Source organism: Homalodisca vitripennis, chromosome 6 (assembly GCF_021130785.1).
Source record: "Homalodisca vitripennis isolate AUS2020 chromosome 6, UT_GWSS_2.1, whole genome shotgun sequence".
Lineage (NCBI taxonomy): Eukaryota > Metazoa > Arthropoda > Insecta > Hemiptera > Cicadellidae > Homalodisca > Homalodisca vitripennis.
This window is the reverse complement of record NC_060212.1, coordinates 145511676-145655854: the sequence shown is the minus strand read 5'-3', so window position 1 is coordinate 145655854 and position 144179 is coordinate 145511676. Positions and strand designations below refer to the sequence as shown.

General features: G+C 35.4%; 1 protein-coding gene across 1 annotated transcript; it reads left to right on the top strand.

Moving 5' to 3' along the window:
* Positions 1–48694: 48694 nt before the first annotated feature.
* Positions 48695–91369, top strand: LOC124365590 (putative inorganic phosphate cotransporter). Its single transcript, XM_046821583.1, has 6 exons — positions 48695–48792; positions 49341–49528; positions 54045–54275; positions 55570–55657; positions 57112–57351; positions 91113–91369. The coding sequence occupies exons 1-6, from the start codon at positions 48774–48776 to the stop codon at positions 91367–91369; spliced, it is 1023 nt and encodes a 340-aa protein (XP_046677539.1). The 5' UTR covers positions 48695–48773.
* Positions 91370–144179: the final 52810 nt, after the last annotated feature.

The following is a 144179-nucleotide window of genomic DNA, read 5'->3' as shown; positions in this document are numbered from 1 at the left end:
ACAGTAAATCTGGTGCTGAAATAGGATTATCTTTTTCGGTAGCTAATAAAAATAAAGAACGTAAGAAGTACAAAACCTACTTGAACAATACCTGTTATTTACGCAATTGCTACAGGATGTTGTTGAATGGTATATCGTAGTAAATATGGTTCAAATTGGAATACTGTATTACAGGTACTGTGTAGTATTTTAGTTCTGAAGGTCGAAGATACCACAGACGTGATACTTGAGTAAGGGTGCAGCTTACAGGTAGACGGGTCTATGTTCCCACAGAGTATTTCTGCTACTGGGCGCCACCTTTGTGGGAGAAACCTGACACTCCGGGTTCGAGCTTGCGCTGTACCCTCGTCGCAACACCTTTTTAGTGAGATAATCCACAATAGTTCATTTACAGCATTTGTGCAATAAGTGTTAAGTCTATTATTTGTTTCAAAATGTTTAAAACTACTGTAATAATATGTTATCTCTTTTTATCATAATAGGATTTGCATATACATTTTTGGGTAGCAAAGGTATTTTCTTACCACCTCCATCCTGTTCTAAGGTAGACGAGTTTTGTAGCTGAAATTGCTACTTCTACACAAACTCCTTAGCTGAAGAGGGGAATTGATTCCGAAACAGGTCTCAATTCTTCTGTATAAAAATACCTTTATCGACCAGCGTTAATACCATAGGTCAGAAGGAACTATTGTATTTAAGGCGGTTCTTTTTACTCCAATGGAATTTTAAATACTGTTATAAAATGTTTTAAGAGTAAATCGGTCCATACCAATTTGCAAATTGAGATCACCTCCCTGCAATCGAGCCCATGATAACTCCTTTACCCCTACTCTGCAGTGAATTAGCATAAATAAATGTGTTAAGACAGTATAAACATCAAAGTTCTTATGGCACATCGGAAAATTCACCAAATTTTATATATGTCAATTTTTTTTATCTTTATTTATTTTCTTGCTGAGTATGGATTTTTATAGTTCCATTCTATGAATGAAAATACTCACGTCCAGTCAGACTATATGGATAGATGGAAAAAAAGGATGAAAACTATTTTTATGGTTTGGTGTCAATCGTTTGCTTCTGTATTAATACTAAAAGTCATGATTACAAAGGAGAAAATAGTAGATAGATTCTCCTATTCTACGACGGCGGAAACGACGTATTGTTATTTGGAGGATTTGCAAGTATTAGAATAAAAATTACTTGTATAACAACAGTAATCTGCACCCTCATTCAGGCGTCAAATATTAGTTGAAGCGGTAAAAAAATCAAACAATTCATTTCATAGTAATGAACACATTAATGTCAATGTTAAAACAAAAGGATGTATATCAAATAATATAAAATACTTGAAACAAGTACCACACCCGGAAAGGGAAAATTAAACTGGATACTAGGACATACGCATACAAGCAATGGATGAGACAGTTATGTTTCTTATATATAACATTTAATGTAGTCCTTTTATCCTATCAAAATCGTCATACATTTACAAATTTACCTTTGGTTTTTGAAATTTTTATCTTCAGTCACTGCCATTGTTATATTTTGTTATCAAGTTTATCTATTGTTATTGCTCTTAAAAATTTCACTGTTGTAATAGTTTTTCAAATGTTATGCAATTGTTATCGTCTTGCCTGTTATCTGGACTTGTCTCAATTGTTTTGATCGCTAGCGCCTGACTTTCTTTGTTTGCAGTCCATATAATCAATGCATGTATTATATCGTATTAGTTATAGAAATTATCAAATTTGTTATTGTAAAAATGGTGGATACTGTTGAATGAAAAATAAATAAATATCAAGTCACTATAATGTGAAATCGTCCATCACACCGTCATTCCTGAACAACAGGAGTGATATAATTTCTTTTGAATTTTGCAAATGTTCTTTCTAAAATAGTCGAGTATTACAATGCTGTAATAATTTTGTAAGCTTGTAGAACCAAAAACGGTTTTATTTGTGCACTTCCGTATTGAAGCGCAACTAGTTTACATCGGATTATTTAATTTAAATTAAACTAAAATAATAATTAAAGTAGTACGGCTTAAGTAATAGTAAGGCTTGTAATTCAATGGGGAAATCAAATATTGGTCGGTATGAAGCTTACACATACCATCTTCAGCTCACAATATTAAACTGCACAATAGGTTTTCCGTGATCTCTGCTGCAGGAAAAGTACTATTATTAGTTTTACAAATGATTTAAATAATCAACTCGTCGAAAGGGGTAGAATATTGAATACTGGCTGGCCTCCTGTTGCGCAAATCTTATTGCGATGTTCAGAATGGTTGCGAATCGTAGCTCAAAACTCGCAGTGAATGGAGTTTGCTCGTGTCACAGAAATCTGGAATGGTCGAGCAGTGTCCAGTCCAGTCCGATACTGACTGGAGAGAACCTATCGTCCACAGCTTTTGTCCGCTTATCCCATTTCGGGTGACCTTGGGCAGCAGCTTTGTACACCTTGCGGCCAGGCACGCGTTAAACTCCGCATTCCTCCGGTGACAACCTCTTTACAATCCGCCGGTCGTCATCTTCTTTCAGCCTTTTTTATAGGAGCGCTTTCCTTTCTTTTGTGCAAGACGTTTTGCTAGGTGCAACCCATGAATGGGGCCCACAAAAGCATTCCTGCCATCTACCTGTGCCTGGCTCTGGGTCCGGTTTAAATGGCCCAGTGTGTACAGAGCGGCATATCCCGGCCGGTATTGTCCCCGTTCACCTGTTCTACAAGTGGAGCTGAAAGAGATTTAAGGGTTTTTGTGAACTCCGAGGATCCGGCTGGGAGAGAAGTGATGGTGACTTGTTCGCTCCGATCATCTGATAGCGCTTTACCCCGGCAACTGGGTTATCTCCGATGAGATAGTACCGATTTTATAAAGATGTAAATCAAATATAAAAGTAATATGAGATAACCTGTAAAAAACCACCTTCGTATTTCAACGGAGTGAATACTTATTATTATTATGCACTAACTTGTTTGGATACATTTCTTTTTATGCAATCATTATTTTAATATTTGTGTGAATCACGCTAAAATATGCTATAATCAAATAACTGTCATCAAATATATACTACCTTGTAAGAGACGTTCAAGTAATAAACAATTGTCATCATGGAGCTTTCATTGTTCATTCTATTGACACTTTGCTAACATGTTACTAATACCGTACGTTAGTGTTGACGAGTAACCAGTAGTGATTGGACTGCTAATTTGGTTACCAAAAATAATATTATATTATAATTTTTTTAATGTAGTAATTTAATTCCATCAGGAAAATACTATAAATTGCGTTCAATTCGTTGTTTATTATCAACAAATTGACTGTCTATTATCGAACTTTATGAATCTCAATAATATGAAAAAGTAATACATAACACGTAAAAACAGATATAATATTTATTGTAATTTATTGATTAATTAATAATAATAACTATGAATTCTCCTAAAATTTCGTCAAACCTAGGTCTATAAGAATTATTTGGTAAACCTCATAGTCACTCGAAGTGGCTCACGCATATGTGAGCAGCCCAATGCGAGTTTAGTACCACAATTCTTCAGTACTACCAAAACCAAAGAGCAGCTGAATCACAGTTTTGTTCTTAAGTGGCAGCCAACAATTATTCGTACTCCAGTTTAAATATTCTCTTGTCCATTGAAAGATTGCATATCAGACAATTTGTACTGCCAATGTGAAGTATTTATCAAAGAACGATGTATTGCTAGTCTTATACATTACATTTTAAACTTAATTAATTTGAGTGTTTTAGAAGATGAAAGGTGCCCACTGAAGTGTCGATCCTTTCCCCTCAAAGCTGTGTTCTGTAATTTCCTAGTACAAGGTTTGAAATGGTTAACTGTTTAAGAGCCGGAAGTACTGGTTAATATTAATTTTTAGACCATAGAGATAAGCTAAATTATAAATAATATATCTTTAAAATGAGATATTCATATATTTCTATGGCCAATAATAAAGGCTTGGAAGTTTTTGAATTTTAGCATTGACAAGGATTAGTTTTACTTCAGCAGGCTCTGGGTTGCCAGGGTTGCATAGCTTCATATCGCCCAAAACGAATACAATTAGCATTATAAAACTCTTAAATAAATTTTCTCCGAAATATAATTATAGTATCACCTAATTCCATATTTAAACAACTAAATAAAATTTAATTTACTTTAAAATATAATATTACTGTAAAATTTTGTATTTCTCTGATTGAAATACGTCTTCCAGATAATAAGAGCCCCTCCTTCCACTAAATACAAACAATTAACATGTTCTTTACAAATATGCTATTGCTCAAATTTGAACAATGACAATACATAAAAAGACCTATTCAAAGTAGAATCACGATTTCAAAATATATTTTTACGCTTATGATTAGTAAAGGTAAAAAAATGATTATACACGAATCCTTTGGTTTACGATTTATTTGTGATTGTGTGTATGCTTACAATTGGTTCCTACTGCGACCATTACGGAGAAGAGAGATAGAAGAGAGCAATAACTTGTGCATCTCTGTTATGGCAGGTACCTCCTCCTAGAGCCAGCTAAGGTGCAGGTATAATTAAAAATTGGGAAGGCCGTTCAAGTTTCGTCTACCATACGGAGGAAAGATTGAACAGTTTACAAAGTGTCTGCCCTTTAATGTCGAAGGTTGTAGACAATGCCCACTGGACTCTCAGTCCTGCCTAATGAAAGTGAAAGAAAAACTATTTGGACACTTTTTATAATAATAATAATCTCTTTATTGCATTTAAACAATTTCTGACATAGTATCGAAATCGTCAACTTCAATAAATTTTATAAAAAAAACCATGTACACATATTTTATAAATTCATACAGACACATATTCCTTGCATTGTTTAACTTTCCTATTACTCTTACAGGTTTTTTTTGAGTTTTAAAAGCGTTTTTTGAGCGCTCCATTTTGCGCTAAAAACTATAATAAGCCATTTTTAAGACTCTTAGGGAACAGAACATTGCTAGTGTTCGCAAGGCAAATATGCCTGAGGAAACTTTAGCACATACGTTATCTACATGATCGTTCCAGGTCAGTCCCCTATCAAGGAGCATTCCCAAAAACCTCATGGAATTAGTTTCCTCTAAAAGGTCTTCATTCACAAAAACAGCAGGCCGCTCTGTATTTTATATTTGGGATAGCAATCGGATATTTACTCCGAATTGATGAGTCATAGTATATGGACACATTAAATTATGTATAGTATCCACTTATTGAAAAGTACTGGAATAGACAAGTATAACCTTAACATACAGTCTCACCCGATGTGCGAATAAGGGGACATCTTCGCAAACGATCCCGGGTCGATTCAACGATCAGGTGATGATTATTCCACTCAGGTCTAGGCGGAACATGAAGCTCGGACAGCCACTAGTAGGCTTGTATTGTTTGTATTCCATAAGCGCACCTTGTAATGGAAACAGTATAGTGTGTAGTGTATATCAATCGCGCGTCCTGCATAATGTAGCGTGCAAGTGAACACCCCGTGTAGGTGGTTACTCCCACCGCTGGTCGCTGCCACCGACCACTTCTAATTGTTCCAATCAGCCCGGCTTGATCCGGCCATCCGATCTGATCCAATTTCAATGATCTATAACGGTGACGAATCGTGTATGGAAATGCGACAGGTGGGATAGACAATCGTGTCGCAACGCCCTATCTGTGGCGCGACAGCCAGTGTCGAACTGGTTGATTGATTCGTGAAGAAAGATTATGCAATCGTGTAGCTCTCACTTGAAGTAAGGTGGTATTTAAATTGTGATACATTATACGTATTTACAATTTGGCCAGATGGGTACTTATAAATTGTAGCTATCATTAACAGAAGATGATATATTATTGTATTTTGAACCCTTTCAAAACCCTTTGAAATGTAACCTCTACCAAAAACTGCCGTCTCTGACGTTAGATTACTTTTATCGAAGTAATTTTCCATCGATTTTAAGACAAACGATTTTAAGGTTGTGGGCTTAAAGAGTGCAAATTAGTTTCTGGCTTCTTGACTTTATATTTGTTTAAGGCGAGCTTTAGCTCTGTCCGCACGATATATCAAAAACGAACTGACTTGAAATTTTGCATAAAGCTACATTTCTATATGAAGAACATTGAATTCGATCGTGGCGTATTTCATTCTATGCGATTTTTACTGAACGTCAGTGAATGCTTTTGCATTGGCCTTATGGGTAACTATGATGGCAACGATAAAAAAGCAGAATAAATAAATTTATGTAGAAACCCCATACACCCAAAAGGAGTTGAAATACATGGCATATGAACACATTTAGTGTACCTATCCTAACAATAGATAGGTCAGTCGTAGATGGATTGTCAACGAATGCAGTCCTATTGTGACCTGTATTCTTTAGTTAATTGTCAATAATTAATTTTGTGTTTAGTTTTTTTATTAAGTGCATGTTTTAGAGTTAGTGAAGTTGACACACAACATGATGGTTGTGATTCGTGACTTTCGCGTGTCACAACGCTCTGGTATGATATGTTTATTTTAACCTAGTTTGTAATTCTTAGGTTAGTTATTTACCTGAAGAAATCAGATTGCAGATCTCGAAATGTAGTATTACTGATTTTTTTATCACTGAACGATGGCAAATATCCGGACAAATCCTGTTTCCTTCACAATCCTTCCATCGTCAAAAACAAAGTATCCTAAAAAATACATAATTTTATAGTGACTTGGTTTCTAGACTTGGATAACACTTCTATGATGCGTCATTTTTTATGCCAACTTCTTTTTTGTATAACCGTCTAATTATCTATCTGTCCAAAAGTCATCTACGGAATGAAATGATCTATAAATTTAAAATTTTGCATGTAACCTCAGCGAAGCCTGTTACGACGCGTGGTGTGGTGTAAAATATTTCTACCTTGCCTAAAAAAAAACATTTTGAATGTTTATTCGATACTTGTTTGGGGGAGGGGACGGGAGGTAATATCTCTGCAGGTCACATGCCTGTAAGCAAATTCTTCCTGAAGCCCGTTGGATGAGTTCGTTAATTAGCGATACACTACTAAAAGAAGTGGATTATCTTTATTACAATTTCAGATTTTGCAGGACCCCACTTCTTCATAACTTTATTATTAGATGAAAGTAAAAATGTGTGTAGTTAGAGAATAAATTACACCAAATGCTTCTCATTTGAAGGACTTAATAATACCAAGTTTTTACCAATTAAGAACAATGCTAAGCCTTAACTTTTTAATCGCTTTCAATTTTTTTTGTAAAGTGTACACTTTTGGAATATTCAAACGATACAGTTTAAAAGTTTAGAATTTGATTGGATAACTAATAAAAATATAACATTGTTGTATGCGTATTGAGTATGTTTTTATAATGAGACGTTTTATATAACAGTTAGATCAAAAATATGGATTTCAAAATGTTATTGTTAAAGAAGTCACTGTTTTAAAATCAAAATTACAGCTTGTATAGACGTTGGTCCAGACCTCCATGGTATTGTTGTATTCACCACAAGTGCACCGCCTTTACGACTACCTTCCAACAAGAATTCAAAATTATACAAAAGCTAATGATAGTTTAGTTATTGAAAGTGCACCAACTTACACATAACCATTGTTTCAGGTCGATTGTTGACGATGATCAACTCTATTGTGTAACAGATCGATTGTGTCATGAGTTAATGATGAAAGCTAGAATATTGACGGTGATGAGCGGTCGTTCACTCCCCTGGGCGGTTCTGGCTGCTCTATAGACAATGTGAGGGGCGTCAGGCCGTGAGGTGATTGATAGATGATGTCATTCATGGACTATCTTGTCACTGCTGTTCACCCACCTTGTCTCTTGTTCAGGATGAGTCTGTGTCATCGAGGAAAAGGTCACTAAGAAGGAATTTTGAGCAGGTTTATCAAGAAGAGGCGTGACCTTCATCGCAGCGTAGTGGTAAAGCTGCGGCTCTCCAAACGAAAAGTCACAAGTTCGATTCTCAGGGATGTTAATACAAATTTAAAACAAATGTTTGTACCACTTCCTCTTAAAACCGGTTCGATGGCGTTGAAAAAACCTGTTTGACATAAAATGTGAAAGACTCAAAATCTAGAATTAGTAATGATGTTCTAGAAAGAAATATAGATGTAAAAATTATGGTTGCCTGTAAAGTCGGTTTTACGGGCGAAGATTTTACGTGACAACGTCTTTTTCTCGGTAGATTATTTATTGATGTGAATATTATTAAATTGCACAATAGGAACAAGGAATTGAATGAAAATAAGAATTGCACAAATGTTAACTATAGAAATATATTTTGTTTACTAAAACATTGTACATAATTTGAAATTAATTAAAATTTGTTATTGTAAATGGTAAAGTTGAATAAAACATTTACTAAAATTGGAATTTGAAATTCTTGCTAAACACAGTTAAATTCTAACTCCGCGCGTGGTGATTGGTCGGTTTAGTTCGTTTGTTTGGTCGCACTGTTATGACAGGTTAGAGGTTATAATATGTTATTTTAAATGTTTGACTAGCAATACGCGCTGTTTCTTCTCAATCGACTGAATTACGATTGATTGCAGAGTGATTTAAACTAATAATTTACTTAACACTATCAACATTTGTCAATAGTATGACATAACCTATAAACTCAGTTTCTCAACTTTTGTGTCAATCTAACAATTAGTCAATCAATCATAGTTTACGATAATGAAATATCAGTGTACAATTATTTACCTTTATTGTTGTAGTTGTTGTAAATGACGAATCTAAGCACTCCACATTTTCACGAATAAACATAGTTATCTGCTTTATCCCGTGCGGCGGACCCACAGTTATCTGCTTTATCCCGTGCGGATCCCGTGCGGCGGACCCACTGGACGGGCATCGTAACGTTACCGGGCGTTACACTTTTTCATGAGTGACTCCGAGCCGCAACCTAATTTAAGACGTTGTCACGTCAAAAAAATTAAAATACATTATTCTAAAATATTTAGCAGTTAATAGATTATTCTGTTGAGGACTTATTCATAGTTCATAAAATATTTCTTTGGTTTTAGCTATTATTATTTTATGGAGACTATATCGCCATTGTTGAATATTTAAGAAATATTAAGCATTAAAAGCTAATTTTAGTACTTTCCTTAATAACTTATTTTGTTGTCATATATAGTAAATGTCTCGTGATTAACGGATTTATATAAGAGTAATATATTAGTATTTTCCCACGTAAAGATCTTACAAATTTGTTTTAATCTCTGTGCCAATTATGATTCCAACATACCAAATCACACTTAATTTGATAGGATTGTACTGTCATTGTTCTCATTAATTAAGGCAGATCAAACTCTGTTTGTAGATTAACAACATTTACGTCATATTACTTAAATTAATTTGTATGGAATTTATGTAGGTTACTGCCAGACTGATTTTTAACTAGTTTCCAACTTGATTTTGCAGGCAAGATGGTTACAGTGTAAGATGAATATATTGATGATTATGAATATCTTACCACACATATTTAAACACTCGAAGAGCATGAGCGGAAATAAATAAACTATGGTAATTTTTACAGTAACAAGAAAGGAGTCATGCAACAGGATTCGCTAAAGTTACATTCACAATTTCAAGTCTCCAGCTCACTTCTTTCTTGAGATGTTTTGCGGAAAAATATAAAAGCAGACAATCATAAAGAAAAGAGATTTTTATATTCTCCTGGCACACTAAAGAGCTTTTGTTTCAGCCTAATGAGTGATAGATTTCAATGATATTCAACCAAATCCAATGGCTGGACATGCATGCTCGTAGAATTAATTGCTAATTCAATGTAGAAAGTCAACAGCTGAAATCGTGCCACATGATACATTCACATTTTGTGCATTAAGTTAGGTTTCATAGCAGTGTTCAAATAATAAAAGAGGCATATTGTTCCGGAGACATAAACAGGGCACACAAAGCCCTCAAGGAGGGGGGGGGGGGAGGTAAGGCAAGAGTGCTCTGAAATCAAAGCGGCGTTTAACATTTGTTTTTTTACTTTATTATATCTTTGTATTTGATGAATACAATGCCACACTTATGAAATGCATATGGTTGGATTCAGTTTGTTTACACATTTATTGCCAAAAAAATTATGTAAAAATAAATACATGTCTGCCACATCCCATGAATTGACATGCATCACCATTGAACTCTGTTGTACTTATATAGAATTTAAATTCCATGCAAAGTTTTGTGTCCATAGGTGAGTTATACATACAGAAGACAGACAGACGTTTCCAGCCCCTAGAGTGATAGGCTTCGCTGGCGCTCAGCCAACAAATAAAATTCTTCATAGTACAGAAAACTTTAGCATTTCTGTCTACCTTACACTATAATCAAAACAATTACTCGGATAACAGTTTTGGCCACCATAACTCATTCGTCAATGAAAAAAGGCCTTTAATATGAATTCTTTAATATTAATGATGAGTAAAGTGAGTGGAGATTATGATGAATTTTATGTAAATATCTGTTTTAAGACAGTGTTTACAAATTTGATCATGTTTGGTGGCAAAGATAACAAGTTTAAATGTGTTACAAAATCTCTCTCTCTCTCTCTCTCTCTCTCTCTCTCTCTCTCTCTCTCGGTTTTCAAGAAATCAAACTTAGAAATTGTGAAAGATTCAGTTCTACGATTTGTTGTTGATCTACTTAAAATGTAAGTAAGTGGTTAGGAAATTCCCTTTCCCTGGCATAAAAGAGTTACAAAACTATTTGAAGTTACCCAATGGAGAGCACGCTACGGTACGGTTTCGACACAAAATCAGTTGAGTTGAATGACGGCGGTCAAAAAGTCGCGATAAAAATCAATTGGAGGATAGTTGCAGATGCGGATAGAGCCGCGAGCGCTCGGCGGTAGCTCGGACATTACTGTCGCATTAGCCCGACAATGCGCCGTAAACCAAGATTACGTGAGTGACCGCCCACTGCCGCAGCAGCACCGCGACCAGAGGAATTTGGCAACAAGCTGGAGGATAACACCTCGCCTACTGCGGCGCCACATGTTCTTCGGCAAAGGCTTTTCTGTTTGATTTGCTGCCGAAAATCAGAGGTTATAAATTAGGCTGAACACAAGTATTCCAAATCAAACCACCAAGTACAGTCAGGTTAAATATTTCTGCTGTGATGATAAACCTTTGACTATCTTGAAGGGATCTGTACTGACCGCACATAAATATATTTTCAGTTTTAGACATAAAGCATCAAGCGTAGGACGTTATAGTCAATGTAATGTCAGAGACATTACCGCATGCGGTATTGCAGATATCTTCCTTCTACTAACCTCCAATATACGGGGGATGTAATATGGGGTCAAATCTAACGCAATGGAGGCAGTAATGTTGCAATTTATCGTGAGTTATTTTTATAAATGAGCATTTTTAGTAATAATTAGTACACGAACTCATAAACAAACTAAGAGCTATTGTATATTACGGACTCTGCATTTGTCAACGTTTCGTTTTACAACAGACACACGACGTTTCGTAGACACTCATCAGTGCGTATTCAATACATGAACTGCGGCTTTTTTCCTCGGAAAAAACACCCCTCCACAGAAAAAAGAGACCCTAGTGGCCGTGGAAGTCCTTGAGCGTCATGTGCCAAAACCTCAAATCTACTGCTTAGGCTCCGAAACTAATAATGAGAAGCATTCCAAGAATTGCCTAAAATAAGTTTGTAAGAAGCAAAGTAACCAAATCATCATCTGCAATTACTGTAAAATCTAATAGAGTAAATTTCATTTAAAAAATTATATTTTTTCAGAAACAAATATACGTAACTTTAGACGAAAGCTTTCAGCAAATACGTTGGTACAGTGCCTCATTTGTATTCACACGTGACTAAGTCAATCCCTTTGAAGACAACTAGAGAAGGTTCCTAGTTAAGTAATAAATATTGCTAAAATACAATTTTATAACTTATAATGGTTAGCAACAGAGGAATTAAAATGTATTTTACTTTAATAATATAATAATTACAACAGTAAAAAGTACAATTATTCATAATGGAAAGAAACTACGAGTATTTTATCTTTTCACACGTGTGATTTCTGTATAAAAATTATAAATTGAGGTTACAAATTGTATTACCAGGAATTGTTCAAAGTTATAACACTTTCTTGGAATTACAATTCCAAAGTCCATATTTCGATTTATAGAACAGAAACACATCCTTTCAATTGAGGTTAAGCATGTAAACACATAAACAATTCTAACACACTGCGATGAACACAGTAAAAGGAAAGTTATAAAAAACATCAATGTGAAAACGAAAAATAAATTCTTGGGTACAACACGCATTCATGAATGTGTTCATCGTCAGTTGTTAGAATTGTTGATTTATCCTTGCAGCTATATGTTATACGATTTTACACCTGAAAAAGAAGGCAGACATTAGTCCACGAAACGTCGTGTTTGTAATGTAACACGTAGAGTTGACATACGTTCATAACCATATTATTATATGTTATCTAATTTGCTGTTGTTTTGTAAAGCAATAAGAATGATAAGAACGTCAGGTCTATAATAGATAAAAGGATGGTTGACGTGTAAGTGTTAAATACTGCAGATTTGGAGTATTAAGAATCAAGTACGTTAAATAAGCAAGATATAAAATGTTGGTTTAAATAATTTAAAGAAGATCAATTTATTTCTCAGATGGACAATTCAAGGAAAGTGCTATAAAATCTCATTATTTTGACAGAATCTTGGAAAAATCCGGGCTACGATCTGACCTCATTAAGCCATGTTATGGTCCAGAGATGCACCGTGTAATCAGTCTGACTGGATTGACGCTCACCAACCGGCTCTTACACACCGTGTAATGCTACGCCTGCTCTTTGCTTGACGAAATGAAGATTTACAACCGTTCCATGATAGCCACCGCGACTAATATCGTGTCCACCTTCTCGTTTGCTGGTCGGTGCTGGAGTGTGACATGGGGGCCTGCAAGCTCTACATAGCCTCTGATGACTACGAGAACTAAGTGGTGTTACCAACTTTACAACGATGAAAGTTCTTACATTGCAAGTGGAAAACATGTACCTGGAACACTATTACCAACTCTCAACATCCATTGTGAAGATTTTACCTTTAATTTCTCTCAATATCAATTATAGTGGTATTGTCCAGAAGTCTATTACGAGCAGCTATGTGAAGGTGAAGCCAGATTGAGTAATAAGACTATCCAGACAAGCATGCATCATACATTACCAAAAGGCTTGTCTGAAACAATTTTCCCACACAAATAGAATCGTGAACCGCTCCACCAATTTGAGAGTATTTAACTGAAACATTCTAGAGCATATGTTAAATCCGTTATTCTACGTCATATTTGAAGGCCAATAAAGTGATAGTAGTACTATCCATCGAGTATAATATTTATACTCTAGTAGTTGGGACATAAATGTCTGGACACCACGACAACTAAACGATTTGCGGTAGGTTAGAGCGTACTAGCATGTCCAACAGGTCTCTTACATGAAGTCATAACCAGAATGGACCATGTTTACGAGGCCTTTCAATGACGTCGTCCTCTGCATCAGAAGTAAAAAGTGGACTCATGAATAGAACTTGCGTGTGGCCTGCGTTGGGTTAGAACTGAGAATGATCTCCAACTAGAATTCAAAAGTCCTGTACACAACCTGACATTCCCAGAACGAAAATTCCAATCCAGTCTAATGTCTTTCTTAGAAGTCTTCAACATCAGATGCATTTAGTGACGACCTTTCACTTCTTGAAATTGTCAAATGTCCATTAATGATACTTTTTCCTTCTTCTCTTCTTAGTCACTTCTTAAATAGGCCGCAGGAGGCTATTAAAGAAAGATGATTACGTCTAGGAATAGTTTTTCTTAGATTTTAACTATTGCGAACTAAGTTTTTGTGTGCACTAGAAAACATCCCTAACTATTTCGGTAATGTGCATTGCAGTTTTGGCACAAAATATTATTTAGGAAAGTCACGTGCTCCGGCATTTCGTGATTGAGAAAATATTAATATGTTCTTTAAAACATTGCATTTAATGATCTACCAAGTGGGCAACAAAATAATTGAATTTGTAAATAAAGTGCAAAGGGACTCATTCAAATCGTGTAGAATCTAATCATCTGCTAGGATTATACCATAGAGAAATTATGAAATATACAGGAAGTACCAAAAAACGGAGACTAACTAATACAATACAAAAACACTTGTACAGTTGATGAAATCCATAAACGTATTATTTCAATTACATAGTTCCATTTGTATTTGAAAAAGTTGCACATGTCTAACATGGGGAAAAAAATTTACTATGTCTTACTATCTACTCATTGGATACGTTGCTGGAAATCACCTTAACATTGAACTGAATTATGGTGGAGCACCATATCAAGATTGTGATTTTATTCATACTTTTTAAAGGAAGTGCCGACCCGCTTTTGAGCCTCAAAATATTCGATTATTGTGTAGTTAAGGCTGAATTTTAATATTTCACAGTAAAATTTTTGATTTTTTTCACTGGCTGAGCGTTAGTGAAGCCTATAATGCAAGGAGGGGGGCTGGAAAAGTTCTTCTATCTACAAGATGTAATTTTTGAAAACGAACTTACCTGCAGACTAGGAATTCGCTCTAAGCTTAATATTTCTATATAAGCAGCACCGAGTTCGATGATGGTACATGTAAATCCATAGAGATTGAATGAGCGTTAGGAAATGTTTTTACATTGCTCGTATGGGTAATTATGATGGTAACAAGAATCGCAGAACAAATACATTTAAAAACAAAAAAATCATTAAATTTAAGGGACCTTTTATGTGAAATAACAAATATGTCCTAATAAAATTAACTACAAGCTTGATTTTTTTAATTTTTCAGTAAAGCTTAGCTACGCGACTCGTGGGATGCGTAGCTATCCCTTCACTGGCTGGTGGCCCATTCAACGCTGATCTTGTATGAGTTGTGGCACGGTATTTATGAATTGCGTAAAACGTTCAGATTTTGATAACTTTATGTGCAAAAATATGTTTGTGATTTGAGAGGGTTTAGTATAATATAAGCGTAGACAACTTTAAACTTTCACCTCTTTAAGAAGAATTATGGACCAGAAATAATATTTGTCTCGAATATTACTATCTTCTAAACACTCTACAGTGTTCATGTAGAGATTTAGTGCAGCTTAGTCATATCTGACAGATCGTTGCGAACTTGCCAACATAACTGTTAGAGAAAACTTAATGAAATTTGTTTATTAAAAACGATGAAGTTGGTTTTTAATTTTTGGGTTTTTTTCTCTTTACTCAAAATTGAAGAAAAATCTGAAATTATAAAATAGCAACTCAAATTTTATTAGACACAATTGATGAAGTAACACAAAGTTGTATTCCAACAGATTAAGCAAAATCACTTTTAAAATTCAGTATATCAATAGTGAAAATAAAACTTTATTGGTTCTTAAAATATTAAACATTAAAGATTAACAAAAGAAAATTAATCAAAAGACATTAAAATATATACATATAATACAACTTGCATTGAAATATCTTAATTACAGTACTTTTTTGAAGTTTTTAAATTTATTTCATTTTCAAAAACGGAATAATGTAATATCGATATTTGTATAGAATATTTATTAAGTTTTATATAATTAAGTGCCCTTAATATGTAAGGAGTATTAAGACTGCTCGTTTTTAATATAAATTTCTAAACTTTTTTTAGTTTTTAAAGATTTAACTAACTGAGCTTTCCACGAAGTAGTATTTGACTAGTATCCATAATAAAACTATTGGACAATTGTGTAGTGTTTTCTACTGCATTAGTACCTATAGTTTGGGAAAAAGATATTAATTATTCAAATCGAAATAATACATTATTAATCGGCTGCTGTTTTGTGCAGGGACACGATAATAGATGTTCATAAATTTAATACCTAGGAATTTTTATGTTTGTTCATTTTATGGTTCTGAGGAAAAAGTTTGCACAATTGAAAATTTGGTGCAAGTACCTATACACGTTTTGGAAAAGGGAGGAAATAAAATAAAAATATTTATAAAGTAGTATGATGATCTTACTAAAATGTTAAGCAAGTGAAGTTAAATTATATACACTCTGCGAGTACTGAATGGGATGATAAGGGCTTATAACGTTTATACCTTTATGGAAATAAAAAGAGAAAATTTAAGGGGGTTCGGTATGCCCTATCCTTCCCATGTTAATTTTATGTACCTTTTTCTCAGAAACCTTTAAAGCTATCATCATCAAACTTTAGGACACTACTATTTAGACCTTTGTTAACAATTAAAGCGGAAGACATTATAAAAATCTATTTTAAATTTTTATTAAAAAAATTATAATTACCGGTATAAATTATCTTACAAAAAATTAATAAATTTTTTATTTACAACAAATTAAATAAAAACTTTTTTTTTTAACTTCTGTTCCGCTCTAAATGTTAACAAAGGTCTAAATAGTAGTGTCCTAAAGTTTGATGATGATAGCTTTAAAGGTTTCTGAGAAAAAGGTACATACAATTGGCCAAATTAACATGGGAAGAATAGGGCATACCGATTAATGTCAAGAATAAGGTAGTAATAAACTGCAACTCAAATATGGTACCTGAAGATTAGGGTTAAAAACCTTTAACAGTAGAAAACCAGAGTTTTTATTGTTTTCGAATAAATTACAGCTACTAAAATACTTACTAAAATTATAGCTAATGACGCAGTGTGGCGGTTACGGCGGTTATCGCAAAATGACCGAATCAAGCAACGTCGACCGTGGCTGCCCTTTAGATGCGTGACCGCTGAGCAAATATCTTTTTGCAAGCAGTATTTTTGCCCGGCCATTGATGGTTGTTCGAAAGTCACCTTTAAGCCGTTAGTCCTTAGGTTGTGTTAAAAAGGGGTTCTTAGCTTTTATTTACAAATTGTTAGGAGGAAATGAAAGTAATGAAACTCATTTAATTATGAAGCGTTTGTAAATATTTTGTCACATATCAATTACTTCCAACATGTTTTGACGTCTGTTAGTAAGAAGTTGCGACAATGTTAGTACAGACATTTTATTTTGAACATTTTCATTATAAAAACCTCAAGCAATAAATAGAAGAATTGTAGCAATTTCATAGTAATGCCATAGAGAAACGAGTTTGAATACGATTTTATCAGTAAAACTCATGTTATAATGGAGGTAACAATTATATTACCATTTTGATTTGCTAAAATAGAAACAGTCAATACTAAAGTGTGGGATTATCACACTCATGTAAATCTTTTTAACATTTTGAATGATTTAAACTTTTCCAGTAAAATTGACGGAAATAAATGGGAACAATAATGAAAATATATATACGTAGAAATTAATGATGGGAAAGCGAACTCAAAATCCTACAATAACGAATCTTTAGTGTTCACCTCTTATCAAACTTGTATGCTACTAAGAAAAAAATTCAAAGGAAAAGCGACGCAGTTTATAAGATCCAGCACCAAACAATTTTGCGGGATCAGATTCAATGGCAAGCGACCTTGCATGATTAGATGCTGCACCAAGCAACCGTACACGACCAGATCAAGTAACAAGCTGTCGTGCACGATCAGATCAAACAACAAGTGATCTTGCACGAACACATCCAAAAGTAAGCGATATTGCATGATTAGATGCAGCACCAAGCAATAGTACACGACCAGATCAAGTAACAAGCTGTCGTGCACGATCAGATCAAACAACAAGTGATCTTGCACGAACAGATCCAAAAGTAAGCGATATTGCATGATTAGATGCAGCACCAAGCAATAGTACACGACCAGATCAAGTAACAAGCTGTCGTGCACGATCAGATCAAACAACAAGTGATCTTGCACGAACACATCTAAAAGTAAGCGATATTGCATGATTAGATGCAGCATCAAGCAATAGTACACGACCAGATTAAGTAACAAGCTGTCGTGCACGATCAGATCAGACAACAAGTGATCTTGCACGAACAGTTCTAAAAGTAAGCGATATTACATGATTAGATGCAGCACCAAGCAATCGTACACGACCAGATCAAGTAACAAGCTGTCGTGCACGATCAGATCAAACAAGTGATCTTGCACGAACAGATCTAAAAGCAAGCTATCATTCACGACCAGATCAAGCGAGAAGTTATCGTGTACGACCAGATCAAGCGAGAATTTATCGTGTACGACCAGATCCAGCACAGAGCGATCTTACACGGTTAAGAGGTAATGTCGTTACTGTCATCACTGTACTCACGAGACAACGCCGTGAGCCTTGCAAGAGTTGTCTGACATTACTGACAATCTACCGCAGCTAGGCGGGCAGGTGCTTGGGGCCGGTACACTCAAAGTAATAAAGTGCCCAGCTAGTAATGTCGGATCCATTAGTACTGCCAGCAGACCTTCTAACTGACTCACGAGCCGAAACGAAACCCACTTGCGACAGTCTATAAAAACACAGGCGAATCAAATTTAGGTTAATTTTGCGACACCTACTTATTAACCTCATGATCTCCTGGTCGGTGCGGTTGATGGCTGGTTTAATGTGGCCAGGAAAAAAACGGCGACGGCGCGAGACTCGTGCTTTGTCTCGGTGCGGCGCGGGGTCACCATGACGTGTAGCTGATTCGGTTAATGCAAGACTTAACGTCGTCCTATACAGTAACACCACTAGAATGACATGAACTTTTGTAACTGTAAGAACCGCAATGTTAAAAAACTTCCATTTTATTAAAAGTTAAGACTTAACCTACGTCTGAAGAACTGTGTGGGTTATTGAAATGCAATATTTTGTTTATATTTGAGATCTGTTATTGTGTTTTATGTGTGTTTCTTGCATAGGTGTTGCCCATAGAAATTCCGACCAAGAAGTACTAAGTCATCCTAGAGTCAATAACAAAATTTAAATTGTATTGCAAACAAAGACAATTTTGGCTTTTACAAACGTACAAATGATATACAATAAAGCGAATAAAGCGGTAAAAGCAAACAATATAAATATAAAAAAAACACTCAAATTAGTAATAATCTTTCAAAACCAATTAGGAATACGAGAAAAACTTTAAATCCTTAATCTATTCAACTTAATGTTGACGGAACTGAAATTAATAAATTGACGTAGCAACCAACAGCTTCAAATATGTTTTTGGATAATTACAAAATTATCAAATTTAAAATGAAAACTACTAATAGAACTCCAATTTTCTAAATGTTAAAAACACAAATGGCGCTATCAGAAACTGGAAATGTTTTTGAGGACCAGTATTACAAACTGGAAAATTAAAAGAGACAGATGATTGCGATTACATTGCACCTTTATAATGACACATAAAAATACAAGAAAAAATAGCATGATTCCTGTAATTCTTAATTAAAATGCCAGTACAGCCAGCTTTTAACAATATGTAGTGTTTATCAGTGTGATATATTGGTGTTCCAGGGGTTTACATATGTCAATAGGCGCGAAGTCCAGCAGAGAATTTAGAGATTTGGAGTTAACGTGTGGAAAGTGTGAGGAATGGCTAATATGCATGTAGAATCTAGAGAATGATTTAAGCCTTCAACTCTAGTTGCCTTATGGAACCCGGATTATAACAGTGCCGATAAGGGCAGTGATGAAGTCTATGTAACACCAACACTTAGCCTACAACACAAGGAGAAAGAATACAATACACAAATCGTAGAACTTCTATATTTTGTCATTATACTCTGTCACTGTGTATGTGCTGGTTTTCAAAACCCTTTTTTTTTAACATACAGTAAAAGATCTAGTATTTTCGTATTTATATAAGAAAATACTACATCTTTTATAAAACACTCAGAAATGATTATACTTCACTTAACTGTATTACTTGCTGTATTCCTGACATCCCCTCCAATAAAGCCAAGTTTCGTTTATACGATTTTTATTCAGCTTTTAGAGTTTCCTGTACAAGATCTGAAATATGCATTAAAACGTGTTTAATGATTTACTCATATTTCAACACTACCAACGCATTTTCTCAAGACATTCCTTTAATTTAACCTAGTGTACCTTGCAGTAAATATAATACATTCCTTTGTAGAATTGTACATCCATACATATAAGAAACAAATATAGGCTATTTAAAGCTCAAGAGACTTTTTATAAATTCAAAATTATATTTTTATGTTAATTTCATGCGCTATGAAAATAAAATAAAAATATCTGAGAAAGAATAAAAATCTGTTGAGTATCTAAATAACATTAAGCCAACTTTTTTCCAAATTTTGGATTAAATAGTTTTGACAACTTTTCATTGTATTGTAATGTTACCACTAATTGTAAATATAATAATTCAATAAAACCTTCATTACTTGTTTGCTTGGGGTTTCGACCCATTAACATTTTATTCATTCAAATTTATAATAAACAAAATTGATGGAATATACTCGTAAAAATGTAGGAGTTGGGAGCCAATTTACACTATATAAATACAAAACAGGATTTTTTAAACGTTTCTAAGAGAAAGAAATCTATTGTTAACCAATCTAGTTTTCATAGAGGGTGTAGAAAAAGTTAAACAAAAGAAAATGTTTTTTGGAAAATTGTATTTTTGTAGCTAAATGCACTAAAACCCGACTGGAAGATAGATAAATGATTGTTATATCGCAGTCAAGGAACGAAATGAGAAAACTGAAAATCACCACTTACAGGGTCTAGTTAGCTGACGCGGGTTTATTAATTTATTTATGTGGGTTATAAGGTTTGTTTTAAGCGTATCAAGGTAATAAAATTGCGATCTGAAGAAAAATTATCTTTAATATTTTTAACCCTTTTAATGGCCTCCTATTTCGACCACCAACAAAACCAAGGCAATGACGATTGATTTATTTATTACAGTAAATTCCACTAACGAGTTCTTGAAAACTCAGATTTTGTGCTTATACATTGGAAATTGGCCCTCGTCTTCAAGACTATGGATAACATGAATGGTATCCATCTATCTTATGTATGTTTTTTGGAATCTCAATTTTAAGATATCAGATATTTTAAAAAGCTATATCTTGGATTATTTAAACAAGCTATACCACTCCGTTCATTGGATTAACAGAATTTGAAAACTTTTCTTAGAAACCAGACTTTTAGTTAAGGACAAATAAAGAGCGTTGTAGAATGATTGTGGAAATTGGATAACTGATTGTTATCAATCACCACCTTTTGATAACTCAGTGACATTGAGACGTAGAGGTAGAACATGTTTCCGCTGGTGGGACAGTCGTGATAGTTATAGGCCGCGTGCGATCCATTGGCTAAGATTAACCAACAAGATTGACACTGTTTTGTGTGTGGTCCTCTCCAGACGTCACGCACCGTAACCCTTCACTGCCGACTTTGGCGGTTGCCTCATCCAGAGAGCAGTGGTCACCAAGTAACCTTTAGCGGCGATCAGCAATGGCTGACTATTGAGACATATCGAGAAACAGTACGCTTCACAATCGTTCTATCTCGGCCATTGTTTGAACAGGTATTCGTTTCTTGGCTGCCTAGGTGTTTTTAACGTGGTGAAAAAATGTTTCTCTGGATTAGTGATGACCGGAAGCGGAGTTTTCCGTATACAATCAGGGATGTAAATTAAAGACATGATTATTGACAGGTCTCTATAATAGAGTTTGAAAATTTTGGATATTAAACCACTAGAATCATTCATTAGGTGTATAACTTCGAGCAAAGTTTTAGAAATCTCAATCCGAATGCCCTAATTTGTATTTTCGCTATTAGAGAAAATTATGAACGTAATAGTGACAACCCATTTTGAATTTACAAGTGAATATAACAGTATATAACTATAAACAATAATACATAAGTTGTGTAGCTCTACTGGTTAGTTTGTGATTAACTTTAAAACTCAGGTTTCTGAAATTGTGTATCCGAGAGTGGTACCTCTCCGATTGTAAAAGTCCGACCCTCGCGTTACAGTCAGTTACAGTTCATCGCGGAAGAGTCTCAATGACGGAGCTGGGTGGCTCCATCTGTCGCCACAGCAATAACACAAATTGGTCGACAATCCCCAAGATACGTGCGTGACCCGGCCGAGGGTGAATCATCTGGGGGCGGTGCTGTGCTAAGCGGTCCTTTTAGCCAATCAAACATATTGCCGACGTGACAGATGCGTGCTGCCGACATCAGGTGGGGCTGATTCACTGCTGAGGCAGCTCGGCTCTGAGCCTAGGGCTGCTCACCGTGTACACGACCGCATGACTCATAATACTTCCACATATAGGCTTGAAATACGATACGGCACTCAACAGGTGTCCGGTGAAGCCGCCGAGTTAGGAGTTGCCTGCAGTGTAAAAGTGCGCGAGTTGTACATATTCTCACCGGCGCGGCGCAGCACGGAGTAGGAGTGCGGCGTGACTGCTTCTCCAGCGATTTCACACAAGACTAACTTAAATGAGTTAATGAGTACTTAAGCGATAGAAATAGGTAATCAATAAAACTTATTTTAATTGATTAGTACTCCATGTAGATAACATAGTTTATGCTTGTGATAGTTAAAAATAATTTGGAATATAATTGTGTACAATTAAATAGTAGTCAAGACTTTTAAACTTTTTACGCTAATTTTAATAGCCAATTTCAGTGGCTCAAAAACTGAAAACCCTTTTAAGAATTTCCTTAACCTAATATTATGAGATTTTTATGACATTTTACTGCATGAAATATACATTTTGAGACAGCTAACGTTAGTTAATCTTGTAATATTCGACAAATTGCTAAGTCTTCGAGAGCAGGAGTAGGAACGAGATGGGCCTGTAATCGTCAGTATTCACTTAGCTCCCACTGGTGGGTTGAGCCGCGAGAGTTGCGCAGGCGCAGGTGGGTCTATCTGCCAATCGATCACGGTACGGGTACTCCACTCGCTACCGACTCCTTCGCCGTAGGTGGATCACGACCGCACAGTTAACAAAACTTTTATCCGACGTTTTTAATTCGCCCAACATTTGTAATAGGTTTCGCAAAGGGCGGAGAACCTGCGCAGAGCCCATTGTTCTGGAGCCGCCGGATGGTTAGCTTGCGTCAGGCAGAACTAGAGGTAGTCGGTTTGGATATCCGCGGGTCACGAGTGTGGGGCGTCGTGACGTTAGTATAAGCAACATCTGGAGATATCGCCTCTCGAACAATACACCCTTAGATATTTCCCTAACCTACCCGTGAAACGCAAATTGTCTGTTATAAACACAACTGGGCTGTTGGAGGTCACTGTAATCTGGTATAATATCTCTATTGGGATGTTATTTCTCAACGGAGAATGTCGAGAGGGAAATTTTAGGAAACCGAACTACATTCCTTAATAAGGCCATTACGAAAACGTTGAAAGAGGCATTGGTTTCGTTCTGTGTTAGACCAGTAATCAAACAAATTTCGCTGAAGTAATTAATAATAAGTTTAAGGCCATGCTAGGAAACTTGATAAACAAAATACTGTCGTTACAATGTAGCTTACTGTTGTACGTAGTTATAGTTTTAGTTTTAATATATATTTTTTCGTTATTCCTATATATATATATTTGTTAGAGACTTGTTTTAATGTGAGTTTGGTGCGTATTTTACACTTACTATGAGTAGAAATAGCAGTTGACTTGGGTTAAGTAGAGAACTTACAAATTGGGAAATCCGTGATGGCTTCCAGTGACCAGTTCTGCAGTGCCAACAGAGTGAATCAGCTCAAAGTGATTAAATATGACTGCAACAGCACGCCTCTCCATGCGAGAGAAAGGCAGTAGTCCGTACAGAATACCTCCGTGGCCTAAGATCTATCCGCGGCCGATTTACAGCCGCTTGTCGCCCGCTAATAGGTGTTATTTGTTTTATTGTCCTACAACCAATTTGGAGGCACTGAACCAAATTCCAACCACACAGTTTATTATCTGGCTGTTCTGTTTCGCCCCTCACTGCTAATAACCTCGTTCTCCTGCCGGCGCTAAGATTGCCTGCTATCAGCCTTAAGTGCAGTTTTAGTCAGATCTTAAATAATTGTATGTACTGGTGCTTAAATTGGGCTTGTAGTGCAGGCAGGCTTTCACATAACAGCTGTAGTAATACTTTATATGGCATAGATTTCGTAACATAACAAGCACTCAATGTTGATTAGTAATTAGTTCCATTTTTTATATATACGTACATGCAAATAAAGAATGAAGCATGCGGTATAATAACGGAAATATACTTCTTCTATTCTTACGTGAAAAAAACTAGTTTTTTTTAATAACATTATTGTTCACTTATTTTACTAACAAATAAAGCTGAATTACATTCATAACAGTAGATGATCATCTAAATAGAAAATAGATTACAAATTGTTTAAATGATAAAATACAGTTTATTTTTACAAGACCATCTTCTATCACTAAGAAGCACGACAAAGAATACGCGTGAAATATTATAACAACGTTGAATATACGTGACAAAGCACTCTCTCTTCCTCGAGATTGAAGTGGTGGAAAATAAGGAAATAAATTGCAGAACTTCTGAGGAGAACATAATTGTTTACACTGCCTCAAGGAAAGAAGGGTTTTAGAAAAACGTTACTATTTTGTCTTAATATTCATATATTTGAAAATGCTATGTTATTCAGATTTAATAAATTGAAGTTTACTTAATTTAAGTAGTTAGTTCGTGTTTGCGGATCTGTAATATTTAAACATGTTGTATTGAATCAACGCAAATGGGGAAAAAAAAAACGAAAAAATAAATAAAATAATAAGATAAGAATGGACTAATACTACCCAAAATCTGAGCCTTTTTGATTTATATGAGGAACACGTGGGTGTACTATCTGACTCGCAAACTTCCGCAACTCTGGTTTCTTTCAAGTTTCATTCACCGCTTTGAAAAACCTAATCGTGGTAACCCTAAGCAGTGGAAAAGTAAGGCTTTAACATATAAAGATCTCTGCCGTGAGACGATGTTATAGGGTCACTCTTCTCAAGTTTGAGACGGAGCACACCTCAATGACTAGATGCTATTTCGGTATTTGGTCAGGTGTGCAAAGATTACATAGCTGCTCTTCAAAGATGAGCACCAAGATCTTCAAACTGAGATAATATCAGTAGGCTGAATCCTTGTACATCTGGGACAGAGGCCACCTCGATGAAAAGTTGCTATTTCGGTATTTAGTCACCTTAGCAAAGGTTACGTGGCTACTCTCCAACTCACCAAGATCATCAGACTGAGATGGTGTCAGTAGGCTCAATCTTGTACATCTGAGTCAGAGCACACCTTAATGACAAGTTGCTATTTCGGTATTTGGCCACCTTAGCAAAGGTTACGAGGCTATTCTCCAACTCACCAAGATCATCAGAGTGAGATGGTGTCAGTAGGCTCTATCCTTGTACGCCTGGGACAGAGGCCACCTTAATGACAAGTTGCTATTTCGGTATTTGGTCACCTTAGCAAAGGTTACTTGGCTACTCTCCAACTCACCAAGATCATCAGAGTGAGATGGTGTCAGTAGGCTCTATCCTTGTACGCCTGGGACAGAGGCCACCTTAATGACAAGTTGCTATTTCGGTATTTGGTCACCTTAGCAAAGGTTACTTGGCTACTCTCCAACTCACCAAGATCATCAGACTGAGATGGTGTCAGTAGTCTCAATCTTGTACATCTGAGTCAGAGCACACCTTAATGACAAGTTGCTATTTCGGTATTTGGCCACCTTAGCAAAGGTTACGAGGCTATTCTCCAACTCACCAAGATCATCAGAGTGAGATGGTGTCAGTAGGCTCTATCCTTGTACGCCTGGGACAGAGGCACACCTCGATGAAAAGTTGCTATTTCGGTATTTAGTCACCTTAGCAAAGGTTACGTGGCTACTCTCCAACTCACCAAGATCATCAGACTGAGATGGTGTCAGTAGGCTCAATCTTGTACATCTGAGTCAGAGCACACCTTAAGGACAAGTTGCTATTTCGGTATTTGGCCACCTTAGCAAAGGTTACGAGGCTATTCTCCAAATCACCAAGATCATCAGAGTGAGATGGTGTCAGTAGGCTCTATCCTTGTACGCCTGGGACAGAGGCCACCTCGATGACTATTTATCTTGATATTCGGCCACCTTTCCAAAGGTTACATAGTGTGCTCTCCAACACTTCCACAATCCTAGCCGTATCGGGCTGCCTGATTCAATATGGTAAGTTTCTCTACAAGTACATCATGTGACCCAGTATAGGTCCTGATAATGACCGGATTGTGTCGTGTAGTGGAGGCCCACATGGACATACTAACGATTCGGCACGGCGCGGGCGCAGTGCGGCGGCGGTCTGGCGGGCCTTTGGTTGGGCCGTGGGCTTGTGCCATGCCATCTGGTGAGGTGCCTTATTAACAGACTAGCGAGTGAATCTTGTCGACTCCTTATCGGGCTCTCCCTACAGCTGAATAGTACGGAAACTCGACACTCCATAAGTCACCCTCTGCCATTCAACTTTCAACAATAACGCACAGATAAGCTTTCTCCGCTAACTCTCACGACTTTTGCTGATCCAGATTAAATGGTTCGCCTCCGCCGATTTGCCTGAACATATGCCTTTTCTTGGAACATCCTGCCCGTCATGGCTGGTGATAACTACAACCTATACAAATTGTTGAACCTTTCCTGAATACACTAAAGAATTCCTATTTTAAAACATTTGTATTTTTGTAATAGCAATTACCCGCAACTTTGCACGCAGTTTTCAAAACCGAAGGGCTTTGGCTGCTTAGTGAATGCAATTATTATGTAATGTGATGGAGTCATATGATGGTTTTGAAATATGAGCTGGTCTAATTCTGGTGCTTAATATTTCAGTAGCCATCAATAAAAGATGATAAGTATAGACCTAATAAAAATATTGCTTGTTCTTGTTTCAGGTTTGAGCGTATTAAATTGCTGTGGCGAGACAGTTGAATTTGCGTACCTATATGTTGCTATCAAGGAAACATGTACATTTAAAGGTTACAGAAACTTAAATCGGTCAAAAAGCGTCTACTGACGGCCCTAATTTGCTTACCAATCTAAATTATTTCAAGTGTAATAAGTTGAGTTTGCATGGTTTTCCAGGTGAAAAAAGTATATGTACAACTGAGAAACCTCTTTCTACGACTTTTTATAAACGATAGATCGAAAATTGTCTATTCCGACCGTTAAAATTAACTTCCATCATGTATATTACGGTGCCACAGTTGAGTTTGCCTAGTTACTCTGATCAAGAAAATACATATAGGCTACATATATTGGTTTTCATGACTTACTTCGGTAAAATAGCGTCTAGTATCAATCCTTTTTTTCGGATTATAGTCTGGGTTAGAACGACTCGTTGAGGCATATTTGTGTGTGCATCCTCCTGATTAATTCCTTAAGATACAGTAAAAATGTCATACACAATATCAAGGGAGCCGACCAGTTCGAGTACCTTATGTGCAAACATTCACAGCATGTTTATAAAGGTCGGTTTTATAACGGCGTTTAAATAGATAGATGGTTTAAATTAGTCATTTGTGCAATCTGTTGTAAAAAAATTAGAAAGTAACTTAGTATTCGCAATTTACTTTACACTACTTATCAATCTGTATATTTTATAAAATGTTTCTGCCACTTTGGCAAGTTTCAGATGAAAATTTCAACAACTGTTTAATGTCAGTTAAACTTGAATTATGTTTAGTAAATATTATCGTAATCTTTCAATTTTTATAATATTCCTATATTTGAGAAAATTTCCGATGATTATCTCTATAAAAACCTTCCTAGAACTTAAAAAATAAATAAAAGAATGAACGGAATCGGTTTATTCGTTCTCATGATTAGCACTTTGAATCACATTTAGCAATTCATTTTTAACTATAATATTGAAGAATAACCAAAAATAATCAAAATTTCCTAAAGCCAAAGAAGTTGGCCGATTGTGATATAGGCTACGTATTCGATCAAGCTATCAACTCACATTCGGGAACCTATTCTATTATTTATTGTAGTATCACTAGATAAAGGAATACAACATTTTCCAATATATGATTTTTTATTTTGTGCAAGGCCTTTCTGAATCAAAGATTCCATCATCAGGCACTTCACATTTTCTATTGTTAATAATGTTATAGGAATATTGGGTTTTCCTGTTACAATTCGCTGAACTGAAAGCTAAAACAATTTACCTTTATTCATGTTGGATAGGCCTAACACGTATTTATTTATAAAGCCAACCAACCATAAAATTGAACGATTCGTATAAAAAAACATTGAATGAAGATGTACAGATGGATTTGCAAATACACAAGATTGCTTAATTCGAAATTAAAAGAACCTCCCTTGGTACCTATATCACAGCCTGACCTTTGACAGAAATAAAACAGTTTATTGACAATACAACATGGCGTAGGCAGCGACAGCAGACAGAAGGTTAAGTCGCGGCTACACCTCGATGTAGATAGTGTGGCCTCGCATGTTCTTGTGTGTAGAGTCAGCCGCTACTGGCATAGTACTCTGCTGTATACACCACACTCCACTTGACTTCCTTGTGTGATTTGAAATCAGTGGACAGATCATGATATATTATCTGTTCATAGAAAAAAGAACAGATCAAAGTTCAAATTTATTGATGAAACGGTAAGGCTTGCAGGATTTATTGTTAGGCTATATAAATTGCGATATTACTTAGGGGATGGTCACTAAAAACCACTTAAAATTTCGTTAAACATAAATTAAACATCGCATTTCTCTGCGGAATAACGCTTTTAAACGTTTTCACATTTTAGCCGTGGTGTAGTAACATTACTTTTGATAAACTTAAATTACAGGTAATTTTGTAAGTAAAACGATACTACAGAGAGACATTCATGCTAGTCCATAAATCACGCAGAGTACTACACGATTAATACATTGTTTGCAAAGTACTTATGTTAAGTAGAGGACGTAGTCCTTCATTATAGGTGATTACATTTTGATAGTTAAGTCATGTTATAGTGCTTCCTGAAACCTAAATTGGTATCTTAAAGCCATACGTATTATTTTAAATCAAGGAAGAACACACCACTTTAATCAAGACCTATTTGCTCACAGATGTGGGGTTTGAAAGCCCGAAGACCAGATGAAAAATCAGATTAACCATAAAAGCTAGGTTGTCCACCTAGAAGCCGCTTACATTCACAACCTATTGACTTCTAGAACCAGTCAAGGAATAATTGCATACAACTTATTCAAAACCGAGGTCTCATATACCACCCGGGCCAGCAAGTCTTCTTCGAGTATAATGTTCAAACATGCGTTAAATGCAAAACTTGACTTCTAAGGTCGCTTGGTATTAGTTTATGTGATATCTTCAAATCTGTGGAAACAGAGTCCGTCTGAATAGTTAAAACTCCATCTTCTAGACTAGTAGTTTCTGAGTTTACTCGGTGTTTTGGGTTTACCTATCTCTGCTATTTACTCTGTAGCAATCTAATCTGTATTATCTGCTTTTGGTTCCACTACATCTTTAGCAACCTCCACTTTGACACAATTTGACAATTGGGAGCCTCTATTCCTTGAAATTAACGTACTATACGGGTCAAGCATGATCTCAGGAGTCTCGAATTCAGCCTCTGGGGAAAAAAACATATTGCATTAACGTGAATTAAACTTTAACAGAGGTAATTACTTTTAAAATTCGATTGAAGAATTCAACAAATATCTTAGGAACCCTATAAATAGCCCATAACTTCAACAAGTACCGGCAGATGCACTTCCCTTGTTTACGATAATATCTTCTATTTTGGAGCCGCCATTCAGGTGGCAGCCGGCGGACGTAAAATTACCGGCGACTGCCGGCCGACGGCCTCGTTCGGTGGATTCGTCACAGGCACGGACAAAGAGTAGGAAACAGAAACAATTGGATCAATTAGCGACCGGTGGCTTACCGGGCGGCAGTCGTGTGGCATATGTCGGGAGATGTGGGTACAGGAAGTCATGGTTTTAATTACGACTGGCCTTTATTAGGGGGCGATCCGGCACGCGACCACCCACCTGTCACGGACAGCACCACAGGTCACCGGGGTGGTGATGGACGGCCTCGTGATGACCGGCTTCCGACCGGAGGAGGGTCGCCACGTGCGGGTACAGTAAGTGGAACATTGGAAACGCTGAAATTGATGATCGGTGTTTTACTGGAATGATCATGTAATATGTTCAACCAAATATCATTTCCAAGTTCAGAGGAGATATTTGGGTAATTGTTTTTATACTATCGTCTTGTTCTGTTACATTTGCACTACTGAAGACATTTGAAGAAGCAAGAATAACGAACTGGTACCAGCAAACTTCAGTTATGAAGGTCCTTCTCGAGTAGTAAGAACAAATACCTACAATTAAAAAACTACAACGGATAAACTAAACAAGTACAATTAAATACAATCTTGACAGATTTTTTGACCTCACAACCTCTAAAAACATCAGTTTTAAACCTGCCCTATCTGCTGTTTCCAATAACTGTTTCCGGTATAGACTTCCAAAAACTCAATATGGATAAAACTGCAGTCATTCAACAAATACCTACAATTAAAAAACTACAATGGATAAACTAAACAAGTACAATTAAATACAATCTTGACAAATTTTTTGACCTCACAACCTCTTAAAAACATCAGTTTTAAACCTGCCCTATCTGCTGTTTCCAATAACTGTTTCCGGTATAGACTTCCAAAAACTCAATATGGATAAAACTGCAGTCATTCAACAAATACCTACAATTAAAAAAACTACAACGGATAATCTAAACAAGTACAATTAAATACATCTTGAGAGATTTTTTGACCTCCCAACTCCTTAAAACATAAGTTATAAACCTGCCCTATCTGCTATTTCCAATAACCGTTTCCGGTATAGACTTCCAAAAACTCAATATGGATAAAACTGCAGTCATCCACTCATTGCTATGATCTTTAAAGTCATTCAGTCCACCTTAATAGAATAAAGTATTTTTACCACTTTATCAGGAGATTTTATACAGTGATGGTCTGCATAGATACGCGTTATCAGGCGGGTATAACTGAATTTTTCTTATTAAAAATGCTATAATAAAAATATATATATATATATATATATATATATAAAGACATTTTTTAAATATATGATTTTTCTGACTAAGCCTTTATGATTTTACTTTCTCAAATTCTGGGAAATAACTGCCACTGTTGACTATGATTTGTTTTCTCAAATAGGGAACCTCGTTTGATAAAAACAGTTAGTAAACATCATTAGACTTAAGTAGGATTTAATATTCTCAAAACCTGAGGGATGTTTGAATCTCCTTAATTATAATTATCCTTTTTCATTGATAACATCGCTACCTCCACTCCATGGGCAGATGTCGTCTCTCTGCTACCACCCTCAGATCCGTGGCTATTTACATAGCTGACAGCCCCGCTGGCGCTGGAGGATATCCATTTCGTGGGGTGTGCCCCGGGGTAAAGTGCAGGCGTATTTTTAGCAAGTACTCGTGTCGTGAGGGTGTGTTGACACGTGTGGTGGCAGCTGCCTCCCGCTCTCCCGCCCGCACCTGTGAGTCGCAGGAAGTGAGTTGATGGATCTATCGGGCAGAAATAGATGTGCAGCCGCTATCGGCGTCTGCGAAGTCCTGACCAGCGCAAGCAGTCTGGTTTGTCCGACTGATGTTACAGAGCTTAGAAGTTTTGAATTTTTTTATTTAAAGAGTTCTTTATCAGGAATGGTACACTAGTCCAGAAAATTACTTACACTTATTACAGAAATTAAAGTATATTTTGGTCCTGGAAAATAATGTTTATTTGTATAGGAACTGGTATAGTTTTGAATTAAAAAATGAGGGTCTTGTAGTTCTGATTCTATAGAAATCCGTTGCTTACCGAGTTGCACCATTAGCGTTATCTAGAAAAGCAGCGGTAATCTTTTATTTTTACCAGGTACAGTTTTGTTATATTGTTAATATCTTAAATTATTACACAAACAGGCCTTTCTGACACACATTTGTGAAAGCGGATACTATTTGAAGTACGTATAGTAGGCTTGTGAAGTTTATTGCAGACCTTCAGTTCTCCCTGCAAGATTCCTTTATATTCAGTACATTATTTATCCTCTCTATAACTGTATTTAAAACGATCATGATACCGATCTAGCAATTTACTGTGATGTATGAATAATGAGTGTCCCTTTATGAGTGCCTGTTTTGAAGTGTAAGGCAATATATTTTTAATTTATTACCTCCTTATTTAATATAAAATTAGTGATTTATCTTTCATACTTATCACGAGATTACTACTTTTAAATTATTTACGGCAATTTCTCACCTTATAAGTCAGCCGTGGTGATTGTTCTACATATCAGTTCCCCCTGCTTAACGTCTGAACATTTTAGTACAAAAAGCAAACTTTAGCCCGAACAATAAACAGGTGTTAAACACCTCAGCGGTTTCCACGGTCCCCGGTGTGATGTTCAAATAAGGCAGTGTTTATGACACCATTGTCCGGTGTGAAATAGTAAAGACCTAATAACGCCCAGGGAAGGCAGGACGGCTTGCACAATACCGTGAGTGTGGAATAAAGCGTTAAATATTATTGGTTACCGAATGGCCTCTAATTCCCGTGACGGCTGAGGCAAGCTTAGTAAACACCGAGCAATCATTTAGCGCTAACTAAATCACTGTTATTTGCGGGGAACTGAAGGAAAAGCAGCGGCGCCAGAACTGTTCCCTGGGGTACGCCGCGATACAAATGTCACGGCTGTCGAACAATGGCATGTCTCACCGTACCGCGCGTAGGTGTACCACACGGCATGAATGGGTAAGAATTATAATTTAGATTATGTTATTGGATTGTAATCGTGTGATTTCATGGCAAAATGGGAGGAGAGCTTTGATTAATCGCCGGAGATAATGTTTGTCACGAGGAAAGGTCAGGTGATCACTTATTTACGGAGACATGTAGGGACAAATAAGTCACGTGCTAATCGCACGGTATTTAACAAATATCTCTGATTGGTTCGAGGATTGACATGTTGTTGCAAGATAAATTTTATAAGAATCTCAAAGATAATGACAAAATAGACAGCTCAACGTCAGGGAAGGAGTGGTTCATTTATGACGCGTTTCTCGTAAGGACTGAGAGTATTTGTAATAGAATACCATACGGTTGATTACGTTTTCTTCCTTATCACAAAGTGAGAAAAGTTTTCAAAAATAATAACTGTAGGTTAAAATGTTTATAACACACCCTGTTTAGTTAAAACTGTACTGAGAATTCCTCATAGCAAGTCGAATACGCATAGTATATACATTATTGAGTTCGTTAAATCTGCGGTCATAATAATAGAATCCAAACTTTGGAGTATTTTTCTGATATTTACATGATAGCGTAAGCATTAAAGAAATCTGCTTATAAACAAAATGTAAGATAAATATTACATAACATAATAAGAGTTGAACACATGTTTAATTCAATCAGGAAGATATATATGAATCTAACTTTTATGAAAGGGACTAATCGTATTCCATATCGATTGCTAGAAATATTGTACATTCATCGATGATTCATGGTCGTTCTCATATTGAGCTACATGTACATAATGACTCGTATTGGGAGATCCGGTGGCCTGGACTAAGACATCCCGCTTGGGCCTGAGATGGAAGTAACGCTTTGAGTTCGAATCCTGCCTATAGCAGTGGAATTTTTTATCAATGCAGAAAACTTTGTCTTGTAACGACTCACCCTATTACTTCAAGCAGGTCTTTGGCGAATGGAAATTTAAGGTGCGAAGAATAGCATGCGAGTATTGACATTTTTTTATAATGGGGGATTATGCCTTTTACTTGTTTACATATTTCTTATTTTTTTAAGTAAAGACATTTCTTAACGATTCCAACTTTTGTGATTTTGTAACACTATTTATTGTTTATGGCGTGATTCAAAATTCACAATAAAGAATTTGCAAGATATATGGCTTATTTTTATAGTTTTCTGAAAACACAATAAAAATATAAAAAGGGTTAGTTATTACAGTTCGATGAAGTCACTAGGTGTACAATTTGACAATTTAACTCCAAATAGGAAGCTGGAAACTCGAAATATGAGTAACTTTATTTAGAAAAAGTGCAATGACAATTTTATTATTTTTCATTTTTATTAAAAAAAAGACAATAATCTCTTTTATTTTCGTCATAAAAGGGACAAAATTAAAATTATTTCTCGCATGACAAAAACTTCTCGAATTTTATGTTGAGCCCGACATTTTGGGCCATAAGATTCAGAAACGTTTTTAATACCACAAAATATAGTGTTTGTTCCTTAATAAAAATCAGTATTCTTAGGATACCCTTTTATTAATATAAAAAGGAGTATTTATGAAAATTCTTACAAAAGGAAACAATGATGTTAATTTTTAAAAACCTTTGTTTTAGACGTTTAATCTCGCTTGGTTAATTTGCTCTCAATAAGACATATCTTTGCTGGGGGTATTAAGTGAATCATTAGTTTTGGCCTTTCTGCGTTTGTCCAGTAACACAATAAAGCGATGAGCGTAGCGACCGAATCACCTAGACGAGGCGGCACCTTTGATGCCATAATACGCATGAAATCCGCCAAAGAAGTGTTGCAAGCCATAATGACTCCGGTCGCTTTTCCTAAACTTGCATTCCATTTGTAATAACATTATTAGTGAGTGACATTAACATTAAGGCCAAAAAGTGGCGGTTCGCAACACGCCTAAACGATGCTTTTTACCTGACGGTGCAGTAAGTGTCTGGCGGACATTAGAGCGAAAGCTACCGGTGTTTAGGTCGCTAATGGCTTGCTTCACACCACCAGACGTCCATTCTCGACCACTCAACTACGCTCTGTTGTCGTAAGCGATTCTGAAACGCTTCGTTCCCACTAGACACGAACACTGTCGATTTGCTCGGATCATAATTCTCTTTCAAATGTACCTGATTTGAACATTAGTAAAGTTGATGAATTGCTCTGTGTAGCTGATGATGCAAAGTGATGTTAACACAGTCTTCCACGGTTCATAATGGTGTTTTTCATGTTATGTTTCAACCTTTACTGGGAAATTGAAAGTTTTACTCAAGATGAAAATGCAAAACTTTAGAAACCTGTTGGTTCTCAGTGAGAAAAGCTTAAATTTCAAGTTTACACGAAGTAAAATAAAATAAAACTGTATTTTTATTTATCTTTGAATTTTTCCAGTTAGTTTTTATCTACAGTTTGTATGGAATTACATCCAAATGATACAGCATAATTTGAAACATTCATTGAGATTTATTATTTATATCACCCGCATTAATTATTTATACTGCTTTTAAGTTAATTATTAGGATATTATTAAAAAAACATACAGTTAATACAAAAGCGCGGTTAAATTATTCATTGTAGGGGAAAATTTGTTAAACGTCTCAACCTCTTACATATAACATAAAAAATTTACTTTCCATCTATGGATCTAGGAAGGATGGTCGAAAAATCTAAGCCATGAAGAGGATTCATAGGTCAAAAGTCCAAGTAAGGAAAGGGTTTGGATTTAATGTCGCCAGCAGTTTTATTATAAAAAAACTCAACGCTAATAGAACACGTCGTATAATATCAATATCCTTCAAGGAACCTTGTTTCACAATCGTGGATTTTGATGAAGGTGAGTGACAAATGTTGCTGAAGAGTTTATACAAGGAATCCCACTTTCCTTACACCATAATTCACACTTCTATTGTCTTGTATGGTTTGAAAAGCCAAGGTGGGTAGGGCCTAATGAACAGATAGCCGATGATGTATTGTTGTTGAGGACCAAGTGCTTCTGCAATGCACAGGATCCCCTCCAATCTACCGGTTCAACTAGTCCTTCCTTCCATATCTGGTTCTTATTTCAGGATACACCATTTATAATAAATTTAGACATCTCTTGAAGTTCCTGGTGCGTCTTCAGTGCCTGACTCGAGTGAAATGCATTGAGAGAAACCTAAGTGGCACAATATCTTGTATTATGCTACATTACAGTCTGCTTGTGAAATGTATGGGAGCGAAGGTGTTATACGATCAATCCTGCTATGTCGTAGTATGTGATCGAACCTATCGTACCGTCCCTAATGTTGTATACGATCAAGATACTGTATATTATACGATTTTCACTTGTTTGTATAATTTACGATGTTAATGAGATGCAATTTTTTCGGGTAGGCTAATTTTTCTAAACAGTGTAAGCATATTGTACTCACAGACCTTAAAAATATACGTAAAACGGATACAAAAATAGAACAATTTGTCCTAATCATTCTGCGAAATATTTAGTTATATAAAGTAAGTACAGTTGACTCTCGATAACTCGAATTTCAAGGGAACGGCTGTTTTCTTCGAGTTACGTATAGTTCGACTTAAGAATAGTTTGAGTTAAAGAGGTAATATTTCACTAAATTCGACTTACAGAGGTAAACAAAATAAAATTCGAGTTATAGAGGTACAAATAAACTATGTTTTTTATTCCCTACGTCCTTTACAAAACTAATGTATGTACTGTAACTACATAAAGCATTTGTACTTACTGTCACACTGCAATGTATGCCTACAATTCATACGTACATACAATTCAAATTAGAAAATAACTTCGACTTATCTACTGAACTTCGAGTTATTGAGGTAACATTCGGGTGAAAAATGAATTCGAGTTACGCATGGTTTTTTTTTCGACTTATGCAGGTTTTCTCAAGGGAACGGAAAAAAATTCGAGTTATCAAAGAATTCGACTTATTGAGGTTCGAGTTATCGAGAGTCGACTGTAATATAAACCGTCTTGAAAAAACCTTACGGTAGAAGGTGATTGTTTCACAGTGTGCGTGTTTTGTGCGACAATTTAAAATATATATACCTAAATTCCTTTTTGAATCTCTTCAGTAATAATAATATCGTCGGAAAACTGTAAATTCCTAGTCATAAATTTTGTAATACCTTATCTTAATAGTATCTTTCATTAATATTTCATATTTGCTATAATCATTTTTCCTGTCTATAACAATGAAATAAATTACTACTTCAAATAGTTATAAATCGTCATGAGCATTTTTTTTAAAGAATCATGACAAACAGTATTCTGATTTAAAAAATTAACCGGTCAATACTTAATCGAATCACCCTAATACGTCGAAATTTTCGGATCGAGTATGAATTTCCGTTTTATTTGACACTAGCAGTTTTATTAGTATTACTATTAGTAAGTTATTATTATAGTTTACTATTATTACTAGTACTTACTACATTGTGTTGTACTGCATTTTAAGTTCGATGTAAAGAGTTTATTTTCAGATTCTTCGTAGCCAAATTTTGTAGATCTCTTCAGACAACCTCCAGATTCCAGAATTCAAGTCTTTGGCAGAGTCAGATTCCAAACGCTGTCCTAAGAGGAAGGTGAACTGGGTCTAAACTCAACATTCACATTGATTCAACTCTTCCCACCAAAGCTACATTATATGCAGAATCATATTATTGAATTTAACATTTGACGAGTTCAATTTCCCGCCACTTTTCGCTTTATAGGAAATAATGCACATACATTACCATTTCAATCAACATCTTTACCATTTATAAAATGTTGATTAAGGATGAGTGCTACATGCTTGTAATTTACTCTAAGCACCCATTATGTTACTGTGAAATCCCGATGAAAATTGATCATTCATTGATGAATTGCCTTATCCAAAAAGAAGAGAAACTCGTTCTATTTTATCCCATGACCATCATTAGGAGGGTTTGAATGATACCTGCCTACCGTATCCGCGCGGCGTAAGAGGTGTGAGAGAAGCCGTAATTACGCTCACCTCGGTGTTCTGTGCGCGTAAACCACAATAAATCGTAACGTTACGTGTTGACGGATACGTTATTACTGGATTTTATGGTTCGTGGGAACTGTGCACGTTGCTGAATACTTGTTATTGATTGTTCCCCGCACTTAAATGGCAACGAGGAACTTGTGTTTAGCCGAGTTGTGGTTGTATAATGGGTCCAAGGTCACCACTTAGGTCTTGGGTAAAAGGCTCTTGGGTGGTCTTGGGCTTCTGACTTTTAATTAAATACAAATCATCCAGTTAGAACAACACGCGATTCAAGTCATAGTTGTGAAACTAAAATTCGCAAACGCCTGAACGTGTTTCGTTTCAATGGAATGTTTAGATGTCGTCTTGTTTGTTGTGAACTTTTGTGATCAAGAAAGGTTTCTCCCTGTACTGCACATACATTTCTGTGGGAAGAGGTCTGGGACCACCTTCCGTGGTGTAGCTACCACGAGGAAAGATTTTTGGTTTTTTAATCTTGGATTAAAGATTGGAAGTACCCTAGTTTAAATTTAAATCATTAATTAAATATCATATTATATATTCATATAATTCTGAGCTGATTCATATCACACAATTCATACATATTAATCATATATACTGCACACACGCGCGCACGCACGCACACACACACACACACACACACACACACACACACACACACACACACACACAAGATTTTATGGTTCGTAGGAACTGTGCACGTTGCTGAATACTTGTTATTGATTGTTCCCTATATATATCCCTATTGAATTCACCATATATATATATATATATATATATATATATATATATATATATATATATATATAGTATATATTGTTTATTATTGACAAACAATAATATCGAGTAAGAGTAGTCTGTAAGAACGGAAAAGGGTACCGTATTTTGGAGCTTTCCAACCAAACTATAAGTTTTAAAAACTCGCAAACTATTGATCCTATTAGAAGAATTTTATTCGGTTCAAGTATATTGTTTTTATAAGGTAATTTTTAAATTCAAAATGCTATTAATGTATTTACCACATTAACTATTATTCTTGACCGGAGCCGGGCGGTTAAAAAAAACTGGATTTAGTCATGTTACGTAACTCATTATTTTTGTACATCTCTATTTAAAATGTTTAATTTTCAACACAGATTTACCTATGCAGGTTTTGTTAATTTACCGCCGCCTTTTCGTTTCAAGTCCCAAGGCTACACCACCCTGGCAGTCTTTGATAACGCTCAGCCAATTATTAAGAGGATTTATTAAGATTTCTACAACGGTTTTAGTCATCTAAAACTATTATTTTAATCTTCATATTCAGTACAATCAAAAGTTATTATACTCCAGATGTGACTTTGGTAGATTTAAAATACATCCGACTATAAGGTATCAACGCCATAAGCATTTAAATATCTAATGTTAGTCTTATGAGAGTATTTTTTGATTAGTTTAAAACAGCTCATTACTAAACTATAAAAGCGTTCAACTGACAGCTATTCTCAATAAACCAACCAACTTCAATTGTCTAGTATATCACATAATTAGAATCAGCTGATTTTTTTAACATAATTAATTGAAAATGCAAAACAAGTGACCGATATTTACCAAGGGACTTTTTCTTGTATGCCATAAAAAAATTGCATCGTAAAACTACCATGATATTTTTATTAATTTATTCAAATGTTCATAGTATTTCTTACATACACCTATAAATTTAATACGGTGCAACTATTCTGCCAGTTAGGCAACTTTTTTTCAAGCAATCCCTATTTCAGGTGTTAAATTATGGAGGGTTTATGTTATGAAAAAGTCAGTTTGGTTTAAAATATTAAAATCAAAATAGATTGATAACGACACAAGAGTCTGATATATATGAAGAATTCTCAACAATTCTATAATGGATTAATCACATACGAGTTTGCCAAATAACAAACTGCCGGATAACAGTTTATAATATTACCTTGTGAACAGACAAATAATGTTTGGTAGCAAAATTCAATCGGATCTAAGGTTTGATATGAGTTTTCCTACACGTAATCTTATGACTGTTGTTCAGTATCTTTAGTTTTCCCGTTACGGTGAAAGGATTGACATATGTATGGCAGTTATTCGTCGATGGTTAGCTCAGGAGGGTAACCCGACTACCGCCAGTAGATTAGTAGGAAGCGGTCTTCGGTGGCATAATAATGAAAAGCGGGCCGCTTACACAAATGGAGGACAGTTCCAACGCACATTAAGGCTGTCCAATTTGCAGCTCCCGAAAGATTAGGTTGAATGAGCGCTTTCTGAAGTGATGGTTGTTTTATAGCCTACCGGAGGCAGTGATGGCGCGCTTGCGTGTTTCTCAACCGTGCAGGTACTGTGATAGGTGTAAGTACCTGTGCACAATTTGCAGCTCCCGAAAGATTAGGTTGAATGAGCGCTTTCTGAAGTGATGGTGAATGGTTGTTATAGCCTACCGGAGGCAGTGATGGCGCGCTTGCGTGTTTCTCAACCGTGCAGGTACTGTGATAGGTGTAAGTACCTGTGCACAATTTGCAGCTCCCGAAAGATTAGGTTGAACGAGCTTTTTCTGAAGTGATGGTTGTTATAGCCTACCGGAGGCAGTGATGGCGCGCTTGCGTGTTTCTCAACCGTGCAGGTACTGTGATAGGTGTAAGTACCTGTGCACAATTTGCAGCTCCCGAAAGATTAGGTTGAACGAGCGTTTTCTGAAGTGACGGTTGGATGGTTGTCATAGCCTACCGGAGGCAGTGATGGCGCGCTTGCGTGTTTCTCAACCGTGCAGGTACTGCGATGGATGAGAGTATCTCTCCACAATTTGCAGCTCCCGAAAGATTAGGTTGAACGAGCGTTTTCTGAAGTGACGGTTGGATGGTTGTTATAGCCTACCGGAGGCAGTGATGGCGCGCTTGCGTGTTTCTCAACCGTGCAGGTACTGCGATGGATGAGAGTACCTCTCCACAATTTGCAGCTCCCGAAAGATTAGGTTGAACAAGCGTTTTCTGAAGTGACGGTTGGATGGTTGTTATAGCCTACCGGAGGCAGTGATGGCGCGCTTGCGTGTTTCTCAACCGTGCAGGTACTGCGATGGATGAGAGTATCTCTCCACAGTTTGCAGCTCCCGAAAGGTTAGGTTGAACGAGCGTTTTCTGAAGTGACGGTTGGATGGTTGTTATAGCCTACCGGAGGCAGTGATGGCGAGCTTGCGTGTTTCTCAACCGTGCAGGTACTGCGATGGATGAGAGTATCTCTCCACAATTTGCAGCTCCCGAAAGATTAGGTTGAACAAGCGTTTTCTGAAGTGACGGTTGGATGGTTGTTATAGCCTACCGGAGGCAGTGATGGCGCGCTTGCGTGTTTCTCAACCGTGCAGGTACTGTGATAGGTGTAAGTACCTGTGCACAATTTGAAGCTGCAGAAAGATTAGATTGAACGAGCTCTTTCTGGAGTTGTGTTCGATTTATATTCCGATAAAGGTAGTGACAGCAAGCTTGCGTGTTTTTAAACAGTACAGTATTGTGATGTATACAAATACCAGTCCTCAGTCTGCAACTCTCCAAAGATTAGGTAGAATGATCTCCTTCTGAAGTTGTACTTGCTTTATATTTCGATAAAGGTAGTGAATGCCAGCTCGCAAACTTTATGTCCCTGCTTTTTATTGTGGATAAGCAAGATTAAAGAATTTGGAGGCCGTAATTTCTCTCTGAGAGACCTTCCAGATATTTCCTTAAGGCGGGTAAATGATTTTGAATTGTGATTCTTGAATGGCAACCACCTCTTAAGCCTTGTTAAGCTATAAGACTATGTATTATTGTTTACTCAATGATATTCATAGTTCAAACCGTACAAGGTTTTCCACTTTGATATAACACACACTTAGCTGAATGTAAGACCATATTTAACAACATCTTGACTACTCTGATGCCCTAAGCATTTGAAGGACAATGTTTGCAATCGTTTAGAAGTGTCTGGACAATAAGGGCATACCTTGATTTATAGAGTTATACGTCAATGACAGTTCAACACTGAATGCAATCCGTGGATGTAGTGTTGCGGATATCTCTATTGCTCTAGGGAAGGGAGATATCAGTTCTGTACACATGTTACAAACAAATGAGGACACCTTTAACCTGGAAGTGAGGGGTGCGAGCTTTCCAACAGATAAACTAGTGGCAGACCGAGGGGCGTGATTGGTGATAGTGACACATTGTTGGTGAAGATGATCCCGACATCCGGTGTAGAAGCGACTTCCGGCACCTGCGTGCACAAGTGCGGCGGCTCCACCCTCCGCCCGGCATTAGCATTAGCATTAGCATCCGCAACCTTCAGTGGTCGGAGACACCCACTATTGACAGACCCGACTTCCGGTAAGTGCGGCTGAGGTTTCAGGTGCAGGGCATCTACCTGAGCTCCCGACCTTGTTCTTTGAATCCCGATTCTCAGGTACGATTCTGTAGTTCAAAAGAATCAGAGAATTCAGAAGTACGCGAAAGTTATCTCAGGTTCTAACCGAAATCCTTCGATAAAGATAAAATTACCATAACAGTGTCATAACAGTGTGTTTTACACTCAAATATGTAAAAGTATATACCGGTCTAAAAATTGAAATGTTATTGCTTCAAGTATGTTACTTTGAATAGATGTATAACCTTGTTGTCGCATCAGTAAGTTTGCAACAATTAAAATTTATATAGTTAGTGTCTCCTTTCTACCTCAGTGAGCAGGCCAGGTTCTGCAATATAAATCGTTAATTACTGAAGAAAAATGTCTTATAACAACTAATTAAATATGTAAGTGAAATATTTATCTAAATTACTTTAAAATGTTTATGCTACAGGTGCCAATTTGAAGATGGTCAGAACTTTCAGGCGTAGACACAAATAAACAGTATTTTAGTGAACTGAAGTGTTATGAATATGATCTATATACGTTAATTAAGACAGTTTCTAATTAAGGTTAATAACCATCGCACTAACCACCACCAGTCACTGTTTGTCGATCATTGACTGTGATGTCGTTATGGATCAAGTGACAAAAATGTTTTAATAATATATTTAGAAACCGATGGAATACCCTAGTGTAGTGATGCTATCGATTATGCCTCTCAACAAGTGACATTTTCCAGAAGACCCCTGAACACCTTGATTGTAGTATTCGTACATTATAAACGTCATTTATACATAACTGTATGCACAATCTTCCCAAACTAATAAAAAGAAAAAGATGGAGTAAAGCACTGACCCTTGTGGTATTCCTACTGGCTTCCCCGGCGATACGCGTAGCACCGTTACCTCACTCCAGTTTGTAGCACAGTGTAGTCGTGTGATTGATTTGATTTACCTCACATTCCACGCCTGATCACTTCTAATTTCCATTTACAAGCGGTGGTGGCGTGGCGCGGGCGCGGTGTGCGTGTGTTAAACGGGCGTCTGTTCGCCAACTCGCATACCTCGTCTGACCCTCGCCGAGACCATGTCGGCATGCCAGGGGTAGCAGGTGGCCTTCAGCGGAGTATGGTTGATGAAAAGAAAGTGATCTGCATACTAATCAATTCTCGGTAACATTACGTCATAGAATCACTTAATTGACGATAGAAACAAGTTTGTACTAAACGCTATCTTTATGCGGAGTCTATAGCGTGTTCAATTTTCTTCTACGTAATGAATTGACGATATCCAAGCGGACGATTTCAAGTGCTGTAATCTAACAATTCTGTCTATCTTTTGGATAATTTTAGGTAGTAACATAAGTTTTGATTATAGTATTCTTCGTTTTTATACTTATACGTTCTCGGTCCGTTCCGGCCAACAAACTACGGAGTAAGGCTCTAGATATAGTGTAATGTTAGAGGTTCAACTTGGTTAATTTCTTTTCTGCAAATTACAAAATTTTTAAAAACATTGCCAAAAATATACACATTGCATAAATAATGTACTGTTACATATAGTTTTCTTACAATTATAGATTTTACGACCAAGATATCTACAACAGAAAAAGCTACCAAGTTAAACGTAACTTCTTGTGTATTTTTAAATAAAATTCACAACTTTTACCCTACTTCGCGTAATGCAAATAACCTTCCACAAAAACATACAAGATATATAAAGTTAATGAATGACCACAGTTTTATGAGGAATAACATCATATATGAAATTACTAATATTGTGTCTAAAATATTTTGCTTGGGAGTTCTTAAAAAAAAGAATACTTGAACAATCTCAATCAAAAGTAAAATAATTCTTTGTTTTATTATTATTAAGGTGTAACACAAAAAATGTTTTTATAGAAAACAAAATGTGCTATAGAAAATAGGATTGCTTACGTACTTAGCGGTAAATGAATTCATTTCTTTTACTACGAACTATATAACAACCCTTAAACATGTATTACATATTTCTTTTTTTATATATTAGTAATATTGATTACAAGTTGTTAAAGAAAATCAAGATTACAAAACTTAAAAAAATAAAATTCTTCTCTGTCATAGATACAGAACATTTGCCTATTTCAAATGTTTCAAAAGTATTCATTGCAGTCGTCTGTCGGACACTGCACATCTGACGGTCTGTTAAAGTTAGAAAAGAATATGATCAGAAAAACAAAATTATCGTCTGATATTTTTAACCCTTTCGATACACTCCCCTTTCGACCCTCAAAAAGTCAGTGAAGCCGACGGTAATTTTTTTCTTAAAAAAAGAAAAAGCAAGTAGTACGGTTATACAGTGCAACTTGGCTCTGGGGTCCTAGACTATTAAGTAGGGTTGGAGCAGGAGAATCACGCAAACAAAGAACAATATTTGTAATGTATTATTTTTATTTTAAAGTGTTATAGATTACCAAAATTTGAGAAAAATGTGATATTTATCGTTATTAGCTGTTCTCATACTGATCATCACAGTTTTACATAAACGTTTAAACTAGCCATCAGTTCATCCTGCAGTAAACTTAAAACAAACTATACAAAATTATAATGTATTCTTGATCGGACGTTTCAGAACAATAAAAAAGTAAACAAATGTTACCAACCTGCTTCAACCTTTATCGTACAGACTTTCTACTTCAGTACAAAATATTTAAATACATATATTTAATTTTAGTTAATAAATTCCAATACTAGCAAGTACATATAATTTTATTTAGATTTGCTAAAACATATTTTTTGTAATTACACTTAAATATCCAGTTAAATTATACTCATTCATTTGTTAGAAATCGTTCAAAAATGTGAGAAAATAAAATAAAATATTCTCTTTTTGCTCTTCCCTTGATGCCCCAACATATTGTTTGATCTTCTACCAGTGCTGGAAATGAAATCAATGATCCGCTAAGGGAATTCCGCGACCACGAAACAGGATATCTCTGGAGAGAAAGATGATCCTCTGCAGGTCTGCAAGGTCAGCGTAGAACGGGAGCTGCGAGGAAGTGTGATATCTGTTACAGACAGCTGCCCGCCTCGCCGCGCCGCAGCCACACACAGGTGCTCGCAGCTCACTCTTCTCCTGGTTGTGCATTTAAACTGGTGAAGAAAGGACCTGTTGGGGAACACAGGAAGTGGGAATGCGGAAGCTACATAGGCAGACATCAGGTGATGGATCTTCAGCCAAAACTTCCGCCCCACGTGCCGCCCGCGACCGGACGCGACGTGCCACAGCTGTTTCGCGATCTGATTTCATTCAGCCCTTCTTGCTTGGGCCTTACTGTTCGCCAAAATTAGATTCAATTTGAATATTTGCGATGTTTATTTAGTTTTGAATAGTACACAAACACACAATTATTGTGCAGTTAAGAAAAGACTGTGTTATTATAATTATGGAACATAACTCAATCATTATGAATGTTAGTAGATCGTCATATTGCAATGCCCTTTACATCCAGTAACGTAAGGTTGCATAATTAGTGACGTTAAGTTTTTCACCCTTTTCTGCCTGTATGTACGTAGATAAAAATATGTGCATACAATCTCAGAATCGACCTTTCTAATACGATTGAAAACTGCACTAAAATGATATATAGCATATAATCGGTGATGTTACAACTATGTAAACTTTTGTACATAAGGTGTCAATGAAATTTGAGAAACATGTCAATAAGTAAAACAATCCTGTATTATATTTATTTAATAGGATTATTTATGGCCACTTATCTGCTGTTTGTTTAAAGTAATCTGTGTTTACTAACGTGTTACTCTTCTAACGAATACATAATAAACGTAATTGAAACGTTCCAAGTCGGTTATTTTTGTGTTGTGTATAATTTAATAAACAAATAATCATTTCCCGCATTTCGTTTAAATCAGTATATTTGAAACAGAATAAAAATATTCAAAATTGGTTGAAAACTAACTACATAAATGTTTTTTCAAAGGCATGTAAACGGTCAAAATAGTGCTGATATAATGCTAAGCAAATCCCTTACAGTATATTACAGCGATATTTTAAAATGAGAGCTGGGATCAAAAGGGTTGTTATGATTACGGTCCTCCACATAGTACGGTTGATCAACCCTACAGAAATAATTTAAAATAAAATGTATGATGCATTATAGCATGCTGTAAAATGTATTTAACTTTAAAACACATCTAGCTGATTACATTAATGCTTTGTAGAACATAACGCATTTTATTAACTCAGCATATAACTCCAGATGCTAGAAAATTTCATTTCTGTCTGTCTCGAGAACATCTCGTTTAGAGTTAAGAATGCAGCTTCATTTTTATATAAGGAACATCGCATTCGAGCGTAAGTTAACATTTGTACATCGATATTATGGGTAACCATGACAGCACGTGAAAATCATAGAGTAAAAAAATTGTATACAGTTTGAGTACAATCATACGCCATTTTAAGATGTGATACTTAGTGGATTAGTTGGTACGATATTTGCTACATCCTATCAGGTCCTTCGATATTCCATTGTATAAGTTTACTTATATACAGACAAAGGACAGTTCGATGATGGCGCGTGTCTCTCCACGGGAGTTTGCTGAGCGTTAGCTAAATATAACCTCAATAAACTTGATACATTTTGCATATTATTTTGCTTAGCTATCACTAAAGATTCTAGGAAAATTCCTATTTTTTTTCTCCCTAAGTGTCTGTTTTATGCTGGATACCTCAAGAACGAATTGAGCTATGGACTTGAAATTTAGCCTAATTTCATTTCTGTATAGGATCGTGATTAATGATAGGCATGTCCCTTTACAGGATTTGCTGCGGGTTTAGGTAGTTTATATATCCGCAGGATATCAATCAGGTGGACTTCATATGTGGAGTTCATTTCTACATAGTGCAGAATGGGTTCCATAACGTGCACGTCTGTCCATGGCAAATATATGTGCACCTTTGAAACCTAACAGTATTAGACTTCTATTGAGAAGTCTAATACTGTTAGGTTACAGAAGAAATGTTTTCTGTCTATTGAGACAGAAAACATTTCTTCTCTGTCTGCCTAGTGGCTGTGCAAGATTCTTCTCTGACTGATTTTCCGTCTGGACGAAGATCATCTCGAGAATGAAACGAGTCATAGAATTGCATGCAATTTCAACGAAGCCGGTTACGTGGCATGTGGTCTGTCTCCTACCTCGTTGTTTAACAAATTGTGCAACAACTTTATCAATGGACTATTATAATGCCAATTGTTGCGATTGTATTTAAACCAGAATCAATCCAAAACTATGTATCGAAAACTTACACAGCTTAGTAAATAAGATCAGTGAACATAAATCTTTTTTCCTTCTCTTTTTTAAGCCTCAGCTACACAGCTATGTAGGCTTCGATGTTCACTGGTTTATCTCGTGTCTATACATGATAGGCCCTCCCCGGGATTTGAACCCGTGATCTCTCAGTTAGAGAAGGAAAAAAAAATCCTTAGTGATATGGTAGGTTCCAAAAATGGTGCTACCACGTCTAAGTGCCTGTATTATGTATTATTTTACACTTTTTGAATACCCAGAATTTGGCTTCAGGTAAAATATTATAATTGAACTTAACATTATAATATTATGTTGTCTATATATTTTTTATTATAGCCCTATACATTTATACTGTGTAGAATGAATTACAGTTAATAGAGGGCGCTTTTCACTACATTTTACATGATGCTATAAAAATCGTTTTATCTAATTTGCTACATTTATTTGTCACAATAGTTTCTGTTTATAACCTATAACTGTATTTACATTTAGCGATCGATTTATTAACAAACTATAATAAAAATTAAATTTAAAATATAACTTTATCTAGGATTTAGTTACAACTTATTTTAATTAATTTTGAAAATCACACCTAAATCGTGGAAATCAAGTTGGGAAAGCCATAGATTAGAATACTATTGGAGTGTTGTCACATATTTCACTAATGCCAAATAGATTAGGCAATGATCCTAATTAATAAGATGACACCAAATTTCAAGCCTAACGGTGAAGCTCCAAAGAACTCTTTAACATATTACAATGCTTTATCATTCATTTATCCTTAATTTATATAATTATTAAGAGTAAATCAGAAAAAAACAATTTAAATAAGGAATTAATATTTTATACAGAATATTTAGTCTAGGTCTGTATTTCATATCCTTCGTCATAATCAGCCTTGAAGCCAAGATTCATTTTATGTTACATAAGCAAGTAATCTAGATTTTCATGAAATCAATAGAGGATTTTCCTCTAAGAAGGAAACAGATTGTCAGCTATGATAGTTTTGGTCTGGCACTAAATGGGAGGATATTAAAAGGATTTAAAATAGGGGTCAACAGTTTTATCTCTTCTCCTATAAGACTTATAGAGCTAATGAATACTTCATAAAGTAAGTCTATTATTCTGTGTTTGCATCCAAACTAGATTAATACGGACTTGTTATCGTTGCTACAAAAAACATCTGATTTTGTGTTCCTGAAATGTCAATGTTTATAAGCTAAGTTTAGCATGTAAATATTGATATGTGAATGTCAAAATTTCATTTTCTTATCTCGTGGTTGCCGTTGAAATGAAAATAACTGAGAAATGTAAGTACTTTGCTAATCGTTATGTTAATTTCATTAGTCAAACATTTCACACACAATCTAAGTAATTTAATCAAACCAAACCATTTAAGCAATGAAGATTTGCCAAATTAACTGTGTTACATTAGTGCATATACGAGTTTAGACGAATTAATTTAATTTTTATTTTCACTAGTATAACTTTTTCACGGCTACATCAGGTGGTAGAATACTGTCTTTAGGGTTTAGGCTCTTGCAGATACAGGATCAACTCACAATATCTAAAGCTAGTAGTCTTTCTAATGCTTTTATACCCTAACCAAAAGTATTGACAAGTATTTAAGTATTAAGTGTTAAGCTGCAATTTTATAATATAATACAATGTGTATAATATAATGTAAAAATTGATTACACAGGAAATACAACAGTACAGACCTACTACTTCTGAAAACTTACCTATGCAAGTTAACAGTATATAATAATTGTTACACATTTTCTTGTAAAATATTAAATAAACACTTTGAATATTTATATCCGTACCAATACCGAGTTCTGTGCATGTTTATTTCCAGTATGCGTCAGAATCAGACATCGCTACCTGCTCGTACTGATGATGATGACCGGTATGATGCTGACCACCATGAACTGCCTCACTTTCTCGCTCCTGTTGGACAAACTCATGTACAAGAAGCGACATCACAGTAGGGATGAAATCGTCTGTCCCCAAGTGGTCAGCACTGATCACCATCCTACAGGCTATGTATGTTACTGATGTTGCCCATCAGTCTTTAGTTCGTTTATTTGACTTGTGTGAAACTTCTGTAATATATAGATTATGGTCGTGATTTTTCACGACGGTTCGTCTTCTCCAACCAAATTACTGGACTTTTTAATCCAGGCTAGGTGAGTTACGACTGGTTTGGAATATACGTCGGTACTTTGGGATTATACCGACCACACCAGTATGAAGAACACAAAAATATAAATTTATAGAAACAAACATGAGAGAACGAAAAAACAACTCTTTAATTACAAAATTACAAACTTACTAGCATTTCCAGGTATTGCGATCGGTATTGTTGTCGCTGTTGTCTTATCTTTCTCGAGAATCCCGATTACGGCAGGCCGCGCGGCATCACATTATTATTTAAGTTTTTTGCACGGTACATAATTGCCTTTCCATTACAATTCAATTTATGTTTCTGATCAGCCCCTGTAGAATTTGATATTTTACTGATAGGTACTATCTCGAGGGATGTTTTTCTTTCGTTTGACATCAGCGCGGCGCAGCACCTTCGGTGCTGCGCCGCTCTGATGGCCAGAGGCACTCGCATTTTGTGTGGCAGAGTGTGATCAAGAATAAAAACAAGTTTTAAGTGTTTTTTTTTTTCAATAAAGAGTTTAGTTTTTGTTTGGTAATGTTTGTTTTTGTTGAATTTTTGTGTTTGGACAAATGTAGGGGTAAAACACGGAAGTACAACAATGCGACGCACCAGCTGAAAGGGCGGCGAGACTCTGCAATCACGTTATCTACTATACCGCTCGACTTTGACCTCTGTCTGAGGATGGGGAGGGGTTTGCGATAAGACAATTCCTGTTTTATATTCACGAAATATTGTTCTACGCTAATCTAGTAATCAGTAGAAGCAAAATGTCAAATAACGATTCATGTCTGGGTGTGGTCGGTATATCCCAAAGTACCTATACTTCATGGAATTGTATCAAAATAATCCTCAAACTCAGGCAACTGATCCGAATGCTTGGACCTACATTTTAAAACGTTGTCTGTTTCATGGATCGTCCATTATTGAAAACATTAAATTGAAAACATTCTGCATAGGTTTAAATAACGCTTTAGAATGCTTTAGTCATGATTAAAGGTTGTAGGCCTTCTCTAAAAGATCGTAAAAGTACACAAGCGGAAAGTACTATATTAAGATGAACCTCTATAAATAGAACAAAGGGTATATATTGGTACCTCTTCGTCACTCGATTATAGGACTGAGGGTCCATGCCCAATTTTCACGATTATGGATGTAGTAAAATTCCACAATCGAGCCTAAAATCGTCACTAGAATATAATATGTAGATATAATAATTATTATTTCCAATTATTGTTTAAAACATACTCCAACTAATAGAATTTAGTACATGAGTAATAGGAAATTTCGCTGCATTATAAAAATGATTTATGAATTATGTACTTACGTCTATACTCATTATGTGCTGTATAACAATGGTGGCTGATTATCTGAAAAGTTTTTAAGAGAGAGAGAAAAAAAATAATTGATTCATATCATCACATTCCAGTATTTGTAACAAATTACTGTGTTTTGAAACTTGTTTTCTGACAGACCGATTTATGGACCATTGAAGATCCGAGATTCTTTTTAGTGATGGAGGACGCAGGTGGATCCTAAGTCAAAAAGGATTGTACTGATTGAATTATATTGATTTGGGATAGATATAAGAGGTATTAATTGCAGAAATATATTTTAGAATACCTACATACAGATTAATGTTTGAACCTACATTGAAAATAATACTGTTCAAACAAACATTTAACACTATTTAAGACTATTACTTACAAAGTTAATTTTAACTAACTTAAAAAAAATACATCTCACGACATGGTACACACATTGATCACCCACCCTTAATTATATGAATTATAAACACAAAATATATAAAATGTTATATTATAGCTAATCCGGCATGTGCACGTATTTGCCTGTAAATCTCGTGAAATTGAGTAAATAAAGGTATATAAAGCAACAGAACTATATGTCTATTACAAATTAGTTTGTATTAAACCGGTTACAATATAGGATGGTGATGTTGCTGAAGGGGATTCTACCGAGTGGGTGATGTAACTGGTTATTATAAAACTGTTAATACAGAGTATGTATGCTGGTCTGTATATTTAGGCAGTACATTTTATAAGGCCCAGCTTTGTGCGCCGCCGCTCCCGCGCGCCGTCGTTCGCTAGACCGCCAGACGTTTAGCACCGCTACAGATCCAATACCGCCACGGCAAAATCACCCGTTTTTTTGCATGGTCACATATTAAATTACATAACTTTCGTAAATTTTGAGCTAGCCTTTTAGTTTTGGTTTTGTTTTTGAGGGGAAGAGATGTACTTTCAGTTGATGTAATAAATTACAGTTTTATTATTTTTTTTAACATTTGTTTAGTAGTATGTATGCCTGTGGTAATTAAAAAAAAAATAAAAAAAAATCTTAAGTTTGAGGTCCAAAAACACACTGAATAAGTAACTTGGGCTCAAATAACGTTTTTTAACCTAAAAGTACGTATTGTTTTGAGCATATACTAAAAGTTACAAATATATTCCACAGAAATTGCATAAAATAATGTAATTTAAGTAAAATTCAAAAACTTTCAAAAATTCCGCTGTAGGATGAAGATACACTTGTTACTATAGAAACAAGTAAATATCAATATTTTATAGTTGAAATGAAGCAGAGCAATACAATTCAAAGTTAATATAAATATATTTAAATATATTTTATATATATTATGTTTAAACTATAAGGACAAAGGCGTAAAGTTCACAGAGCCACTATAGTGGCCCGCGGCGCTCAAGGTACCGCATACGGCGAGCCACTATAGTGGCTCACGGCGGTCAAAGGGTTAAACTAGTTCATTGTTATCATTTAGAAACAGCTGTCAAATTGTAAACAAGCATGACTGAGAAGTTCTCTGTCTATGAGCGAGCTCAGATTGGCTTCGCTTTATGAGCTGTGGAAATCGATTATTTTAGTGCAAAGATGGTGGTGTAGATAGAAGGGAGTAAATGCTTCAATGCGCCCAGAGGCAATTAAGAACTGTCATGCAAAGCCGATAATCACGGTTTCTGTGAAAGACATAAAAAGAAGTGGCCGCTCATCTACATCAAGATCGGAGGAAAATGTGGTAACATTTCAGGAAGTGTTTACTCGTAGACCAACATAACTAACACGTCAGGCAGCCCACGAAAGTGGATTAACAAGGCGTACAGTACGTATGGTGTTTCATAAGGACCTACATTGTCGCCCATTTAAACCTCATTATGTACAGGAGTTGAAACTTAAAAACTGTGACCGAAGAATGGAATATAGAGAATTAATGCAGGTTTGGCACGAAGATTGGAAACAGCTGTTTGAAAATAACTTGTGGAGTGATGAGGCCGTGCTCCATTTTGGTGGTTTTGTCATTCATTATAACTGCCATAACTGGGCGCCATGTGATACCGATCCCGAAATGACGGTTGAGAGGTTGCAAACTCGCCCAAAAGTGACAGTGTGGTGTGGAAGACTGCAACAAAAGGTCATTTTTCCATACCTTCAGCGTGACATTCTGATCGCTTTCTTCAGATGCTTCGAGACTATGTGTGGCTTACTATGGGAAAAACATTAACGACCTTATTTTTATGCGAGATGGTGCGCCACCCCACTTTGTAATAATCGTTCTCGAGTGGTTGGAGCAAACATTTCCTGGGCTTTGGCTGGAACAGCGTAGACCGCATGAATGACCTGCAGATCTTACTTAATAAGAATTTTTTTGCTGGGCTACCCAAGGAGAAGGTATACAAGTCCAAAGCACGTACATTGGAGGAGGAATTGGAAAACATAATTCAAGAGGTTACCACCAACATCACAATTGGCTTCCTTCAGAAAAACGTAAATTGTATCTCTGGTAGTTTGAGAAAGTTAGTTAACAACACCGGTGTCAACGTTGAGACTTAACTTATTCCTATGTTTTATTATGTAGCGAAATACTCGGTTTCTTTATAAATCAAGATCATTATTAAATAATTTTTAACAGTTTTATAATACCTAGTTACTTTTTACCCACACGGTACATTATGGTCCGAAATGGTCAAAGTTTTTAAATCAAGACGTCATTAATACCTAAAAGCCAATACTCGTCAGTAAATACTTTTTAACATTAAAATTTACCAAGCCAATTTATATACATTAAAGTTGTCAAAGGTGGTTATGGTGTTTTCCTTCTCAAAATTGTTATTCAGATCTCGAAATATCAGTTGAAGAACTGCAGTGGAGAGAGATTCCTTGTAAGCTCCATCCTTGAAGAAATAGGTAAGAATGGTCATGGCAATATTACGGCGGCATGGACCATGGACCAGACAAAGTTGTACTGGTTTATCCGACACTGATCTATACTCCATCATTTGGGTGAGTAGTATTTAGAGTTATGGGACAAATTATTTTGAAAGAATAAAACAATGTTTGGTATCAATGTTAAGCTTTGTCTAGGAAGAATTCGACTGGGGGAAGGAGCTGCAGCTGTATATCGTGGCGGCGTGGTCTGTAGGCTACGTGATGGGCAGGTTCCCGACTGGACTCCTCGCGAACAAACTGGGAGCCAAGAGTCTGTACGGTTATTCCGTCTTCATCACGGGGATCTGCGCCCTGCTGACGCCCTTGTGTGCGCGTTCCAGTCCCTACATCATCTTGGCTAACCGTGTATGCAGTGGAATCTTCGCGGTAATTAATGTAATTTGTCTAACGTAGTGTAATGTTTGCGATAACTCAAACTAAACACAGTCCGAAGAACGGCGGCGCCTGAGCCCCTGAAGGTTTACAGATTCTTGCCGAACTAAGCGCTCTGACCCTCGCATCCACATCTTCTAGTCAAGCTGCCCTGCCAATCACTGAGTTCTTATTGTGCGTTGATAAGTTTTATTAATTCTTATTAAATTCAGTAATTTTTGTAATCTTTACAACAAAAAAATCATACAAAAAAAAGAAATTTTGACATTCCCCGGAAGAAAGCAGATATTGTGCTAGCCTATTATAAGTGATAAGGTCACTGACACAGTCTGTGTAGAAATGAACTTTCATGTAAAATTTAAAGTCAACACAGATAAACTGTTTTTTATATCTGGTAGTTAGGCAACATGTATTATTATTACACACATGTTGAAGTTTTTACACCCAACATGGTTACACTGCTAAGACTTGTGTCGAAATATTTGCTGACGCTCAGCCAATTCCCATCAAGTGATATACACTTTAATTAACCTTAATTTTTCATATTTATGAATGAAAAATGTTGTATATAGATCGGTTTGTCTTCGATATGTCGTGCGAATAGATAGAAAAAAAGGAAATTGTTGTTATTTCTGGGAGGGTGATAGGGTTCTCGAACATAATTGCATAACATAACAACACATATTTATAAGTATTTAGACTCATTATCTGTCATTGCCATGAAGGAAACACATTTTATACAATGATTTTAATAAATAGCATTAATCGTTTCTGTACACTGTTTATGCCTTAAAAGATTGAAAGGTAGAAGTGTTGATTGTATTGTGGGCAATAAAACCTTGCATTTAATTAGAAAAAGACTTTACATAAAATAAATTTATGTTCTAAACACCAAAAGTGAGGTCATTTGGAGCTAAGACTTTAACCTCACGTACGAATTGTTAAAAAGTAAGTTATTAAAACATCGTATTCTGATCTCTTTCATTTTATCATTCTAGTAAGATATTTATAATCCAGTTCTTATATACAGGTTTTAAATTCAATATATCCAGACTTTTCCCAATATGTACAGACGTTTCAAGACATGAAATATTAGTGGATTTCAATAAAACCTTTGATTTCTCAAACACTCTCCCCGATTTAAAACCTTATACCGATACAAGTTTTAGTAAAACCATTAGTAATTCTTGTTTCTGGAAATTTGATCTTTTAAATTATTTTTTCCGTCTCATTTAACTTTTTGATCTGCTGTTCTCCACACAGTCAGTCGAGTGTTGCATTGTTGCAGAGTGCACTGTACCCTTGCATAGCGTGGTTTGCGGCGCACTGGTTCCCTGGGCGAGAAATGGGCTTCATGATAAGCCTCACTGTGGCCGGTAAAGTTACATAATTGATACATACATCATTTCCTTAAGTTGTATATTATGATCGTAATGAAGGTCATGCAATCGATTTTGGATTTGGACAATATTTTAATATGTACAATTCATAGCTCTTCAAGATGCGTTCCATGAATACAGAAATTCTTTTGACCATTCCACGCGAAATTACAGGTATTCCAAGTGGGTAAATTAGGCAATTTTTGTGATCAACCCAAATAAAAAAGGATAAATGTAAAAATATGAAACTTTTAAAGTGTGCACGTGGGTTGTGTCTTCAAGGAATTATATTTTTATGTATACAACATTATAAGTAATATTGTAGAGTAGGATTTAGGAGCTTATTGTTATCAGACCTAAAGAAAAGTTTTTTGATAGTGATCTATAATTTTTACAGTACGTATATAAAAGGATGACAGGATAAAACACAGCAATATAAAACAAATATTCATAAGTAAAAAGTGTCAAAAAAAGTGTTAGTAGTTTAAATTAATACTATCTGGGAGAGTATGTGTGAGGAAAGTTAAATGTTTTAATGTTTTCTGTAGTAATTAATATTGTATCATTGCTGATGATGTTAATGTAAGTTTTCCTTCATAAATAGGTAAGGTTTTTTATTTATAAAAATTGTTCGTAAGGGAATATTTTATCAATAATGAATTAATTTTTTAAAATGATATTTAATTGAGAATATTATATTTCTTACGTAAGAGGAAAAATTATCTTGCTCTCTAAAACTATACCTCTGGTACATTTTGTAAAGAATTTACACTCTTATCTTCAGGAATTTGTATTTGGGCCTAGGTACAAACTGTCTAAATTTCCTACTTTTAACTCCTCACTTTGAGGAATATTAATAATTTATTATTTGTCTTATTTACTGTACGAACTTATACCGGCCCAAAAATCGATTGCACTACCTTAATCAAGTAAGTGATTTGTCAAAAGATTTATACATTTTTGTGTCATAGGTCATAGGCTGTCCTCCGCCTTTATCAGTTTCCCGAGTTTTGGAGGTACATTGAAGGAGGTGTATTAAGTAAAAAGTTAAGTTTCTTTATGAAAGAGGTTTATCTTTATACCACAAGTTTGGCGGAAGAAAACAAATAATGTATTTGAAGAGTCACGAAGAAACCAGAGATTGTAGGTGTAGTTTTACTATCTCGGGTTTGGTTTAATTTCTTTGAGGACAGTGTAACTAACATTTTGGCCTAAATGTTGTTGTAGTTTGGAGAACGTTTTCAATCAAGTCAGAAATTATATGATTAGTGAAGACCGAGATTGCAAACTTGATATCGTAGGTTATAATTATAATTAATGAGCCGAATAGCATGACTAGAAGTACCAACACAATCATTTGTATAAGACCACGAGCTGTACACAGTGCCGTGAACTGAAAGTTCGCCCAATTAATTGGGTTCATTTAATATTGTTTTCCTTTGTCATTTCAGGCTTCCCGTTAGGCTGCATGGTTACGTTTCCCTTCTCTCATAAGATGTACCATATCTTCAACAAATGGGCGACTGCCTACTATGCGATGGGAGGGATGACAATAATCTGGGCATACCTTTGGCAGGCGTACATCTGGGACTACCCGTTCAACCACCCCCGCATCTCCCGGGGCGAACTGGAGTTCCTGGCCGACGGGATACACATGTATGCGTACGACACTGAAGTACGCTGTGATAAGAGTAAATTAGGCAAAATGTGAAATACTAATAGATGAAGAATACAAAATGTTTTGAACAGATAATGTAAAAGTGTCGCAAATTTCCTTCTTTATCTTTTGAACTTGCGTCCAAAAATTCCTTTTCACTACAAGAACTTTATTGAATATATGTCAGGCTGTGGAGTTTGCTTTGTTACTCATGACGAAGTGTATTTTTGCACATTTAATACACTATATATTTAAAACATTTATTTCGATTACTGTTTAACTCAAATCTGCTTGTAAGGCATTACTACCAAGTTGACTAAAGGCAGTTAATAATAGACTGTAACGGGATGTCTGGGGGGGGGGTGGGGGGGGGGGGGGGTGGGGGGGGGGGGGGGTGGGGGGGGGGGGGGGTGGGGGGGGGGGGGGGTGGGGGGGGGGGGGGGTGGGGGGGGAACCACAATAACCGTATTTGTTTTGTCTATTCTATGCACCACTCTAAAACATGAACTAAAAATTTAATAAAAAAAATACACCAATTATTAAAAACTGAACTACAGAATTACAGGTCACAAATATGGAAATATTTCTTCCTCCACAATTCTTCCGTCTTCAAAAGCAAAAACAAAGGACTAACCGTCACTAACTGTAATATTAGTAACAACTTCATTCTGCCCTCCAGTACTAAGTGGTCTGATGCAGCCGTAATGTTACAGTATCTAATATACTATACAGCGCATGTGAAACTGAGCTGACTGACTCCCTGAATATATAGATACAAATTCTAACATAGTTCTAGAAGTGCATGGAAACTTGAAATTTGGCACGGCAGGTACCCTAACTCGACAATATGACCCGGAGGACAAAGTTCTGAAAACCGGACTTTTTTGTTTTATAAAACCCTCAAAAAAAATTCCTCAAAATCGCGCATATCTTTAACCCCTGCAGGCATTTCTTGTAAGCCTGAGATAGCGGTGTGAACTGTTTGGAGCTAGCTGTCAATCTGACGAAAAAATCGTTAGTCCCAGCGAATGAAGTGAACTACACAAAAAGGTCCCAGTTGACTTTTTTGGTCCTATTCTCGTCGTGGTTTAAGCGACAAAACGCGGGAATGTTTGACATTCCAGAGATTTTTTTGCTTAAAATAAAGTTTCGGAGCCTGATTAGTGGCCGAACGGTTAGGTCGGTAGCTCAAATCTGATTGACCCATCAAATTAGCAAATTGCGCGATCTACAGAAAAGGACCAGTAATACTTTTGCTCTATCTCCAGTGGATCGGCCGAAAAACGTGATTATGTGCAATTGTTTTGTAAATTTTTACTGTGAAACTTTGTGTTTTCGGGCTCGATAGCGGCGAAAACCATTGGACGGAGGTCGAAATAAGACAGACGTTGGAGTTAAGGAAATGAGGTAATCTACAAAAATGTGCGCCGTAATACTCTTTACTCTATCTCCATTGGTTTGGCCGGCAAAACGTGATTAAGATGAAAATTATTTTGGAAAATTTTTCGCCTAAAAATTTACCTTTCGTGTCTCGATAGCGGCTAAACGGTTGGTCGTAGCTCAAAACAAATTTTTGAAAAGGGGGGATTTAAGAAATTTTTGCCGTGAATCTACAAAAGAATGTTTCCAGTAACATTTTGCCTTATCTCTTAACGGTGTTGGCTGCATAAACGCGTTTTAAAGTATTTAAAACTGCCCAGTGCAGGCCTATTTACGTGTCCTAAGCTGCTGTACTGCCTAAATTATAGGTCGTTAGCTTAAAAAATACTGATGGCATAATCGAAATAAAAAATCAAATTTTCGACTCAAGAAAGGTCCATTCACTTTTTCTTGTATCTCTAACGGTTATCTAATATACTATACAGCACCGCATGTGAACCTGACTGACTGACTGACTCACTGATAAATAGATACAAATTCTAATTTTATAGGGGGGTTTTTTTTTTTCTTAGAAAAGTGCTGGAAACTTGAAATTTTGAGCACGCAGGTACCCTCTCACAATATGACCCGGAGGAAAAGTCTGAAACAAGGACTTTTTTGTTTTTAAAACCCTCAAAAAAATTTCCTCAAAAATCGCGCATATCTTTACCCCTGCAGGCATTTCTTGTAAGCTGGATAGCGGGTGAACTGTTGAGAGCTAGCTCAAATCCTGACGAAAAATCGTTAGTTCAGGAATGAAGTGAACTACAAAAACAGGCTCCAGTGACTTTTTGTCCTATCTCGTGGGGTTAAGCGAACAAAACGCGGAATGTTTGACATCTCCAGAGATTTTTTTGCTTAAAATAGAAGTTTCGAGATTGATACGTGGCCGAACGGTATGTCGTAGCCTCAAATCTGATTGGACCCCATCAAATTAAGCAAATTGCGCGATCTACAGAAAAGGACCAGTAAACTTTTTGCTCCTATCTCCAGTTGGTTCGGCCGAAAAACGTGATTATGTGCAATTGTTTCTGTAATTTTTACGTGAAACTTTTATGTTTTTCGGGCTCGATAGCTCGGCGACACCATTGGACGGAGGTCGAAATAAGACAGACGTTGGAGTTCAGGAAATGAGTTAATCTACCAAAAATGTGCCAGTAACCTCTTTACTCTATCTCCATTGGTTTGGCCGCAAAACGTGATTAAAGTGAAAATATTTGGAAACGAACTTTTCGCCTAAAAAATTACCCTTTCGGGCTCGATAGCAGGCCTAGCCCTAAACGGTTGGGTTCGTAGCTCCAAAACAAATTTTTAAAAGAGATTTAAGAAAATTGCGTGGATCTACAAAAAATCGTTCAGTAACATGTTTGCCTTATCTTTAACGGTTTGGCTGCATAACGCGTTTTTTTACAAAGTATTTAAAACTGCCCAGTGCAGCCTTTTGTCCTACAGCTCTGGTACTGCCGTAAATTATAGGTGTCGTAGCTTAAATCTGATGGCATAATCGAAATAAAAAAATCAAATTTTCGACAAGAAAGGTCACATTCACTTTTTCCTTGTAATCCTCTAACGGTTATTCTAATATACTATACAGCCGCATGTGATATCTGACTCACTCACTGACTGACATATATATACAAATTCTAACATACTTTCTAGAAGTGCTGGAAACTTGGAAATTTGGCATCAGGTAACCTTGTTGCAATATGACCTAGCAGGAAAAGTCTGAAAACCGGATATTTTGTACTTTTTAACCCTTCTAAAAAAATTAAAAAACCGGTTGGAAACTGGTCTTAAAAAACTGGTTTGTTAGTTTTTTGCTTTAGACGCCGTCTAGTGAATAAAAACCGTTGGTCGTAGCTCAATACTACTAATGTTTTGACGGGATTTTTAGCGGGAAATTGTCTGATCTACAAAATAGGCACATTATATTTTTCCCACATCCTCTACCGATCAAAACCCGTACAACAAATGCTTCCAAAACTCTCGAACATTTTGTCCGAATTATTTGGTCAATTTTCGCTTGTAGACTTTGTGTTTGAGGCTCTGTGAGTGTCTAAAAACCCGTAGATCGTTGCTTACCAGGATCTGACGATAAAAAAAAACGCGTAGTGTGGAGTGAAGCTCGATCCTACAAAAAAAGGTCCAGTGGACTTTTTGCTCTATCTCCATTGGTTTTGGCCCGCAAAAACGCGATTTTAAGTGAAAACATTTTGAAAATTTTTGCCCAAAAATTTTACCCTTATCGGGCTCGATAGCGCTCTGCCCTAAACGGTTTGGTTGTTATGCTCAAATGAAATATTCAATGGGATTGTAGTAAAACGGCCGTGATCTCTACAAAAAAGGTCAAGTAAACATCATTTGCCCTTATACCCCAAGATGGTTTGGCCGCATTACGCGTTTTAAAGTATCCGATTTTTGGACAAAGTTTTACGAGGAGATATTGTTTTCTGGGCTCCGTTGGCAGACAAAACCTGTAGGTTTTATGGCCAAAATTGATAAAATTTGATTTTAATACAAAATAATTGCGATCTACAAAACAGGTGTCCAGTGGTCTGTTCACACCTAAATTCTTCCATGGTTTAGCCGTTAAAAACGTGATTATGTATGAAAATGTCACTTAACAAACTTACCGTTCCGGCAGCTCGATTAGTGGCCGAGACCCGTTGGGGCCCCTAGCTTAAATGTGTAAAATTTTTTTTGTAACTAGCTATTGATAAGGATCTACCAAATAAGGTTCAGCAGCTTTATAATCGTTTAATTTTTTCCGTAAGCCTGGTAAAATGCTCTAAAAGGCAAATTCTTTGTCGTCAATTTTAGGGGTTTTAAATCTTGCTAACTATAATATTAGTGCGATTCATGCCGGTTTCCAGATTGGAAAACCAAAAGCACAACAAAATCCCGAAGCCCCGCCTTGTATTAATACGTTAAACGAGTGACTAAAACCCCCCTCCACAATCAGGGAGTTTGGTCTGGTGGAGCGTTTAGTGAAGCTTCAAAAGTAGATAGGGGACAAGAGTTTTTTATTACGTTTCCACAAGGACGACAACACGCCGAGCGTGAAAATAGGCCCACGTGTGTCATCAAAACCCCTTGTAACATGTAACCCCCCCGGAAATTTGTTCATATGACCAGGCAATAATCCTGACTAAATTAATGAACCCCCCTGATGTCCTGTAACCCCCTTTAACATCTCCATGCCTGTTTACAGGACAGGTTGAAGCGGTAGGTCGTAAATCAAAATCTTGAGGGCCACAATCGGGAAGATAAAATTACAATTTCCGGCACAGGAAGGAGGTCCAGTTACTTTTTCTTGTAATTCTAACGGTTAACCCATAAAACGCGATTAAAGTCAAAACTTTGGTTAAAACTGAAAAAATTAAAATAACATAGGTCCAGAGATAATTCCGAATTCCGCCTTATCTCCCCGAATTTGGCCAACACCCGAAAAGGGAGGCCTGGGGTGTGTCGTTAACCCCCGGTAAGCCAATAACCCACCCCCCGCGCAATTTCCTTGTTATGACCAAATAACCAACTGAGTAAATTAAACCCCCTGGATGTATTAACCCCACGGTTACGCATTAAACCCCCCCCCAGGGAATTTCCTGGCATGACCTCTCATGTCCGAATTTTACTAATCACCAAAATCCCTCTTATCCCAGAGATTTTTAAGGCACTTACTTTGGGGCCTGGGGGGCGTAGCCCCCAGCGAGCCGAAGGTCGAGTTTGCTCTATAACGTCTTCCACAGTAGGCCTAACTGTACTACATTTGGATCTTAGGCCTAAAGCGGGCTGTGTACTTTCCAGTTAACATTTATTCAATGAAGATAGCTCTCCAGTAAGACCTAATTCTTCAAGATTTTAATTGTAAAAAGGAAACCTTGAAGATAATATTATATTTGATGTCACGTTTTCCCTCAATATCAGCAAATATTTACTGCAAAAATTACATTTGTTATTCCAATATTGAATAAAACATAAAACCCAACAATCTATATAAGCTGTTATAACGAAATACTTCTACCTGCCGAGCCGAACTTGGATAAGCCGGCGGTAATGTACTGGTCGCACGCGCACACACGACGCCAACACAAAGACGCGCCGACAGTTTAATTGCTTTGCGCGCTCGCTTTGCTCACTTTTTGTCTCCGCTCATCAGATAAGCCATTTGAGCTGATGGACTCAGTTAAGCCGTCAACGTAGGGACGGCCGGCTGTTTGGTTTTGCCGATAAGCACTTTCCTTACTCCACGCCTCATAGACAGGTTGCTCATGGAATACAACCTTTTACTCGTCACTACTTCAGTCGGCTCCTCGAATCAAAAAATGGGAAATCGATTTACTAATTTATTTATTGAACAATGAATTTAACACATGCCAAAAGATCTCGCAAGGGTATCTTCCCTCTACGCTCAAAGCGTACACGATGAGAATGCGTAATAAGTTATGGAGACTATTCCTAAAGTCAAAAAATTAAAACGGAATTTTTTTTGCACATTCAATTTTGTTTTTAGTCCAGATATTTTTTTTACATTAATATTAATAAGACCGAATTAAACTAATTATGTGAAAATTATTATTGTAAAATCTAAGTATTGCCATATTGTATGTATTCACTGTAGTGAATCTTCTCGCGTCCATCATCAGCTTGATCCACTTGGCGCAGGGGCAAACGTGAGAGCCTGTGGCAATGCGGTCTAGAGAATCGGACTTTGGGTCTAAATTAGGGTTAACACACATTCAAATCCTGTCGACCTTTTACTGTACCGACTCTCCTCTTTATTCTGTTTGATGAATATTATCCTCGCACAGGCCAGTGGCCCATGACGATGGTAAAAACAAGGTTAAAACCGCAACTGGCCTCTCTTTATTATAAATCTTTTTCAGAATTCAGTATCCCCTTCAAAATATCTCACATTAAAGGTGGTTTTAAGCTGTTGGACTATTCGGTTTCTTTGATTAATAATTAATCCTATTGTAACATGAATTTGATTTCATTGGCCACTGTGCCAGGTGTGTTTTTAAAAGATGCGTTTAACATTCGGTCATAAAAAACACTTTCAGAAGCATGACCATTATACTTAGTTGACTAAATCCAAACTATAACACTTTATTAATTGTTACTTATTCGTTTATTAGACTACCACAAAACATACCTGCCTCTACTCTCTGAGTCTTTCACATCTCTTTAACTCATATGCAATAAGCCACTAACTGATGCCAATTCTCTTATCTGGTTTTTAATTAGGAAAAAAATTATGCCCATAGACCTAAAAAGTGGCGATTCTATGATTTTGCATTTACCAAAACAATATTTAATTTTAAAAAAAAACACAGTTTTTGAATTAAAATATTATAATTTACATGCCCCACCAAAACAATTGCACTGGCAGTTAACGCATTCAAAACTGATATTAAGAACCCTAAAATGTGTCAACCAGTTTCAACGCTTACTATTATTTTAACTCTCTCAAAATTAAAACCGAAGAAAATATTTGTATGTGTTTTGGATTTTTTACAATTTTTTTCATACATAAGAATTAGTTATGGTTCACTCAATCTTTTTTGTATAAGAAGCCAACTAATTTGATAGTTAATTAATTAAAACAACTACGGTTACGATTATAACAGTGGTTAAATTACAATAAGACTTTATAATAATTATTCTAGACTTGATACATTACTAATATCCTAATTGTTCTATTTATCTTACTCTCTCAATTTAATTGAAGCTTACATGCAGCATTTCTGGAGAGTTATTGATGGATTAATATATTTTCCTTTTTGGCTGAGCGTTAACGATACCTATCGTTGGAAGGGCTGGAAAAATGTTATTTCTGCCTGTAAAATAAATAAATAAATAAAATTAATGACTATTTAAAGCTTCTTCAAAGTACAACTATGATTTACAAGAAAACTCTAAAATCTTACTCTAAATACCAGAACACGCAATGCAATCACATAATTGGCAGAGCGTTAGTGAAGCCTACCACTCGTGGATCTGGAAAAGTTCATTTTTGTTTGTACGTCTATCTGTATGTTTGTCCACATAATTTTTCAACTTCGAACTGACCTATACTTTTGCATGAAGTATGAAAACTATGAAATGTTGCATGAAGCTTTGCTTTAATGCAAGCAACAACACCGAGTTTTATGATGGTGCATGTCTCTCCAAGGTATTTGGTGACAACATTGGATTTCAGCGTATTCTTGCGTAACCTTCCTATCTCACCGGACATTTTATTATTTACATACTGTTATGAAACTTAATTTAATGAACAACAATGTGAAGGTATCATGTTTTTAGATCAATATCCCGAGATAAACCATCTAAGGACTTTAATTCTTGCATGAAACATAATTTCTACATAGACTGGAAAAAATTCTAAGATCGCTCCCAATGAATCACTTAATAGGCTTACATAATTTCACTTTTTTCTGCCTGTGGATTAAAAACTTCTTTACTGTATAATGTACGCCTGTCTATCTGTCCGCAGGATATCTCGAAAATGATGTGAGCTATGGATTTTAAAATCTTTAAGCAACATCAGCTAAGCCACTTAAGCGTCACGTGGTGTAAGCGTACTCCGTCTCTTTTAAAATATATATACATACGAAAGATCTTTGAAAAAAAAAAAATCAAAAAATTAAAAACTCCCTGCTTAAAAGTAATACAGTGTGTATACTTTACCATGGTAATATTAGATACGAGTCTGTGTGTCTGTCTGCAAGATATCTGGAGAACGAAGTAGCACACAGACTTAAAATTGTCCATGGAGTTTCATTTCTATACAGGGTGTCCAGCAACCATTCGAACAAACTTTGCCACATTGTTCATCAGGCCAAAACTAACAAATAATGCAATATAACAGGTGCCCTATTTCACTTCGTTTAGCGTCTGTCTGTCTGTATGTGTTCTTTTTTTATTTGTGTGTGTGTAAATGGGAACATTGATTACTGTAAATGGAACAAAAATGATAGTAATATTTTTTTTAGGTTATAATAATTGTTCACTATTTTAAATAAAGAACCTTAAAAAGTTTATTCGTAAAAATCCACTACATTGTTGTATGTACTTGCAATGCATGGATTTAACCTGTTTTTACGTTTGGTGCTGTAACTCAGTTATTTGTTATTCAATCTTTTTGAAACAAAAATTGTTGAATTGGTAATAAAATACGCTAAAAAAAGTTATCCTGGTGAATTTGTTGTCAAAGTAGCCGTTTCAAAGCTAATACAATTTGAAAATTTTGAACGGCCGCCATTTTCAAATTCAATGAGTTATTTGTTTTATTTTTTTTTTTCACTGAAAAGGACCAACACTAGGTTAACATAACTGTTAAGTTTGAATTCTGTATATTAAGTGGTTTTTGAGTAGTAATTTTTTTCCCAAAAAACACATACAGACAGACAGACGCTAAACGAAGGGAAATAGGGCACCTGTTATATTGCATTATTTGTTAGTTTTGGCCTGCTGAACAATGTGGCAAAGTTTGTTCGAATGGTTGCTGGACACCCTGTATAGTCAGCAATATTGAGTTCGGTAATGGTGGACGTCACACCATCAGATTTGGCTGAGCGTAAGCGGACATTCTCACATTGTTGTGTTACAGGATGAACTATGATATCAGCGAGAAAATTGCGGATAAACAAATCTGTAGTTAAACTGAGTAAAATCATATGATAATCGTGTTACATAGTAACACATGTAGCCTAATGAAATGAGGTATAGAATTTAAATTATGCATGCAGCCTCACCGAAGCCAGTTACACGACTTGTGGTATGGCGTACTCCTACCTACGTTATACATTATTGTCAGTGGGTCATATTACTGCAAGCAGTTTAAGCTAGTATATTTATATGATCGTGATTATCAAGGTCCAATTAATCACTTCATGATCCTTTGGATATTTGCAATGGTGCTTCAAAATCAGTTTTTGAATTGAATTAGTCTGGTTAATCTTATGCAAATCAATTTCATTTTTATTTTAACTAATGGTTCATTGTGAATTTCATGAAAGACCAAATTACTTTAAAAAAGTGCACTTTTTAATCACAGCTCCTTCTCGACCGTGTAATAATTACACTTGTCAACGCAAATTACAAAGCAATAATAATAATTACAAAGTAATTCATAGTAATAATTACAAAGTGCCAACACAAATTTACAATTGTCCTCGTAAATATTTTAAACATTTTGGCACTTTTAAACTGATTTTGTTTATAAAGAAATTTAGAGGATAAGGGTTTAAGTTTAAAGCTGTAGTATTTTAAATGCTGATTGTATGCCTGTTGAATACAATTAAGAATTGCAATTGAGAAATGACGCAAAACTTAAAATGAGGGGTAACTAGGAAATCATCTGGGGAAAATACTGACAATTTATGGTTTTAAAACATCGTTTACACCCTCTTTTAAACTAATTTTGTTTAAGAGTACATATAAATCCTACTTTACTCCATGGGAAATTCATTAGAGTTTGAGGTTTCAAAATTGATTTTTGCTATTTTTAAATAACCTATAATTTAAAACAAAACAAATTTACATTTAGTAGCATAAAAGTGTATAAAACTTATGATTATTACAATCACATTTGTTATTAAAATACGTGTTAGTTATTTTTGTAAAATAATACATAATTATTGTGTAATTTGTTCGAAAAGGCAGTTTTTGACTTGTACTTTAAAACACTAATTTAACACCAATGTTGTTTGGCTAAGATGCAATTTACAAATTAAGGATTCGGAAAGTGTAAAAGAATTCTAGTTGGAACCTAAATAATTCTTCATGTAGGAGAAATACAAATACTATTCTTGAATTAATTACAAACAAAATAAGATGAATTGGCTTGCAAATGTCCAATTCAGCTCGTTAAGGTTAGCTGCGTTAATGTTTATGCGTTAAACCTGTGATTTGGCTTAATATGAAATAAGAAATCCCGTATCAATACAAGTAAATATTATAAATACTCATGTGCGCCTGATAATGGTTTTACTTAGTATAAATAAAAATGACTTTAAAAGTATTAATGATATTCTAATACAAGGTAGGAGAACGCGATACCACGTGACGCGTAAAAGGTTTCGCTGAATGGAATGAAATGAGCTATCTATGGCTTATTTCATGCTAGTGATGTCCTGCGGACAAATAAACGGGCATAAAAACACACAGAAAGACATTTTGTACATCCTTCGGCAGACAAAAGAGAAATTATGTCTCATGAGTGATAAGCTCCAATGATGTTAAGTCGAATTCTCAATGATTGAAACCCACAATCATCGAACTTATGTTCTCAACGTAGAAATGTAGTTTCATGCAAAATTTCAAGACTAATAAAACTATCACTCGAGGGGCTAGTAAAATTTAATTTATGTCTGTCTGTCTGTCTGTCGAAACAATATACCTAAAAAAACACAGATATACTGACTTGAAACCTTGTAGGAAGCTTAATTTCTTTAAGCATGCCATTCCGTGTGATTTGGCTGAGCCTTAACGATCATACACTCGTCTTACGGGTTACTAAGTGGGAACGGTAAAGTAGCATATTAAATCATTTATTTAAATCTAAGAATCATATGGATTTTAACATGTGACGATTTTATTCTTAGAGGAAAACGACAAATAATAGAGTGAAAAGTCAATGTTGAACGTAAATGAATTTTTTTTATTTCAGCCTAAAATTGTCACACGTTAATCTCATATGAGTGTACCCAGTTTCTTTACAATTTATTTATTCTGTTATTTTCTAGTTACCATCTTCGTTACCAACAGGTTCAATAAAAAATATTCGCTAAGGATCATCCGAAACCCATGGAGGGACATGCAGCCAACATCAAACTCAGTGTTTTTTGAAAATGGACTTTCTTGCGAAATCTCAAGAAGACTAACACTCAAGAGGCTAGTAATATTTTACTTCTACCTGTCTATCTGTCCGCTTATAAGCTTACTGTATAGGTCATTTGTTCGAGATATTGTGCAGACAGACAGATATTCAGAGAAATTTTTCAGACCCTCGAGTGACAAGTCTTTGCTAACGCTCAGCCAACAGTAATAGTACATCTTACTTACGACTATTAATAAGTTGTTCTAGTAAATGAATTCCAAACCGTCTGTCCATTGGGGGTAAACATAACCAAAAATTAAATAACATTTTGTTCACATATATGATTTTTTTTAAGAATGGACGGATGTATTTTGTTAATACTTCAAACCTTGCAAAGTATTATCGACGAATCATAAAATTTTAATCGTTATTATGACCTTTAAATTCTGAGAAAGTATAAGTTACCTTGTTTTACAAGAATGCTGGTCTAGTAATGTTCTTATCTTATCTACTGATGTCTCCTGCCATTAGTGCTGAATGCGCAACATCTTTGTGCTGCCGAAGAAATCAAATATTAGAATGCATGCAAACATATAGAAACGTTTTGATTGATGTTGTGTAGCTAACAAAACAGACCTAATGATTTTTGACTCCATTTCACATTCCGCTTATTGCAGAGTCAAGATCTGACGCTCTCACTGACTTGACTTGTGGAATGTACATGTCCGTCTGAAGGGATCCAGCAAGGTCGAAAAGCAGAGTACAAGACCAATACTATTTGATACTTGTCAGGTTGACGGTATTCAAAACGTACTCTCGGTAAGAAGATGAGTTCTTGGTTGTTTTCGTGTTGAACATCGTTTCGACACACGAAGGCTAAAAAAGAGCTCCGTGTGGTTTACTAAGTATTCCAATGTAACCTACATGAGGAGGTGTTCTCATTATCATCGGATGCACCGCCAGGTAGGCTGTAGGTGAAATGGAGCTAAAGTCAACATTCGCGTTAAATCGACTCTTCCCATCATAGCTGTGTTATGTGTATAAAACTCGCTTGCTCCACCATACTTTGTGATCGAGTCTAAAACATCATAGTGGAGTCAATTGTACATACAGCTGGTTTTATATTTCAAAAATGATGGTCACATGGTTACAAGTGTTATATTTGTTTAGTTTTGGTTAAATTGCTTATGGCTGTGAAATAATAGGAGCAAATTCTTACCATGGTCTAATTCGAGCACAGTTTATTTCTATTGCAGTTGGAGGTCAGACCCCTCCCCCCTCCACCCCGACAACCTCAAAGTTACGCTTATGCTCATGGCTGACTCTTTATTACTAGACCACCAACCGATTTCCTCAGCAGTTCCACTAACTCACACAGAGTCCGCGTTTATAAAGCACAACTTCCCAGCACATCACAGGCACGATTTCTACCGACCGGGCAATTCATTTCCATCCGCTCACAATAAACTTCATAAAAACTAATCTCGGCCGTGAGTCATTTTCAAAAGGAATTTGCCGAAAATAGAAAGGGGGCAATTGATCAAACGGCGGAGCGGAATGTCACTGATCCAGTTGGTAACGGTAACGGCGCGGAACCGGCGAGCTGAGGAGGAACAATAGTCACGCGAAGCTACAATTACCACCTGCGCGGAGAAAGTCCGGGCTTTCCTTAGATCCTCTCCGTGATTCTTGCGTGATTTCCTCTTGGATCACGCAGAGCAGACCCTGGGGGAACAAGACCCTGACCTTTCAATACGCAAGGACACCCAGATTTTATGCGGGTGGAGGCTATAAGTTCAAATCAAATCAATCTTCTGTATTCTGCTACACAAATACTAGATTGTATTGAGACAGGTTACGCTTTATTTTCTTATAATAATAGCCAGTCCAATTGAACGTTAAATATAAGTCAAAATAATATAATATATATATATAGTAATTACTAGTCTCATTAGGTGGTTCTGTGGTTCACAGAAACTCTTTCAGTTAATGAACAACTTTATCAGTAAATTGTTCTTTTATTAGTTTTGAAAGAATGTTCACTGGTATGGTCCTCAACTTCTACAGGTAGTTTATTAAATATTTTTGAAACATAAATACTCAATTGACTTTTGAAATTTACTTTCAGAGCTGCGGAACTACAAGACTTGACGGGCAAGATAGCTGTGATATGTTAGCTGTAAATATTTAATAATTCTTAGAGTACGCACTGATATAAAATAAATAAAGAAGGATGGCAAAGTTAATAGCTTCTTAAGTACAAAAACCTCCCTGCAGCGTCTTCTCACCCTTAATCCACAAATCAGGAGACCAGCCCTCTGCTTCATCACAAAAACTCGGTGTATTGAAGTCACTGATGCAATTCCCCAAATATACGCCCAAATGTCATTGTAGATAGAAAGTAGCCATAGCAAACAAGCTTAATGGATTCAATATTTAAAATTTCAACCAGATGTAGTAAACAATACAAACATATAGAGATCTTTTAGGTTGAGTTGTAGAGAGAGCTTAATAGACCTATAACTCCGCCTCTTTAATAAAGGCATTTTTTCATTTCATTTCATATTATTTAGTAAAAAGTCAATGTGATTTGACCAAGTAAGGGAGGAGTCTATATTGAGCACCAGGAAATAAACGGAGTTTTTTTCTAGAATAACAACATCATCAATGACAGAACTAATTTCAGAATAAGGGACTAGGGGAGGAAATGGACAACACCAGTCTTTGAATTGACCGATGTGTGAAATCTACGACTTAAGATTTCTTAAACTACATATAAACAAATTATTGAGAGATTAAAAGAATTCGCAACATCTGCCACAGTTGTTATCCGTATATAGAATTACAGAAACAATGAAACGTAGATTAAAATCATTGACTAATAAAATGAATAACAAGGGGCCAAGAATGGATCCTTGGGGTACGCCTTTCGTTATTAGAAGGAAATCTACCTTAGTTACGCTTGTCTCATTAGGTGAAGTCCACAGAGTGGAAACGATCAGTGGGGTATGATCTAAACCGCTGTTTTTGCGGTGCCTCCTAATACAAGCAAATCTCTAATTTATAAAAAGGAACTTCAAGATTGACATTATCAAATGACTTAAGATCCTCATAAAAACTGGAGTGAATTATATGTATTTAGTCACGCACCCCTGGAAATATATTTTTCTCCTTTCTGGAAAATTCAGCTACTGGACACCAGATTTTCGAATTTTGTTTCTTGTAGGCCTACACTAAGACCTCTTTAATTGCAACCGATTCCTATAATAGTAAATGTCATGAGTTTTCATAATTTAATTAATTTTCTTTGATGTTTCATACATATTTCCTTAAAGAGTTGAATTCCTGTTCATGGCTTGATCAGGGGTTTACAATCTTCAGAGGTTGCCCAACCATGTCACAATGTCACATCATTTTAGCACTATACATAATGTTAAACAATACATAGTAAGCAAGTCAATCGGACATTTAATATATTTTGTGGCATTTTTTATTTATTTTTGAGCATTTTCTTTGAGTATGATCAGTGCCGTAAGTGCTTTGTCGGTTACGTTATATAGTTGTACCTCCTACACGTGATATAATCTGATATTGAAAAAGAAATAATTAATTAATTATGGCTATTCTATAACTGAAAATTTAATTTTTATTTGATTTTAAATTATTGTCATTGATATTTTAAAATTATTAAAGGAGTCTTAACGAAAGACTCCTCAGACTAAGAACAATTAGTCTCATGATTCCCTTACTGAAAGTTTGAAACACAATATTATTGCATATTATTGGAAAACAAAGTCTATTTTAATCAATGACTAAGTTATTTATGTTAATACTTAGAATAATTATATTGATTACAGCAACCTAACATTATTGAGTTCCAGTTGTAAAACTGTTATTATAGTACTCAAGTAACCAGTTTATTTTATGACCTCCTTTGCTGAAAAGTTTAATGCCAGAGGTCTAACATTAAGATATTTTAGATGATCTAGGCTTGTGGATCGTAATGAGTTGAATTATCAATCGTATAATGTGATGGATTTCACCACTTTACACCTAAGTTTTTTTTTCTGACACTGTCCCTGTTCAGATAATAATTAATTAGATCCTAGAATCAAGGATTGTAAGGATTCTCAACCAGAGCTAAGAGAATTCTCTGGTGTTGCGCTAGGTCCTGTCGATGTCACATAACTTAAATTCCATCGACAGTGTTCATTTGTCCTATGAACAAGTGTTTCAGTAAGACTTCCGTATTTTTTCCTTTCTGTAATTCAAAAACAGCACTAAATTACATATATAAGGTTTTAAATATCATCAATCCTACAGGGAAGAACCCCAAGATACCATGGTTTGGGGTGGCATTCCTTCTTCCAACACCCTTCGAAAAACTACGTACGCAACAGTTGTAGGTTATTCCATTCTATAGTGTCTAGACACATTTGGAAATATGCTTTTTATCTTACCGACTTTCTAATTTAGACAGAATTTAGTACTTTGCTCTCGTGTAGCTAACTCTGAGATGGCTGTGAATTCACAGTTTGTAAATCCTCTGTTCTTTGGTCCATGGATCGTAAGCCTTGAGAACATTCGACATTTATATCTCCCTATTTTCTAGGTCTTTCGAGTGTCAGTATTTTTCCACCACTTTGATCCCTTCTATACACATATACATTACTTCTCCCTTAGTCTTTCTAAATTTGGTGTAATTTTCCTTCCTATGAATTCTTTGGCCAATGAACCCATCCCCGTACACGTTTCCTCCATCCCTCCAGAAACATTATTTTATTTTTCTGCGTCAGTTCTCAAACTCTACTTAGTTACAGCTTAGGAGTACGCCACACCACATGACCTGTCTTACGTTTCGCTCAAGTTGCATGCGATATTTAAAGTAGATGGCTCATTTCATTAGATTACAACTGAATATTGAGTTTAGCTCTAGTTCACCTGCCTCTTAGTGTAGCGTCCGGAATCTGACGCTGTCACAGATTTGTACTAAGATGAAGGTGAAATGGAGCTAAACTCATCATTCACATTGAATTAACCACCATCACTAATTTTAACATGATATCATGTAGGAGAAATACAAATAATATTTTTTAATTGATTACAAAATAGGACTGAGGTCAGTAGGCTTCTCTCTCTTCCACGTCGACCCCTATAAGTTAAAACAATTTACCTCATAAATCCATTTTTATAAAATGTTCTAATTATAATTTTGACTAAAATAAATATGTTGGAAGTACACCACACCATGTGTCACGTAACATGCTTTGCTGAGTTTCTATGTAAACACTTCCACGGGGACGCTGCTTTTAGCACCCCCCTGGAATAAGCACCCCCTCGGGCTCTGACGTCACGGCAGGGGGGTGCTAATTCAGCGCACGGACAGGGACCAGGCACTGAATTAGCACCCCCCCGACTACAAGGGGGTGCTAAATCAGCGAATGAACATGGTCGAGACCCTGAATTAACACATTATTCCGTTGGGATAATTATTCATCTCATCAGTACGGCGCTGATATAGCAGCACCCAGATTCAAGGGGGTGCTAAATCAGCACGATGAGCACGGTCAAGGCGCTGAATTAGGACCCCCCTATTCGAAGGGGGTGCTAAATCAGCACATGAACACGGTCAAGGCGCTGAATTAGGACCCCCTTATTCGAAGGAGGTGCTTTTTCAGGGCCTGGACACGGCCACTGTGCTGATTTAGCACCCCCCCCTTCTTGACGTTCAAAATGACGTCAAAATGACGTCAGTAGCGAGGCGGTGCTGTGTCCAGGGGGTGCTAATTCAGGCGCACCCACTTCCACATGTTAAAACGTTATATGATTCTACTCTGTTGGTTTAAAAATTGATTTATTCTGCAACTTTTCTTTGCCATGACGGTTACCCATATAAATAATGTAAAACTGTTTGCTCACGGCAAGTTAACAAATCTTATGGAGTGACATGCATCATCATGGAACTCCATTTTGCTTTAGAGATGAAGTAACTTAGGCAAAATCTATAGATAAATCCCTTCTCGAGATATCGTGCGGACTGACAGACAGACAGAAATTAATTTGCCCAGCCTCTCGAATGATGGATTTTTTTAATTATTCCAATGACTTTATATAAGGTAAATTTTAAAAGACAAAATAATGTGTAAATAGGTGTATTTTAGGTGTGTCAGCTGAGTTTAACTTTAGGAACTAATAAAGTCCTTAAAATAATAACAGTTTACGGTCACGATCTTTGTGTTGGACATTAAAAAAATAAGATACTCGTAATATTGCGTGGGCTCAAACAATCTATAAACATGTATTCATATTTTTTTACATATAAAATGGTGATGATGATATACACAAATGTGTATTTTAACAACAATTTAAATAACTAAAGCACTAAAACCACGCTGTAAAATTAGGGCTTATTCAAAACAGCACTACTTCAAATATTTATCAAAGAACGTATAACCTTGCCTCGAGATTTCTGTTATTTCTGACATCTATCTGCCAGTTTTAACATCGTATTGCTATATCTTAATCTTTTCCCTTACTTACCTTCATAAAAATAAATGGTTTTAGTGTCTTTCCTTTAATAGATTAATCTTAAAAAATCACTTTATTAGATGTATCAATTTCGTTTACAACTTTTCGTAAAATCAATGATTAACTAAAATGGAAATAATTTCTAGAAGTCATCTAAACTTTCCTCAAATACACATTTACTTTTGACTAATTTCCGGAGGTTTTTCAATACCTGGTGTTCCCTTTCCAATATCGATTTGTGTTCCTTGGTTTTTGTTGCTCACTTTTGTAACGGGTTAAAATTTGTATATATACTAATTATCTTGATAAAAACTGATTGAAGTCAATCTAATCAGGTTTGTAATAAGGGAAGTTATTTCCCGTTAACCCTGGAAGTAGTATAACTAGTAATAGTCGTATAACACGTTTCCCCAGTGGTAATTTACCAGTACTAGTCTTTTTAGTCTTTTTCTCAATATCTGTTTTAATCAAAATTGTGATGTTGGACACTAAAATGATAACACATTCCATATTATATATCAGGGGTTCTCAACCTTTCAGCCTTTGAGCCCCCCTTCATACTTTGGTGTGAGGTCACGCCTCCCTTTATGGAATAAGTTAATTTAGACTTATATATGATAAACTTTCTTACGTTATGTTTGCGTAAAATGACATTGAACTTAGGCTAGACATACTCTGGTAAGGAATATAAAATCACATTTATTCAAATACAAATTTTAATTACACAAATAATCGAAAAAACTACAACAAAATATCAATAATGTAACCAAAAAATTTTCGTTACTTGTGTAGTACTAGTGTGAGGGCTGGCACTGTTTCTCGTTAACTATTTTTTGTATGTTTGGTTGCAATGTTGACAAAGAACACCGCAGGTCACTTTCCACATCTAGTCTGGCTCGATATTTCGATTTTATATTAGCCAGGGCTGAAAATCCTGACTCGCATAGATAAGTAGATGAAAACTGTACAAGCAACTTGGCTGCCTCCATTGCTACTTCTGGGTAAATAGGAAGATATAGTAGCCAGAAATCTTCGAGATCCATGTTTGGGAAATCCACTTTAGCTTTTGAATCACATTGCAAGTCAATTGTTTGTTCTTGAATGTAACCAGGAAGTATATCAACGTTGATTTGAAAGGGGTCTCTTGTTAACTTGAATTCCCAGTTTTTCCGAGCTTATATCTGGGAAATAAGCTTCGATTTTGTTCTTCAGAGACAACAAATGCTCAGATATTAGGTCCTTCATTTCATTTATTAGGACTTTTGGAAGACTTTGGGTTTCATCGAGGAGGTTGTTTAATTTTGGAAACGAAGAAAAGTTCGGCTCCGAATTCTGCAGGCGGCGTTGCCAAAGAGCTATCTTCTCAGTAAAACTCTTAATCGAATCATAATTCTTTAAAGTACTTTTCTGACCTTGTAGCTTTAGGTTCAGAAGATTTATTGTTTCAAAAAAGTCTGATAAATATGCCAGGTAAAAGATAAATTTGTCATCTGTAAATTTCTTGTACAGTTCTTCACTTGAACTCATCAAAAAGATTTCAACTTCTGATTTCAAGTTGAACAACCTTGCAAGCATATTACCTTTGGACAACCAACGAACTTCGGTGTGAAAGAGAAGTGTTTCTTGATCACTGTTCAGTTCTTGACACAACACTCGAAAAAGTCTGGTGTTCAAAGCACTGGATTTGACGTGATTCACTACTTGAACTGCTAATTTCAAAGCAGTGTTAAGTGATTCAGGGAGAGTCTGGCAAGCCAAAGCTTGTCTGTGGATGATACAATGGGATCCAATTATTTTAGGGTTCTTTTTCTTAGCCAATTCAATAAATCCTGATCGGCAACCTGTCATCGCTTGAGCTCCATCAGTACATATTCCAATAACTCTCTCCCAGGGAAGGCCATTAGCTTCTAAAAATGTTTGAAGAGAAGAAAATATATTGACTGCTGTAGTTGTTGTTTCAAGATTTGTAGAAAACAGTATTTCTTCAAGGAATTTCTTTTCATCTATATATCTACAGTAAAACAACAACTGCGCTTGTTTTGAAATGTCTGTTGTTTCATCGCACTGCAATGCAAAGAATGGGGAGTTCTTTAGCTTTTGCACCAGTTGATTTTTTAAGTCAATAGCCATGTCATCAATTCTACGTTTGACTGTATCGTTTGATAAAGAAATTTTTGCAACTTTATTGTAGCTGTCTTCACCGAGCACAGTGCTACAGGCAGTAAGCAAACAAGGTTTTATGAGTGACTCACCGATTGTGTGGGGTTTCTTGTCTTTAGCTATCAACAAGGCAATTTTGTAAGAAGCCTCAACGGCCTTTTTCATTTTCCATTCGAAAACTTCCACTGGGGTCAAGTTTCATTCTCTTAAGGCAACGTTTCCTAGAAACGAAAAATTCAGTAGGTTTGTCCTTTAGAGCAGCGTGATTTGTATTCAAATGGCGTTCCAAACGTCCAGGTCGCATTGCATCGTTACTTAGAACTACATGACAAATTACGCACTGAGGTAAATGACTACCGTTTTTCTCAATAAATGTAAACCCGTATTTAATATAGGCATCACTGTAGAGTCTTTTCTTTGGCAGTGATTTAGCCATTTTAATAACAACTAACCACTAAAACACACAATATTTGTCAATGTAATGGCGATGACAATCAACAACACAATCGCTATAATAGTTACAATAAAACTACATTCACAGGCGAAGGCAAATGCGCGACTGGGACTGGATGATACTGTGTGACAAGTAGCGCTTGTGGTGGACAGTGGCAGACATGCGCACTACGCCCCGCGCCGCGCTACAAATAAAGAAAGGCAGGGTGAGTCCAGACGGGGGGGAGGGTTGTATGCTGAGTCTAAGGCGCGTGGAATAGGTGGAATAGTCCTCTTCCACGCGCCTTGTTCTGAGTCAGCTAGTTTCTCACGCCTGGCCAGACGCTCACTTAAGCTTTGGTTTCCATGAACCCCGCCGGCGCGAAGCGTGAAGCGGTACTACGTCATCGCGCCAAAACTACTGCATGTTTTATTACGAGCGCGGTTTGTCATATCGGGCCGGCGTCATTCCCGCCGGAAATTGGGAGCGCAACACGACGACGAATCCCGTCAAAGTCTACCCACACTGGCGCATTTACCGCTGCGGCATTGCCGGTTCCGTGTGTGTATGAAATAGTGTTATCGAAGGAATCCAAGATTTTTTCACCAGAATTAGATGAAATGTTAATTGATTATGTGCTTGAGCACAGAGTGTTATTTGACCAATCAATGAAAAACTACAAAAATCTAGTTATAAAATAAAATGCGTAGAAACCATTTATTTGTGGCAGGAGTTGTAAGGTCATTTTGAATATATCCTAAAATTTCATAAAACAGTCCAACTTTACTGTAACTCTGAAATATTCTCTGAACTTCGTCTTGTCATCCATTAATTGTCTCAAAATTAAAATTTTAAAACACCTCTCTTTACTTCTTCTTGTAAATAAAGGTGAACGATCATCGTTAACAAATTCAGGTAGTATAACTTCTTCATCCGCATTTCCTTCGTCGAGAAGAAACACTAATGCTAACATCCTCACACCCATGTCTACAAATGTTGAATGACCGATCCCACGTTGAGAGCGTGGTTCACGCGGTTATAGAAACCACTTACTAACGGCAATCGCACTTGGCGCGATTCTCGTGAGCGTCAATCCCGCTTCACACTTCACGCCAGCGGGGTTCATAGAAACCAAAGCTTTACATTTTATTGAGTTAATAATTTAATAATTTCAATGATTGTGTGTTTGTGTCCAGCATCAAATTAAATTTTGTTGTTGTTTGTAAATATATATGAAAAAATAACTGTTTCAAAAACCACAACTTAAGTATTTTTTAAAAATTTGTTGACGCCTCCCCTGAAATTCTTCCACGCCCCCCCAGGGGGGCGCGCCCCCCAGGTTGAGAACCGCTGTTATATATCATCATATTATTTGATCATATATAGATCATTTTATTTGTTTCGCCTCCTAATAATTAATTTGGTGTATATTGAATTTATTGCGTTATGACGTATAATACAAACGCTAAAACATATAAGTCACGATAAAAATATTGATTTCCTAATTTTTATTAATCAGTGTTTGTAAAACTAAGATTTATTTTATTATTTTGTATAAAAACTTGTCACATACAAATTAATTAGTATTAGCATAAAGTACTTAATTACAATGAATCTATACATATTTTTGAATGATGATGTGCATAAATTTCATAAAATCCTGTCATTATAGGCTTTGCAATTGCTTATTTCAGGGTTAAGTGTAATAAAATATAAAATCTGTTTTGGTAAAAAATAAATTGTATACAATTTTCGATACCAAATTTATTGAAGCCATGTCCAAACTCCTTTATATATGTTCTAGTATGAGTGTTAATAAGTCAGTACATTTTCTGCGATTATTTTTAACGTAACTTGACGCCAATCCATATGATTGAGTGTGATTTATCACATGCATATCGTGATTGTTAGGGCAATAGACAATATCGAGTCAGTAATACACAAAGTGTGGACGGACACAAAATATATAATTTTTATACAAACCTGCAGGTACATTGAGGACGAATTATTTCTACTATAATTAATGTGACAGCAACGTTGTTGTAAAATGTTGTTATTGTTGCCAAACAACATTCCGCCGCTGTCGGACGGTCGGGCCACGCACCGATCCGAACAGCTGAATTAATTACCGGTGATTTACCAGCGGTGATCGGGGGCCGGGACTGCTCGAGCTGCACTAATTATCGATATCATTAGCTGATTATTTATGGACGATCGGTCCGCCGTTATGGCACCCATAAACGGGCGTATTTATGCGAATCTTTATTGAATATATGGTCGGCACACGGACAGGTTTCACTGGTAAGTCACACTGCTGCCCCCGGATCCGTTTTAATGCGGTGCGAGAACAATTGATAGATCGAGTCGGCATTTCTCCTATTGCGGTGATTTATAGGTGACCGGAAGGCCCAATTTGGCGGCTGCACCTGCATCGCCGGTTGCCCATACGGTAATGGAGACGTGGACTACCGCACCCACTCTGGTAATTGACCCCCGTGGCACCCCCGCACTCTCGCCGCGCCCAATAGAGCTTACGGAAGTCGTTATTGAGTGTTTCGAATTCGTTTCGGATAAGCTCCTAGGACTACCTCTGCCAGGTCCTGTTAACCGGGTGCTGGACCTTCCGGACCAAATCAAATTTAAATTGGAATACATTGTTGTGGTACATTGAGGTTTGAGTCGGTCTCCAAACCAAAACGTTTTTGCACATCCAGTATGTTTTACTTGTTCGTGCTGTCTAGGTTCTTGAATCTTTCCAATTTATGTAAATACTAGCTGTTACCCGCGGCTTCGTACGCAATTTTTAGAACCGAAGTCTTATAAAAAGCAAATATGATGTAATATGATGGGAGTCCTACAAACATTTTAAAACGTAAGTAGGCATACATCAGGTAGATATTTTAAGTTCATGGTAAATAGTATCAGAGTTTAACTTAAGTATTATATCATAATTGGCACGTGTAGAAGCATTTCTGGTTCTAATTAATTATATGCATAACGTCACAGCTGAATCTGCCTTGCCATCCAAGTGAGGTTAAGTGGTAGAGAGGACTTTATAGTCCTAACTTCGCCTCTAATAAAGTCATTTTTCATTTCATTTCATTTCATCCCGATCAAGAAAACACAAATCTCAGATCACACAGGTCTCGGAAACTTACTTTGGTCAAAAAGCGTTATTTCCCAGTCCTTGTCATATATTTCAGGTCTAAGATATTTCCAGTACCATAGTAGAGTTTGCCTTGTTGTTCTGACGAAGAAAATATACATATATAGTTACATATGACCGAGATGCCTACTTCGGTTAAAAAGTGCCTACTTAAGACCGTTTAAATTCACTTATGTCACAGATTAGCTTGACATATTGCCTCGATTAAAATAATATACGTTCGATTATATAGTTCTCGGAAATCTATTTTGGTCAAAATCGTGTTGGCATAGTTGAGTTTGCTAGGACTGAAAAGCCTATTACGACCTAGGGGGAAGTCTTACCTACTTCTTATGTACTTCCGATATAAGAGAGAAATCCTTATTAAGGTTTCCAAAATAATCGTTATTAAAGTTTTGCGTTACACTTGTTTTTTGGACTGTAGCCAGGGAAAGAATAAATCGTTAAGGTATGTTAGTTTTCATTTCTCTGTTTTTCCGTAAGCCATTTTTAAAATGTAATATCATAATATCAGGGAAACCCACCAGTTTAAAGTAACTTATGTGAAAACATTGATAACTTTGTTCATTAAGGTTAGTTTTATAACAGTATTTAATGCATTAGATGATTTTAATTCGTCACTGGCGCAATCTGGAGTGAAATTTTTATATTAATGTTTTATTTACTATCTGAAAATTACACTACCGATCAAGCACTGTTTACTTATTATTCATAAAATTCAAATGTAAACAGATGTCTCAGGAAGATTGTCGAATTATAGCTGTCATCAGTTGTTTAGTGCCAGTTTAATTTGAATTATGAAACGACATAACATTAGAAACCTCAAGAATAACAGTATTTTTCCACTATTTAATGGATGTTATCACACATAGTTAACCTTCCTCTTGAATCACTCTATCTATTAAAAAAAAAACCGCATCAAAATCCGTTGCGTAGTTTGAAAGATTTAAGCATACAAAGGGACATAGGGACAGAGAAAGCGGCTTTGTTTTATACTATGTAGTGGTATGTGCAGTACCCGTTACACTGTTGCGCACCCCTATTAATATTAGAAGGTCGGAGTACGCCATACCACGTGTCGATTAACAGGGTTGTGTGGAGTTGCATGCCAAATTTATGTCATTACATTCCTCGAGACTATCTGCAGTTGAATAAATCGACGTACACCATACAATTTTTTTTTTTTTTCATTTCTCCCATAGGGAAAAAGGAATTGTGTCAGCCTACTATGTGCTTCCTTAACCCTTACCCAAATTCCATTTTAGGTCGTGCACCATTTAATTCTTGTATATGTATAAATTAAGTTCCATGCAAATTTTGAAGCCTACAGATGATCTTTATCGGTATATTTATCTTATTATACATTCACATTTTTGTTCATTGAGTTATGTTTCATACCAGTGTTTAAATAATAAGGTTCCGATGAGATAGGAAGTGTTCTAAAACGAGAGAGTTCGATGAGATCAGATCTTGTCGCCAATTTTAAACATTAGCTTTCACTCTATTTTTTTTTTTTTTTTGAAATAATCTACATATTTTTTCAAAAGTTAAAAAGCTCATATTGTTGTACTGGTTCCACATTTGTTTATTCTGCTATTTTTACGTTTTTATCATGTTATCCATAAGACCAATATAACAATATTTGCCGACGCTCCGCTCATTATTATTGCATTACATAAGTATTTCAGATTTCGCTTGATATGGTAAGTTACAATTTATTTTTTAATACAACTATGTACTACCATTTGCAGGTAATTTCTAAATCATGCCCTAACTAAGAGTATAAGATTGTTTATGTTAATATCAAGTGCACCTTCCTGGAGTGAATTTTATCAGGAATAGTTAAATTGGTATTTGAATTGACATTCATTTTTATTATCTCAGATGAGCAATGCTTCGTAGTAAAATTTTAAGAAATATGATTCTCATTGAGTCTTTAGTTACAGGAACTCTCTGGAATTCTTTTATTGAAAAAGTAGGACCTGGCTATATGTCACTCGAAAACCATTAAGAAATCATCTGTTGGTTTTCGATCAGCCATCTACTTTTAATTGAACCATTTACTTTATTTTAAGTTATTTATTACTGCATGTACAAAGTTATTTAAATCTGTGGCAATATCCGAATTTTTCCCGTTAAATTATCTTGACGATAAAATAGCCTAAACTTATAAAATAAACATTTTATAACACTATTTAAAAAAAAATTCAAAACGTCTTAACCCTCACGTTTTATTTTTTCTTCTTTTTGATCTTCGAATATTATTAAATATTTAAGAGTATTATTTATAAGTTTTGGTGCATTACAACAGGGTGTACTATAACAATTGACCAATATTTCGGAAATTAGTTCAAGGGTAAAGAAAACCATGAAACACATGTCCAAAATGCTGTTTTACGCTTGCCTGTCTGTACGAGAGTGTATTTTTTTGGAAAATTGTTTTCGTATCTTGTATCGTAAGTAGACTTGGCATTAATCGTGAAAAAAATACTATTATGTAACTTATAGTGTTAAATTATAGAAGTTTTCAAGTTTCAATATAAATTATCATTGAAGCACATAATACATAGTAAATTAATAAAATATCGACAACAATTATTGATAATACATGTTTCAAAATGTTTCAATGATTGATCCACATAATCCCTATTTTAAAAACATTGTAACTATATTGGAATACCAATAGGTTTATATGTTTTCCAAATGTTGGAAACAATGTAATAAAATTGCACTATTCTATGATAGTATCAGTAATCATTATACGGTTTGTTTTATCCAACATACTTGGCTAATCTTGTGAAGTAAAACACATATCTTTGTTAGCTTTTACGATTAACAAGAAATAATATCATTTAAAAAGTGTTATATGGCATTTTGCTTTTTAATTCAATATCCCGTTATTTATTAATATATTGTACTAGCAGTTATCCTCGGCTTCGCAAGCAATTTCGAAAGCATTGCACGTGTATAACCACTGCTGGTTCGAGTGAGCTATATTTCGGACGCCAATATTGGGTTTGCCTTGTCGCCAGGACCATGAAAATGTGACAAACAGTGTAAAATTTTCTTCTCTGGATATTTTCTTACTCCGTGCTTAACATTGATTGGAATAACTCTTTTTACTATCAAGCTTCCTGTATACTTTCACACTATATAGGTAAACAGACTAAAAATAGTAGTTAAATTAATTAAGCATATTTTTGTGATGTCATAAAACTATGTTTACACAGATCTGTTAATTACATTTAACAGACTCCATCAAAAAAATTTCGCAACTTAAGAGACCAAGATGGGACTTTTACTACTTTAGAAACCTGTGAGGCCTAGCCCGGAGGGATTTTGGAAATAATAATAAGCCTATGTTCATACCAGGAACTCTAATAACGGATGTACAATTTAAGTACAACGGGTGGAATGGTTTGCGCGTGAAAGCAAAACAAACAAAGAAAGGCACTTTCGCATTTATAATATTATTAGAAATACCATTAAATTTCCATAAAATATTGTATTAAAAGTTAAAACCTTTGATATTTAGAAACTCTATTTCTCACGATTATACTTAACTATAGTAACAATACATGTGTTACATTTAAGCTGTGTTGCTTAAACATTTTTAAATGTAATTTTTATAAAATATATACCGACATACAGACCGGAAAATGCATATTTAAATATGTGTTTCGCTAGATTTCTTAAAATAATAATTACTAAAGTTGAATAAATTAAAACTTTATTATTAAATACAGATCAAGCCTTCATTAAGAAGTGTAATGCATTCGCCTTTAGGAAACCCTCTTTTTTTCTGTCCGTAACGGAGTATTTATTTAAGTCTAGGGTCGATCTACGCAGTTCTTTCAGGGCAGTAACGATATATTTGTCAAAAAACTAAATTTTAATCTGATTATTTGACATTCATTAAATTGTAAAAGAACACGTTTATAGATGTTATGTCAAAGGAGTTTCTTTCTGCTAAGGTATTATTTGGAATTCTTGTCCACATTTTTGGAACTATTAGGTTCACTCACATGTTATGTTTGTTTTCTCTGAAGGCATTTCTGAAGCAAAAATATATGAGGAAATGCTTAAAAATTACGCTTCATGGCCTTCATTCGTTGACAAGATGGAGGAAATAAATTTTCACGCAAGTTTTTGTGTTTTCCAAGTTATTATTATTATTCCTAATTATTGTATTTCCATAGTACAACTTAGTAATTCTTTAATTTTGTTATAACACTGTTTTTCAGTTCCTTTGATCACTTGTTCCCGTCAGAAACCAATTTGTTTTTCAACTTTTGCTTCATATTTCTCTGTTTCTTTTTCTGTAGTCCATCTGGTTATGGATATGGCTACATTCATCTTTTATATTTGTATATCTCTAACGGCGTTGCATCCAAAGAAGTATTGTGATCAATTTAACTCTTTATAATCCATTCTGCCTTTCCATCGGCTGTGTAAAAAACAGAGGTAATGTTGTTTTCAAAACTAAAACACAACTTTCAAATTTACCCAGACAGAAATAAAATTGTCGTTATATTAAAATCTAAAATATTACAGGTATCATTTGTTATTGCATTTAGTCCCTCCTTTCACGGCAACAATGTTAATCGTTGAAGTGATAAGGAATTAGCTCAATCCTATAAGTTCCTAATGAGGTTTCTATATAATCCAATCAGTAAAGGCTATCAATAAACTAGTCAGCATAATGAACATGTGTTTGAGAGCGTTGCTCTTCCCACGTATCAAGCTTTACAACGCCGTATATTAGAAGAGACATACTTATTATGCATTCAACAACCACAGGTTATCTGTTTTCAAGATGATAGAGTCGAAAAGAATGTGAACTTCATTGGAAGCGGTAAACAATAATTTGTTGGCGTGATAATTTCCAACACGTGGCGCATACAGAGTATCCCGAGGGATTTGACTTATGTACTACCAGCTGATGTATCTACAGCCACAACAATGTGTTTACCCAATCAACAGATGTGACTTGATGACCTTAGTTATGTTCTCATGTTTATTCAAACAAATGGCACGGGCACTAAATACAACTTGTTGCCGCTCCCCCATTGTTTGTTCTGTGGTGCCTGGACACTTCTTTACTGTGATCGCTCCTCTCTGGATGGTTCTTCTGGATATCGTCCAACATCACTGTTTTACTGCCACGACCCTTTGTCAAGACCACTTGTCTTCTGAAATTGCTACATCAGTAATCATCTTTAACACTTAACTAAAACAATAGCTTACCTCAAAAGAACGATAAGTGCATTCACCCGAAATCTTGCTGTTAGTACACTTTTATTTTAGCAACACAAGGAATTTCATTAAATATGTATGCAACTTAGTGGTTAAGTATATTCGCTTTATCATACAATTTTAATTTTGTTCTAAAATTTACATTGTATATTAGTACTATTTGTGATTGCAAACTCGAGTGAAGATGAACTCGGTTCTCACACACAGGCTTTTGCCCATGTGGGTACCCTCGTGTATATTATTATCACTATATTTCTATGTATGTAAATGAGATAAATAAATGAAATGTTTTACGTACGTAACTTAAAACATATCGATCCTCCAGTTCTTTTGTGAAGTAGAATGTCCTTCTACAGATTTGTAATAATTTGGTGAACGAATTCCATGATAAACTGTTATTTTCATTAGTTTTAGAAAATATTATTAAAGTTTTAGTAGACTTTCCCATTGCTACAGTTAAATTCTGAATCGATGCCACAACTACCAGTCACACACAAGACTGGCTGGTAGGCAACTTATAATCCTACCTACCAGAAAGTGGTTAAATAAACATGCAACCACTTCACCAAAAAGTATTAAGTATTACTATATACAGAATCTTTTAACAAAGACATCATTTTTTAAGGCTGTTAGGTTACCATACATCATGTTTGTGTAGAATATGATTTTGTTAAGAGTTTTGTAGTTCTATTATATCAATTACGGGATATTTTCCCTGAACAATGGTCGTGAAGACTCAATGTGGCATTCTAAAATCAGCCATGTGTTATACAAAATAAAGTAGGACCATTTTATTTGTTTGTGACTAAAAATAAATAAAGCATGATATTTTGGCTCGCTGAGCGCAAAGTTTAAGTGCCTATATTTCTGTCTTACTTCTGAACTCAGGTATGAAAGGGACTCGACCTCTTGGCTTTTAGGTCTATCTAACCTCTAGTACTTCTCGGTTTCTATAACCTACGGATTCCAAGAAAATTCAGCTATGATTCTACGTTACCCCTTAATGCCGTCTAGGATCCAGAAGCTCTCGCCCTGAACACTTTCCCATATGGTAGTAGCTCTCAGCCTGCAGGAGTATCAGGGTGCTTTGAGCTATTGAAGGCCTCAGCATATAAGAAGAGCTCGCTGACTTTGAGAGCCCTTAACTCCAGCCTTCTAAAAAGATTTTCTAGCTCTGTGAACTCACGGAGGGCACTAAACTCGACAAATTTTAACTCTCTCTATGTTTTACGTCTACGGGAGCAACCGTCTTATGGGAATTTCAATAGGAATTTCAGCTCTTAAGATCTTCCACCCTGTGGAGTTCTCAGCCTCTGGAGGAGTTTTCAGGGTCTGATAGTTCCTAGACTCTTAAAGACACTGGGTTGATAAAGTACATGACTATGTTGTCCTTCTAGAGTGACTGATGATCCTTACTTGATAGCTAGAGCTTAATAGCAATCCTGAAATCATTTGTGTACATTTGGAGAGGTTCTCTTCTTTTATTCTGTTAAGTCTCTCCTCTTTGGCTTTTAGGTTAGAATTTCTAAATCACATTTGGAATCTTTGCATTTCATACGAATCGTTCAGTAATTTACATAGCAACACTATTAAAATAGTGCAATAATTGCATATGTATGGATCCATAGTTTTTTCTTAAGGAAACGTTGTTAGATTGTGTATGGATGGCAATGTTTCCATAACCCAAATTATAACTGAACGAAAACGCATTGTATGGCCTATTCCCTTATTGTAAACTAGAAGTCACCCCCGATTTCATACGCAAATTCCTAATGAAAAACGGGGACATCTTAGGCTTATTCAATTTAAACCACACTCTAAACACGTAGGTGATAATCACTAAAAAATGTTCCAATTTTCTTATCCGTTTTAGATTTAAGTATAAATAGTGTTTTGAGTCCTCAGGTTTGAGAGTGAAATAGGTTTTATAGGTACCATGAAAGAACTCTAACTTCTCTTCAATATTTAGTGATAAACGAGTTCATAAGCAAATTGACTATTTAGGCCATTTTGGAGGATTCCTAAAGTCGAAGTTCTTAAATTTTAAGTTTACACGCTCTTGATAAAATGAATAATAGGTCTCTATGTCATTTTGAAACAATTTAATTTTGCTTTGATGTCCCGATCAGGTATATATATACAAGTATGCAGGTCTGAAACGCCTATTTCGATCAAAAAGGTGTATACCTATGACTAATGATTGTAATTTATTCCACGATATACGGTATTTATGGTGTCATAGTTGAATTTTCTAAACGGTCTAATTCAGTAAAAAAAATATTAAGATGTGTTTTTTATAACAGTTTTTGAATCTGTTGCGAAAGTTACAAGGTAACTTTGTCTTTGATATCTGAATTGGACTAATCAATCACCCCATACTTAATAATTGCTAAAATGTGCAAATTTTAAAAGTTTTTTGTACTACAATTGTTTAATTTTCTAATCTTTACATGCTCTTATTCTGTGCTCAACAGCGGTTGAAAAATGTTTGAAATAAGAAGTGTTATTACTACCAAGCTTACTCTATGCTTTCAAGACTATTAACGTGTACATGTTGAAAGTAGTGGTTAAATGAAATAAACATCTATTTGTGCTGTCATAAAACAATATTTACACAGAACAGTTGATTACAATTAACATTTAATTGAAAATTATCACTGAGTAGTAATACAGTTACTACACCCACTAAAGTGGAAACAATAATGTCATTACCTTTGAATTTACAAGTGAATATGGCATACGGTAATGAAAGGTTTTACATTATGCATTATGCGTTGACAACTGGTTTGATAATTCCAAGGTTCCGCCTTTGATCGCCGAGAAGAAACAAAAGAGAGAAGACAAGAATCAAGTTTCCTTGGTGAATGATACATGATAATTACGAGATAGAATAATTAATGAATCAGAAAACATGTATTTTATTAGATGAGCAATAGTTTACTATTTTAATCAAATATTTAACACAAATATGATTGAATCAATTCAATTGAATTCTAGAGTTTCATATTCTGGAAAACACATTCTTAAAAGGATCCCTTAACCGGATGTTTGTCACAGGATGCAACTTGCCCTACAAGTCGCAGCAGGGATTGTTTCCAGGTGAATTGTTTTTCTTCGGTCTGTCGTGCGGGAAGCTATTTGCTAGTGGTCACCAGGTCGAGGCCGGCTTGGCGTGTTCTGCAGTAGTATTCTTTAGTTGACTTCAATATATCGCCACATTTGAGCTCAACACCTCTGGCTCCGGTATGGGGCGGTGACGCAGTTGCTGGCAATTACACGCCGATCTCCCTGCCATACTTTGTTCCATCTAATTACTTCGCGTTCAACACATCAGATCAAAAATCTGTTAACGCTCCAAGGAGAATGGAAAGGCCTGGAGAGGAAGCATGGGGTGGTGGTTGAGACATGTGACCACCTCCACCTAGTCGCCATGTATCACGGCGTGTCACTTTTTGTGGTCCGATCTCACCAACTGCCACATTAAAACTTCATGTTTCCTTTTCCGGCTGTGTCGGTCTCACCGCAGAACATCGATTGCAACTCTGTCTCGATCTCCTCGATCAATCAATCTTACTACTCCATTTATGCGCACTAACACCCTCTCTTGCGTACGCGTTATATTGTCACGCATCGTTATTTAGCCTTTGCTGTCCTTTGTAGTTACCTTACCGTTAGAGATAACCGCATAGTTAGTAAAAAAGGTATTGGTATCTCATGGTTTATTAGATTATTGAGTAATACCAATTTAAAGAACAAATGTGAAAGAACATATTGAAGAAAAGATTGCATGATTGATTACAACCCTTTTACTTGTCTTGTTTTTTTTTTATCCCCCATCAAAATCCTATTAAATCGGATGAGCACTGAGTCTGTTTGTTCAAACAAAAAAAAAACATTATACTCCGATTTTCAAGTAAACAAATTAATGGTAACAGTCGGCATAGTTTACTGATGTGCTCGACAAGGGCATGATATCACCGGTCGGAATAGCGGAACCGGTAGTCGGTAGCCGGTAAAGTATCGGTGACCGGGTCTGTTACACAGCCTAATGGCACCGGTAGCACCAGGAGTTAATGCCTTTGTCGTTGATCCCGCAGGCCGCTTGAAGTTATAGCCGAAGCGCTCTTAGTTATGCCAACAGACCAGGTGGTAACAGTACCAGAGATGTCCGCGAGAAGGCACACACACCAGAGGACTTTGAATATTTGAAGATACTAAACTGAAGTCTATTTTTAAGAGACTTTATGGAAACAGTTTACGTTTCTCATCGTGGAAAAGGATTGTTTTGGATTTTACTTGTAGCAAAAGGGAATTTATGTTCTGTTCATTAGGTGTTTATTTGAACGTTCACGAATAATTGAATGGAAACTCCTGAACGAAATGCTAGAATGCATAAGTCTCAGGACTGATTGTTAACAGTAGATTAGTCATCAAAATATGCTAACGTAGAATTAGTTTTTAAAAAAGATGCAAATTACTCACCTTTAATGAAAATTTTAAAAGGTACGAGTGGTTTTTCTTGAAAGAGGTGTATGGCAGGCAGTAAAGTAGTGCAAGTTGCATCAAAGACATTACTCACCTTTGATGAAAATTTTAAAAGGTACGAGTGGTTTTTCTTGAAAGAGTTGTATGGCAGGCAGTAAAAGTAGTGCAAGTTGCATCAAAGACATTACTCACCTTTGATGAAAATTTTAAAAGGTACGAGTGGTTTTTCTTGAAAGAGTTGTATGGCAGGCAGTAAAGTAGTGCAAGTTGCATCAAAGACAATTATCTAAAGCAATTATCTAAAGCTGGTAAAAATCTTGTGTTCCGCAACAGAAGTCAACAATTTTGATCGAATAGTGGTTAACACTAATTTGAAAGAGGTTTTAAAAAAGACTTATCGGTCATTTATCCAATGTTTCATAATCCTCAAATTGTACTTGGGGTTAGCTTTAGCTGCAAGTATTGAATCTTTTTGACCTGGATGGTGTTGGATGACGCGATGATCAGCAGCAACTCTCGTTGTAGAACTGGACGTATCTTGTGGCAGACAGGTAAGTGATGGAGCAGGCCCGCAATTAAGCGGCAGGGCAGTGGCAATGGTGGCTGCGGAAGATGAAGGAGTGTCGGAGGCCAGGTGTTGCTGTTGCAGCTACACTTTAATGAGGAGTGGTGAGCCAGGCACCCACACCGCCACTAATGGTGTGCTATGGTGTTGTTATGGAGCATTGTCTCTGGAAGCACTATATATCAGCCATAACAAGGGCGCCTTCACTGAAATATGATTGGAGGACGCTACCGGCCTGCCGAGCAGAAACCTTGCCAATTCCACCTCTTGGGAAATTGTTGGACAATTCATGCAGGTCTTGGCGTTATCCATTTCAATGTATTGGGTTTGCTAGTGTACATTTTACAGTCTGCAAACCCATTGATGTTCTGCAATAATTCTTCTCCTTCCGTAGTCTCTTCTTCCTTTCTATTATTAATTGTGTTTAATCTAACACCGTTAAATTGCATTGAAGTCTACTTTCTGGCATGCCGAACATATTAATTCAACTTTGTTGTCTTTTAACTATAATTATTGTTGGGTACGAAATTTTCACATTCGATATTATTAATTGGCTGAGCTCCCATTTCTGTCTATATGTGTATCTGCCTGTCTGTTTTTCCGCATGACATATTGAGAACTATCTGACCTGTAGGCTTGACATTTTGCATGAAGCATAATTTCTATGCAAGCAACATCAAGATCGATTATGGTTCATATAACTCCATGAAATGTTTCTAGGGGTTAGCGAACATTCTTACATTGGTCTTATAGGTAACCATGACTACAACGAAAAAATTTCGAATAAATACATTTGTAAACAAACTGATTACAGTTATATGTTATTTTAGTAAGTAAATACGTAACATAACATAAAACACGTGGCACATTTAGCTTAATAAAATTATCTATATACTTCCATAAAACCTCAACTAAGTATGTTACCCAACACGTGGTGTGGTGTATGGTAAAAGGTAGGAGACCTTCTATTTTATTGCATTACGTATTAATGCATTAATTATTTTTTTACGCCTAAAGAAACGCTAATTTATTTCAGATGACACACAAGATACATACAGAAAATATATCGTATACCAAAGTTTATTTACATACGTAGTACCTTAAGATATTTTGGTTAAACACTTGAATTTGATACTTTCCCTACCGAGGTCAAATTTAAGATCTGCTTCCAAAGTATTTCCTCCCACACAGATCGAACCAGCCGATACAACAAAATCTGGGGTTCTAAAAGAGAAAACTGATCGCGATTGACTTTAAGGACTCGCTTGTTAAAATAGTGATTTTCGCCTACCATCTGCTACCAGTATCCCATCCTGTTTTCCCTCAACGACTCCAGATTCCCATCGTCCACTTGTTTACGGACGGCCCGAGACGATGGGAAGCGGTCGAGCCCGGCTCCCAATTCCTCCATCTGATAGCAGGGGACGGCATCATGCCCAATCACAGGCGATGTCAATGGACTCTCTGAAGAATGGTACGAGCATGACTGGCCGTTGCCGTTTGTTTTCAGCCGTAGGTGTGCAACAAGGTCCAATCTGAGGTTATCTGATGGAGGTTATATTGAAGTCTGGTCGGTATTTGCGACTTCCTGTTCGTTAGCGACCGTCCGCTACCGGGCCACTGCCGGGACCTCCCGTCGCCACATCACTTCGACTCGCCGTCATTTTACGAGTGTTACATCGTCAAGTAGATTGTATTTATTTAAATAGTTAAAGTTTGTGTGACAAACATTATACAACAAATCAAACAAAAACAAAGTATGGAACAGTTGTTCTAAACAATACCTATATTACTTTTTTCCAAAATAAATAATAAATTTTAATTCAAAATCTCTATATGCCTAATATTTAACATGATGTCCAATTTATTGATGTAGTGTTTACCATAAATAAATATTAAACACTTTTATATTAATATCTGAATTAATAATCAATTTATTTACCAGACGAAGTTGAGAGAAACCCTTTCTTACAATTACATTTTATTCTTATACTATCTGAAATTATTTGCATTTTCATACACCAATTGAATATTTTTAATGTTGTGGTCAAGTTCTCATTAAGGAACCTGTATTAAGTATGCTACATTTTGTTTACTCACCACAAATGTTTGTATTATATAAACTTTTATTTTACGTATCAAGTTTAATATTAGAGAAAAATATGCCTAATATTTCACTTATGATCTCCAATTGTTTAATTTAATGTTTACCATAAATAAATATTACACATTTTTATATTAATATCTGAATGAATAACCTCTTTATTTTACCAGACGAATTTACGAAAAGTCCATTCTTACAATTACATATTATTCTTATATTGTCTGTAACTAATTGCATTTTCATACACCAATTTAAATTTTATTCTTTTTTATGTTTTGGACAAGTTTGCATTAAGGAGCAAATTGTCTATGTAAGTAAATTTTGTTTCCTCACCACAAATGTTTATACTATATAAACTTTTATTGTATGTTCCGAGTTTAATACTTCTGAAAGGTGTATCTGGGGCACTAAATATCAAATATTAACATATTAAACAAAAACAATCGTTCACTTACATGATCAGATTAACAGTAAAGTAACACCATTATCGTTTTAGTTCTTATGATTTTTAAAGAGGATTGATCGGAAGCATTTCCAGATTTTGTATTGGATGGTACTGACCTATCAGTTATTGTAATATATTATTTATATACTCCATTAATAGATGCATGTTTAAAAAGAGTCTAAGGAAATCATATTACAAAGTTGAATTGATCAAATAATATCTTTATTCCTAAAAATGTCAAGAATGTCATAGTCATTTCGTGTTTGGACACTGTTTTCACGAAATAAAATCAGCAGAATCAAAAAATCACAAAATGGTAATTGAAATTAACCTGAGATCGAAAATGTAAAAAAAAACGCCAGATTTAGAGGCTAAGGCCTAGTATGTAAGTCATCGAAACAAAAGTAACGGCAAGTAGACTGGGCTGCGCGTGTGAGGGTGTGTGCGCGTCGAAGTGCGAGGGTCGCCGATATTTTCTGAGGCTCTTTAGATACCGAACACAACTATGATATTGTTTCAAAACATTCTCAGTATCAAGCACTATAAAATTGTGATAAATATCTCTCGTAAATGAAATCGTTACATTTCAATCATAAAACATATTTAGCCGGACATTATGTAATGGTGAAATCGATCCTTTTAAAGGAAATTTGAGATATAAATATCAATCCAAGTTTACGTTCTAAATGTGGCATGACCGAGGAAACAAAAATATGTACTATTTGGTAGTCATTTATAATATTATTCATGTTATTACATATTAGTCTATTTTTTCAAACTCAGAATAATTTTAATTTTAAAATTAATTGTAGGAATAAATTTGGTAGCGAATTTCAGCCCTTTAATTGAAAAAATTTACGCATTTGTATTTGAAAAATTTGCATATGTATTTGAAAATTTCCATTGAAACACATACACAAACCACAAATACTCGTACTAATACTATGCAAATAAACAACAGCTGCGCTGTTAACCGTGCAACTTTATATTCTTTTAATTTAAACACGCATGTAGGTGTGAAATTTATACCTTGCACTTTAATGTCCATGTGTCCGATGTTTATAACGTCATAAAAATTGTCTATCGGCCAGTATCGGTTAGTATGTAACAAGCTCAATGTAGTATGTAGGAAATGTTGACTTTGCCCATGAAGCGGGAAGAGGCATCGCCCAGCAATATTTTGTATTACAAAGTTTATCACTCGCGATGGATACTTTTAAAGGATAACTGCCAACGTTGAATGCTAACAAAATATGTAACACTAAGTTTCGATAGTTGAAATCCATCCTCCTTCTCAAGTGCAAAGAATTAAAAATATTTAAAAAATTTTTTATTTTTAGTGTATATTTAGCACGTTGACTGCAGCAGATGTGTTACAATATTTGTATATACCCGGCAAGTGAGAGATCCGGGTTCGACTCCCGGCGGAGCAAGTACTTTTTGTGATTCAATGTTTATTGAAATTATATATATATATATATATATATATATATATATATTAAATTTGTATAAGTGGCAATAGCCTAATTTAATTTCAATAAATATTGAATCGCAAAAAGTACTTGCTCCGCCGGGACTCGAACCCGGATCTCTCACTTGCCGGGTGAATGTGCTACCATTACACCACAGAGCCCTCACTTTTTACGATCCAATTATTTTGTATTTGGCCGTTTCTTTCACATATGTGTTATATATATATATATATATATATATATATATATATATATATATATATATATATATATATATATATACATATACATATACTCTATGTTTCGATTATTGAAATCCATCTTCTACATTTGATATCAAAAATGTAAATGTTTAAATCAAATTTTAGTAATACTTAACACGCTGACTGTCGCAGACGACTTATGATGCAGTGGCCGAGTACGTTTGGTCTCACACAGTATATACCAGCAGTCAAGGACTTAATTACATGTATAATTACTATACAGTAATTGTGCAATAGTTTACCTTTATAACCTATGACACTAACTGTAGCAATATTCTGTCGGTATAGTTTAGGAACATTATATAGATATCTTCCTGAACTACTGCTACATATTTCATTGGGAGTATTACATGACAGAGGCGTTGTTTTTGTCTCCCTAATAGTGTTAACTAAGTTTCAAGTAAAGTTACTTGTGAGAGGTTTGAATAGTATCATAGTAGGTGGATACTATTCAGCTACTATGTTCATCAGTACTAAACTACCACTAACTATTTATCAGGTACTTTGTCTGAAGTCATAGCCTCCGTAAGGAAACAAAACTAAGCTTTTGTACGGAAGAAACAATTGTCAGGCATACAGATGAGGTGTTAGTGAAATTACACCATCATATAAAAATACACAACAAATGCTAAAATACATCTATGTATTAAAAATACAAATATCTGGTGAAATATAAAACAGTTTTTTTTTCATTTTTGGAAATTTATCGAGTTAATTTTAAATACCATGAAAGCGTAGATAACATGTTATCTACTAAGTAAACAGTAATTGACAACACGTTTTTACACAGATTTTCTTTGAAAGTGATTACTGTTTTTCGTTTCTATAATTTTTTTGATTGAAAGTTTTTTTTCTGGTTTTCTAATTAGTTCTGGTGATCTCGCTTGTACGTCGACAGTCCTTGTTTGGGTCGAAGGTGTTGCTAAATTGCCATTTATTTCTTGCGGTTGTAACTCCAGTTCTTGAACGGGCTTTACCTCCTCCTTTACATCTCCCATATCTTTCTTCGCTCCTAGCTTTTTCAGTTTCCCTCCGTCTGGTTTTTCGTAGTCAACAGCATGCCAGTTCTTTTGGATAGGTGCGTTTCCAACGTTGAATATTGCACTTTCCATACTTCAAAAACACCACCATGGGGGGAGAAAATTGCGAATGTGGCATTTATATAAGTAAGTAACTTCCAGTCTTCCAAAGATCCCTGAAAAAGTTACCTAACATCAATATAAATAGCTAAATTAATTTTTTATTTCTTAACCACTGTTTTTGACACGGAGTACATCAGGTGTCAACACTGGGTTCCGTACTCTTCAACACTTATATTAAGGGCTTATGTAATTGGAGTGTATTTTTTTTTTTAATATAATACAACACATCATTTTTACAAAAGTCAATGTCAAAACTTGTAAATTACCATTATTAGCCCCAACATTACCTGCGTGTGTACATTAATTATTCGTACCGACAGCAATTTTGAATATAGCCGAATACAAACAATGTTAAACACTTTTACCATTATTTTCGGTTGTGGAAGTAGTTTGATAGGAGTGATATTTATTTTAGAGTAAATTTACGCTTTTTACGTTTGTATTTTGATATTTTTGCAATTATTTTGTTGTCATTCTAAAAATCTGAGTTAAAAAAGTGTTGTTAAAACATTGAAAAAGTATACACTCACCATAGGCTTTTAAATTATTAAGATTTAAAAAAATATTTTTAAAATTTGTCCTCCGCAATTCTACGTACAAAAATAAGTCTGTAAACGTATTTTTGGTTTAACACTATTAACTCAGTAAATTAAGGCAATATAAGGATGCAACCTCGGAATGAAAGATAATAAGCTAAAAATTTGCATACGTCTTTATTTTGATGGTATAAAACTTACCTCAAAAGTCTCATATAATCACGTGTACGCGTCTTTAGATATTTAAGGTCAAAGTTCACGAAAATCAGTTTTTTGAAAATATCTCGTTTCCCTTACGCTAAATGACTTTGAAGGTGGTTAGAGAAATTGTAGAGCGGAAGATTTTCTTCAACTTTTGTCTGAAGTAATTTTATGTACGTCCAACCTTTTTTGAGATACAGCGCAAAGAGTAGGGGACCGCTTACCTGTATATACGATTAATGCGAGGTCAGCCAGTAGAATACAATAAATAAATTAGTTATATTGTTAATTATTCACTTAATACTATTATTATTGTTAGCATTATTATAATTATTATTACATTTTTATTGTTATTAAATTTTTATTATTATTTTATGTACCATATTTATAGATATTAATTATAAATTATATATTCTCTAAATAATACTTATTTTATTTTTTACCAAACATACAACATTAGAAGAAATACTGTTCGTCCATGTTACTATATTACTATGAATATTATTATCTCGAAATACAAATCTCTTGTACGACGTTTGCTGTTTTCTGCGAAGCTGTATCAGATTCTGTATCAGAACAGGTTGCATCCTTATTTTACTGAGTTAGTAGCAGATGTTCCATTTTTGACCGGTTTTTTGTTTTTGTTGACTTTCTACACACCGCCGTCACGAATGAGTTTGGAATTTCTATGTATCAGTACAGTAGTGGTGGTGAGATATTTACTTGATGATGGGAATTGTAGGGTATTTCTCTGTGTTAGTATTTCTATAACGATAAAAAATTTATTTTATTCCTTAGTTGAAAACGACATCTTAGCATTAACAGACGTAACGATTTTGAGTGTATCTTTAATTGCAATGGCTGATTGTTATTTTATTTGTAATAAATTAATATCAGAAAGTGCTTCTGTGATCGGTATAGAAATACTAACACAGAGAAATACCCTACCATTCCCATCATCAAGTAAATATCTCACTACCACTACTGTACTTATACATAGAAATTCCAAAACTCACTCCTTACGGTGTGTGTAGAAAGTCAACAAACAAAAAAAAACCGGTCAACAATGGAACATCTGCTACTAACTCAGTAAAATAAGGCAAAATAAGGATGTAACCTGTTCTGTTACAGAATCTGCTACAGCTTCGCAGAAACAGCAAAACGTCGTACAAGAGATTTGTATTTCGAGATATAAAATTCATACTAATATAGTAATATGGACGAAGAGTATTTCTTTTAATATTGTATGTTTGGTAAAAATAAAATAAGTATTATTTAGAGAATATATAATTTATAATTAATATCTATAAATATGGTATATTAAATAATAAATAATAATAAAAATTTAATAATAATGATAATAATGCTAACAATAATAATAGTATTAAGTAATAATAATAATAGTAAGTGAATAATTAACAATATAACTACTTTATTTATTGTATTCTACTGGCTGACCTCGCATTATCGTATATACAGGTAAGCGGTCCCCTACTCTTTGCGCTGTATCTCAAAAAAGGTTGGACGTACATAAAATTACTTCAGACAAAAGTTGAAGAGAATCTTCCGCTCTACAATTTCTCTAACCACCTTCAAAGTCATTTAGCGTAAAATAAACGAGATATTTTCAAAAAAACTGATTTTCGTGAACTTTGACCTTAAATATCTAAAGACGCGTACACGTGATTATATGAGACTTTTGAGGTAAGTTTTATACCATCAAAATAAAGACGTATGCAAATTTTTAGCTTATTATCTTTCATTCCGAGGTTGCATCCTTATTTTAACCGGACTATATTCTTAAGTAAAAGGTAAAGTGTATAAGAAGATAGTTACTGACAAATATGAATTGCGTGGCACTGTATGAGCATAGGCGGAGATACGTGTACACTAATTCCATGACTAATTGTGAAAAAAACCAGCTATACGTTTTGTTTCCGTGATTGAGATGCAGACCAGATTGTGAAAATTAATTAATAAACCCTCGATGGTTCGAAATAGTAACACCAAATCCGTGTGTGCAGTTTTTTTTTACTTAGCGTCTGGAATCAACTTAGGCAGAAATATAAGCCTGAGCGGTGAACTGCAAGGCCGTCTTTAATCATCAAAAAGTCATGTTTTAGATGAATAAATGACGTTTTTAGAAGGGCTATCCCTCAGGATTTTGCTGCGCCATAACCCCAAGGGTCACGATACATTTCAATATTGATACAATTCTACACTATGATCATCCTCAGTGTTCCTCGTTTTAAAATTATATTCGGGTGAGAAGAATGAAGAAAGCTGTGCGTAGAAATGGACAAAGCAAGATTGAGCTTGGCACAACCGTCTAAAACACGTCTCACTCGTCATCTTCATCAACGTCACCAAATTTGTATGCACTGTTATGTAAGATGGTTATGCTGTTGGATCTTATCACAGGACGTTGGCATCCATTTTATATCCTTAGCTCCGTATCTGTGGTTGACACACAATTTCTTAGGTCGACTAGTGATTGTTATATAATCGCTTGATGGACAGATGTGATGATGATTCGAATCAGCGAGTTTCTGTCGCAGGGATCTAACTGTATATAGTAAGCCGAGAGTGCGTTATTCTGTTACTAATTCTTCTAATTACGTGATGATGTGATAAGTGCATCTGAGAAAAATTAGCAATCAAAACTACGAGGAAAGCAGGTGATGGAATAATTTCTCTCCAGACTATACATCAGGTGAAGTTGGGATTAACAAGACCTTTCTACCACGTGATTCCCAAACCTTCAGGTTATTTATATATCAATAAATATATAAAATTTACAAATTAATCAACTGAAAAGCTAACGTATACAAAAAGAATGCCGCTAATTTGCAAAAACGTTTTAACGTTGATATCTTAAAATCAAATAAATTTACTCAAGAAAATAAATTACAAATTTATAACAGCATGATGGTTTCAGTTGTAAGATAAATTGTTTTATAATTTACTCTAAAAGGACATTTTTACATCAGCATTGTATTAAAGGTAAAAATATGCTTAGCTGAGTGGCGGCCTTCCTGAAACCGTCTGAGGAAAATAACAAAATTTCTTCACAAAGGATATTTTTATTTACACTAACTTTAGTATTGTTATAATTGTTTCCATTTAAACCTGACACAAGAGATACAATAGTGTAGATAAACAGATAGAGTACACAGCGGACGCGGTAAGTTTTATTTTGAGCCTATTTAAATAGTTTTTATTTTAATATACAAATAAACATGTTATCTGAGCCATCTTTCATTTTTAAATAAATATAAACATGTTAATACGAAGCTCATAGAAATCCATATAGGTAAAATTAGATGACAATAATTTTAATTAGTTGTTATCCATTGCTTGCTTGTAAACATATATTGCACGCATATATCTTGATGTGTGAATCTTCAGTAATTTGTATTCCAATGGACAGTAACTTTAAGGTTCCCTTTGAGATGACCAGCACATATAAACAATTAGTGAACGATAATGTCCTAAATATTATTTGCCTATTGGTAATATGTGTATGATAAAGCATGTTCCTGACAGATAAAAAGGAGCATTTTAAATAGTAAAAAGACTTTGTTGCTGTAATTCAACTTTTTCTAATTAATTAACAAAATCTAGTAATCTGTTGCTTCAGTTGAGGTCCCATTTCCGAACATTGCATTGAGATACGATCTTCTTCGGTTACGATGTAGATTTGGCCTCTCTATTCCATTATATAACGCCTAACACCATATGTTGAGGTGCAGACAACAGAAGGGTCATAGTGGTGAGGTCCACGTTAGAATACCAGGAAACTGGGATGATCTGGGAATGTTGAGGTCAACTGATCCCAGGACGAGATGGAGACAAAGTGATGTACCAGTAAACCTCAAACCAATATTTTTGATAAAAAAATTTGCCGAATAGTACCTATATAAAATTTAGAAGAGGAATTTCCTTGTATCTGATCTATCTGATCACCCACACCTAACATCAGTAATTCACTATCAATCTCAATTCAATCAGTCATATACTATTAATCTGATAATGTATAAGTGTGTTGATCAATACTGATTTTGTAAAATGAACTTCTTAACAGTATCAAGAATATTGATAAATGAACCGTATTGGTGTTGAAATTGGTTTTTTGTGGCTCTAGGCGATGCAGTAGCGTAAAAAATTCGTATATCGGGGAGAAAAGTTGAATCTGGCCATCTAAAATTTTCGCTTGAGGGTATGATCGATCTCATACATAAGCTTACAAACCGGCGTTCAGAAATGAAGCCTAGACCTTAAGAATTGATTAATAGATTGAATTTGTTAACAATACAAAGTTAGTTTTTAACGCGTTGTGAACCATAACGACCGCGAACGCGACCTCTCCCACGCTGACCCTAAAACATCGAATGCTCATCCTACAGGATTGTCTAGTGCCAAAAGACGGATGATTATCAATCCTTGTACTATTGTGGGAGAGCCAATACCCAACCTCCGCTGTCGCCGACACGTTCTCCATATTCAGGTGCTAATCGGGTTTGGGTTAATTTTCCTTTAGTTAAAAGGTCTATAAGTACCTTACCTCATATAATATATTTATAAGTGACTATTAATTATGGATATTACGTTTTTAAATAAATTACAGTTCAACCCGAATCAGTACAGTTAATAATGTGAGAAATGAACCCTTTGTGCGTAAACGTGTATCCATATGGCTACACTATGTGGTTACGGCCCAAACAACTGATATTACTAGCTAGTTTAACCCGTATCATCTCAGATATTAGAGTGAGCATTGAACATATTTGGGAAGACTTAACATAATACTGTGTCTATATGGCTACACTACTATGTTACGCGTTAAAAATCTATATGCTAGCTAGTTAAAACAATTAATATGCTAACTAGTGAAAACAATTGATTTGCTAGCTGGTGAAAACAATTGATATGCTAGCTAGTTTAGTTGAATGATATGCTTTTCTTTGTTTAAAACTTGTTACTAACTGTGGAAGGTTTGACAGAATAACAGGATTTCGGACATATGTGGTCGTTATGTACTACAAAAGGTATATCACACCGATCGAGGATGGAATCTATCCTCTTTGTCAGGTGAGGGAGGTATTATTACATACAAAAATAAATAACAGAAAGAAGAAAAGGGAAATAAAATGGTTCAAACGTACCATCATCCGTGCCGGTGTGATGTGTGATTGTGTTTCTACTCGTGCTTGTAGTCACTGCAGTGACAACGCCTGGACTATATGTTTGGGTATGTTTGAACCCTTTTCTTTTTCTTTTCTTCTTCTTTCTGTTCTTTATTTTTGTATGTACCAATACCTCCCTCATCTGACAAAGAGGACAGATTTTAATCCTCAAAACGATATGTTTTTAATGAAATATGACTAATCATGTCCCACAGTCGTATTTCAAATACAAACTGTAAAACAAAATCATATCCTCGTATTATATAATGATAAAAATACATTGCTCTGACTTCAGGAAAGGTGAAACAAACAAAAAACAACCAACCCATAAATCGATTGCACTATCTCAGAGCGCCTTTGGCTATATGCTTAACCTTCACAATGTTATTGTTTTTATTTGAACTGAATTAAACATACGACCCACATACCACTTGACTCCATTTTAATGGGGGGGTGGGGGGGGGGGGGGGTGGGGGGGGGGGGGGGTGGGGGGGGGGGGGGGTGGGGGGGGGGGGGGGTGGGGGGGGGGGGGGGTGGGGGGGGGGGATAGCCATAGTATGCCTGCAGCTTATCAATTACCTCTTTAGAGAGGCGCCCCTTACCTCCAAATCCTTTTCCGTCATCCAACTTTACGCCTTTATTCCCCTCTTTCAACTTACGCAAACGAGTTCCAAGTCGCTTCTGTACGTGGCCTATGCACTCAAGCTTTTCAATATTAACATTAGGTCCATAAGGTTTGCTCTCTAAGACTGAAAAAAAAACTTTGGAGTCCCCATCACCCAAGTACTTTGTGTGTCTGACCCTAATTCGCGTGTTCTGAAAACTTGTTTTTTTCTCACATAGGTACAATTATCTCCTAAAATATATAAGATAGAGCTCTGAAATTTTTAATAAGCACTAATCTGAAATGTACCAACACAACACACTAGGATTTTTAATTTCTGATCATCCAAATCAAATTTATAAAATAAAAAAACTTGCATTAAAAAATTTAATTATATAAAACTTTTTTTCTTACATTTAATTTTTTTATTTTTGCCAAAAAAGTTTGTGTGTGATGTTACTGACAGTAATAGGGATATTATTGCAATATTTGAAGTCAATTGGCCTAATAGTTTGTCAAATAAGTGTACCTAGGTTAAGTACTGCATTGCCACTTCAATAACATAGGAGCACGCTAAGCGTTATTCTCACCTTAATGGGAAAAGTTAGAAGCAACAAATATTTTAAATGTATTGCACGCTAGATGATGTGGTTTACCAACCTTTAGTTGTAGTAAATGATTATTTATATCTTGGTTTATAGAACAAGGTATAAGTACAACACCATGTATCACAAAAGACTTCACTGCGACAGAAGTTTCTATTCTGTATCTTATTTGATTCTCAAGGTGTCCTGACAGATAGACAGACAATTATAAAATAATAAAAAAAGAAGTTGACACGATAATGACATATATAATATAACTCATTCCTGTAAAAATGAAGTATGAAGATTTTCGCAACATATCTTGCCATGTGATTCATTTTTATATTTTTTCATTAAGTTGGTTTTCATATCAGATATATATAATATTAAATAATCAAAATTTACACACCAAGTTAATTAAAAAAAGATGTTGTATCTGTGGCGAAAGTTCCGCTATAAGTGTTAATGTCACGTTTGAATCAATTATGAGTATTTTGAGTTTGATACCAATTTACATATTCTGCCTTTTTGACGTTGCCGTCATAATTACCCATAAGAACAAACTCATGCAGTGACATGCACCATCATCGAACTCAGTGTTCCAAATATAGAAATAAAGCTTCATGCACAGTTTCAAGTCTATAGGACGGTTCGTGTGTACAAGCAGACAAAAAGATAAGACAGACATAAATGAAATTTCAGCATCGCGAGTGATAAGCTTCGATAATGATCAGCCAATAATATAATGTGGTTTATTTGTTGGCAAATGATGGCTGTAAACGTTCCAAAGTGATGGCAAAGTATTAAAATCAATCAAGCCTCATCATCCCTCCTTCATGGGGGTTTTACAACCTGGACCCGCTACAAATAACACTTTGTCATCTCAAACATATCGTCTTCGACCTTTCGGAGTCCGCTTTTTATGTGACTTTTGATTCCAAATCAGTGTAAAATACCGAGATAAACCACTTGATTGACGATAAATCACACGGCCAGGGCCACGGCCTGTGTTCTGCAAGAGCGTTGACTCCGAGATGTCTAGGCTTGGTGCCAGGATATAAACCATGCACAAGTGTATACACCCACACTTAGAGCCGGACCGATATCCCCTCATTGGAATGGAAACTGGAGACATCTTCGTATTGCCTCCACAAGAGGTATGTGAAATGGATAAAGGTTCAAATACATATCATCACTCGTCTTCGTCAATAAAAATATGATAGGTCGAGTAAAAGACAAGGATTGAGGCATCTTCAAATTCATACATAAATTTGACAACTACATAACAGTGTCTTGTTAAAAAAACCTAATAAATTTAACAAACACAAATTTAACATAAACTATTTATATCGTACGCGTAAACGTTTCTAAAACTCAAGAACCATTGCGGACATGTAAAAAAATTAAAGCAAATAAATAAAATAAATAAATAAATATTTATTTTCCAACATTTACATTCATGTTTAAAAATTAATGAAAAAACTTAGGAAGTCACTGACCAAAAACAAGTAGCTGGTCAGTGTAACAGATACACAATACACAAATAAACAGTTTATAGCTTGCTCTCACATAAAGAAACTAACTAAAAGGTCAACAGACTGCTCTCCAACATTTAGTTTGTTACGAAAAATTTGAGAACAGAACAGAGAAAGATTTTTTAACGGAAAAATATACGTATTTTTTGTTAAAACCAAGAAACGTTTTAATGCAGGTTGCTGATAAATGAATCTTATAATGCGCACTAACACCCGAGTAATCCAATTTAGATTACTTAATAAGTGTGATAGACCTACGTTTTTATTAACTCATCTTTACTTTATTACCAAAAATATTTAAATATTCTCTGATAAATTTTTCACCGACAGGATTTAAACCTGCGCTATCTCTAACTCAAATCCAATGTTCGGCATCTGGACTCTCGGCAATCGGCACTCCCAATTTTTAATGATTTCACAAAACAGTATTTTGAGGTCATGAAGTTGAAGAATGAAATAAGTCGAAGACTATATAAGAAACAAATTCAGGTCGTAGTCTGTTTAGTGAAAGCATTTATAATGTTGTATGATGGACCCCTATGATGATTATAAACGGAAATAAGCATTCATCAAATAAATAATTGACTCACTGAGCTCGAATTTGTTTCCTCGAGTGTAGTGATATGGTTCGTTTCGTTGAGTCATATTATACTGTCCGGTCCCTCCGTAGTTGATCCTTCAACTACTGTACACCGCCCCACAATGTCAAAGAAAACTACTTTCGATTACACAATATAAACCTAATGGTTGGAATTCCTCTTAGATGCCATCAATAATAAAATCAACGAATAATACAGTCACAACTACTTGTAGCACACTACAGAAGATGGTGTTTTGCAAAAAAATGATTGAATAAGTATTTATGATAAACAGTTTTTCGGAATAAAAAGATGTGTATGTATTGTTCTGATATCCCAGTAATATCCATTTAAATTTAGCCTAAGTTTGTCCACTAGATTTTATGTGATTGTCTATCAAACATGCAAATACAACTCTTCAAAGATTTTCTTACTCGTATTTATAATATGAATAGAATAAGAGATTTAAAAAAAAAAAACAAAAGTAATTCCATTTATTCTCTTCTGCATGTTTAAGCATTATTCATGTGAGCAGGGGCGCACCGACGAAGAGGGGGGATGAACGGGACTTGCCCCCCCATTTTCCATTTTGCGCGTTAAAAACGAGAAGTTGCCGGACATGGTAAATTGACAAAACCTGGTCAGTTTAATCTGGTAACAAAATAACACGCTCAAGATAATGACTATATACATACATACATACATATATATATATATATATATATATATATATATATATATATATATATATACACATACATATATTCTTCTTTATAATTATTTCTTCTTATCGGATCACAAGTTTTCGAGTTATGAGTTTTCAAAGTTGTAGTTGCAGTTAAGCTGGAAAGCTCTATAAACCGGTATTTGCGTAGTTATCGTTATGAATCGTTATTGTTAGTAGTTTTATATGAGAAAGGCAGAAATAAACCATCAAAATTTTAATATAACTCCCGCTTCTGTATCTCTATTAGCTAATTTGTTGTCAATTTTCAAACTCGGATATTTATACATTTTTATCCACACATCAAAATTTAGATTTGTTTTTAGTTTGTGATTTAAACTTAACTATTTTAATTCATTTGAAACAAACACTCCTATAAAACAATTTATATTTTTGTATTATACTTTGTTTTCAAATTAATTAAGAACTGCAACAAGAAAAGAGCTTCTAGATTGTCGTAATTATTTTATTCCATATGTTGTTCATTTTATGATTACATTTTATTTTAGTTGAATACGTTTCGTATAAACTTTATTTGTAGAGAAGATTTTAATTATCCATGGATAAGCTTCCTGGTGATTGGTGGTAGAGTGCTTTACTGTAAACTTTACAAACTCTAACCTGATCTCTCAGTTGATAAGTGAGTTAGTAAGTTCTGGAATCCCTTTTTATGTGCACCAAGTCTATTGTTTCTATTACTAATATTACTGCTCTTTTCTTATTTTTGTTTACGAAAGATCAACGTCCTTTATTTTATAGGTACTCGTAGTTTTAACATTATTCAGTGCAGTTTCACGGACCAAACCTTTTATAAAACCTTATTTAATAATAATAAGAAAGAATAAAACGCATTAAAATGTGTATATGTTTAATAAATGTGCTCAGTTGAGAAACGGATAAACGCTGATTTAGGTATATACAGTCTGTGTATTGGACTCCGGACTATACACTTGCAGCTCAAATGTTCATAGTGTTACTATGGACCTGGAGCGTTTGCCTTTGGAACTCGCCATGAATTTCATTAGAAGCCGATATGTGAGATTCAACCCTAACAAGAATTAGAAATTGTGAGACAATCACATCTACACCAAGTGACTATGCACCAGACTATACACTGACTCTTTAAAATCATTATAGTCTCAGAAGCGATCGCTATAGACTATTCGACCTCGGACAACTCTTACAGCTCGACTGTTCATTGTCACCAGAACACGTGGAGGGCCTGCCCATAGAACTAATCATGGCTTTTTTAAGTGACATTAAAAGGAACTCGAAATTCTGAGACAATCGAGTGTCCGTGCACCAGACTATACACCGACTCCTTGAGAACATAGTCTTAGAAGTGATTGCTATAATATTGGTGGCACGATACTTTGGTGCAACAAATAATCGGGAACAGATAGTCCCGTTGTTGACCAGGAATGTACGAATGTGGAGCAGGGTCGGAGGAGATGTCGCATGATGGCGTGAGCCGCTAGGTCTCGCCTTGACCTTTGGCTGTTGGTTTGACTCCGTGATCGCTCGACATCCACCACCTCCCTGAACGGTAATTGTGGCCATTAGTGGACTGCGGGAGGGCCTTCATAGCAGCTCTGTCTCCCATCGACCCGAGGTAATTCACATTGGTCATGGTCTTTAGTTGAAGTTGCGACAGAGTCTGAAGTTTATCAGGAATCGGTAAAGATAGATTTTAACAAATCATTAAGGTTTCAGCCAAAATGTCTGTTGTGAGGGTGTGGTATAATGTAAGACATATAAACATATTTAAAAGAGGGTATAGATATGTAAAAAATACATAATCTTTTTACAGTTTATACAAAAATACTAAACGGCCAAAACTGTGAAGTAAAATGTATTGCAAAAAAGTAAAATTTAAATTAAAGTTTATTATAGTTTTAATACATTTACTTCAGAACACAAACCAACCAGATATTCGGACTGCAAAGAGCTAGAGAATCTAGTACAATTCGGTTGTCTCCTTGTGTACTGTTGTCAGTATTATCCTATGCATGCGGTTTCTGATTAGACTCATTCAAGGACGTAGCCAGTGAAGGAATCCATGGGGTCCGGACCCCCCAATTTTTAATCGTTTCAATTAATTTTTTAGTAAACAGTATAATTTAATTAATTAATAATTCAGTATTACTGATATGTACTGCTGAAAGATCGTTCTTATCACAGATACGGGTCAAGAACATTTAAGAAACAAAATGGGGCCTTACTGTCTGCCCACTTTGATATATTTTGTCTTACCCCCTTTCCAAAAATGTTTTCCTGGCTAATTTCTTGGAATTATTGGCCATGGAGAAGAGCAGAAAAAGTCTGCAACCAATAATTGACTTTGTTTTTTTAGGTAGGTAGATTATTATACAGCTTAATTCGTGCCATTATGTCAATCAAAACTTTAAATCAATTCACAACTTCATTATTTATGAACTTATAGGAATAATTAAAAGTGCTCTGGGTTGCTTATAACATTTCATAAACTATTTTGTTGTTAAAAACTTTTGTGTCTTTAATGGCTTTCGGTATATTAAAATAAAATTTGATGAAAAATTGATATTTTCAGTTGTCGTTATACAAAGTAAAAGATTCAAAATTGTGTAAAAATATCAACGATCTATAGAGGATTAAAAATCTCTGTTATTTGTGATTTAAACAGCATGTGGGTTAAATTTTTTATCATGATATATCACTTATTAAACACTTTTTGAAAAACAAAAAGTTATTGAAAAACCGTGTTAGCAGACATTACTACATTTACTGAACTGCGACACCGCCCATTTAGGAGACTGACGTCGAAGCAAGGTCTGGAAGTAAAGAAACAAATGAATAAATATTGGTGAGTGCATGTACATTTTTGTATGTTTGCGTGAAGAACACTGTGGTGAGCATGTCAAAATTACTAGTATAGCAATACAATGCATGTTATTGTCTACTGCAACAAAGATATGTGAATTTGACATAATTAATAATTAACTAAAGATAAAGGAAATCTCTTGATAAAATTCACAAAGAATTTCTCACAGAAAGGCATGGGAAACTAAACATAGATCTAAACTAACATATGCTGAATGTCTAGAAATGTTTAGATTTCTGCCAATTCTTGCAAGAATATTTCTTCACCATACAGACTTCTGAAGATTCTCACAAGAATCTCACGCTCAGTAGTAAGGATCTCCGTAAATCCTTGAAAGACTGTGGAGCTCAACGTTGGATGACTGCAGCGAGTACGGCACGCGTCCACATCTACTGACGCCAACTGACGCCGTGACGCGTGCCTCCCTCACTCTCTGTTCCAATGACGGACTCATCTAAGCGTTTCCCTCACTTCCTGCTCACATGGCGTCCGTTGGCTATCGCCGCCCAGTATCTGACCAGATGGTGGAAGATGAGGGCACCCGCGCCCTGTCCACCACCCTTCATTTTAAATTTCACACTGTTCATCACTAATTTGGCATCCATAATATATTAAGTCTATCTAATCATGCTGAAGTAAATTTAGAAATTTGATGTTACAAACCTTTTAAAGGAAAACCGTCTTAAATATTTAGCAAATTCAGTGACTTGTTCATGATAAATAATGTGATCAGGCAAAAACTGAAGAGCATATTTAGAAACAATTTCAGTTGAGACAGAAAAATACTTATGAGAAAACAGATAATATTAATATTGACGGAAGTACCTCAAACTATACCCTAAAACTACATGGTTTATGCAACTAGACCTCCTTGAGAGATATGCCAATAGTTGTCAGAAGGATGTTGTTCCTCAGCAATTTGCGATTTTTAATTGTTGCAATTTTTCACACTATAAATCAGACGAGGTATGAAACACGCTTTTTTTCGTTCTCAAAACCTAAAATAATTGTTTGATAACTATCAACGTGGTATGATGGGTATACGGTTGAAACAGTTTTCAATTTCATATTCCCACCCATCTCTATCCAATGTTTTCACTGAAGACAATCAATTGAAAATATGTCGAAACAGTATATGTGTAAACATATGAAGTTGGTGAATGTTTTTAATAAAATATTTATTTTTTTGCATAAAGCAAAGCCATTCTGTTCAGCTGTATTTCATATAGAATCTGTAAAATATTTATTTATTTTATATTTACCCGTATTTTTGCATGGGCCTGACTTCAAGATGGTCCAAATTACTACTTAACTTCTATAAGCTCATAGGACCTGTATCGACCCTCTTCTAGTACAAAAGTATGTTTGAGTAACTGCTTATCTTCTCCAGATTATGGGTACATGTGGGTTATAATGCCTAGAAATGATAAAGATGTTGTTTTTTATTTTCACTTAGGAAAGAACAGCCTTTCTTTTCTTGAAATATAAAAATTTGCCTTACCAAAACTCATTGCAGTACCTTAAGCAATATTGACACTCTTAATATATAATATAAAGACTTTACATTAGTTAGCGTGTTTAAATGTAATACGTTTCTTTTTCAGTGTTCATTGCCTCAATTCTTGAAACTTTCTGAAATTTAATATTAATATAAATAATATACTAATATAATAACAAATAGTATTTTAAGTAACTGTTGCAAATTTTACAAGCCTTACCGACACATTTTAAATCGATTAGTCTCGTTACTCAAACCTGGAAGTAGCAATAAAATCGTAATCGAAGTAAGGCAATAAACTATTTTCAAAATTAGTCTATTTCGTAAACACGAAAATCGCTTTGTCCCTGATTACGAAAAGATGAATGTCGAAAGCATCTGGAGCCGAAGTACCACATCGAGATCATGCAACCGGGCCGGGCCAACCTCCGAACGCAACGGTAGAATGATTTATGTCCAAGGGAGAGGAGTGGATGACAGGCAGTGTCAATGGCTTTGTCTTCCGGGTCGGCTGATTTATACAGCGGTCCTGTATTTATCATAGAGAACTGTGGCCATCAAGGGCGCGGATTAATTTGGAGCACTGGCTGGGTGGGACTGCATCACCGTGGTTGTGACTTGCCGCTGCTGCTGCCCTGGGCCTGCGGACTGCGTGTGTCCTACCGTGGTTGGCCAACCGATATTTAGTTGTGGGTGTGGTAATGGTGGTAGTAATATCGCCGTGATATATCCTGTGCCTGGCGCTTATCTTGATTTAATAAACAAATGTTACAATTACAATATGAAATAGGAAACGTGTTTAGGGCTTTAGTCAGGCTATTTATTTTTCCCAGATAAAACGAATTCCGTGTTTTTTTTTTTTTTTTTTAATTCATGTAATTTAGTTTCTGTTTAGCATCAAAAAAGGTACCTTACTATTATTTTTATTTTTATTAACGTATTGACTAGAACTGCCATATTACATTATCAATCCTATTATGCAGGAGGAATAAGTTGTTAGCTGTGTCTTGGAGTTTTACATTTAATAATCGGTTGAATTTGCTTGCTACATAGTAAAAATAAGCATATATTTATTTATTTATAAACATAAAGCATTGATTAATTACATAAATGGTCAGAAGGGAGTTCGGTCCAATTTACTTTTCATTGCCCTGTCAAATCCTCCTCATATCACCCTCCTGAAACTGAAAATTTAAATTTTAAAACTATATTGATCCTTGAAGTACCTAACGCTTTCAACTTATGGACACTTTTAGATTGGCTTAAAAAAGTATTTCAAAACGAACTACTAGGGAATTTTTTTTAAATTATGACAGTGGAGTTGAAAGATTTGCAATTTCATATCATTTACACTTACTTCATTTACCTATCACAAAAACTTTTCCGGTTCAAACTGTGACGAAACATTTTTAACAAAATCCAAATCTCGAAGTAGATCAAGATTAAGGTTTAAATTTTGTTTTAGGTTCATTAACCTGATCCATTTTTGTTGATATCCAGCTTAAACTAGTACTGTGCTTGGCAAACACTGTTCTCCACTCTTTGCGTAGATGTCCGATAGTGTAGCCTTCCTCAAGAACTCCACGAGGAGAAGGTCTCGACACCTCGTGTCGCAACACCATCTCTTCCGCTAGACTTGGTCGTGAGGTCCTGCCAAGTGCTTCTTCACTGGACAATCTGCATTATTTATGACCTTTCCCGCATAATTTCTCTTCCGCTCTGTCAATCACAGGGATGGGAGGCGCGGCGTGGGCGAAACACCTTGGCCGGCAAGTGGCGACTCTTGCAAATATTTGGCTCATCTTGGAGAAAGATGGAGGGAGATTCGTACCGCCTTTGATTACTTGCCCAATTTCTCTATGAAGACAATTGTTGAGAGGTCAACTTCAAACTGATAGTTTTACCTACCAGTTGTCAATGTATCTGTAAAGATCATTGTTATCTTGCATCTTACTTGTCAACTTCAGACTGAAAGGAGAGATTGGATATATATTTTTCGATGGGAAAACGCCAAGTAAGGCAGTCAGCGAGGTTTTCGTAGACCCCACACCAGTGGGGGACTATCACACACTAAAACCCCACCGGCCTAGACATAACTCTCTCTTAAAGGGGTTGTCTACCTAAGCCAACAGAGTGCTCCTACAGTATCAGGTTGGGCAACACTGTACTACGTTTCTTCTAATGTCTTAGTTTTCAGCACCCCATTCTACATAACCAGAGACAGTGTACCGAGTCTGTCTGCCAGAGACAATTTTAAGCACAGATAATAGATAATTCAAGAATAGTGAATGAAGGAAGTGCAGCAGTAGTGGAAATGACCATTGACCATCGGCCACAATCGTCCCAGAGCCTTAGCGTCACCTCGCACCTGAGTCGTAGCGGTCACATTCATTAGTCGACTCTCATTGTATTCAGGTGGTCCTGACTGAGTGATTGTTTTTGGGCCCACGACGTGGACCCTTGCGGCCGGCGGTCTCCCATGCTAATGCCGCACATTACCCCACTAATATATACACGGCCCGCCCGTCCGCCAACGTTCGGCCGGCCAGCATTGTCTCTGCTAGACCCTCGGCTTCTAGTGAGTGACTATGGGCAATATAAGCCCACAACAGGGTATATGGCCTACTCAGGACACACAGCTCGGATTAGCCACTCATAACAAGACAACTTTACGAACAAAAAACAAATTCTAGATGGATATTACGGCTACGCGGTTACTTAGTAAACTTGCTTAATGGCTATTTGCATATCTTGTTTAATGATAGTTCAATGCTTTAACGAATCCAATGATATGCATATTGTTTAATTTCTTTCTAAAATAATGAATCGGATCATTTGGATGAGCTAATAATTCAAGAAAATTGTATATGCCCTAATATATAGAAATCGTGATTGACAAGAGTAAGGTGAAATGCTTTGCGACCAATGGACTATTAAGATCTTCTGACCAAAGGTTTCCAGATCTCTACTATGTTTGCAGGGCTGTAGCTCCTGAAGGTGCAAACTGATGCATTGAAACAGATCAAATATTGTAGCTATGGTGTGCACCTGATCATATAATGATAATACCTCTTCACCTAGATTGTGGTATATTTTATAGTCCGGATATCTCTGATGTTGAAACAATGTAAAAAGTTCAATTTGAGCTTTTTTATCGCCTACTTCTTATTTGGAACTCTTCAGGCGAACATGGCTCCCAGATTCTAGGAGTCAATTATGTGACAGCACAAGGTTCCAGACGCTGATATAAGAGGAAGGTGAACTAGAGCGAAAACTCAACATTTTCAGTGATTAAATATGTTACTTCTATAAAGAATAAAAAGTAGTTGATTTTAAATGTCTTATGCCACGTAATGTTGTCATCTGACGTAACAGTGTGATGGAGTAATGATTTCAATATAGCCTGGACTTATATTTAAATAAGAATTAATTAAACGGGCTAATACACAGTGAGTACAGAGAACGCCTGAGCTTGAGGGTCTGTAATACTTCAGGGGTTTCAATGTTCTGGACAGAGAATCACAGAACACCAAAACATCGAAAACCATCGGTTATCAAACCGAGCAAGTGGATATTTCCATATTTTGGCGAAAGGTCTATTCGAACTCGAAGCCAGGTCAAGCCAAGCCAATTGAATGAGTGAGGCGAAACTGGGGAAGCGCCGCCGTGCTGAACAGAACAGAGCGGCACTCCCCGACACGGAGGGAGAAAGCCGAGGTGAGGCGACCATCGGGTGATTAATCAAGGAATGGCAATGGTCTTACTGATGTATCGCACTCATGTTAATGCCTTATTGTGGCAGTGCGATATGGGACATGACTCGGCCATTATAGCCCCAGTGAACCTGTTTGGTTCATCCGCTCTAAGCTGCCTGAGCTGTTCTTACCTAGATATCAACTGTCAGGCACTATACGTTTAGCTGAGACAGTGTTGACGCATGCGATCACAAACATATTTTGGCTGTGAATGGCTATGCAGTTTATCTCCTAGTTTAATTTCTGAATTTATTAATTTACTGCCACTGCATACTGTAGTCACATTGTATCCATACTATCCATTTTTTTAAAATTTGTCATCTACAATTTCCAGATTAGTCAAGATTAAATTATTGTGATGAACCGCATAATATTGAACAAACGCGATTTGGGAAAGATCACGTGACCATCTCCAAATGAGATACAGCTGAAGTCTTTACACCCTTATTATTCTATGCACTCCCTACTCCATGACTAATTTGAAGTCATCCCTATGGTCTGGGGGTCACTAAACAGTAAAGTATTTAAAAATAATATATATTTAAGATATATCACTAGGTAGGAGTAAGACAGACTACACGCCGCATAAAAGGTTTTGCAAAAGATATTTCCAATTCTAATCTATAACCGATTTTATTCTGGAGATATCCTGTGGACAGGCGGACGATTAGTTAAAAAAGATATATTACAGTTCCTAGTCAGGCATAACATATATTTTATCAGGCTACAGAGCGGTAGGCTTCAATGACGCCCAGCCATATCACATCGAGAGAGACATGTACCATAATCAGTCGATGTTGTATATATGAATGAAGCTTCATTGAAAATTTCTAGTATATAGCCCAGTTAATTTTTGAGATATCGGGTAGACAGACATACCGGTAGACTCACAGACAGAAACGAAGCTGTTCCAGCTCGTTGAGTCATAGGCTTCGCATTAAACACATACAGTCTAATAAAATGACCTACCGTATAGACTTGATACTTGGATGCGACGTCAGCAAAGCCTTTTAGGAATGGGATAACAGTTAGAAGGTCAGCTTAGGGTTCTTATGGTTTTTTTTTGAACAATCAGAACTTGGTTTAGGTTACCAGCTGATGATCCTCCCCATGCTGCAGTACTATAGCTCATGTGCCAGACAATTAGGGCATAGTATGCCAACTAGGCCGATTCTACATTGATGGTCCATTTAATGTGAATGACTGCATAGAGTACAGTGTTCATCTTTTTATAAATGTTACTGACATATTCATTCCAGTTGAGGATTTTGTCCAGTTTCTCCTAAAAACAGACAGAAACGAAACTGTTCCAGCTCGTTGAGTCATAGGATTCGCATTTAAACACATACAGTCTAATAAAATGACCTATAGACTTGATACTTGGATGCGACGTCAGCAAAGCCTTTTAGGAATGGGATAACAGTTAGCATTTTACATTCCTTACACTTAACCTGAAAAGGTATCAAAGTTTAACTGAAAACCTGTTTTACATCTCATGATATTAACCGATTGCACCGACTTAAACAGAAAGAATTCCTTGTCCTCACCTCCAAGCGCCAGCGATATGAGATAAGAATCCTGAAGAAGTTGAGGTAGGTCGACAGTCTAAGGAAGATTGAATTGTGTTGGTCGAGCGTATCAGGCGGTGGCGACGACAGGTGATATCCTGTCAATATTTGGCCGGAAACTGATAACACTATCAGGCCACAGATGACAGACGAGCCTGAACATCCCGGTAAGGTCAGGTGGTTAGCTGGCACACAATGCATTCAGTATCTTGTGATAACTTGGTCGGAAAAAACATTGCGCTCAAAACGATCAAAATTTTGACTGAGGGCGGCAGTTAATAATTCAAAATTCCAAAGAAGCGTAGCAATGTTTAAACATTCTACTTGGTTCTTGCCGAAATAAAAAGTATCCACCAGGCCAAGGCAAAAAACGACATTTTGGTTCAAGTATTATTCAAGGTATTTCACATTTGCGTGTAAACAGAAAAAGTTCTTAATTACATTAGTTTTGCAAGTGCATTGAGTACAATATGTAAATACGAGAGTAATTCAATTATTCTCCTCCTATTACTATAGACCGCCTCTCATAAGAGGAATTGAATTACTTTCGTATGGGCATATTAGGCCTATATGGGAATAATTAAATAAAAAATATAGTTTTTCAGCATATGCATTTTATTATTTATTTTAAATAACACAACATAATAAATATACATTATTTTAGATAGACAAGATTTGTGTGCACTGAATTAGAATCCTGTAAATCATTTATTCAGTGCTTGAAAACTATTCAATGAAAGGTTGGACGAGAAATTCATTGGACTTTTAGTATTGCTAATTTCTCATTTTTAGCAATAGCTTGACTTGTATATGTTTTATAAATGTTTATATACTCGTATTCGTACGTGTTATGGTGAAAGTAACAAAAAACTAAACTATTGTTTCTTTGTGAAAAAATAAAGTATTTTATTATTTTGTCCTTGCTAAGAGTGTGGTTGTCCTTGGTGTGTACGTATATGTGGATGTCATAAACGTTTTATGAAGATTAAGAATAGTTTATTAAAAGCCCTACTACAATAATACTATAATAACTCTTAATATCCATCTATCATGTATAAGCTAAGTTTTTTTCGATTAACTTAACGCAATACAATAATAAGGTGTAGCGTATCATTCGTACGCATACCAATGAATAAAATAAAATAATTAATAATTCTAAAACTAATAATGAATAATGAATAATTAATTAATTAATAATGAAATAATAAGAATAATAATTCTGTTCTACACATCACAGGTTTAGTCGGGAGTATTTTATCATGTCCGAAATCTACATGTTTTGCCATTGTTAGCTGTTTTGTTGACATGGCTTATTACAATTTATTTAAATTTATAAGTTTCAAAAGTATGTGATTTAAAAATGACGAACATTTTTATTTAAATTTAACAGAAGTTTTAGAATGCAATATTAATACAAGTGCACTTGGTGAATGAGACATTTTACTGAAGACTGCAGCAAATCAATTGAGGTATTTTTTTTATCAAATAACACAATTATTTCGAGTGTGACTTTGTAATATGAAGTAGAAACTAAACTAAACTGACTTTATCGTTACTAAACTGTAAACCCTGTCGATCTTTAATATATTGAACATTTGTCCTGATCCCTTGACATCCATATTTATGTAATAAAGTCTGTATAACGCGAAAACTTGGATAATTCGATTTTTTATTGATTCCTTCCTTCTGCGAACTATAGTAGTTATAATGTATTGCCTACCACTACTCCGTACATATTTTATTTCAAGTTTTCGAAAATGTTAATAAATATTTTTAACTATTCGTCATTGTTTAAGCCTAATTTCTAATATATTACGATATTAACCTGAATATATATTTACAAAATAAATATTTTTGTAACCAAAAATGTTAACCAACTCGCGAAACCCCAAGCAATAAACTTTTCAGCAGATAGGTATTTAGCTATTTTATTCACATAGCACTTATAGGCTACATTGCTTATAAATGAGTAAATAGCAGAAATTGCTCTAATTTATTTACACCTCACACACTTAAGTTGGATACGTAAAATACCCTTAACGCATTAAAATTAGTTCGTTTTGGAGAACGACCGAATACTGCGTCCTGGTCAATTTGTTTTACCTATGTAAAATTGCTGTTAAACCCTTCATTCATTGCTAGAGTTCGCAGTTTGGTAGCTAAATATAAGTTAACATCATATTGCTTTAGGAAAGTAGGTCATCATAGACATACGTAACTTACAATTAGTATTATAACTTCTAGTCTATATAAACCCCTGGATACATTCATTTGGAATTCTGTCTTGCAACAGAACTATTCATCCTTTGAAACTTAGCAACTAAGGGCATTACATAGCGAATTTACGAATCCAGTTTCATCTTCATTCATTGCTAGAATTCACAGTTTGGTAGCTAAATATAAGGTAACATCATATTGCTTTAAGAAGGTAGGTCATGGTAGACATATGTAAATTACAATTAGTATTATAACTTCTAGTCCATATAAACCCCTGGATACATTCATTTGGAATTCTGTCTTGCATCAGAACTATTCATTGTTAGAAACTTAGCAACTATGGACATTACATAGCGAATTTACGAATCAAGTTTCATCTTCATTCATTGTTAGAATTTACAGTTTGGTAGCTAAATATAAGGTAACATCATATTGCTTTAAGAAGGTAGGTCATGGTAGACATATGTAAATTACAATTATTATTATAACTTCTAGTCCATATAAACCCCTGGATACATTCATTTGGAATTCTGTCTTGCATCAGAACTATTCATTGTTAGAAACTTAGCAACTATGGACACTACATAGCGAATTTACGAAACCAGTTTCATCTTCATTCATTGCTAGAATTCACAGTTTGGTAGCTAAATATAAGTTAACATCATATTGCTTTAGGAAAGTAGGTCATCATAGACATACGTAACTTACAATTAGTATTATAACTTCTAGTCCATATAAACCCCTGGATACATTCATTTGGAATTCTGTCTTGCATCAGAACTATTCATTGTTAGAAACTTAGCAACTATGGGCATTACATAGCGAATTTACGAATCCAGTTTCATCTTCATTTATTGCTAGAATTTACAGTTTGGTAGCTAAATATAAGTTAACATCATATTGCTTTAGGAAAGTAGGTCATCATAGACATACGTAAATTACAATTAGTATTATAACTTCTAGTCCATATAAACCCCTGGATACATTCATTTGGAATTCTGTCTTGCATCAGAACTATTCATTGTTAGAAACTTAGCAACTCTGGGCATTACATAGCGAATTTACGAATCCAGTTTCATGATTAACATCTCGTTGATATCAAGAAGGCGTGACTGAAATTATTGTTTTAATATTTTATGCGTCCTTTCTTAGCATTGTAGAACGACCTACGTCGATAAATATTCATAAATAAAGATTAATAGTAAGAGAAAACTAAAATTACTTCTAAAATGAGTTGGAGAATATTTTTATATGTGGCTTTTTCCTTCCTCATACAATCTTCTTATATAAAAAACATGGCCAGTTTCAAAGAGTTTAAGGAGTATTTCTGTTTTCAATGCCAGTTGACACATTATTTGGTCTCTCTAGGAGGAGTTAAGTGCAAGTTTTTAAATTAGGACATTTTGTAATTAGGTACAAATAGCAACGGTTATACATAGATGCAATGCGATATTTTACAGAATGTACATGAGTTATATAACTTCAAGTTAGCTACAGCATTTTAAACTAGTTATAACTTTAGTTAATAACTTAAGAAAAATAAATTGTTATCAAATAAAAATATATTAATATTTTTCTATTTAACAAGATTGTTCTGAAGGTAGTTATTGTTGTAATAACTAAAAAACGTATAATTTAGTCTAGTAAATTTTTATGTACATTCCATGTGCCTTTCCAAATGTCTAACCGATTGCATTAAAAACAATAATAACAATACATGGATGTGCGTCCAGTTGTGATAAACCAGTTGCAATGCTAATGTCAAGTGTAAACATATGGATTTGACAAGTAGGCTAATCTATACACCGGAGCGTTGAGAAAGAGAAGGTCCACTGCCCAGGTTGGAGACAGATGCAGTGTAATGTAGCACTTAGCTGTGGGTGTGATTTACTCAGCAAGGCACAGAACTACGAGCAGACGGCAGCAGCAGACCCCATGGGGAACAGTCCTGTCTCGGCGATGATCAACACTGCACTCTAGATAAGGCCAAGGTTGCCTTTACAGTCTAACAATAGATTAATAATATACTTCACCTTATGTGCTCTGAACACTATACTACCGGTGGAGCGCTCCTCGTAAACGTTATGAGGTACTCAACATGTGGACGTAGCAGAACTTGGCAGCTTACCGGAGTGCTGGGTACACTTCACCTCATGTGCTATCTACACTGTACTACCGGTGAAGCTCTCCTCGAATACGTTATGAGGTACTCAACATGTGGACGTGGCTGAACTTGGCAGCTTACCGGAGTGCTGGGTACACTTCACCTCATGTGCTTTCTACACTGTACTACCGGTGAAGCTCTCCTCGTAAACGTTATGAGGTACTCAACATGTGGACGTGGCAGAACTTGGCAGCTTACCGGAGTGCTGGTACACTTCACCTCATGTGCTTTCTACACTGTACTACCGGTGAAGCTCTCCTCGTAAACGTTATGAGGTACTTACCGTGTGTGGACGTGGCAGAACTTGGCAGCTTACCGGAGTGCTGGTACACTTCACCTCATGTGCTTTCTACACTGTACTACCGGTGAACCTCTCCTCGTAAACGTTATGAGGTAGCCTACTAAACATGTGGACGTGGTAGAACTTGGCAGCTTACCGGAGTGCTGGGTACACTTCACCTCATGTGCTATCTACACCGTACTACCGGTGAAGCTCTCCTCGTAAACGTTATGAGGTAGCCTACTAAACATGTGGACGTGGCAGAACTTGGCAGCTTACCGGAGTGCTGGTACACTTCACCTCATGTGCTTTCTACACTGTACTACCGGTGAAGCTCTCCTCGTAAACGTTATGAGGTACTTACTAAACATGTGGACGTGGCAGAACTTGGCAGCTTACCAGAGTGCTGGTACACTTCACCTCATGTGCTTTCTTACACTGTACTACCGGTGAACCTCTCCTCGTAAACGTTATGAGGTAGCCTACTAAACATGTGGGCGTTGCAGAACTTGACAGCTTACCGGAGTGCTGATACACTTCACCTCATGTGCTTTCTACACTGTACTACCGGTGAAGCTCTCCTCGTAAACGTTATGAGGTACGCAACATGTGGGCGTGGCAGAACTTGGCAGCTTACCGGAGTGCTGGGTACACTTCATCTCATGTGCTCTCTACACTGTACTACCGGTAGAGTTCTCCTCGTAAACGCCATAGAATACTTAACTTTGGATGACCACAACTTCCTAACTTCCCTGAGAGTTGTGTATACTACACCTTATTTCCTCTGAACACCGGAATACAAATTAAATTCAAATCTTTTATTACCATATACAATATACATTATATGGTAACAGTCAGACATTTAATATACAATTTTGGAATAATACTGCAATTCCACATTCACATATACAAGTTTTTATTGATAACTCCAGTCACTTGCCAATTTACTCCATCTTCAACGCTAGGGTCTGTCTTCAACATGATCTTCTAGTTCATGAAAAAATCTCGCCGAATTGTAAAATGCCATTGACGCTAAAAAGCGTTTAAGACGGGTTTTTAACTTTTTTTAAAAGACAGAATTACTTTTATCATTCAATGTACAATACTTAATATTATTGTTCTCATCTTAATAGTTGTTATACGTCGCACAAGTAAATACAAACAGATAAAGTTCACTGGATTTGGGCTCAGTAACTGAGACGTGCGAATTAAGTTTAACGGGATTCACCACTCTTGGACCAGTGTTTTACTGAAGAAAGTAAAAAAAAATACAAGCGTCATAATTTGTTTTGTTTATCGTATTATGAATTAATATTATAATTTATTATACGTGATGTAACATCATCCCCTTACCGGGCCTATTATAAGTCTACAGTAGAGAAATTTTTGATTTAGTACGAGAAATATCTTTCTTAATAGTTTCTGCCGTGGCTAGATTAATTTTAAGTAATTGTATTTTAAATAAATATAGTAATTAATAGTAATTTTTTGGTACAATTTATTAAAGCAAAGCTCAAAATGAATAAGCTTTAATTTTAAGTATGAAATAAAAAATTATTCTTACTATTAATGGAGTATATGGAGTCTAGTTTGACAGATAGGACATATAATGAGATTTTATGAAATAAACGATTGTAAAAATAATGACGAGTCAAAATTACCCTTATCATATTTTACAATCTCATCCTATACCATTCACTCTGGTTCCTTGCGATGTTTTAGTGCTGCAATAAAAGCCCATTGCCATTTTTCACATTGGATCTGTTTTGATCCGACAAAGGTGTGCTGACGATCAGAACCGTTTGACCCCGAGCAGACGCAAAGTCGGTTATATATTAGGCTTGTGGGCCAGCCAAGTGTAGGCTACCTCATTGTGCCCTCCCCACACCCGCAGACCTCACACGGAGTCACCTGTAGACCGGCCTTTCAAAGTCAACTTTTATTTTACTCTGAGAGCTGAAATCCTTTGATCGGCTCTTGCTCACCGATGCAATTCCTGTTAAGGAGCAAACAAGTGGAAATCCTTTCCAGCCGGCGGCCATTACTTGGGTTTTTTCAGTTTCAAGGCTGGGTTCGTTTTTCGCAACGATTCTCACAGCTGGAAGTCGTAGAGAATAGAATCTGATCAAGCACCGCCTTTCTGAATATATTGAGTTCATTCATTAAATTGTAAGCGAGAATAGACGTTAGGTGCTTTCGAGTAATTCTATTATGAAACAGAAACTAAAACAAAAGTTGCTTTAAGTTCATTTAATTCTTTTCATGCAAGGTATTTCAACGAGTTTCAAGTTTCATTAACGAGCTATGACCTTCGATAGGCAAAACTCGGCTTTAACATAGTTTCGAGTCAGGATCTATAACAAGTTATTGAAACAATAAGAGCTCTATCCAATGATAAGTTTAAGCACACAATATATTGTCATATATTTATTAACTAAAGCCACTTCTAAGCTAATGCGTGCAAATTATATTCCATTTGGTAATTTTGAAAAGAGATTGCCTTTAGAATCAGAGTCGACTTTTTTCTCTTGAATCGGTGTCAATAACAATAAATTTGGTTTATAATTTGTTCAAGTCAACAATAAGTTGCATAGAACACATTTGGATGGTGAAAGATAAATACAAAAAATTGTACATGCGGGGTGAATAAAAAGTATGAATTATCTCATATTAACGTTTTATCAATAGCACCTAGAAACAACAAACATAGTATACCACTTATTTTTCTTTCCGTATAAAACGATTGTCCCTGCCCCAAAATTACGAAATTTTTGGCCCACCTTAAAAGTTTTAAATGTAATTTCCGTTCGAGGTACACTTCAATTTAAAGGTTTGTATGAAACAAAATCCACAGTGAAACATAGAGGTTGATATCTGATAGTACAACATGATGACTAATTCAAGAAAAAATTTTCATAGTGTCTAACATTGTTAAAACAAATTTATGAAATTTAAACTAGTTTAAATCAATTTCTTTATTGTAAGAGTGAAAAAAAAAGTTTTTACACTGCATATAGTAACTTTTTCTTTGCTTTAGCATGATTAATCATTTCCTTAAATGATTAAACGTAATTTTGAAACATCCTTTTTGTATGTAGGCTATTGAGTATATATCTGTATATGTACATATCTAATAGTATTGAGAATCATTTATACCTTTAACACATTAATTGTGTTATAATATTTTTGTGATTAACATCTAACAGAACATAATGAAAATGAGCAATTTAAATTTCAGTTGTAAGAGTCTCTGAAGAACTATTAATTGATATAATTAAACGGAGTAATTAATTTATCTAATATTGTGGACATAGGATTGTCATGATTTTAGAACGAATTGATTAGCCAATTATGTTGTACAAAATTGATGTTCATTAGATACTAAATTTTCTTCGTCATAAAATTTTGCTTCTCTTATACATTTCAATTTTTAACAGTGTTATTTGACATTTGTCATATGCATTCTTTAGGAAAAATATGGGTAATTTTACAAATAACATGTTTTGAAGTGCAGTCCACCTTGCAATTGTGGGATAACTTTTCTGTGAAAATTTGCTTTGGAATTGACGAGGTGGTGTCATAATTTGGAGGATATCTCAAAGAGACCTGTTACAGGCCCTGTTCAGTTTTGATGAGTCTTACTGACACATTTTTAGATTTTTTAAAATTTTTCAATATTACTCTTGCCGACCTTAAAAACAAATTTTCAGTGGTGGGTGAACATTTTAAAATTTCAAATGGGGTTTTCATAGTGTTATTATTCTTATATTACAGGCTAGGGAAGTAAGTAGTAATAAATATTGGATCCTTTTCGTAACTAGCAATTACAGAAGTCTATTTCGGGTATTTTATTCGTTTTTCTCGGTAATTTTGAAGGGTAAATAAAATGAAAATGAAATGAAAAATTCTTTATTTTTACAGGCAAAGTTAGGGCCGCATGGCCCTTTCTTACACTTAACCTGTTGCAATGTAAAATTTAAAACATTATTAATAAATATTACCTAAGAATAAAACAAAACATAATAAAGATAATAAAATAAAGAAATAATTACATTTACACAAAGTAGTGAAATTAATGTAATATTTTAACGTGTAATAATTAAAATTTAACACATTAATAAATTAACCATCTCTACTATTCTTAAAACATAATATAAATTTATATTTTTAATATACAAATAAATTAAAGTATTTATTGTTAAATGAACTTTTTCACACACAATCTCACATTCATCCCTCTGCCAGTGTCACGCCCACAGCATCTCAGACCGGAACTGCCCCGGCTAACCGTTCAAGATACATATCTTTCAGTTTCGCCACAAACCGGGAACTGCTATCGATGGAAGTAATTGTTTGGGGAAGGGCATTCCACAACCTACAAGCCATTACATGGAATGACTTATCAAACACTGCAGTCCAAGGGTAGCATATTTTATATTATAAAGAATAGTTACAGAAATATTTAGGCCAAGTGCACGATTCTGGAACCGTTGAGCGGGGAGATGGTCGGTTGTTGTAGCAAATACATCATGAGCGGGCAGATTCTATCTGCCCATAAGTCACGATCCTCAACAAATCGCAGCAGAGCGAGTGCAAGTGTAAATTTGAGTGGTAATTACTGAGGCCCGGTGGGGGGCGCAAGTGTTCACAGCTCACGCACCTGCCAGCCGCCCACTTACCGGCAAAATACTAGTGTTTCCCACTATACTAGTAAATAGTGACAACGTACTTTAAATGAACATTCGGTTCTGACAAAGGTCTAATAACCTATTAACTACTATGATTTGATTTTTCATCGTAAAAACACTCCAATACCAAACAAGTATCAGTACTACTACTAAAGTAGAAATCCCCATAAATCAATTAAACTACGATTTTACTTTTTCTAATCTTATAGCTTTTAGAAGAAAACCTTTATTAGGTAATATTAAAGTCTTTTATTATTTCTACCCTTCTAGGACCAATTCAAGTTGGTTATAAAAAAAACAATTATAATATGCACAATTATTAATCTTTCCTCGTAAACAATGGATGAAAAGTTAGCACTTTTCATCTATTGAGAAATCATTTAAGCTAACATACTTTGATGTTGGTTCAGTAGGTGAAAACGTATGAGACATAAAACAGGTTTACCTTTATGAATCATTTTTTCATATATTGTAGTGGTAAATGACCTTTAACGCGCAATTTTAGACGATAAATTGGAAATTGTTTAGAACTAAAAAAAGACATTACCAGAGATTCCTTATGTTTGGTTATTGTTCTAGTTGTTTTAAATATTGAAACGATGGTGTACAAACAAGTATGAGATTTTTCCTTCTGAATAACCATTAAAAACGTCTTATGAATAAAACTAGAAAGAATTTATTTATTTATTTAACGGAAAACCATTACATGCTACTACACTAAAATAAGCATTCAATGTTTGAAGAAAAAGAAATTTACACAATAGCTATATATTACACGGATAATGTTGTTGACAGCAGGCAACAACATTAATCAAACAAGAGTCCATCGTGCATGAGAGGTATCCAAGCAAAAAAGAAGAGACAGCGTATACAACCAATGACAATACTGTTAGTAATATAAATAACAATAATCATATTAAGAGATTATATATATATGTATGTGTGTGTGTACAATAAAAAAACCAAGAACCAATAACATACATATATGCATTAACAAAGAGATAGTGGAACATTCTATAATAATCAACAGTATTAATCATGCATAGCAACTAGCAGCCGTGCACAAAACACATCCACGTCCAAGTAAATCCAGATTAATAAAAATCTATATCAATTCAAGAAGTAATATCAATACGAAAACAATAACAATGTGATAACAATAAACCATGCGATAACAATAACAATGTGATAACAATAACAATGCGATAACAATAACCATGAATGCTTATTAATAAGATATTTACAATATGAGATCTTCAATATTTCTTCGACTAAAAATAATGTCGTAAAGGTATTTGAAGTTTACTGGGGCAGAATCAAGGTGGCCGTCAGTGCAACCGGTTCTTAAATAATCAACTTTAATAATCAGTAAGTAGGTGACAAAAGTTCATATAAGATTAAACTACTGTAATGAAAAACATTATCTAAGTATAGAATTTATCTAAATGAATTATTATTCTCAACAATATTTCCGTCGCCTCAAGATTGCTCTAATTCTCAATAGTTTAAGAGCCGAGAGCTAAATTACATTGCATAAGCATACAATGTGGTTTATTTGAAATCGATGGAGAAATAGTCCCTAGTTTTTATGGAGGTTGAATGAAAATATTTTCTCACATCATATATTTCTTAGTTTGACACGCCTAAATCCAACAGGCAGAAATGTTAATAAATGTTGAACCAGAATCAGCTAACCGACCAAACACAAACCATTAAGTAATTAATTTTATTATCCTGAAATTTAATTAGATTTGATTAAATGTTTGGCATATTTTAGCCTCTTTATGCAGTTATCTGACGGTGACGTAAAAGCTATAAATGTATTTGACTGGTTATGTATTTAATTTTACAAACATATAACAAATACAATCTGAGAAAAATATTTTTGTTTCATATTTTTAAACCTTTTGATAGCTTCCAATTTTGATCTCCACCAAACATACGATCTATTCCTGTCTTAGGTAAGACTCCTTTGTTGAAAAAAATCAATCTGTGTGCTTATACACTGTAAATTAGTTCTTGGCTATTGTACTGTAAGTTCGGGTGATCCATTATTACTTGTGCTCTGTACAAGCTAGAACTGTTTGGTTCTGTCCACGTGAACCGTAAAAGTTGCAGTATCTCAAGTCACGAGCGTGTCCAGATGTCAGCAAGATCATCGACAAGGATCTCAATGTAACAGTCGCTTACCGGTGACCAAGTGGAGGTGGCGATAGTGGCGCTGATTGTGATTGGCAAGCCCACACTAAATCATAAAGCCGTGCCAACATCACATCACTATTGCCGATCGGCAGTAAACGGTGAGTTACTACGTGCTAGCAGCTGTCAACCAATGACGTCACTGTCTTGTGTTGCGCATGCGTACTGACTGCGCAGCATGACAACGGCAGTCGATCAAACGGAACAAATAGGAAAATTTGGTTATGTTTACCGACCACTTGTTGACGGCAGATTTTTTTCACATGGGCTTCTTTGATCTCTTTGAAAATTGGCAACACTTAGTAGTTGTGAGAATAAATATTTTCCAACGAAAATATTTACACTTTTGTATGTGTGTGTGTGCGCGTATTTGTATATTATCCTTAAGCAACATAACTCATGTTGACCACGATGATTTTGACCACTGTGAAGGTTAACCTAGGAAAAGCAAAAAAAAAAAAAACATAACCAATATGTGGGTAATTTTCATATTATTCAACATTGTTGTCAAAATAAATTGAGCAAAACTGAGTCATGTGCTCAAGGGTGAAGATAACAGACAAATTTTAAAAGCCATGACAGATAAATACTGTATAACAAATGTATAAAAAATCCTACAGTTTTATGGTTAAAAACAGGTTTTTGATCTGATAGTCCACACCATAAGGAAAGAATTATACAAAATTATACATTACACATTTCCTACAATGTCATAGAGTTACGTCTAAGATTGAGCAGAGTGAAGATTGGGTTAATATTTACATCACTACAAACACATATTTTAATAATTACAACAATTAAATTCTTCATTCATCGTATGTTCCCATTATTAAATTAATTACAAAACGCCAATTCATTGATCTTTATCGTTGTTCATTACTGACGCAATAAGATGCAGTAAAACATACGTAATATTGATCAAACCAATATTTATTTGCAAACACGGTTACTGCACGCCTCGATGACGAAAGAGATTGTTAAGAGGTTCTCTAAATATTTATACTTCTAAGCTAAACAAAAGCGGCATTAAATAATGCGATGGACCTGCTTACATAAGCGGTATAATCCACCAGAGCGTGGTGCACTATAACTTCTCTCGAGTGCTATAAAATATTAATTAAGATAATCCATTAACAAACGAGCCCCGTACACGGATATATTCCCGATTGGCTTAAACCTGAGTTACTCGTTTGAGTGAAAATACAACCGAATTAGAATTCAATTTGAGTTTCGGCGTAGCGATTTATCAACGGCGGAGTTAAATCCTCCCACGATGGCGTAATGAGGATGGATAGCGTACCACGGCCCGGTCCGGCGTTCCCGGCCTACGGCTACGGCAGGGAACGGTGAAACGGAATGGAATTCCGTGATTTACTTCAGATTGAGCAAGCACCCTAAAGGCCTAGCGAAGGTCGTTCTTGGGAAGGCACTGTTAGGATTACATTGGACTGTTACAAAACGCCTTGGCAAATCAGGACTACAGGGTGTGAAGTAATTAACTGACGTTTTACTCTTGATAGTTGTTGGATGGTTGGGGGAGTTACGACAGAATTGGTGTCGGGATTCGATCAATGACTTGCAATTCGTTTCCCATGTTTAAGTAATATAACCAACCATTCTTAAAATTATTAAACATTCATATTGCGAATTCTATTTGCATTTATAAAAAGTAGGAATCATTATTTATCTGTTCTGAATTGACAACCGTAAATGACAAGTTCTATGCTCACATTAAAAATAATCTACGCAATTTTTCTTTGTAAAGTTAAAGGATTATCTTATAGCCAAATCCTGGTTTGATCTAAAACATAATACAAACATTATCTTAAGCTTGGAAAAAATACAAAATTGCTCATACCAAAAATATCGCTAGTAAAACGATAATTAAATATTACAATCATTATTTTATTTCGCAGAAGTAGGTTTCAGTTTCTTATAAGTCATACTTATCTATTCAACAATGTTTAAATGAGGATTACTACAATAAAATGTACAAAGATAAAATTAAATATGTTTCATTCATTAAACAAGAATCAATGTTTTCGTAAAGGATGAAGTTCCCGTTTATAATACAAATTATAGTACATTCTATAACAATTTAGCGTCTGTTCTAAAAATATTTATACTAACAATAATACAATAATCCTTTACAAAACCATTTAATTTCATTTACTACTTTTTTGTAATAAATGATAATTTCATTTCTGACGGTTTGTCTATCTGTCCGCGCGATATCTCAAAAACGAACTGATCTACATATTTGATATTATGGAAGGAGCTTCATTTCTATATAACTAGGCAACATAGAAATGAATGTTAGATTATGGTGCACTCCTACCTTGTCTGTAAGGTAATAAAAAATAAATTAAAGATAATTTGTATATAATAACAAAACATAACGTTAGGACGATTAGGAAGATCCGTACATTAAGAAATCCGCTATAACAGGCAAATAAAAGCTAATGTTTTTATACCTCATACAATATTTATACTCCCATGCAAAAATTACTAATTGGGATATTTTTAAGTTCAGTGCCAATGCCAAGAAAGTAAGTGATTTAATTACAAATTTTGAATGTTTTCAACTCAGGATAACCGAATTATAAAAATAGGTTTTCTAAATCCTCTCCCCCCTCACCAAAATGTAGGGCTTCGTAGGGTTAAATTACAATTTTGATTTTTTACAGATTTGTATTGGCAGACATTCCAAAGTTTCAAATAGTTTAAGTAGTACAAATATATCCCGCGCACAATTCTTAACCACCACTTTCAGAGCCGTAAGAACAGTATATTAGTTTTTTTGTGGAGAAAGAATGGAGAGAGATTTAGCTGCATGTCCGAAGATTTTCAGGAGGTTCGTGTATTATAAAAAATGACGTGGCTACAAAAATATAAAATTTCTTTCAACTTGATTTCCTCAGTATTATAGTTGTAGCATATCATAAAATGTTCGATTTTAGTCCTGTATGAATATGTGTTTTGAATTTAAGAGACTTTTTGAATTATTATAAAACAATTTTATAATAGCTTTAAAACGTCGAGCTATTTGGGATAAATAACATGCTACTCCTTTAACTTAAGGGGAGTGGGAAGGCCCTATACCCGCCATGTTAAATTTGTGAACTTTAGGTACACTTTTCTCAGGAACTATAAGAGATATTGAGTTGGAATTTTATATCTGTATATCTCTATGTATTGTAAAGCTACACTACTAGAATTATTTTAATATCTTTTTTAATTGTTGAAAAAACATTTTTTTTTTTTTAATATGCTATTTCTTACTAACTTTTTTTACATAAAATTTTTTTCTCAGCAACTACAAATTTAAATGTTATAATTCTAGTGCTGTTACTTGGTATTATTTAGGTGTACATGCATAAAAAAATTTCAACCCTGTATCTTTTATAGTTCCTGAGAAAAATGTACCTATGTACAAAAAAAATCAAATTTCGGTTAACGAGCGTTAAAGAAAATCTACTCACAGTTTTGCTTAGAAGAGTCCTGCACCATAATCTGGATCATCAGCATCCATTTCCTTGTCTTCTTGCAGCTTCCTCTTAGCTCTCCTGGCCTGTCTAGCTGCTTTTGACATTTCTTCTGTTGCCTTTTCTGCTTTCTTCAATCTTATTCTGTCCATGGTGCGAAGTGCGTCGACCGACTTTTTAGACATTTTTAGTCCTAATTTATCAAAACACCCTCAACTTACTGGAATAACCATCATTGAAGGTTAAAAAACTGCATCATTGGCACCAAGCTTCAAAGTATCTAACCTAACAAATGTGTTTTTTGGAATTTTTTGACCAAACTATGTTATTAAAACTTTCATTCTGGTTTTGTGTTTGGCCATGAAGGCACTTTTCTAAAAGGTCAGGATTTGACAAGTCAGTAAATATTTTTTTCATGGCAAGTAAGATAGCTTCAGGAATGCTGTGATTATGGCTATAAGACTGCTTCAGTTCTTTTGATTTATTATAGGCACACCAAGAATCAGCTCCCTTTGGGCATAGGCCATGTTGGGGAGTTTTGTCGGTCGACAGCTTATGGAAATTATATGGCCCATATATTCCTTCTCATTGCCTTGTACTCCAGTGTTATCCGACACTGCTCGTCTAATGGCTAATCCATAATATGTCTGCAACTTGTCAATATCTAGATCAGTGAGCCTATTTTTTACCTCCAATCTTTTTACCGTCATCCAACATTTTGCCTTTATAATCCCTTTTTAGCTGCCGAAGTCTCGTCCCATTCGTTTTTGTATGTGGCCGATACACTCAAGCTTTTCTATTCTTTACATCTTTACCGTACGGCTGTTCAGAAACAACTGTCTGATAGCCCTTACTATCACCGTCTCCTAAATTACTTTACGTATCGCACACCGTGATCAACAGAGTCGTAAAAACAGCTTTACCGCACCACTAACCTCCATTGTACCACTTGAACCTTGGAAATTTTTTGTGCATACATGAGCCTTAGGAACTTGCTTAGTATTTTCAGCCATAGTGCAAGTATGGCAAAACTTAGACATAACATGCATGTCAAGAACTTTGGTAGTGTCTACACTAGTAACAGACATAATTCCATTTTTAGATGTGTGGCCGCGCTTCTGCCACGACCCATCCAACGCTACTGCCAAGTCAGAATTACCACCATTTTCTGTGACTGCTTCTTCTCGTGCTAGGGCCATACTATCTTTAGCACATGCTTCTACAGCTGTATTTATGGTTTGTGCGTATACAGAATACTTTTGAGGTGGAGATGGTAGATCAAGAAGTGAACAAAGAATATTGCCTGCGCTAAGACCCCGGCCAATAGTTCTCATACCATAAATAAATCGTAGGTTTATGTCATATTTATTGTTTTCACAGAGGTCTGAGTTCCTGAAACGAACTCCAGTGGAAACATTTTGAACATTCAATGTCAAACATTTACAGACAGTCCATGTCGTTCTTCCTGTGACACAGCCAATTCGACACAGTCATAGCCACCGCAATGTTTACATCGCACAAACCCTTTTATAACCTCACTTAGTTTGTCTACATTAAAAATACAGTTACCATTACCTTTGGGCTCAAACCCTGTCATAAACAGAGAAGTTCAGTTTTTTTGAAGAAGAACTTGGTCTTTGTGAAGTACTGAGGCCTTCAGGAGTAGTGATAGAGCTAGGCCTAGGCTCCGAGGCAACACTCGGTGTATGTGATTCCACTAATTCAACTGATTGAAATTTTGTGTACCTATTCCCTTTGAAAGTACTTTTCTTCTTATAAGATACATTTAAACGAGGCATTGTTATAAACACACAACACAACACAATGACTTGAACTCACAAGGAATAAAACTCACAACGAAACAAACTCAGAAACACTAATTTTGTTCATGTTGACTAGAACAGTTGTAATATAAACAAACAATTCAGAAAAACAAACAGATGTTAGCAGTAGACAGTACTGGCTGGTACTACCAACATAACAAAATCAAAACACACCAAATTGTTTTTGTGTAAGTAGTACTATACAAAGTGAGGCCTACTCTGGCGCTACCATAAAGCAAAAAAACTTAAAACATACTATGTTGTTATATTTAAAAAAGTATATTTAGAGTTATCGTATTTAATTTCTAAAAGCAGATACTTAAAGAAGAAGTTTCATTCTACAAAACTGCATTAAAAATAGAAAATCTAAAAAAAAATTTTTTTTTTACCCTTCCCACTCCCCAGTCCATTGTATCCGAAATGATTGTAGCAATAATCTTCCATGAGTATATAAGTTTTCAAGGCATTTCATATAGAATTGTCTTTTTCACCGAATTGGCTTTTAAAATAACTCTTTATAATTCAAGGAATACGACCATATATATTATATACAATGCATGAATGGGGCATTGTGGAATGAATGTCGATAACAATAATGACTTCTGCCATACGATGTACTAAAAGATTTTGAGTTTTGAGTTTGATTCATAAAAATAGAATAGAATAGAATAGAATAGAATATACTTTATTCCAGAAAATATAAGTAACAAAAATTGACATCAGTACTGGTAGTAATTACTAGCCACAGTATCCAGTAAGCGTGGCTAGCTCAACTGAAAGTTGTACTTCATTGTATAATGATCAGTCCAAACTTAACAAGTACATCGTGCGGTTAATCTGCAGTGTGCACACCCCACAGTTAACATTATTTTAAACATAACATTTTTTAGTTATAAATTTACAAATTAAAATCTTTTAATATATAACTGTACACATTCCTAAACTAAAATTTGAAAAAAGCTATCAATATTAATAAAATTTAAAAGCCAACTTTTCAATTTATTCTCAAATTTGCTTCTATGTTTACAATTTTTTATTTGTAAAGGTAAAAGATTAAACAATTTTGGACCCAAAAAAGAAAAACTTTTTTTGAAAATTGACTTATTTACCTTCGGTCTCATGAACAGCCCCAGTATGTCACCTCTTGTTCTTTGGTAAACTCTGTCGTTCCTGTTTCCACTTTTCGCATAGAAAATTTTTAATACTTTGAATAAAAATAAATATTTCAGTGGTAATATTCTTAGATATTTATAAATTGCTTTTTATTTTTGCAATTATTCTTACGAAGTGGTTTTATGTTACATTCAACGGTTGTATGTTGTCAGCAGCTCACCAATTTTCTATACCATAAGTTAATTTATAATGAATTAGTGCAAAATAAAGTGTTCTCATTAATTTAATATCGATAAATTTCCTTAAAAAATAAAAACTTCTGATATTTCTTCTTAAACTTACTTGAATGCTGTTTATATGCGGTTCCAGCTCAGTTTTTCATCAATGTTTATTCCTAAATATTTAATTTGTTCAACTTGATCGATAATTTCACAATTGCAGTTTGAAATGGCATGACAATCTAATCCATGAAATTTTAGCACATTATTGAATTGGTATCCTTTTAAGTCAAAATTTATAAACTTAGTCTTAGAGGCATTCAAGACCATTCTGTCGTTTTCACACCATTTCCTGACTTTTATCAAATCTTCTCTAATATGACTCTATATGTTTTCCCATTGTTTTTCAGAATATCTAATCGCAATATCATCAGCAAACCCTATGATTTTTCCATTTAATGGTAATCTCAGCAAGTCATTTATGAAAATTAGAAACAACGTTGGACCAAGAACGGAGCCTTGGGGGACTCCTATATTAACAATCAAATGGCGGGGTGGCAAGCAAATAATCGAAAATCTTAACTAAATCGTTTAAAATACCTAAGAGGCTGTTCCTCAACAACATTTAATGATTACATAATGAGTTAATATTATTTTATAATTAATTCATACACAATTATGATTCATTATAATTAATTTTGTTGTACCCCCAACGGTATCCTCCTAGGACCATTTAACTCTTGTAAAATTTCATGGTAATACAACATAAAAACTAATTTTTACGTAAAATCTAAATGATATATTTTTGTATACGCTCAACCTTATGACACCTGAAGAAGGGAATAATTACCAATCTCCGAAATGTAGTGTTTTAAGATTTAACATACATCTTGTAAATCATCCGTCGTCAATAACAAACTTTAACCTAAGTAGATAACATTCAATTAAACAAATTACATAATGCATGAAATATATTAAGAGTAGTTGTAGTACCATTAGCATCAATGTCTATTTCATACTTCAAGTTGATGCCAAAATATGAATCCTACATACCCGCAAATGAAGTCGGCCATGCCCGAAGAAATATTTAGGTTATTTACAGCTTAATCGTAGTTTCCAAATTGTTGCTCTATGGACTAAATAATAGCACTGTTTGCTAAATTCAGAAGTTTTGGTTACTCTTTTGTACATACATAAGTATGTACTCTCGAGGTGAAGACTAAAAAGGCGTTAAAAGCAAATTGCCTAATTTCGGGTATTGTTAAGGATTGTTCCACCTCAACTCGGCGGTGAGATCGACCCACGACATGCAGATTACCGCGTTCGCGTGGTGGCAGATGACAAATGGACTCGCCCGATTGTGGAAGAGATGTTGGACTAATCAGATTTGCATTGATTTAAAAACAAACGTTATTAGCAGAGTCGTTCATCACGCGTGAGACCGCTGACAAATGTGTGCTAATCCTTGGGCGTGCGAGAACAGGGAATTAGCATCCTTCCATGCTCGAGTCGCAACAGCATCGCATCCAGGACCTGTTATTGCTCTTGATATATTACTTTGGTGAAGTCATTTCCGTGAAAATTATGTTTTTAGTGAGTGTGTTAATTTCCGGTGAGCACGGTCAAAATGGCGATGGGTTAAATGCGAATATAGGTGTTGCGAGTGTGGGCTAAGTGATTTGTGTCCTTCGGACAAAACCAAGAACCATAGTCGAATACATCATTAACGGCCTTCCAAATCTCAAACGGTGCTTAAATACTAATGAGCTGAAATTAGGTACGTCTAATGAACCATTTTGAAATGTGTACTTAACTTCAATTGTAATATATAAAAAATAAGGTAGGTACCAGGGAAGGCGATATATACATTATTTTTTGTGTACTTTTGTTAAGGGGTTGAAAGCAAAGTGGTGACATAAGTGAATTTTTCAATATTCTCAATAATATTTTGTATTTATGCTTATAAAGACAGCTATTAGATTAAAAACAATCCCTTAATTTTAGGTAAACAAATCTTCATTTATAAATATTTGAATTGAAACAACAGAGTTTCAGGAAACAAAGTGGCAATATAAGGAATCATCTCTCATGAGTTAACAATTTGTTCATAAATAAGTTTATTTAGATTTTTCATTGAAGCATTTATTTTAACTGACTTATTTCCTTGTATAACGGTGTGAAAAACATTGTGGGAATGCTTTTTATATTTTGCTGCAAAGGGCAAGGTTATATGTGTTTTATTCAAATTAGCCCTGAATGCTGTCAGGTTGTATGAAGGGTCACACGAGAATTTCCAGTTGGATTAGGGTGAATCGCGAAAAGGTTCCAGGATTTGAGAAAGGATAATCAGGGCTACGGCTAAAGTTGAATGGCAGTTGACCGAAGGTAGCTGAGTGGTGGGGAGGCGGGGTGGAGGGGGCTGCAGTTGAGAATCCTTGAAGGGCTCTTCTCCCAGGATCGCGGCGCGACAAGTGTCGGCAAAAAACCGCCCAAAACCTGGGACCGGAACTCCCATAACCTGCCTCTTCTTGAGCTGCGCGGCTCCTGTTTTGTTTTATGGCCGCGTTTAACATATCTGAACGTCAAGAGACAAAAAAAGATCGAACTTGTTTTTGACTACGGGCCACTACCAATTGTAACCGGTGGACGCTGCTTCGTTAGAGGGCAACTTTTGATCGGTCAGTGACCAGGGGTTGTGTAACCATTAATGGCAATTTCATAAACCGTGAAACTTTTGCACAATATTGGTAAAAGGACATATACTTGAGTTATGTACTTTGTAAAATTTAATTATTTTACACGTAAGGAACATTTTAGTTGATTTTATTACCTTGCAAATTTGCTGGAAGCTCTTACGAGATTTGACGGACAGGTTTCCACGCAATGGCTAGAAGCTAAACGCCACATAATATTCGAACATATTGTTAGAATATTGAACCGTATGAAGTCAGATAAAAGTATCATACTGTTTCTAACCTTGCAATTCTCAAAAAAGTATAGCGATTTAAATACTGAGTTTAGCTCCAGTTCACCATACTCTCAGTACAGCGCGTCTGGAATCTGACGCTGTCACAGACTAGCCTCCTAGAATTATGGAGTCATGTTCGTCTGAAAAGAATAAAATAACGTCGGACGAAGAAACTCAAAACGAACTCTAGACATGTAGATTCGGCGTCAGAAACACTTGGAATATAAAATATAACAATATATTATAATCCAGATGAAGAAGCATTTTCATAGTTCATTTTATCAGTTGTGCCCCTGATGATTCTATAAGAATTCTCCTCCACCTGGATTACAACACCTACATTTTAAATATTTTTTAGTCTAGGTGGATCTGATGTCGAAACACCAAAGCAATCACCAAAGGTACTGATAGCTACTTGGATCCCTCCGACGAACTTGTCACCAGATTATAGAAGTCAAGTCTGCAACATCAGATTTCAGATGATGCAGTTAAGAGGAAGGTGAACTGGAGCTAAACTTAACAATCGCATCCTAGGTCTAAGTATCACATCTACCTTGCTTTAATATATGGGCTGGTTCAACAAACATAATTGCTTTATATAAATCGCGTACAAAATGGTAGTTATTATTTTTATGTTTGGATGCTTCAATTCGGCAGCTCAAATACTAATAGCCAACCGTGATTTTTTAATCTTTTATTTACAAAACAACAGCAAATTCTGCAAAGAAATGTCCTGTTTCTGGAATTGGACGAAATATTAAAAAATAAAAAATTGGGCAATCCTTGATATGCCCAATAAACAAGTTACAAACTGGACTGAAAGTTCAGGTGATTGTGCTACTAAGGGTCGCACCCCTTGCACTTGCCACTGAGCGGTCGGTACCTGGGGCGGGGTGGTGCTGCAGGTTCGTTGCTCCATCGTGGAATATCCTTCCGACCCGTGGGAGTCCCGGGACGTCCCAGGTTCCCTTGTGCACATGTGTCTGTCTCCATCCGGTGTGATGATCTTTCACCTCGGTCCTTGTCTTCTCCCACTTTTCACCTGTGGATGAAGACAACAGTTGCTGCTTCTTGAGGAATACTGGTTTTCTGTTCATTGGATACTCAGAGAAATTGAGGAAATTTGAGAACGGGAAACGCTAAAAAACAACTATGTTCATTGGTTTTACGGCAAGTTTGGAGATAATTGGGGATTTTGTGTGTCTAAATAGACTTGTTGTAATGCGGGGGAGAGGACTGGTGCTTATTAATTATTCACCACATCAATTTACGAAATGAAAAATCGGAATTGCCAGTCAAACTAACCAATCCCTCCAAGCCAATACTTGGTTATTGGTTAGGACCGTCACTACTTAGTGGGTAGCTTTGTCTTCCGTTAGGCTTAAAGATAAATATTCTAAGGTTCAATATGCTTTTATTAGCTAAATTTACATTAAATCGATAAATTATTTATGTTATTTGAATATGCTCTGTTATATCCTACAGTCTGTGTTGTTCATTTGCAGGATACAATAGTAATAGAATATAAAGAGTTAGGTTAAAGAAATGTTTAATGATAAAATAAGAATAATTATTTTGTGTACAGTTGAGTACAGAGTTAATCACTACTTAGTACAAGGTACCAATGTTTAGTATTTTGTCAAGACTTGAACCACAGGTGAACGCCACTTGCCAGTGGTTCACTACTACAGGTTATACAGGGATAGGGGAGATCACCGTGAGAGCAGCGCCTGGAGCCCCTGGCCCGTGGGAGAAAACCAGCACCAGCACCCCGTTTGTCACATGCTCTCGGCTCTCTTTGTCCGATGAGATCTGAGATGTGCCGCCAGGGTCATGGGCAGAGGTCATTTGTTTGCATAAAGATGGGCCGTTGCGGAATTGTCCCTTCTTGGGAAGGATGGAAACGAGTGATTTTTAAACATAAGTGAACCTGGGACTACTCATATTTTAGAAAGCAGTACTGCATATTAACTATCACTACCGGTATAGCTTGCGGGAGCTACAAAAATAGAACAGAAGATTGAACTTCGGTGACTTTAAACTGATTTTGATTGGAATACAAAATTTGCAATACAAAAAAATACAAAGTATGCAAAACAATGTTAATAAGATATAGATAAAGTCACTACTACAGACCTAGGACAATATAAGACGTACCGATAAGAGACGTAAGAACGTTAAAATTGGACGATGGAAGTAACAAAATTGTGAACTACTTCTAAAGGAGAAACTGCGTTGCTACAGAGTTGTCTTGACCACATTGCTAAAAATTTTAAATTCCAAACTTCATCTTACTAATCTGAACAGTTTCTGATGTTTGGTGCCAAATACCATATGAGTAGAAACTTCCAAGTCAATCTTGTTCAATGTGATGAGTACAGTAAATAATTTATGACATAAAAGAGAGAAAATTTAAATGAAACAAAAATCAATCAACACGTCTATAAGTTGAAAGTATTGATTATTAAACAAAAGTTTCGTAACATGCCAGTTACCAGTATTTTGGCACAACAGTAGTATATATTACAACTGATATACAGGGTGCACATAAAGTCCTGCACGGGTATAATATTTTCTGAACGATAACAGATAAATAAACAAGATTTGGTACATCAATACTACACCTAAAAATGTACTTTTTGAAGGAACTATCAGTTTTCTGTAATATCATGGGGACGTCCCGCAAGGAGTCAGAAGGAAATCTTAAATAGGAGCATAGGTCAATATGGACATCATTTTAAAGGGCTTATCTAGCAGAGTTTAATGCCGCAAACCGCACTCAAAAACATTGATCCAGTACAAAATGGCGGATGTTCAAAGATTTTACTTGGTTACATTTTATTAGTAGCCATAACCCCAGTAAAGCAAAACTGCAACCAAACAAATACTGCAGCTAAGTACTACATTATGCTTGTCAGTTGTACAGAAGTGAATTATGACATTAGTTATCCTCAAGGGTTACAAATTTGGTCCTAATATATTGATAACGGGGAAAACCTGATAACAGTAACAATTAGAAATCTCTTATCTTTGGGTCGCAGTTAGGACTTTCCTATTAGCCAGTCTATTCATAGTAGGCTATTCTAGTTTTCTTGTTTTAGTGGTGCTGTCCATCCATTTTATCAGTGCGCTTTAGTACAAAAGAGTTTGTCGTATTGCTTGTAGTTCTTCAACTACACTATGTCGCTTGACGAACGTGAACGTATAACATTTCTTATGATGGTTGGTTGGGGAAATAACAGACGATCACACGAGGAAGCATGCCATTTATTTAATGACTACTTTCACGAGAGGCAGCCAATTTCTAGAACAACTGTAGGAAGAACCGTTCAACACTTTATGAAAACAGGAAGTGTTTCCGATCGTCATAGATCGCTGATAATCGCTAGAAACCTGATAACAGTAACAATTAGAAATCTCAGCGATCTATGACGATTCGTTCACGTTCGTCAAGCGACATAGTGTAGTTGAAGAACTACAAGCAATACGACAAACTCTTTTGTACTAAAGCGCACTGATAAAATGGATGGACAGCACCACTAAAACAAGAAAACTAGAATAGCCTACTATGAATAGACTGGCTAATAGGAAAGTCCTAACTGCGACCCAAAGATAAGAGATTTCTAATTGTTACTGTTATCAGGTTTTCCCCGTTATCAATATATTAGGACCAAATTTGTAACCCTTGAGGATAACTAATGTCATAATTCACTTCGCACAACTGACAAGCATAATGTAGTAGTTAGCTGCAGTATTTGTTTGGTTGCAGTTTTGCTTTACTGGGGTTATGGCTACTAATAAAATGTAACCAAGTAAAATCTTTGAACATCCGCCATTTTGTACTGGATCAATGTTTTTGAGTGCGGTTTGCGGCATTAAACTCTGCTAGATAAGCCCTTTAAAATGATGTCCATATTGACCTATGCTCCTATTTAAGATTTCCTTCTGACTCCTTGCGGGACGTCCCCATGATATTACAGAAAACTGATAGTTCCCTCAAAAAGTAGATTTTTAGGAGTAGTATTGATGTACCAAATCTTGTTTATTTATCTGTTATCGTTCAGAAAATATTATACCAGTGCAGGACTTTATGTACACCCTGTATACGTGGTATGGCCGAAATATTTGTTGTATACAGAACGCTGGGGGGAAAAGGAAGTAGCAACCCAGCTGGTAAATATTATCAGATCCTTTTTTAGGGAATTACTTCTCTGTTCTTCCCTTACATCTTCTGGTAGTCAGTTTAGTTACTTTATGAAAAAAAAACGTTATTAGTTTTAAACTAATTCCCAATGAATCTTGGAATTCTTGTTAAAATTTTTATAGTCATTAATTTATAAAATATTTTATCATATGTTTAGTGAAATGGAATGAAAATGCATTTTAATGAGGCATATCAATTTTTTAAAATAAAAAGGATAAAGTACGGAAGAGTAGAAGAACATACTACTGTACCTTCGCTTTTTTGGAACTAACAAAAGAAAATGGGGACTGAAAGAAACATAACTACTGTGATATTATTAATAAAGTACAGTAATTATATTCTAACAGACCAAGCCTCAATTACATGTCCTTATATCCTAATGTTATATGGCAACAATTTTTTTATTCTTTTCTTTTCTATAAGACATTTATATTTATTGTAGAGATTATATTTGGTATTTTGTATGAAGGGATGAAGATAAAAGTAGTTCAAGCTAAATGTTGCATCTAACAGGGGTTTCCTCAAGTGATATGTTTAGACTTATTTATGTGTACTCTTTTTAAACAATAATTCTAAATTCCTTAATTTTCGAGACGCTAATACTAGGGCGTGTTTAGAAAAATTAAATAAATGAGTGATAACTGTTGTTGATAAAAAGACTAATTCCCGCCAAACGTAAAAACACACAAAAAAACCTGAGAAAAGTAGTTGGCCCAGACTCCCAACTGCCCCATCACGTGACCGACCCCTGTGTATAATATTGGAAATCGGTAATCAAGTGATCGGCAGACCCCCGTGGCCGCGGGGCGTCATAGTCGGCGCGGCGTGGCGCGGCGGTGAGAACCATTGTCCGGCCCACTCCTCCCCACAACATGGGAACTGTATAACGGAACCCGGGCAGTGCACCGAGAGGCTGCCGTATCTAGGGTGCGGGGTGGCTACCTGCCCACGATCCCACGTTACCTGTCCCGTCCTGGGAAACTGAGTCAATCACCCCGCTCCTCGCGATAAAAAATGAATAAATTAATTTTAGGGGTTGCATTTACATAAATTCACGAATAACGTGTAAAGATGTTTCTGACAAGGTCAAATATGTTAAACCAATGAGAATTAGTACTACCGGTTCTGTCGGAAATAATAGATAGATTTCATGGCAGCTGAAATATTATTAATTTATTTCTCATAGGATTTACCGTCTCGTAGAAAAAAACATTGCGATATACAAAAAGTTGTTTGTAAAAAAGTTTAGGAAATGTTATTTCTCCTGTGCTATTTACATAATGCATGACATATTGTTTAAATGTTATTTGCTTTTGTGAGTCGTGAACGGTCATCATAATGGTGTACCGAGCTAGTTAACGAACTTAGCCGAAGTATTTATAAGTCAATCTTTCTACCACATTTCAACTAGTTTGGGACAGTTATCGATTCCACAAGCAACCAAGCAACTACTTAGCATATACTGTATATACAAACATTAGAACGAGGGTTGGTTTTGGCCTCTGGTCATGTTTAGTTAAGTTATGCAGAAATTTTCGGTAAGTGCTACCATGGAAAATAATTCAATATAAAATCTACTTAAGATATACTGATTTTATACCACTTGGTTGTTTATTACTTTGAGAACTGCGGTTGTTATGACATCAGTGTTTAGAACTATTTGTCATAGTGTCAAACACTAAACTATTTGAGTGTTTTTAAATAAAAAATAATTATGTTTTTAGAGTGGGACTGTGTAATGTACTGTTTGTTTTACTTATACATAAATATGAATTATATATTTCGAAACTTTCCTGCTCGTAGTAAATATTTACATCTTAATGCTACAACTCCGCGGGTTAGGGGGGGGGGAGCGTTCTTTACCAACAATGCTGCTGGTGAATGTTGTCAACTAGAGAATCTCCAAAGGATTTCTTTTCTGTCTTGTCAGCTTTAACTAAAAGCTGCAGGCAGGAATTGGTGTTTTGATATTCTTTACCGGTGTAATGGCTGAACGCTAGTGAAGAAGGCTAGACATTTGAGGACCGCAACTGTTTAAAAAATCGCAGACAAATTAAATTTGTAAACAATCTGAGTACGGTCATATGACAATTTTAAGAAGTAATTCGGTAAACGTGTAGCTATAGACTTGAAATTTTACATGCTACCTATGCGAAGCTTGTCACGTGACACACAATGTCGGGCAACGTCAACAGCAACCTAGTTAAAATATTGTGATCAACATTATAACTAAAAAGTAGAAACTAAATAGGGGAAAGTAAAAAGACCACCAATGAGCGAAAGCTTAGGATTGCTGTATGTAATAGGTGACTTCAAAGTTTATAATTCTGTGTTGGATGTATAAATGTAATTTGAAAGGGTTCCTCAACTTTTTAAAAATAGGATGTACCTATAAAAGAATAAAACAAAGAATTAGAAAGAAAAAGAAAGAAGGGCTAGTCAGACTCTATATGTTTTCAGCACTCCTTTCAAAATCTTTTGGATCTCTCTTTATTTTAAAATTTGCTCTCTCATTAATATATATATATATATATATATATATATATATATATATATATATATATATATATATATATATACAAACAGTAGTTCTTCAGTTCTGTCTCACGTTAC

What these genes read in the sequence shown, in the direction of transcription:
- LOC124365590 (XM_046821583.1), top strand. An exon ending in ATCACCATCCTACAGGCTAT is followed by an intron (nt 49,529 to 54,044) that starts GTATGTTACTGA and finishes AGCTTTGTCTAG; the next exon opens with GAAGAATTCGACTGGGGGAA. An exon ending in TGAAGTACGCTGTGATAAGA is followed by an intron (nt 57,352 to 91,112) that starts GTAAATTAGGCA and finishes CTCTCGTTGTAG; the next exon opens with AACTGGACGTATCTTGTGGC.